Below are 144,179 nucleotides of genomic sequence, written 5' to 3' on the forward strand. Positions count from 1 at the left end.
TTCTTGATTGATGACTATCATTTTATTCTCAAGAACAAACCATCTGGGTGGTCTATAATGAATTACAAAGGAGACAGTCTAGACGGATTCACCAATTAGAAGGCAATTAAAATAATGAGGGTCTAGTTAGGCAGCAACCACTTCAAGAGGGAGCATGAAGGACAGAGTCACAGCAGTTGGGATTCTGGGATTTCAAAGAGAAAAACAAATGAAGATGATACTGAAAGTTAGGTGAAAAAGAAAGTTGAGCTTGACATAGAACCCCCTAGGCCATTGAGCATTGAAAGACAAGGAAAGACCCCATCCAGAAATGTAAGGTGAGTTACAGATACCATTTACTGCAGACATTACAGAATGTGTCCTTCTTGCCTTGAAGTTCAAGCATCCATTTGGATAGAAAGGAAAAAAGAGCAAACCTACAAATGGCTGCTGAATCACCACCTCATCTTTCCAGCAGACAAGGGGAGTCTATGAGCCGGGATCTCTCCTCTCCATGTCTCCTCAGGTTTCCATGGTATTTCTGTAAATCTGAGCTAGTTGTCAGAGCTTTGCTGTGCCTTCAGTACTCTTAGGGCAATGCTCATAGTCCTTTTAGAATAGATATGAAATTCAATTTACCCTATGAGCTTGGCCATAATAAAAAAAAAATGTTTAACATGCTGTGTTCCCTGTCATGTCTTTGTTTTGGTAACACACTGAAGCAATAAGGCCTTCATCTCAGCTGGGAGCACATTAACCAAGCAAATGTGTAGAAAACCTTATATTTCAGTCTAAGGCTACAGATGTTGGGTTTATTTTGTTTATTTTTGTTTGCTTGTTTTCTTTTCCTTTCTTTTCTTTTTTTAACATTGCTTTTCATGGTCTTTGAAGCTTGAATATTCCAACTGATAAAGAAGGAGATTCTGGACTGTGTCTATTTAAGATTGTCAAAGATAATGCTTGACAGAACAGCTTATCTGCCCACTGCTGGCAGAAATACAGCAAATTATTCAGAGGATAGCAAAAGCCATCAGGGTACCTTGATAGCAAGTGACAGACAAAGTGGTATTGATTAGCTCTCTAAGGAATGCTTTTTAAGCTAGGTGGAGCTAATATCTGCTGTCTGTTAGGAATTTGGTTAGTTTGTGAGAATTAACTAGCCAGCATGGAAAGACACAGGCAGAACAGCACCCAAAGAGCAGGGTGAACAGAAAGTAAGAGAAGAATAACTTACTTTTGTTCCTTAAGTATCCTAATGTTTGAGGTAATTTAACCTGAGACACAGATGCTCATAAACAGTGGCATTTCCTTCTCCTCTTCTCCCTGCAGAGCAGCCTAAAGACAGTCCTGACTTTTCAGCCAAGATCTGCTCAGCATTTCCTCTCTCTTGGGCACATGGCCATGTAGGAGGTATAGTGTAGAGGGAAGAAAGCAAAGGCCAGAGAGGACAAACCATGGCTTCGGGGTTTGTTTAGGGTTAAGAATACTAGCATCAACCTGACTGTGGTCTGACTTTTCTTCCATATATCCTAATGCCATGCAGCTCCCGTTGTTTGATGTTAAACTCCTAAGAGCAGTGATGGGGACCTGGGCTGAGCCTGAGAGATGGAGGGATTTGAAGGTCATCTGCTAATTCCTCTGAGTTGAGGGCTGCTTGTTGCTGTCATTCCTGCAGGCCATCATCGTCATCTCAGTTTCCTTTAAAGTTCACATGCTGTTTCCAATAGTGGAGAAAAGGAGCATATGGCCCCAATACACAGCCATACAAAAGGCATGTGGTTCACCCCCCACTTTCTCTGATGTAATTGGATTTAGAAAGCAGGTGGCCAGCACTTAATCACAGAAGGAACATCTTTTAGAGGAGAAGCAGAGTCCCCTGTACACAGCCATTCTAGAATTCTAGTTGTAGATGAAATAAGATCCTGGAGGAGAATTCTGTCTCGGCAAGGTGGTTGAGACCACGTAAACCTTTACCTTCTTCTCCTTTCTCCTCAGCCTAAATTGTTGAGAAATATTTCCTCTCAGCCCACAAGACTACAAATCATAAAATGTATAGTGCTCATTCACATGTAGGGCACCTCTACTTCCTGATGGAGAAGTGCTGAGACTGCAGGAATGGTGTTAGGTTTGTTTTACTTCATAGTAACAAGACGTGAGTATACAATCGTAGCAGTAGGGGGATTTCACAGTTTGTTTTCTTAATTCCCTGTTTTGTCAAAGGCAGAAGTGAAGAGGTATATTTACCAGCACATGCCAGCTATTAACAAGAAAAGCAAACTCAGAGAATATTTTCTAATGCTAGTCCATGTCCCTCTAAACTCCCCATTTTTGATATGTTGGGATACTCTGGATTTTATCCAGAAGCATAGAATCATGTAGGCTGAGATTTTAGGCCATTTGTTTTAACTCGGGGGGGCCCTGTGCATGCTGAGCAGGCATTCTGTCCCTGAGCCCCGGTGCCAGTCCCCAGGGCATCCTTTCCATCATCTCTTATGCTTAGTAAGATAGCACTGAATGAAAGAAGAATGCATAGCTTCCTGAGATCTGAAATAAACCAGCAACTTCCGTAGTTGTTATCAGTATTTTGTCCTTTATATTATTCATAGAATTTCCTAGTTCAGTTCATCTACATGGAAATCCAAAGGCGTAAACTCATTGTCCATGGACACTTTTGGTTCACAGCTCTCATCTGTCTTTGTTTTAAGGAAGGGGCATCAGGACCATCCCTCCCTAGGCTCCTATGACCTGGCTATGGAAGAAGGGATTTTTCTGACACATCTAAAGTAGAATGACATCTTGAATGTGATGTGCCTTAGCATGTGTTTTTTCTCTTTATCCCGAGTGTCTTCTCCAAATTTTCTCCTTTTAAAACACTATATATATATATATATATATATATATATATATATATATATATATATACAACTTAATAGATAGTTAAAATTGCTTTAAACCTTGCCAGCTAACTGCCATCCCTTCCACTGTCTGAGGACCGTGGGGTGGGGTGGTATGGAGAGATGGACAGGCTTAATCTTTCTCCTTGTTTCTCTGGTTCCAGCTTTCTTTGCATGCTAATTATGATCTTGATGACACTATTACTTTTCTGCACATGGCACTTCATAACTCATAGGTTCTCTTCCTTCCAGAAGCTCCGTGGAGTCAAGATTTGGTATAGCACACTATCCTAGAAACCCACTGACTGAAAGCACACAGCAAATGTTTGCTTCTTTATTCATTTCTAGACATGGAGAATTTGGATGTTACTCATCCAAGGACTTCTGACCCAAGCTTTCTCAGGAAAGCTTGAGAGGGGCTAGAAGATCAACTTGCAAGATGGTTCACTGGGTGGTACTGGGGTTGGTAGAAGTCCTCAGCTCTAATCTGCATATTCCTTTCCTTTTTTTTTTTTTTTTTTTTTTTTTTTTTTTTTTTTTGATACACAGTTTCCATTTCCCTGTGTAGCCCTGACTGCCCTGGAACTCACTCTTTAGGCCAGGTTGGCCTCGAACTCAGTAATCTGCCTGCCTCTGCTTCCCAAGTACTGGGATTAAAGGTGTGCACTACCACTGCCCGGCTGTATATTCCTCTTTATATGTGCTAAAACAACATAAAAACAGTTTTCATCTGTTCTTTGGCCACCTGAAGGCAGCCTGACCCTTCACACACACACACACACACACACACACACACACACACACACTCAGGACTCTTAAGACTAAATAGGAGCTGGGCATGGTGAAGTACACCTTTAGTCACACCACTCAGGAGGCAACAGCAGGCTGATTTCTGTAAGTTCAAGGCCAGTCTATTCTACAAAGTGAGTTTTAAAACAGCCAGGGCTACACAGAGAAACTTTGTCTCAACAACCCCCCACCCCACCCCTGAAAAAAAAAAAAAAAAAAAAAACCTCAAGCAAAAATGAAACAAAACAAAATCCAAACCAAACAACAACAACAAAAACAAAACAAAACAAATGAACAACCAAAAGACTAACTGGGATACCTCCCATGTGAAAGCTTGGAAACCCTTCAGGGGAGGAAGCATCATGAAAATGTGGGTTTCTGTATCTCACATCTCCACAGCATGAGCATATCCTCAGCGATTTAGATGGTTAGATGTGAGTGAAAGAAGAAATGTAACTTTCACAAAGATGAGGCTTTGATTTTTAGGATATAATTTCAGGAATTAACTTTTTAGAAAAAATATTGCAGAATCTTAGTTTTTTTTTTTTTCTATTTGTACAGAGGATTTAACATCGGGTAAATTTTTAATATTGTGAAATCTAAAGACCAGCCCAGAACAATGGACAAGATTTATAAATCTTTAAACTGGGGGAAAGATATGCTATATGGATGTAGTTTTAGCTACAATGAGATTGTGGATAGTTTGAGGAATAGAATAAATCTAATCATTATAAATCATAGTTAACCTGTAAGAAATACAAATTTGAACATTAAAAAAACATATTTTTGTGTTGCCTGAGTATCTTTTATGACTCCCAAATTTGGAAACATGGAAGTTTTCTGTATAATTTTTTGTTTCAAATAGTTTGAACATTTTGAAAATATATTTTGGCAAGAGGTCATTCACAAACATTTTTAAACTCATGAAAATAACTGATTTTCATTCAGAATGTTTTGATATTTTTCAAGTTTGAAACCATATTTTCTATTTTGACTGCTGTAGCAAAATACCATAACTTGGAGAGAGTAGGAGAATTGTAAGAAGTCTCATTGACAACAGCAACAAAAGCCCTCAAGTAAATGTCTTACATTTCTGGACTCTGTGAAGTCAAACCTAAGGGTAGAAGCAAGTATGGATTCTGGTTAGGGCCTGATCCCTAGTAGCCAGTATTTACATGTTCTCACAAGCTAGACAGAAAGGAGCAGGATGTCTGAGGGCTCTTTCACAGGGACCCCAGTTTTATTTATCATCCATTCGTCACCATCCTTATGATTAGAACTCACAGGAGTTTTAAGGACAGAATTGTGCAGACTATGGCAACACAAACGTTCTTTACGTTAATATGTAACATTAACTTTCCATCCCTGAGATATGCTGCTATTTCTACAGTAAACAATAGCTTTTTCCAGGGAGCTTCAAGTCAAATCAGCTGAAGAACTAAGCAGGGAAAAGTGAACTGGGTTACCCATGTCTCAAGGGTACAAAGAAATAGAACAATTACCTCCCTTCTCTGTGAGGCGGTCAAGGAGATCATTGTACTTCTGGTTTAAGATAAGGCAGATTATTTACGTAATTCATCCATATGACAGTGTGATGTGCTTTGTTTGCCTACAGGACTCAATTACTGGAATTGTCAACTCCTTCAGCCTATTTTTCCCATCCACTATGAGCAGATCACCTCTGCTGCCCACCTATGTGGCTTTCTGTAGCATTCTCTTCCTCACCTTGGCTACAGGATGTCGAGCTTTCCCAAAGGTGGGAAGGAGGGAGACAGGACATGCATATGCAGAGAGAGAGCAGTCCCAGAAGATGAACACAGATGACCAAGAAAGCATCTCCATTGCTCCAAAGTACATGATGCAGCAGATGTCCTCTGAAGTTCCAATGGTACTGCCTTCAGAGCTTTCAGTGACAGCATTAAATGAAGTATTCTTTGTCAACAAAGAGAGCCACCTTCCAGGAGCTGGGCTTCTGCATCCTACCAGCCCTAGCATCTACTCTTCCAGCGAGCCAGTGGTCTCAGTCAGTGAAGAAGAGCATGGCCTCAGGCAGCTTGACAGAATGTCTACAGAGCACAGCCTTTCCAAGGCCATGCTAACTGTTGCTGCATCTTCACCTTCTTCTCTGAATCCTAACCAGGAGGGACCCTACGGCAGTTCAAGCACCCAGCCTATTGTACAAGGGATCACAGATGTAACACATGGTTCCTTGGAATACTTAGATAACCAGTTGTTTGCAACTGAAAGTCAAGAAGCAGTTAGCTTAGGGAATTCACCTTCTTCCTCTGTAAATACCAAAGAACCTGAGAAAATCAAAGCAGATGCAGCCACGGGAATTACTGCCTTTCCTGGTGGTGATTCCACAAGAAACACAGCGCCTGATGGGGAGAGGCCCTCAGAGATGGCAGCTGATGATGTGCAGAGCACTACCACCAAGTATTTGGTGACAGTCCCCAAGAATGTCCTGACTATTGAGCCAACAGCTGGCAGTATTCTGAGGGACCCTAAGGTCACAGTGAGTGGCAGCACACCTGACCCAGTCTCTTCTGTCTTCAGTGAGGAGTGGGATGACACTAAATTTAAGAGCATAAGTCGGGGGAGGCCCCCAGAGCTAGGAGACAATGCAGAGACTCAAGTGAGAACAGAACCACCACATGGGACCTATGAGAGCTTTGAGGGGACTGGGGAGAGCCCCACTTCCACAGTGGCTACAAAGGTGGCTCCAGGGCTCCCAGGAGACACACCCTTGGGAACAGCCCTGGTAACTGCTCTAGGGGATGAGAGGTCACCAGCCTTGTCCCATCACATGTCCTTCACTCCCACGAGTTTGGCAGAAGACCCTGAAGTTTCCACTCCAAAGCTGTTCCCAAGTTCAGGAGGCTTCAGAGCATCCACCCAGAAGGTTAGAACCCAGCTCCCCTCAGAGACTCAAGTTTCTACCTCTCAGTATGAGTCCGTGCCACAGCAGACAGCAGGACATATGTTAAAAGGTAAGGTAAAAACCTAAAGAATTAAAATAACAAAACATCTCCAAGCTTTTTTTAATTTGAAAGTTTTCCATTTGGATATTTTGCCTGTTAATGATGACTTAGAAATAATTACTCACATTTTAATCAGAGACAGAGTATTCAAATAAATCATATATTTTCCATTAAAATCATACTCTGTACATAAGTTGAGGTCCTCATCTTTTGACTTAAGTGGTAATTAGTCCACTCTAAACTTCCCAGTGGGTGTGCAGGCCTCCTCTATATTCACCCAAATGTTCTGGATTCATGAATGAAAGACATACACACACAGCCTTATTTTTAAAATGCCTAAGCAGCTCAGCAGCTGGGCCACTTCCAAACCTTCCTACTACTAACACACTCTCCCCTCTGATATTCCTGAATTATTACTTACTAAAACCTCCTTTCCATCCTGGCTGCCGCAGACCCTGGCCTGCTGCCCTCGTGGGCCACAACCTTAGGCCCTTCCTTACATCTTGGCAATGTCTCTGTGCCTCTCCTATACTCCTCAGGCTGGGAACTTCTCCCTGGCAATGGTAATCTCCTCTCCCTCCCATTCCTTGCCCTGGACTCTCAACGTCCCGCCTCTGTCTCCTTGCCCAGCCTTTATTTACCAATTAGAACCAGCTAGGGGCAGGGAGCCACAGCATCTCACACACAGATGTGCGAATTCTTGTGTTATTTGGAAAGTCAATTAGCATAAGCAATAAACCAATCCATAGTGCACTATTTTGCACAGACCCACTCCTCCTTGGGCCATGTAGCAGTATGTAATGATGCTTTCAGTTGCTTTGCTTGAAGCTTACTGCTGACGTCTCCTGGATAGGGACCAGGGAAGCTTTAGAACATTCTCCATCTGCTGGGCAGCTTCCAGAAGCATTAGTCTCAACCAATATATCAATAGCATTGTAACTAATGTAGTTTAGTATTTTTCAATTTTTTTGTCATGAAAATATATAAAAACCTGTGAAAGTATGAAAGAAACAACTATATTTTAAGTAGTCTAATAACAATATTTGATGCTTATTTGGATGTCATTGAGAATTTATATTTCTCACCAAAAATTATTAGGTGAGTATTTATCTAGTGATACTAACCACTTTGGTTTTCTGACCTTATAAACCCAAAACTAAGTTGTCTAGAAATAATATGGAAAGAAATTAAAAATCATTAGTAGATTTCATTCTGAATTTTCTATTTTTTTTTCTGGCCCCCAACCTTTAAATATTAGAAGATAAAAACTCCAGTATTTGCTGTTGATGGATTATGCTTTTATTATTTTGTTAGTCCTATGATAACATCTAGGAGGAGAGACTTTATGTAAAGAGACTTTATGTATTTTCATTTCAAATTGTTTCAGAATGTGAAAATCATACGACCTGAGCCATATAACCTATACATGAGGAAAATATCAACCAAAATATTGATAATATGTTTATCATGTTTTGTTGAGATGTCGTATAAAGGTAAAAATGGTCATTTGATAAGTAATAAAGGTAAAATTGAATAGTTTACGTATCTATTTGGGTTTTGTTTTGTTTTTGTTTTTGAGATAGGATCTCAAGTTGCTCAGACTCCTACTAGCTAACTTCTAGTTTCTGAAGACTGGACTCATAAAGTGTAAATTTTCAAATATTCTTCCAGAAAATATTTTGTAAGTTGTATTTAAACTTTTTAAAGTTTGAGACTTTTTTACTATGTAGCCCCGTGTGGCCTCAAAAGTGTAGAGATCTACCTACCTGTAGAAACTAAAATAAAGGGATTACTACCAAGCATAACCTCTTTTTAAAATGACATTATGTGAGTTGGGCCCATAAAAGCATGAAGATGTTAGGTAGGATTAAACAAGAATTTTACTTCAATTTTCCATAGTACTTATGTTTCTAGAACATGAAGTCATATGGTCCCTAGCCTACATATATTACACCATTACATTTATATTATGATATTTTGGATTTATTTCAGCTTTTACAGATACAAACTAAAAACTAAAATGGGTTTGATAATAGTCAGGCTAGTCTGATGATCAAATATGCCTAAGGAAGCTGAAGGCCAAAAAATGTCCAATTAATTAGCTTAGGATCACAAAGCTAGTGAGTGGTTAAATCAAAACTGAGACCCAAGTAACTTAGCACTGTAGTATGCACTCTGAACCACCTGAAGAGAGGGCTCCATGCTTGGCATCACTGTCCTTCTCCTTTAATACATACGGGAAGGATAAGTTAAAAGCACTAGTTGGTTATTGTAATTATTGTTTTTTTTAATGCCAACTTTCTTTGCCTCTTTTACATGTGCAAATGTGAGCATGAATATTTCCTTCTGAAAGATTTTAGAGTGACTTAGTTATGTATACTTTATTTCTTAACAGACTGATTCAGTTAATATTCAAATATGTCTGAGAAGCTCAGCTAGCTGTCTTCCTATCTTGTTTCAATTTTATTCTAGGTGGTTTTGTTTATTTGTTTTTTATATTAACTTCTTTATATCTGGCTTATATTGCTCCTCAGCTCTCCGAGCGGCAACAGTACCATTTCTTACTGGTCTTTGACTCTCCAGTTCTCTTTGTTGGTCTAGTCTCTGAAAGAACTGGCTGCCATTTTCAGTTTATTAATTTCATAATTAATTTGATATATAGGAATTTGGTCTATTTTTTCCTTCCTTTTAAGAGATGACAATGGCCACTCAAGAAACAGATGCCACATTGCCTGTGGTGACACAAGAGCATATGGCCGCCATCGAGGTTCCCAGAGGCAGTGGGGAGCCTGAAGAGAGCCTGCCATCGCTCCCTCCGGTGTCTGCTGAAGTGGGTGATGCCGAGCTGTCCAGAAGATGGGAGTCTCTGGCCACTCCAGCCTCCACCACTCTTGTCCCTGTGTCTCTCAAACTTACCTCTTCTATGGAAGGTCAGTAGGGGAGTGTGGGCTCAGTGTTTGAGAGAGGGGTGTGGCTCTTTACTGTTAATTACTGGAATGAGAGAGGCAGCTGGCCCTTTCACCAGCATGCACATGTGCCCTACCTGGAAAGATGGTCATCTCTCTTGGCTTGTAGAAATGTGTTGTAGCATCAATGGATGAGGCAGACTCCTCTCCTGGTTCCCAAGTCTAAGCCTCCTGAGGGCTCCCACCTAAGAGCCAGGGTGGGGCAACGTAAAAATAGCAAGAACTAAGTTTGAATCCGTCTTTGGCCTTGTCTAAGACTGTGGCCCCAGGTAACCTTCTAAACTTTTGTAAACCTCTATTCATTTTCAGTAATATCTACTTATCTCTAGAATATATATATATATATATATATATATCACATACATATTTATATTAAATTATATTATATCATATATATTTATATTATATGTTTATTCTTACAATACATATAAAGAAATGGAGAATATATACATACACACACACACACACACACACACACACACATATATATATATATATATATATTTCTCTGTTTTTTCATTAGCCAAGTAAGGATGACATTTATTTATTTATTTATTGAGACATACCAATAAAATAAAAACTTTTCATCCCAGGTCCCTAATCCTCCTAAAACAAAACAAAACAACACACAACTCACTGCTGGAGTCCGGATCATAACCTTCATGAATTCTGAGGACACTTGCTTCAGTGTCTCTCTCCTGATAACCAGCATTATCAATTTTCTTTTTATAGTTTCCTGTAGTCCACACTATCTCCTGGTTTCTTGTATCTGTACTCACTACTACAACATTTTAAACTTTTGTGTTTTTAACTTTTGAAGAGAAATCCTGTACTACAGATGAATTTTTTGGAACTTACCATTTTTTACCTACTGTTCTAGTGGCCAAATAACTTACAGCTTTTTGTTCTGACCATTGTATCATACTCCACTATGAAAACACATCTTAGTTTTCATCCATTCTTCATCTGCATTCCTGCTGTCTGCATGCAGGGCATTTCTGAGCATAGGTGTTGTGAATACTGTTATTATGACCACCCTTCTGCATGTACAGTATCAGGCATGGGAAGGAATTTCTCCTAGGTAATGAGTTGCTGGCCATAGGATGTATTCGTGTTTAGCATTAAGAGCCAATGTCTCCTTTTCATGATAGTTGTTGCACCAATTTATATACCCATAAGGGCTTGGTAGCTATGTATTATGCGAACTATATATTCCCTCTGACTTCATGGGCAAAGAGATTGTGATTCATAAAGGTGTAATTGTGTGAAATCTGTCTGGGAAGATTCTGATGATTTAAGCTACTATTGTAGATTCTTTAGATGTGGGAAGCTTGGGGCTTCACTTGGATGCTTGAAGTGGAGTCTACTTTAGATACAGTCCCAGACCGGGACTCTTCCACGTGATTTTGTGAAGCATACTTGGTCTACCCAAAGTATTCTCTGGTATTTAAAGCATTCTTATTCAATTGTCTGGCTTATGAACCCCATTTAAAATTCTGCACCATCCATTATACTGTCAATAGAATGAGTGGGAGATTAAAATTTAAAGGCAAAATTATGATTTGAGGCATTGTCTTTTCAGGATGATGAAATGTTGCCTGTGTGTAGCTAGGTTGATGTGAGAAGAAGAGATGAATTTAAGTTATAATTAGGTATAGAATTTACTGTGCTTCTGGTTTCTTGCCTTTCAAAACGAATGTTAACATTTCCTCGCTATCTTATGGGTCTATCCCTGTCTCTTGGGCTTGGCAGATCTCTTGGATACAATCACTGGGCCAAACGAAGAATTCATACCGGTTTTGGGCTCTCCAGTGGCACCCCCTGCAATGACTATGGAGGCTCCCACAATTTCTCCAGCACTCCCTTCTGAGGGAGGAACTAGTCCGTCCATCAGCCGCCCAAATACAGCTGCCTCCTATGGCCTAGAACAACTGGAATCTGAAGGTATCCTTGTCTCTGCCCACACATTTGAGAAACCACTAAGTCGGTGTGTGTGTAAGTCCCGGGGTGAACTGGCTTAAAAAAGTGTATGCTGCCACAGATTTTCCGTGGCCTGTGAACTAAGAATGGTCTCTACATTTTCAAATTGCTGAGGAAGCATGCAAGTGCAATATTGTGGACATGTACTAATTTATACAGACTTCAAGTGTCAGTGTTCATGAATAAAGTTGTATTGCAGCCCAGGTGCACACCTCATTTGCATGTTGTTGATGGCTGCTTTGTGGCCATAGCTCAAAACTGACATGAGGTGGTAAAGACTAAATGTCCTGAACAGCCCAGAGTATTTATAATATTGCCCTTTAAAGAACATGTTAACAGTCCTCAGCATGCAAATATATATGTATATAGGTATGTATATAGGCATGTAGGTAGATATGTGGGTATGGATGTATGGATGTGATCATCTACTTACTGCAGTTGAACATTAGACTCAACTTGGAGAACTTCCAATGAATTCCAATATATTACACACACACACACACACACACACACACACACACACACACACCATAATATGTGACCTCAATTGCAGGTAAACATTGGACTCAGACTCCTCCTGAAGAGCTTTTTACTAAAACCATCAGCCTAAGGTCCCTGTGGTTCCAGTTAAATTTACATGGGCAGAATATGGGATTAACATTCAAAATGAGTATCTTAGTTGGTTTCATTATGTAGGCTGGATGAGAATAGTAGGTTTAAATAGAGAGGCTGCAATTTTTTAACTGGATTTTTTTTCTTTTATGAAACTTTAAATGTTTACTGTGTCTTTATAACATCATGGTCAGTGCTGGGCTATTCTCTTAGTAGTATCTTTGAGTTACTGTCTAGGTGTACACAAGTCTTTTTGTTACTTCAGGCTGAGAAATTCATGCCAAATTGTGCTATGTAAGGCATTGGCTTTGGGAGTAGCTGCTCATCAACAAGCAATAAGATGGAGATAGGACCCACAGTCATGTGACTCCATGAGTCAGCACCTTGAAAGGGGAGGAGTATCACATTGTGGATGCAAATGATTGAATCTAGTTATGCTAACCCAGACCACAGGGAAGCTCCTAGACAGTCAGCCATGTCCTAGGAGAGAGGACAGAGAATGTTTTGGGATTCTGTGTTTTCTTTACTGCAGGGAAGAGGTTCAGCTGGGTGTATAGGAGATGCTCCCTGCCCCCAAAAGATTCATTTTATCTTTTAAGATCCTCTGGAATAAGAGTCATAGGAAGTTTACATGGGTGCTGGATATCAAACTTAGATCCCTGCAGAACAATACACACCCCTAACCACTGAACCATCTCTCCAGCCTGTCTTATAGCTTTCCAGAGTGGCATTTATAAGCTGCTCACTAAAACACATAAACAGGAGGAGTGGCTTGGAGAATTTCACAGAGGAATGCTGACTTAAAAAGCAGATCAATATGGTCCCAGAGGTCACCATCCCTTTCATATCATGTGAAGACAGATAGTGCGTGGCTTTGAGTCCAAAGCCTCATGTTTTCAGTTCCCTTGAATGCCGCTTGTAAAAAATCAGGTTTTCTTAAATTGACTTGAAATATAGATAGCAGCTCTACTTGGCAAGACTCATTAAATCAAAGGAAAAAATGTATTTGTGAATAGTCTATACTTGTAAAACTGTAGTAATTTTCTAAATTTAGTAGACAATGACAGTTGTGTTGAAATATGTGAGAATTTTTCTGATGTGCCTAAAGATATCCTGGGGTTTGAGATATTTCCTTCCACACAATTCAGGTTCAGCTTTTTTTTTTTTTGAGAATATATTTTGTCAGATTTTAAACTGAATTATGATTCATGTCAAGGTTTCTGAAAGACATTTTTGGTTAAAAACCATTCTTTCTGTTACTTCATTGGGCTTAGGATAAGGTCTAGAATTAGATTAGCACATAATTTCTCCTAAAGACCACGGTGCAGAATTTATCTTTAATTACTATGTATTAAAAATGTCACAAGTTTATGCTGGCATTTAAATCTTGGAAAGCTGAAAGGGCCATATGTATTTAAATAGATGAACCTACCAAATTCTGGGATACATTAGAGGCCTCCATTTCAACCTGTTTCTCTGCCTTGCCTGGGAATGTAAACATAGCATCAGATGTTGCCTTAGGAAGCATTTCAAATTTTACTACAGAATTACAACCAGAACAAAATTACTTTTATCAAAATAATGTATCAGTTGTGGTCCATTTTCTTTAATTCCATTCCTAGTCTCTTTTGTTTCTGAGACTGGGCATTACTATGTAATTCACACTGGTCTGAACCTAGCTACAGAATGAGTCTGAGGCCAGTCCTGGACACATCAGACCCTGTCAAACACAAAAAAAAACCTGTTTATTTATTTGTTAATACACTTAATCTTTTATGGCATAAGAGGAGTTCTCAACCTGTAAGTTACAACCTCTTTAGAGGGAGGTTGAATGGCCCTGCCACAGGGGTCATCTAAGACCATCAAAAGAACACAGCGATTTACCTTACCTTATTATTTATAACAGTAGCAAAATTACAGTTATAAAGTAGCAGTAAACTAATTTTATGGTTGGGGGTCAGCACAGCATGAGAAACTATTAAAGGGATGTAGCATTTGGAAGTTTGAGAACCACTGCAGTAGAGGGGTATCTGTTTGCTTTACACAATTTAAAATTGTGTGTTTCATTTATTTCTGAGGAAATGTAATGCTAAAAATCTACAACAATATTGTAGGAAGCAGGACAGTGCTTGAATACCTCAACACTTAGAAACTGAAGATGTAGCTCAGTGGTAAGGGATGTTTGCTTAGTATGTACAAGTCCCTGAGTTCAGTCCCAAGACATGCATTACCCCAGATAATTCCCACTTCCTCACTGTTTCAAATGGCCCATTGCATACTTTTTTTTAATCTAATAAATGAACAAGAATTCTGTGATAAATTCAGAAATAATAGAACTATAGTTTGACTTGCTGGAGGATTACTTTTTATGTGCATTTTATTTTAATAATAATAAATTGTTTTTATATACCATAAAACATACGTTTCTCTCTACAAACTACATAAAAATTTCAGGAGAAAGTAAGAATTTTGTTTTGTTCCATTTTGTTTTGTTTTTCTTTGCTTTGCTTGAGACAACTTTTCACTCTGTATCCCTGGCTAGTCTGGAACTCTATATGTAGATCAGGCTGGCTTCCCATAAGCTGTGACAGAAAGATGTATTTGGAAAGGATGCCTTTATTTGTACAACTGAGATAATAGTTTTGGCAATACGGCTGTCTTCTTGCAGTTGACACTGAAGTCACAAAGCCTTGCCTCTTCTTATTGGTGAGTTAGAAAGCAATTCAGAGGTGCCCAAGAGACTTTAAAGAACAGCTTCTCAGATACTGTTTTTGAAAGCTCCTCTGAGGATACTGCAGTGCTTGTTTGATTTAAAATATTGCTTAATGTGGATGGGTGTTTTGCCTGCATACATGTACGGGCACTACAGGGATGCCCAGTGCCCACAAAGGGCAGAAGGGCACTGGATTCGAGACATTGATTTATACATAGTTGTGAGTTACTATACAGATGTTGAGAATTGACCCAGGTCCTCTATAATCAGCAAAAGCTCTTACCCTCTGAGTCAACTCTCTAACCTTCTATGCATCATTTGTAAGGGTCTCCTGTGACAGATTTTGAAAAATAGATTGCCAGACGTTTCAGTTATTGATTGCCTCTTAGTGTGGGTCTTTTTGTTGTCCTGGCCTGAAGTCATCATGTATCATCAGGCACCTGTGACAAGCCTCTTCTGAGCATCTGTCAACTCTCTTGGGTAGAAGAGCCAATCTCTTAGCACTCAGAATGGGTATCACATACTTACTAGTAATTCTCATTTGGTCAGTGGTATTCAAAAGTGTTTTATTAAAATTATGGTGTATTGCTATAATGTATTCACAAATTCTAACACAAACACAACAGCTTACATTCATTCTACTCTTCTGACATCTTTTTTTTCTTATCATTGGGAATAATTTATCAGTATACCCATACAATTTAGTAACATTGTTGCAGAGTTGATGCCCTCCATTGGCCTGGTGTGTGTGTGTGTGTGTGTGTGTGTGTGTGTGTATGTGTGTGTGTGCATATAGTATGTGTGCAACCAAGTATACATGTATGTGTGTACATGTGTACTTTCCCTGCCCAGCCCAGTACTGCTTGGTATGCTCACCTTCAGTCATCCAAAGACATCCTCTTTAAGGATGAAGACAGGGTTTTGTTTTGTTTATATTCAGCAGGCTAACACTGTTATTTACTCATGTGATTATGAATGCATTTGAAAAGTATTTGGCAACTCAGGGAATACCATGAAAAATTAGGGACTGATCTAACAGAGCACGGGTTTAGTAGAAGACATGTGATAGATGTGTAAATTCCACAATGCAGGGTAGAAAGTGAAAGCATTAAAACATGAACAGAGACTCAAGGTCAGGAGGAAATTAGCTCTGGGCAACAGAGATACGGAATGGCATATGTGCTCATCTTTCTATGTATTTGGATTTACATAAATTTGTTTAATTATCATTATGTTCTTGTTAACAGAAAAGGAGATGTGATAAATCCTCAAATGTTGGGAAATGTTAAATACATGTAAAGAGATACTTTAGTATAATACTAATGATAAGTTACCTTATGAACATTTGTACCAAGCAAAATGCTCTAATTTGATAGTGGTGAGATGAATTAGTCTTTAAGATCAGTTTTTAGCTGGGTGTGGTAGTATACGCCTTTAATCTCAGTTCTTAAAAGATAGAGTATGGCAAGTTAATCTCTATTAGTTTGAGGCTAGCCTGGTCCTCAGTGAGTTTTAGACCAGGCAGAGTTACAAAATGAGATCCTGTTTTATGTAGATATAGATTAGTTAGATATAGAGATAGAGATAGAGATAGAGATAGAGATAGAGATAGAGATAGAGATATAGCTATCCGATGTGACAGAATAGGCAGTACAGAAGAGCCAGCCATGCCCTCAGTCTCAGGTCAACAGATCTTTTATTTATTAGAAGCTGTATACTCTGTTTCTCTTGAGAGGGATGTTCAGGTATCATGTAGGTTTGTTCTAAATGACTGATCTGGGCTTCTGCACCACAGAGAGTCTCTGTGGCGGGTGGTTCATGCACAGATTCCTAAGTGTCATGAGTTTCCTGCAGTTGAAGAAAACATGTATCTTGGAAGTATATAATAGTTTGCAAAAATTTCAAAAGTATTTCTAAAATGCTATTAGCATGTATTAATCCTTAATAATAAAGGGATTCTTTATGATATCGTATATAGATATCAAAAGTATTTTAGATGTTTGCAGAGAAGGCATTTTTATTTTCTTTTAAAAAATATTTTAAACTTATTGTGTATGTTTGTTTTGTGTGTGCATGCATGAAGGTTGAAGGACATTCTGTAGGAGTGTGTGTGAGTGTGTGTTCTTTTACTGAGGTAAACATGAGCATTTCATTGTGCTGAGTACACATTATTACAAACCTGTGAAATATGTAGATGGATTTAAGGGTAAGAACTATCACTGGCAATATGGCCGGCTGACTATATTCATTACCTTGATGCTGCGTGGATATCATACTGTGGGCCTATATACCTGAGGCTTTCCATGGATATCTCTGGCCCGGCCGGGTGCCAGAGTTCATGCAAAAAGGAGCGAGTGCAATCAGGGAGGACAAGTCATTTCTGTGTCTTCCACTGCTGCAGTTGGCTCCACCTCTGTCTCCCAGTGCCATCTTGGTTACTCCACATCGCCTTGCACAACGTCCGGTTGGGTTGGGCCAACTAGAGGCCGACTAGCCAGAGGGGAGTGCAGCTGAGCTTTAGGTGGCTTTTACAGAGAGCAGAGCACTTCCCAAGTGTTACAGCTCTAATGACAGAAGCGCTGGTAGTTCTCGAACACCTCTAATACTTCTGGATAGGATTCTTATGTACAGTTTTGCTGGGTCAGAGTCTGACAGCAGGTGCTTCTCATTGGCTTGGTCTGAGAGCTTGGGGAAACCTTTATTTGCATGTGGGAGAGCTTGTTGCTGCTCCTACAGGACTGCGACTGATGGCCACAAACCTTTTTGTTCTGAGTGTAGGAGGTTGTAACTAAAGGTTGTAACAGGAGCCAGGGAGCATGGCCAAACACCTACCTTACCTTACTTACCTACCAACAGTCACTTGCTGGGTCTAGCAGGAGCTCTACTGGGACCAGGCTGCCTATGCACAGCTCACCACCCCACGTCATACTACTGTTGCCTCTTTTATTATTACTTTTTATTTTTTAAGGCAAGGTCTTACTCTGTAGCCCTGGAACTTACTGTATAACTGGGGCTTGCATTGAACTTGTGTCAGTCCCCCTGTGTTAGCCTGCCAGGTTCTGAGATTATAGGCATGAGCCACCACTCTTGGATCATATTACCTCTTAATGTTTATATTCATACATGACCTTCAAAGAAAAGATCAGAAAAGGATATGCCTATTTAAATACTCCTATAAGTTTTAAAAATCATCTCATTTGGAAACATTAAATTTGCTCTGATTTTGGTAGGTTCTGACTCTGCTTTCTAGGGTCTCTTTCTGCAGCCAAGCTACCTCTTTCTACCTTGATGATAATTCCATATAAAAGTATTCCATGGAAATATACCCTACTGAAATGCTATAAAAAGCTTCTAGGACTTCAGCATGATAAGCTAATTGAGGCCAAGTAGTGACCCTCATCTCTCATATGCACACCGCCTCTCATCTTTCAAGGTTGAAGGACATACCCTTAACTCTGGAAAGCAGCAGTTTAATGACACTCATGATTAACCCTATTAATCATGTTAACTTCCAACCTTCAGAGAGATAATCCCATGCCCAATAGACGCCTGCTCTACTCTTATCACTGTTGCTATGACGAAATACTTAGAACCTAAAACAGTTAGGGAAGGAAGGGCTTATTCTAACAAGATTCCATTCTCTAACCACATGTAGTGGGGGCAGAAACTTAAGGCTAGAACCTGAAGACAGGCCTGTCTGCTGTTGCCACAGCATCACCTCTAACCAGGAACCAAGGAAGAGAAGAGTGAGCGACCATGGAGGAGTGCTGTTTAATGGCTCTCTTGCGGGGTCATGCGAAATCCATTTCTTACTTTGCCTAGAATCACCTCTACAAAAAATGATGCTGCCCGCAGTGGTCTGGGCCTCTTGCATCTATGAATAGTCAAGACAGTTTCCCACAGACATGCCCAGGGATGAATCTGATTTCTCTTGAATAGCTCAAGGCTATGTTAAATCAACTGTTAGAACTAATGAAAGCAAAGCCTGATTCTTTTTTAGACATTTTAAGACCATTCTCACCTATAGAATAGTAAGGCTGCTGCTGCTATGTAGGCAAATAATAACCTGAGCGACATTATTCCAAAAAATAAGGCAATGAAATTAAAATTAAGAGGACAGGGAGGCAGAATCAGTTCTGCTCCAACCCATCCTCTGTGAAGCCTCTCAGACCACCCTGCTCCTAACAGTGAGCGAGAGCTTATAATGGGAAAACTCCCCTGCTCCCAGTCTCAAGTGCACTCATCTGAGTATAAGTCCTGGCTCCACCGTGAAACCTCACTGGATTTTAATCAAAGACTTTTACCTTATTTGGACCTCACTTTCTCTCTCTGTAAAACTTGGACATTGATGTTTCTCCTCTTGACTTGTGAGAAGGAAATGTGATCTTGCATGTAAAAGTTCTCAGAGTACACATACACATGGAGTAAATGTATGATTGATGACTTGACCTCTTAACATTATATATGACTGGCTCTCATTTATTACAGTAAAGTACATCTTCTCTATGTTGGTATTGTCTAGGTGACAGGTAGATGATGTGACAATAGCAAAGAACAAGGCAGGAAGACACAGGAAGTGGCAGTGTGTTGCAGGGAGAGCACACCACTTCTGATGCAGGCAGATGCTGTACTTTGTCAGGAGGAAGAGATGAGCTTGGTGGTATCAGACCTAAGAAAATCCCAGGCGCTTCATGGCCTGTGAAACAGTCTGAAGTGTGTGTGTGTGTGTGTGTGTGTGTGTGTGTGTTCAGAATCAATTCAGAAGGTTTTCTGTTTTAATTATTTCATTTTTGCAGTCAGAATCCTACACTGTAGCCCGGTTGGACTCACACTCATAATCCTTCTGCCTCAATTTCCTGGGTGGTGAGATTATAAGTGACACCAGGCCCAGCCTTGGATTTATTTTTACAGTTTGCCCATTTCAAATGAATCCACTCTTCAGGACAGAGACAGTCAGCTTATGATGTCTCTACTGACATCACTGTATCTGCTTAGGCAGGCTCAACTCTCCCTAGTTGTGTGGACAATGGCCTGTCAGTGCAGGGTGCTGTGTAAAACAATGGCTAAGTTCTCGTTTTTTATATTGATCATTGGTTGGGTTTGCCTTCTCTTGCTGTTTGTGTGACTGCTTGAGTCTAGAGCTTGTTTAGACCCCAAATTGAACATTTGAAAGTGTCAAGGAGGTGATGGTTTCCAATCACATTTTTTAATAAATTTCATAAATGGATACCACTGAGAAGTCACACATTATTTCACATCCTCAGAAGAATCTGTACTGACACTTGCACTCAATTACTCTAGAGAAGCTCAATATTCTTAAGTAATTCTTTAAGTTGTATTGGAAGAGAGATGAAAGGCGGGCATGGAGGGTCAGACTCCAGCACTGGTGGGAGTCCATCTGTATAAGGGTCATCTCCACTGTGCCAGCATCCCCGGAAGGGCAACAGGATATATAGATGGGCTTTCCTTTAAAAGCTTGTGTCATACTCTTTTGACACATACACATAATACAGCATAATAAAAACTGTATTTAGGCTCCATGAAGGGTGCATGTGTTAAGGGAAGATTCCGAGCAAGGCACAATGCTTGATCCTTAGAGTCTGGTACAAAGAAGCACATAACAAATTTTGTTTTCAAGAAGGGAAGGCTCACAGGTATAATAAATAAAACATATTTCCACAAAATAATATATGCCCTTCATTTTGGATAGGTTGACTCCTTGTACGGGTCTAAGGGAAAGTCTATCCTAATCAGTATGTTTATAAAAATCAATAGTCAACCTATCCAACCTGCAGTTTATCTTTTGCATGAGTGTGAAGTTTATACTTAGTTTTTATTCATTTTCTTAAAGAAAATACTCTTTTGTGGTAACTAAGTTGCTAAAGTTTTTATATTAGATGTCTCCAAATTTATAGATCCAAGGCTGATCCTGCCTCTGTGTTTCTCCATAGAGAAGCCGGAAGAAGCAGAATGCTCAGTCTCCTCTTCCTGTCTCCAAAGAGACATATACAAGAGGCTGATATCTGAATCAAGAGCAGTTGGTCGAACAATCAGAAGCTACAGTCTAGAGCTACCATTACTGATATGAGGGCTCCCTATATTAATATAATGTAATGTGACTTTATAAATGAAAATGGCCAAAGAGAGCTCCTCTATGTGGTCAAGCCTGAGAGGGGATTAGGTGTTAATAAGCAACAGCAAGTAGAGTTGTGTAGAATGCTCTCTGTTAGCCAGAGAGGGGAGGGTTTGACCAAGAGCAAAATGTGCAGTTTTAAAGACAGAAAAATTAAACCCATAAATTTTTTATTATATATGCTGATAAACATCAAGTAGGAGTTTTAAATTTAATACTTTTAATAAAATGTTGTAGACAAATATGGAAAGTTTCAAATCATATTTATTTAGTATTCAGAACAGAGAAGTGAAATGAACAGACAATTTTGAAGAATGTAATATATGATAAATAATTTCAATTGAGTTTTACATTTTTTAAGTAGTGGTATGTTTTTTGTGTGTGTGTGTGTGTATGTGTGTGATAAAGATTTATTTTTAGTGTATTTATGTGTATCTGTGTATAGGCAGGTGCATGTGAGCATCCGAGCATAGGTGACATCAGATGCTGGATTCAGCTAAAGGATGAAGTTAAAGGTGGTTCTAAGCTGTATGATGTAGGTGCTAGGAAGTGAACGTGGCCTTCTGTATAGGCAGTGTGATCTCTGAGCCTCTTGGCTATCCCGTATACCTCATGAAAGATTGTTAAACACATTCTAATTCTTTACTGCAATGGTGAGTGCTCTAGGGTTGTTTATTACTGTAGAAAGCTTGGTAACACATTTGTGGTATATATAGATATAGATATGTCATATTCATATTGAAATTTAATATTAAGCTTCATAATACATATAGACACAAATACTATTTGCACATATCTAACATGATAAAAATAAGAAGGTGGGAATAGTTGAGATTTTAGTAATGTTAGGAGATTCATTACATTCTCAACCACCTTAGAGCCTTGATTTTGTGAGAGTTAAAAATGTCTGAGGTTGGATCAATTCACATTCTTCTGCATGCTGACCTCCAGTTGAACCAGCACCATTTGTTGAAAAGGCTATCTTTTTTCCGTTAGATGTTTTCAGCCCCTTTGTCCAGGATCAAGTGGCCATAGGTGTGTGAGTTCATTTCTGAATCTTCAATCCTGTTCCATTGATCTGCCTGCCTGTCACTGTACCAATACAATGCAGTTTTTAACACTATTGCTCGGTAATATTGCTTGAGGTCAGGGATACTGATCCCCCCAGAATTTCTTTTGTTGTTGAGAATAGTTTTAGCTATCCTGGATTTTTTTGTTATTCCAGATGAATTTGAGAATTGCTCTTTCTAACTCTATGAAGAATTGAGTTGGGATTTTGATGGGTATTGTGTTGAATCTGTATATTGCTTTTGGCAAAATGGCCATTTTAACTATATTAATCCTGCCGATCCATGAGCATGGGAGGTTTTTCCATTTTTTGAGGTCTTCCTCTATTTCCTTCTTCAGAGTCTTGAAGTTCTTGTCATATAGATCTTTCACATGTTTGGTAAGAGTCACCCCAAGCTACTTTATACTGTTTGTGGCTATTGTGAAGGGGGTCATTTCCCTAATTTCTTTCTCAGCCTGCTTATCCTTTGAGTATAGGAAGGCTACTGATTTGCTTGAGTTGATTTTATAACCTGCCACTTTGCTGAAGTTGTTTATCAGCTGTAGGAGTTCTCTAGTGGAGTTTTTTGGGTCACTTAGGTAGACTATCATATCATCTGCAAATAATGATAGTTTGACTTCTTCCTTTCCAATTTGTATCCCTTTGACCTCCTTATGTTTTCTAATTGCCCAAGCTAGTACCTCAAGTACAATATTGAAAAGATAAGGAGAAAGGGGGCAGCCCTGTCTAGTCCCTGATTTTAGTGGGATTGCTTCAAGTTTCTCTCCATTTAGTTTGATGTTGGCTACCGGTTTGCTGAAAGAGGGACACTCCTCCACTGCTGGTGGGGTTGCAAATTAGTACAACCACTCTGGAAATCAGTCTGGCAGTCCCTCAGAAAACTGGGCATGTCACTTCCGAAAGATCCTGCTATACCACTCCTGGACATATACCCAGAGGATTCCCCTGCATGTAATAAGGATACATGTTCCACTATGTTCATAGCAGCCCTATTTATAATAGCCAGAAGCTGGAAAGAACACAGGTATCCCTCAATAGAAGAATGGATGCAAAAAATGTGGTATATCTACACAATGGAGTACTATTCAGCCATTAGAAACAATGAATTCATGAAATTCTTAGGCAAATGGATAGAGCTGGAGAACATCATACTAAGTGAGGTAACCCAGTCTCAAAAGATCAATCATGGTATGCACTCACTAATAAGTGGATATTAGCTTGGAATACTGGAATATGCAAAACATAATCCACACTTCAAATGAGGTACAAGAAGAATGGAGGAGTGGCCCCTAGTTCTTGAAAGACCCAGTGTAGCAGTATAAGACAAAACCAGAACAGGGAAGTGGGAAGGGATGGGTGGGAGAACAGAGGGAGGGAAGCAGGCTTATGTGACTTTTGGGGAGTGGGGAACCAGAAAAGGGGAAATCATTTGAAATGTAAATAAAAAATATATCGAATAAAATAAAAAAAAAAATGTCTGAGGTTTCTCAGCACCTTCTACTCTTAGGGAGCCATCTGCTGGAGGATTGCTTCATATACTTAGAACAAATTTAAATTCTTTGGCTTTTAAGTTTCACACTCAATTTTATGCTCAACTTGAGAAGAATCTGACTGTAAAAAGTAGTTACCATTCCCAGGGCTGAACTTATTTTCACGTGTTTAAGCCCTTTTAGTAACATTGCTATTAGGTAAAACAATTTAATCCTATTTATTAATATCACAATCTGTGTGTGTGCACGTGTATGCATATGATGTGTGTGAATGCAAGTGTATCCACACCATGATGTGGACAAGAGGGCCAGAGAACAACTGTGGGAGCCAGCTTTCTCTTTCCATCATGGGTTTCAGGATGAACCCAGATCTTCAGTTGTCTTTGGCAAGTGATTTACTCACTGAGCCATCTCTGGCCCCTTGTTCTTGATCTTTTGGGTTCTCAGATGCTAGTAAACATTTCGGGATATGGCAACAACTCAGCTCAGGGAATTCTCTTCCCCATAGTAGCCTTATATTTTTTTATGTGCATTAGGTTATTTGCCTTAGATCCTGCTTTAAATTTAAAGAAGGAAGGGAAAGACCAATGACAAGAGAACTCACCTTATAAAAACTACATGAATAGGCCAAGGTGAGGATTCATATGAAAAATGAATGTTATAAGAAGGCAGAATAAACAGGTAAAGAGCTATCCAGAGTCAGGCAAGCAAGACATCCTAGGGACAAGGGCTCCTGTTCTGGTACTTTTCCCCAGGCTTGGATGGCACATCTGCAAGGGCTCTTCACCCCTGCGATGTGTTAATGACAGCCTGAAGATGCACGCTATGTGTTGGTCTTTTGGGTATGAAAAAGACGTCTATAGTAGAGATCCCGGGGCGGCCTTTGGTGAGGTCTGCCTATGAGAACATCAGGGAAGTTTGTAGATGTCTAGTTTTGAGCAAAGGTAAAGTTTGATTTTCAGTGACCACAGACTGAAGGTATGTTTGTAATTGATAAGAGAACCAACACCTAACCTCGAGGACCAACAATTCTGGGTTTGAACAAACTCATCTTAAGCTCTGCCCGGATGTTTTTTGAGGATTCAAAGTAATAGCCAGTAAGAAAAACAGGCTGTAAATTTCTCCTCTGTTCAGTTAACAATGTGAGTTTGTGGGATAAGAATGGCAAAGCTTTTTAGTTCCTCAGGGCTTAAGCCCTCAGAAGAACAAAGGATTGTGTGGGTTATGAAGCCAGAGAGACACCAGATAGGTGAAATTGGCTTAGAGAGGGCACTGTCTAGACACATTTTTCCTCTCTCCTGGCCGGATGTAACAAGACATTTCTTTGTTTCAACTCTGAACATAACAATGTCACTAAGTGTTCAGCCATCTGGCATTGATACCTGACACATCTGCTTAATATTTTAGTTCTTCCTTCCTTCCTTCCTTCCTTCCTTCCTTCCTTCCTTCCTTCCTTCCTTCCTTCCTTCCTTCCTTCCTTCCTTCCTTCCTTCCTTCCTTCCTTCTCTATTTCTCTCTTTCTCTCTTTCTCTCTTTCTCTCTCTCTCTCTCTCTCTCTCTCTCTCTCTCTCTCTCTCTCTCTCTCTCTAGCCCATGGTAATGCCCAATTCTTTATATAGCTAAGGATGATCTTGAACTTCTGAAACTCCTGTCTTCATCTCAAGTGCTGGTATTTCAAGCATGTGCTCCTACACTAGGTTCATATGGTGGTGGAGATCAAACCCAGTGTGTCAACTGAGCTGCATCCCATGCATGACAGTTTCATTTTCAACTGCTTTAGTTCATTTCAGTCACAGCAAACTAAAAGGAGCAAGGACCTAGTTTCCATTGATGTCAGCTGATAACTTACACATTTCCACCTTTCCTGGACTTTCAGCCTTTGCATGTGTAAGTCATTGGCATGGCCACCACACAATGTGTCTCAAATAGATTTAAACTTGCATATTATCTTTGCATTCCCAATGGTGATGGAGGAATCTTTTTCCTTCCCTCTTGTGTCTCACATGATAATAATTAGCAAGGGGTCCACCTACAAACTGTATCACTGGATCTAGGCAGATCTGCATCATACCTTCTTTCAAGCACCATTACCCAATCACTCACCTAAGTTCTAAGAGCATCCTCATGGGTTTCCTTCTCTGTGTGCTCTGTTGAGATCACGTCCTTCCTTGTAGCCCGAGTCATTTTGAAAAGTTGTAAGTCTGATAGGCCCTATCTACTCCCTCTCATCATTTTATATATTCATAATGCACCCTCATCCCATGCCCAGTCCTCAGTGAGCTCCTTGCTAGTCTCTGAACACAGTCTGGGCACACCTCCCTTAAGAAGCTTTGTGTCACTAGTCCCTCTGCTGCTGATGTTCTCCCTGTAAATATCAACTCAGTCACTCATAGAATTTCTTATTTGTACTTAATCCTTATACTATAAGGGAAGCTTTCCCCAGTCTTGCCATCTGAAGTAACAGCATCTGATATTTCTTCTCTTCTTGACAGTTCATTGGAGTGTGGTCTCTGTACCTGTTGTTGCATTCATGTCTGCTGTGTGTTTGCTTAAGGGGCAGATCAGTTCCTTGGACCCACAAACTTTATCTCTGTTGCCTGGAACAGCATCCGTTAGATCTCCACTCTGCTGTGATTTCTGAACAGTGACATGCACTAAAGTCTACAGAATTTAGGCTGATACATGATGACTAATTTGCTTTTTGTGATTCTAGGTCCTGAGCTCAGTGCCCTACCCTTGCTAGGCATCTGCCCTCCTGCTGAGCACCAGGGGAAAATTGACATGTTTTACAAGTAACACATTTTACAAGAAAATCTTTAAGTGATAAAGAGAGAAGAATGTACCTAGTTGTCTAGAAACAGGAAAGGTTACAATGGAAGATTGTGATTGGCTTTAGTTTTCAGTTCTCTTGTCTTCTCTGACTTCTGAGTAGAGTTCCTTGCCACAGTGACTGTTACAGAGATGCAAAGAAAGCCTTAGATGCATTCTGCCATCAGTCAAACTGCTTTGTGGGCTCACTCACAGTGAAGAGTGGACATGAATATTCCTGGAAAATTAAAATCAACTGGATTTGTACTCTTAGGTTCCTCATCCCATACCACCTGAAGCACCAAGGAGGCTCCATTGTAAAATTTCACTCCTTACAATCATAATGATGCCTTATCAGAGGTGATGGACATTATTGATATATGACATTTTGTAACTCTTTAACACTGGATTAGGAATGTTGGTACAATTATTTCTAGGGTTTTGGGTTACTCTTCCACATGGAGAGTGCAATCCAAATTCATCTGCTTCTCATGTGACATTGTTGAATTCTAGTCACTGATGTCAAAGAGGAGTATATCAAATAATGAATTTTCTTCTTTAATATTATTATAAAAGAGATGGAAATATTTTTATGTTCTTTGATATATCAGGGTAATTCCTAACAGATAAACATTTTATAACCTTGAGAAAACAGAAATGTTTGCTACCCTTGAACATATAAATTAGTTTACAAAAATTCATTGTCTCTATCTCAGTTTACTTTGTATTACTGGCCAAGACCAACATTAGGAAACTGAGACCATTTCATGTTTTAGCTTACAGTTCACTATGACAGATGTCAAAGCAAGAACTTAAGGCAAGAACCTGAAGAAAGGAATCCAATGCAGAGGACATGGAGGAGTGCTGCTTAGTGGTTTGCTCCTTGTAGCTTGATTGTTCTACTTTTTGTACAACTCAATATCACTTCCCTAGGGATGGCACAGCACACATGAGGGAAGTGGCACTCCAACACCAATTGTGAATCAAGAAAGTGCCTCCACAGAACTGCCCAGAGGCTTGTGAGGCATCTTCTCAACTGAGGTTCATTTTTCTCTGATTCTAGATTATGATATGTTGCCAAAAACCTAACAATCATAATAAACATGAGGAGTATCATATATAACTGCAATGTTGAAAGTTTAAAACACAGGGTATATAGAAACACATAATCTCATAAAACTTGGACTGCCCAATGCTGTCTTTAACAACTGGTTTTAAAAGACTAACATGATTACTTTGTAGTGTATGAATCACTGTAAAAGATTAATGCATTTGAGAATATGTTCATTGCATGTCTTCAAGTTTTCTTTTGAATTGTTTTCTAGAGGTAGAAGATGATGAGGATGAAGAGGACGAAGATGAAGAGGAAGAAGAGGAAGATGAGGAAGATGAAGATGATGAGGAAGATAAAGAGACAGACTCCTTGTATAAGGACTTTGTTGTTGACACTGAGCCACCAGGGTTTACTGTGCCTGGCATCACGTCCCAGGAACCTGATATAGGTCCAGGAACTGTGGATCTACTAGAGGTAGCCACCTACCAGGTGCCAGAGACCATTGAGTGGGAACAGCAGAATCAAGGACTGGGTAAGAACCCTTCAAATTACCTCACTATTCTCCAGTTTTCTTTCATTGACATCTGTCAAACAGAAACACAATCTGCCTATGGTTATGGGTTTCTATTTGTGTGTAAATTATCAGTTATTTCCTCAAAATTTTTGCATTTGTGGTTTTACATAACCAACTCCAATCCCCCTACCCCTACCCCCACTTCCCATTAACAATCTCGTAACTTGATGTTTTGGAAGGATCTCCATTTTTCCTTCTCAGAATGAAGCCATTCAAATGGGAAGGACAGATCTAAACAAGCAGTACTCAGGGGTTAGGGTAAGGAATTTAATGGGTTTTGTCACTCTCTTTCCTGTCAGAATTTGTTTCCTAGAAGTTTCTGCCCTGGTACTTGGTGAGCCATTTGGGAAGTGTGGGACTTTTCTCACTCAGCAGTCACATGTCCAGTCATGTGCCTCTTTCTCTGCAAGTGATCTAGGTTGATATGATAGACACCATCATGGGTGTGGACTAGATCCAGTCTTTATAATCTTTTTAGGCTTGGGAAACTTCCAAGCCATACTGTTCTTCTAATTACAGGTAGATGCTATTGAGCCCTAAGTAGGAGACTCAACTCTCTTGATATGTGGTGAGAGACATTTTCATCAAAGAAATCCTCTCTTTAACATACCCTGAGTTTTTAACAACTGGGGCAGACATTAAATATAAGATCCATAGAGCCACATTTTGGAGATATTTGTTTCAAAACTTGACTGTTTGTTTGGGGCCTGCTCTTTCTGGGCTTATCACTCTGTAGATTGGAATAAAAAATTACAGAGAACATATAGATGAAATTTCCTATGTAATATGTACACAATTAGAAGTCACAATAAGGAATAACTCTCCAAAATATAGGTAGAACATGTGACTTTTAATACAGTGCTTACTGAACAAATGTGTCAGGTATTAGGCAAAAATTATTTAAGATAAATTATATATGGAATATGTATGGTGACTCACTTAATTCCAGTATTCAAGAAGTAGAGGCAGTCAAATTCTATCTACATAGTGAGGTTCAGGAAAACTAGAGCTTATAGCACTATATAGTGAAGGATTCTTTTCTCCCTTCCTCTCCTGTGTGTGTGTGTGTGTGTGTGTGTGTGTGTGTGTGTGTGTGTGTATGTATGTACATTTATATGTATGTATATGTGTGTCTTATGTAAGGGTTTTACAAGTTTATGAAAGTATAAGAATATCATATCAAATTATAAAATAAAATTAGTGTGAACATTAATTTGTAAATACATATTATTTTGAAATGTTCCTGATAAAATGGCTTAATATTAATGAAATAAAATACCAAAATATGAATATAATTTGTTATAAAATATGCTACAGAAAAATACAACAATCCATACATGATGCGATTCTTCACACAGTGGCATTATCATTATCATAAGATAGTATCATATACAGTAAATAGTTGTAATGGCTTGACTTAAAATGCATTCACAGGTCCATGTGTGAACCCTTAGGTGGTGATATGCTTTGCGGTTGTATGTGGTCCTCACTCCCTTTGTTTTCCCTGCTTTCTAATTGCCTTGATGTGAGATGTTTTTCTGCCATGATGGCTTAAATTGTTTCTATCGAATATTCTGTTACATCAGTGAGAAAAGTATTTGTAGTGTGATTACTGAGTGTGATAGGGATGAGTATTTGAAACTACTGTTTTACTAGAAAGATGAGAGAAAGATTACCTTCCTATAGAAGTGAGTAGACTGTTCAGAAATGGCTGTGTACTGCTGTGGTCTCAACCCTCAGAAGCCTGAGGCAAGAAGGTTGCGAGTTTGAGACAAGCCTAGGTATGTAGCTAGCTTGAGATTAGTCTGGGCTCCAAGGCTAGCACTCATACCCTAAATTATAACCAAAGCAAAAGAAATTAACTGAAAAAACATCCCTAGGCAGGCATCTGTTCCTGGCTTGTGGTCAAGGAAATGAAGTCTCCTCACTCAGGAAGTGGATTTGTCGGTACAAGTAAGAATAAGCATCTGGAAGAACTTTGGATCTTAGGAGAAGGTGGAGAAGTTTCAGATCAAAGCTGCAATGATTATCTAAGTTGTGTTCTAAGCACATCCATGAATAAAAATAGATTATTAGAGTCCAATTTAAGAAATCAGTTTTATTGATTTACATGTTACAAAACTGTATTCACTTAAATGTATAATTCAATGAAGTGGGTTTTGAATTTTTTTGAAAAACTTTTACAAGATCTCTGTGGGTAGCTCAGGCTTCTGCTACATAAGCTTCCCCTGGCATGACATGTGTGTGCAACTACACCCTGCCAATTCAATGGGTTTGCAAGTTCCCATCAATGCTCTTCCTCTGTAGTCAACATATAGAAAATTTCCATCATCCAGCTGATGCCCTTTGTACCAAGTAACCACTGATCTACCTTTAAATGTATCTATTTACTTTCAATATTTTATTTTTACTTGTGTGTGTATGTGTGTGTGTTGTGCACTTGCACGTGTGTGTCAAGTATGTGCAGATGCCCACCACAGAAGCTAGAAATCATTGTATCCCCTGGCACTGAAGCTGCAGGCCGTAGTGAACCATCCAACGGGGGTTCTGGGGACTGAAATCCAGTCTTTTGAAAGTATGCCAAGTGTCCTTAATGTTGATCTATGCTTCAGTTCTCTTTAAATACATTTTATTTTGCTTTTGTATGTGGAAAACTGAGTGTGCCTGTGTCATGACACAAGTGTCGATGTCCGAGGACAATCCTTAGCTTATATCTTCTCCTTTCCTCTTTAAGTGGATTCTGGGGGTTGAATTCAGGTCACCAGCCTTGTTTGGTAAGAAGCTTTACCTTCTGAGCTATCTCCCTGGCCCACACTGATATACTGATTTTGTTTAGTGAAGTTATATTTTTACGGGTTTTATGTGGACAGATCCTGGTGTTGCTTCACTAACATTTCCTGCAGAGATGTGAAGGAACATCTCTCACTTTACATAGAGTACCAGCAACAGACTGATGGAGTGGTTCTGTTGAAGCTCAACTTGGTGAATTGATGAGTTTAATTGGCTTACTTACAGTTGTATATAGGAGTTACAGGAGAGCATGTGATCTCTATAAACAGTCACATCATGAAGTTGCACCCCAGTGTGGAAGATGATCTCCTAAACCTGCATAGATGAGGTCCCCCTGTTAGTTAACTTGCTAACTCTCTTTATCTTTTTCCCAAGACTATATGCAGCAGGAGGTAGGTTCAGGTTGGACTGCGTAGTTCTATCTCAGGTGAGAGGTTAAAGATGCTTCTTTCTCTTACTATAAAGGACCTTCTAGAGGTTGGATCTTGTTAGGAACTATCTGCAGGTTACCACAGCTAATCTGATTAAAATGATAATGACTATGCTATGATTAGGGGACAGTGTTCCATGACAGATACATATTATTTTATTTCTAGTTTCTTTTACTTAGAGCTATGATCTTGAGAGCCAACTATGTCATGTGCATCAATATCTGTTCCCTGTTCTAACAGGTTAATGTTCTGCTGTGCGGCTACGCAACACTTTTTTTTTTTTAAATCTAGTCACCACTTGAGTTGCTCCCAAATTTTGTCTAATAAATAGTGAAATAATAAGGTGATTAAGGCATAATGCTTAGGATGAATCTCTTATGTATTTCTATCCTATTTCCTGATTCCATTACCCAAGCAGAATTTAAAAGTTTATAAATTAGTGATAGCCACTTAGTGATTGGTTAGCTTTTAAAAAAAAATAAAAAAATACATTTAGTTGGGTTGTATGTGCGTGTGTGTGTTTATGTGCATGTGTGTATGTGTGTATGTGTGTACATGCATACCACTAGAGCCCACATATCATGGTTAGAGTACAATTTGTGGGAGTTGGTTCGTTCCTTCTACCATGTTGGTTCTGGAGAATAATCTTAGATCACCAGGCTTGGCACCAAGTGACTTTACCTACTAAACCACCTTGACAGCTTGATTTGTTAGCTTTTAAGTGATTTTCCTAGTCCAGGGTATTTTTTAAATGTTTATTTTATTGTTTATTATGGTATGGGTATGTGTCTAGGAAGTGGTATATGTTCATGTATACAAATGCACACAGAAGCCAGGAGAGGTGATTGGATTCCCTGGAGCTGCAGTTACAAGCAGTTATAAGCTTTCCTGTCTGGGTACTAGCAGCCAAACAGGTCCTGTGGAAGAACAGCAAGTTCTTAACCACCAAACCATCTCTCTAGCCTTGTAAGTTTGTTTTGTTTTGTTATATTACTATGGTAATTTACTATTTTTCTAAATATCTCTTGCATTTTATCATGATAGTTTTACTGTACATTAACTTCATCAGTTGTTAGCATTGCAGAGTTTGTAGAAATCCAAACAAGAAATGATTGTTAATAGCTGGTCTTTCTTCCACTATAATTGTGTATTGTCTGAGACTAGAATTTCATTAACCCAACTTTTTCTTGAAATGTTTCTTTACAAATTTAATTGTGGGTTAATATTAATTGGTCTGCTGTCCTCAATTCTTTCAAACTGGGTACTTATTCCTGGTATGTTTTGTGATAGGTAGACTAATGGCTTCCCCAAAAAAGTTTATACATAACTTGAAAAGGCTTTAGATATTTTTCCCTTATGTGGAAAAGGGAAGTATCTTAAAATTGGAGTTGAGACATTGGTCTGCATAGCAGTGGTTTCATAGTCATCTAGGTAGCATATTGGAGGCATAACTCAGTTGGTAGAATGTTTTTTAGTATGAAAGAAAAGGCTGGAGAATTACTATCTTGGTAAGACAACAAGGTCATCCTAGGTCACATAGAGAGCCTGAAGCCATCCTGAGATATATGACATCCTGTCTAAACAACATCAACAACAGCAAAGGAAAACTCCCAACCCTAACCTGGTCAGCAAACAGAGAAAAGAAACTCAATGTAAGAGTCAGAAAAGGATATATGATGTTGGAGGCAAATTTAGGGCAATGTGGCCCCGAGAAAGGAATGCCAGGAACCCCAAGAAGATGGAGAAGCCAATAAAATAGATTCACCTGTGGCTCATAGGAGTAATGGAACTCTGCCAACATTAATTTGAGTCAGTTAGGCCCATTCTGGACCTTTGACCTCTAAAATTATGAAGTATTAAGTTTGTGATGTTTTAAGCCCCTACTTTTATGTTAATTTATTATAACAGCAAGAAGAAACACATACAGGTTTCAGTCACAATTTAAATGAGCGTCATTATTTTGAAAGTAAAACTGTATGCTACCTATAGCAGCATACAGATGTAATCTTATGTCTACTTTTTTTCTTACAATAAATCAGCAAAGGTGCTAATACACAAATATGCTCCCCATAGAGTAAACACAGAAAACATAGAACTTTCTAGTACAAGGTAGTAGATGCACAGTCCCCAGTTTTCTGAAATTCTGTCTTCCATGTGGCCATGTTTGTATTGCTTTGAGTGCAGGGAGCTCTGCCTTTAGCAGAATCCATCTTTCCAGGAAGTGGTTGAGATTAAGCCATGTGACCACCTGGGCAAGGGAAATCTGATTAGTGCAGTGTATTGAATAGGTATCAGTCATTTCCATCAGTGATTTCTGGTGTGCTTGTATATTCTTATCTGGGAGTCTTCTATCCTAATGAATTCTGTAACTAGTCTTGTTAAGCTAATAACATTATTTTAAATATGTATTGAATTCATCAATTCTGGGTGAAAGCTTAAATGTGGTATTAATTTATGTCTTTCTTCACGAAGAGACCATTTTTGGCCACTTTAACATTTGATTGATTTTCTAGAGGGATGAGGTTTGGAAAAACCATCAGTTAGCTCAGTGCTGAATTATTATAACTGCCTTCATTCTTATTCCAAAAGCCTGCCTATCACATTGCATTGGGCACTTGATTGAAAATAATATAACATTTCTGGTGTTCCTTTCAAAATCATTATAAATATTCAGTGAACAGTCTAAGGATGAATGCTGGCAGCAGATACTGGAACAGTTCTCATCTGTCTACTTTCTATGGGGCATTCACTGAGCCCCTACTGAATATGTGCTCTGTGTTTTGCAGGCAGTGAAAGACTGATATGTTACCATGTCATAAATTATCCTAGAGCAGAGTCACAGATGTGAGGCTGAGCAATTCCAAAGCAGGGACGAGAATAATCCCCTTTGGTTTGCTTTGTGTCTAGTTGGCATCCTTCTGTGAGGTGTGACTTTAGAAGGTGTAGTGCCATCCACTGGTTTATGTCACCCTTTCTATAGGGCCTTCGGAAGGACCTAGAAAAATGCAGAATTGCTATCTTGGTAAGACAACTCATTTAAAAATTGTCATACATTATATACAACAGAGAATTACTTATCAGCATCCTTAGCTGGTTATTTCCAAGTTAAAAGGGAGAGGAACAGAGAGAAACAGGTTTGGGGATGATAACGAGGTCGGATGAATTGCAGCAGCGTGTTGGGCAGGCCTTGGAGAAACAGACTGCTTGGCTGTGGTGAAGATTCCGCCTTCAGACATGGCAGCATTCTTTTCCCATCTTCCTCTGTCAGTTTATTTAAAATAACAGACAGCTAAGATCGAATACTTAAATATCATGCAACATACACTATGGCATCCAGGAAGAGATGCTTTCTAAAGGACAGTGGAAAGTGTGTGTATTACGGCGAATGTCAGTGCGTTCTGATGAAGAACACGGTGAGCTATGGTTTAAAACATCCAGGAGGTTGCTGGGACTATTGCAAGTAAATATGTGTATGGAATAAAAAGAAAGGGGAAAAACCTTAATGTAATGTAAAAAGCACAAAGAGAGACGGCAGATTGGTTAAATCACCAAGACCAGGGTGCTCACTTAGAGAGCTATAAAAGATAGTGGAATGTTATACCTACAGAATAAATATCCTAAATGGACTGTATGGATTGTCCTATCATGGAAGGGAACTTCTGTACCTGGAAGGGTATGAATAAGAGGATTTGAGAGTGCTTCTCTCTACTACAAATAAAATCTTTAATAGTAAAAACTCATATTGCTTCTAGTGGCATATCATATATTAATATTTTTGGTTTTAGGTTTTTTTTCTTAACCCCCAAATGAGATCTTGTGAGCTCAATAAGACTGATCTCAAAGTCTCAACCTTGTTCTGGAGCCAAAAAATTAAAACAAAATTTCACTTCTGAACTCCTGCTTCTGCCTGAAAGTTATAAGCTGCACCACCATGCCCAGTCTTTTACAGAGCTAGGTATCAAACCCAGGGTGCCATATATGATTGTCATCCATTCTGCAAAGTAAGCTATATGCTCTGCTATTGCCCCAGGATTATCAGTGTTTCCACTTTTAACATTTTAGACGAGAAAAGACTTAAATTCAATGCTCAAACTTCAATTTCCTTAGAAGCCTCGTGGTCCCATTACAAACTCTGAAATTTAGACTAAACGAATGTGGATTTAGATACCTGTATCTGGGATTGGTCTGGCATCTGCCAATGCTTATATGTTCTTTCTGTCTCAGAGATGATGCCCGAGTAGGTTTCTGGAGTAGAGTTTAAAGCCACTCTTTTCTTTGAAGACTTGAACTGTTTTTCCCAGACTGGTCCTAGACTTGGATGCAGATCTTTTGTGTATTAGGTCAGATGCACTGGTGAGTTCATGTGGAGATGAAGAGCCTGCATCTCTGTGCCTCCAGAGCATGAAACATATAATGTACACTGCCTTTGAGACTAAGATACTGTTTCTTTATAGACATTTCATTTGGATGTGTGTTACTTGTAGATTAGTAGTACTTGGAGATTTCTGCCTGCCTGTGTCCAAATATTCAGCCAGTACAGATTTAAACATTCCTGTTGTGTGAATTTTCCATTTGTTTATTTTTATCTCTTCGTGTTACTATTTTGTGAGGTGCTCTCAGTCCTCTCTTTAGCAGGAGGTAGGCTATAAATAGGACAAATACACCAACATGACAAACTCCTGAAGCTCGTTCCCACTGTGCTCCCAGATGCCCAGAAGGCTGAAACCCAGAAAGTCATTAGCTCCAGCAGTCAGCAGTCCTGAGGAGCCTGAAGGAAACAATGGAGGGAATTGGACGGACACTGGATTTCCCTTTGCTCTGTGACTCATGAGAGTCTATTGAGCAGCTCAGGGTGCTGTGTTTTATAAGTTACTGTTGTCTTTTCATCTAGGCTGTGTGAAGGGGTCTGGGAAGAGAAAAGAATTGAGAGATGAGCTTGGCTTGGTGATTCACAGTTGCAACCCCAGCACTGAAGCAGGACTGCCATAAGTTTGAAGAAAACCTGGGCTATAGAGTGAATTATAGTTAGCATGGGCTACAGAATGAGATCATGTTTCAACGTCTATCTCCAAGCTGAGTTGATGCCAAGCAGTTTTGTGGCTTATGCTGTGCATTGGGTGGTTTTCTTAGACTGGTGCATTTAATAAGCATCTGAAGAAATCCCTCACCCAGGATTTATAGCAGAAACAACTGATAGAATCCATTCATTTCAATAGGAATAAAGAAAACTGTGTCATTAGTAAGATGCTGTTCACCTTGCCCACCTATAGAATACCATAAATACCCTTCTCTTTCTAAGATCTATTTTAAGAAAAATTAGTACAATGTTAATTTTAAGGCTTAAAAAAAAAGTGCTATCACAAATTGTAGCCTGGCTTCAAGCTAGCTGTGTCCTATGATGTCCTTGAATTTCTGATCCTGCTCGGAGTGCTGAAATTACAGGCAGCCAACAACATGAAGTACTGGGGATCAAGTCCTTGGCTTCATGTTCTATGCTAGGCGAATGCTCTCCCCATTGAGCTATACTCCCTGCCTGACATTTCAAATGTTAATCAGTGGAGATCATAGTATATGTTGAGTGTTAATCGGGCAGCTAAGGCTACGTGTGCTCACAATTAAATTTGTAACTGAGTATTTCAACTATTCTTCCTAGAGTTCCCTTGCTCTAGGAAGGGAACATTCCAGTTCAAAGAAAAAATCTTTAGGTCAATTATATTCCACCTCTGATGATTCACTGTGTCTGTACTATAGCAGTAACTTCTATGTGACCCACTGAAAGAATTGTTAAGCCACCTGGGGATGCTGGAGTTGTATTTGGACATCAAAAGAACAATGGTACACATGATCAAAATACAACATAGGCAAAGCCAAAGGAGCGATTAAATGTTCAAATAAGATCAAGTAATTTGGGGTTCTATAGGTCAAGCATCAGAAAATCTCCTAAAATGAACTGATCTTTTTCTGCACTCCTGATATGTGCAAGATTTCCATGTGTGAGCCTCTTGCCACGCTTCCTTCAGTTGCTCTGTAGAGGCCTCTACGGAGTGGCCTTCTTATTCCATTCTTACAGATGAAAAGTCTAGTCCACACTCAGGTCTGGCTGAAGCCTTTCTTAGGAACCCAACCCATCCGAATGCCTCTGTGAAGCTCATAGACCCTAACATCCAGCACTGACTACTCCTGATAGCTTAAGGAGGGAGAAAGAAGGCTGACTTTGAGCTAGCTGCCACTCTGGTTTTGAACATTTTCAGCTGAGTTGGGAAAAGGGATGGCACTTCGTATCTTACAGTTATATTCACGGTGGATGTTTAAGTGGCATGAATTTGGCTTCAGAGAAAATCATAACTCATCTGACACTGGGGAACCTCTGTCATATTTATAATAGACACCAAGTTTATGTATCACACAGTAATAGAAAATTACCTGATTCGGACTGCCTTTGGGTTTCAATATAGTACTGGTTCAAAGTTTTAACAATTTCAAAACCTTTAATAATAACTAATCATGCCATGTTGGCTTAGATTTTTCAAAGCCTACTTTAATAGGGTTTCTTAAATGCTTTAACCTCTCTTCTAGCTCACCACCCACCAGAGGTAGTGGAAAGGAAATGTTAATAGGGCAAAGGGGGATATGGATCTGTTTAGAAATAGTTCTTTGGGGGCTATTCCAATCTTTATTGTCAGGATATCAGCAGTTCAGTTCACATATATCAGCAGTGGTTGCTCAATCTACTCGCAAACACCATTCACAAATCAGCAAAGGCAGTTCGATCCAGAAGAAATTGCCATGCTTTGCCAATCAACTAAGTCCACAGAAAAGGCAAGAAGCTGCTAGAGTATCACAGGAAGTTCTTAAAAAACAATTGATGATCAGCAATGAAGGCAGGGTGAGGCAATGTGACGGCACCATCCACTGTCTGTTGGATTATACTTAGACCCTTTCCAAACACCATGTGTCTTACATCAAATCTGCTATGTAACTGAGGATGACCATGAACTTCTAACACCTCTGCAGGTGCTGGAGTTATAGGCATGTACATCCATGCAAGACTTTAAGTCTTTAAGACTTTAAGAACATATTGAATTCAGAGCTTTATAGACACTAGTAAAGTACTTTTTATCGGGTTTTTGATCTCCAAACTGGGCTATAACTCAAACCTTAAATTTTTTTTTAAGATTGAGTTTTGTGCCTTGTTCTATTTTATACTGTAGAAATGGTCAGAACTTTGAAACAATGAGCCAGTTACCTTCACTGGTGCAGACTATGACTCAGATGAAACCCCAGATATTTTATTTTCAGAATGATAGTTCCTTACAAACTTCCAAATTGTCTGGGTGTAGTATCACATGCCTTCAGTTCCAGCACTGAGGTGGCAGATATCTGATTTCAAGACATTCTTGGACTACATACTGGGTTCTTGGCCAGTCAGGCCTAAAAATATCCAAATATTTAATTAGATAGCCTTAAAGAGACAGATGTTGGAAAGCTCCCACCAAAGACAGTACCCAGCTTAGTCTTGCCTAGAGAGGTAGACATCATATATACTATGTCCTTACTGCCACTGACTAAACTAGAAAATAGAGTAGCTTTTTCTGGGTCTCTTTATACTCATCTTATAGATGCTTATGAATCCTGGTTTGAGAATTCTTTCCTTTTTTTCTATCTTTAATGTCCTGTAGGAAGTTCTAGGCATTGTTTTTTGTTTGTTTGTTTTGTATCAAGGCTTATCTAACATAAATTTAGACTCATTTTATTTTGAAAAGTCTTCTGGAAACCCAAATCCAAATATCTTAGTGTCGCATCTACTCCTTGATTTAATATTTTTTTATTCCTCTAAGAGAGGTGATGGGATTCAATCCTTCCCAGAATCAGAAGTACTTGCCTGCTTTTCCTTAATGAGCCATATTGATTAGAGAACAGAAAGCATTTCATTTCCTTCTTTGGAAATCAGTTCTTTGAAAATCCAGTAGTTGGTTTTCCTTTGGAGAAAGGCAAAAGGAGCCTTGGAATCAAGCCAGAAGCCAATCCCCTCATCAGCCACAGTTAATAAAACCATTAATATGGCACATTACACTCCAGGAAAATACTGCAAACTAATTTCCTTGTAATCAGAATGCACTTATAGGGATCATTTGGGGAATTATTAACATGCAAAAACATATAAGTAGGCTCTTCTGGCAATTAAACAAGAAGAAATATTAGGAGAACTGGAAAATGTTCACAAAGGAAGAAGCAAAGTCTAAATTGCTCCTTGATTTAAAAAAAAAAAAAAAAAAGACAGTAAGCCAAGGTGATATTGAAGGGCTTCCAGCTGTGTCCAAACAAAATCAATCAAGTTGTTGTCCTTATTTCTTAATTGGAGGTTATGTTAATAAAAGTGATTATCTTAATAAAATGCAGGGCTACAGTATTAACAATCTGGCATAGACTCAGCAAATGTAACTGGATTTACTTAATTATGTTTAGGAAAAGAATGTATTTCACCTTTCTGTCTGTGTGACTGTCTTTGTCTCTGTCTCTGTCTCTGTCTCTGTCTCTCTCTCTCTCTCTCTCTCTCCCTCTCTCTCTCTGTGTGTGTGTGTGTGTGTGTGTGTGTGTGTGTGTGTAGGCTCCTATGGGTGCTTGGTGTGAGCGTGGCTGAGGAGGCCAGGGTCTGATATTATCTTCCTCAATCACCCTGCACTTTACACTGTAAGACAGGGCTTCTTGCTGGACCTAGAGCTCACTGATGTGGCTATCAAGCCCTGGGGAGCTTCTCTCGTCTACCTTCCAAATGCTGGGTTTGTAGGAACATATAGCCCCTGTACTTTATACTGTGGAACTCTTCAAGCTTACCCGGCATGCCCTTCACCCACTAAGCCTATTCCCCAGGCCTGCACTTCATGTTCACAACAGAAATCAGAGCAGTTCAGTAACTGCCCCCATATCTCCAATTAGTGCCAGAGAAAGGACTTACAGTTAAGCCTCCCAGTCCCCTGAGGATGAAGTCAAACAGTGAACTTGATCCTTTTCTTTCAATATTTGAAAATTAATGTCTATGGTGATTGGTTTTCCATCTCAGATGCCTTGTACATATCACAGAAAACTTCCTTCAGAGAACATTGTGCAAGATTCAGATCTGTGGTTATTCCAAAGCTCCATTCAGCCAACATAAAGACTGTATACAGTCACATCTGGACATGAAGATTTGTACAGCCCAGGGAAGGAACTGAAAATGAAGGCATGCTTACCACTGTGAAGATTTTACATAACATCTTCCACATTTGTAAGACTGAAACTCATTTTGAATGAAGCAGACTTGAATTTTCAAGTTGTTCTTGAGTAAAGGTAGCAACAGTTTGAAACAGGATGAGTTTTTATAAGTTATTGACTGTAAGTATCCATAGTAACTATAGAAACTTCTCCCTGCAGAATCTTGGTGTGCAATTACCTGAAAGCACTAGGGATGCTCCCACATAGATCTCTTTATCCATTTATCCCAAGATTGGTGGTGCAGTGCACCTCCCTTGGGATCACCTTCCTTAAATGACTTTTGAGGGCCCATCAATAATTCATATTCCTTAGGATACATTTTAAAAGAAGATATAATATGTATATGACTGTCAAAGATTTTTTTCTTTAATTGATTAATTCATGAAGGAATCAGGAGCCACAACTGCTTCATTGTAGACATCATAGAACTACAGATTTGTCTGGAGTGAGGAAGTAGTAATGTGAATGAAGGATGTAAGGCTGGCTATTTCCAAAGGACAAGGGACATCCTACCACTAAATTTATAATTAGAGAATGGTCTGTGTTGTCATCAGCCATTTTCCATTGAAAGAACTGTGAAAAAATTCATAAATAATTAAATATTCCAAACCCTGATGGAATTACATAATGCACAAAGGTGCAACACTCCAGTGAAAGATACTTAGTGGTCACATTTCCTTATTTCCAGAATACAAATTCTCTCTCCTTTTATCCCTCCTTCCCTCTCTCCTTCCTGCTTTCTTCAAAGACAAGGTCTCATGTAGTTTAAACTGTCCTCACACTCCCTATGTAGCCAAGGATGACTTAACGTCTGATCTTCCTGCCTCCAATCTCAATGGTGAGATTATAGGCATACAGCATCATACTCAATTCATTTTTTCATATATGTTAAATACAATCATGCCTTTAATTCAGCAGCATTTATATTGCTAAAGATCAGGTTGAATGTTGTAACTAAAAGTCTCCATGGCTCAGGAACTTATTTCCTACCCACTTCATTGTTCATCTTTATCTTCTACTGTCCCTCATTTACCATCTTACCTCAGTAACGTCACTAGATAGATCTTCCACATTTAGCCATGAGGTGGGAAAAAGAGGAATTCTGGAAGGTGAACCCTGTGTTAGTGGAAACAGTGAACTGACTGTACTGGATTGCAGAGGCACAGGCAGTGCAGTGGTGAGTGTGGCTCACAGGAGGTAAAACTGGCTTGGAGAGCATATAGTGTCCTCTGCTTTGAGGAATTAGGTCTGAGCTTCACCCAATCCTTCAAAGCAGACACTCTACGAAATGAGAAAAGCAGGGCTGATGAACAGAGTAAGTGGTTTCTGTCCAGGAAAAGCCACCTGGATGTTCCCTGCTAAGGAGCCCTGGAATGAACTTGTTAGTCATTCAAAAATGTATATTTTTATTTCTTTATTGTGTGTGTGCATGTCTGCATGCACCTAATTGGTGAATGCCAGACATTGAAAGCCTGTGTCTCAATGTGGATGGTTCCCGGCGAATGGTATCTAAGGTCGCCCTGTAGCTGACCTGAACATGTATGCATACATATATGCACATGTGCATCCTGTACCTCACATTTACCTATGCACATATATTAATATATGACAATTATATGTGAAGTCCAGCAATAAGCAAGCTACATCTAGGAAACATGATAAAACCAGTGAAAGCACTCTGTGACAGTCAGATCACTCTATGAGACTTGAAATAAAGGATATCTGCTAGTACCGTGTGCACATTGTAGGCCAAGTGCATGCAAAATCTAAGGTGACCACACAACGACCCCTTTATAACTTTGCCACGGATGCTGCTTGCTGTACTTTACCAACATGCCACTCCTCTCTCCATGTTTTGTCCCCACTAGGGAAGACGCCTGCTGCCATGCTGCTAGGCACCTGCAGGGAAGCTTCGGCTTTACTCCTCCTCCATTCAGGTCTGAATCTCCAGGTTTCCTCTGAAAAGCCTGAAATGTATAGAACTATGCACATGGCAGGATGTCAAAGGTGACCCATGGGCAGCAGATCCCTCACCTGGATCCCTGGTCAGTGCCCTGGAGACCTGGGTTCCAGCCTAGCATGAGGTGTCCCTGTGATCCTCTCAGTCACTTCATCTAAAGTTTGAATCACAGTGAAAGCTAGGCCCTCTGTGTTAGTTAGACTCCAAATGCTGAGCCAGCACATTCATTTGTTCCTTCCCATACACAATCTCTTTCTCCCCTGTGCCCTGCCCCCACCAAGGGTGCACTCACACATGTGTACACATGTACACATCCACATCAAACTCACACATACTCACATGCAGACACATGCACACACAAATTGATATGCATGCACACTCACACCAAAAACACACTCTTACACTCATGCACACACATTCACATGCATGTACACACACAAATGCACACACACTCACATGTATGCATATGCACATGAACATACACATACTCAAACACACAACACACTCATGTGCACACACACATTCACACATGCACATATACATACACACAATATACACACATAAAGTCGATCACGCTGGTCTCAAGTTCATAGAGTTCTGCCCACCTGTGTCTCGGAAATGCTGGAACTAAAGGTGTTCAGTATCACTTACAGCCTATTTTTCACCATTTTAATATCTTTTTTCTTCTCCCCAACCTAAGCAGACAGCCCAATGCACTACAGCTACACCATGGAACTTACATAAGTTCAACAAAAAGTCTATCTAAAGCTATACCACAGCCTTGGGAAGAATGGTTTCCTGATGAATAAGTCCTCTTCCTTCCTTCCTTTCCTCCCTTCCTCCCTCCCTGCCTCCTTCCTTCCTTCCTTCCTTCCTTCCTTTCTTCCCTCCTTCCTTCCTTTTCTCATATTGAGCAAAGAGATGAGGAAAAGCATCAGTAGATTTCTTTTTAGGGTAATAACTGCTTTAGAAATCAACGGCACTGCATGTAAATGTGTTCACGCCAGACGAGACGGGGTTCATGATTGTTTAATAACAACCAATACTGTCTCTCGGGTCTTTGCACCTTTATTTTTGTGGTGTTGGGGGCCTGAGCCAGAGTCCTGCACATGTCATGCGTGCTCTGTACCACTGGGCCAGCTTCTCCATTCCAGCGCCTGCACGTCTTCTGGCATAGACGGAGGCACCAGGAAATAATGTATGTGGTATTTCTTAAAATGCCAAAGAGATGGCTGGTAGTATTTTAGGTTTCAGACTGTTTTTATTAGGCTAGAGTTGCCAACTTTTATGGGACAAATACTCAAAGAACCAGAAATTTCACAGAGCCAAATATAGATATAAATGTGTTATTCAGACAAGAGGAACTGAATTAATGATGTTTCCTCTTGTGAGTCTGCTGTGACAGTCACCTCTTATTTAGCCAGGCTCCAGGGAGGGGTGCAGCAGCCAGGAACTGCTCTTCAGGGTCTTAAGACTAATTATCTGTGGACATGTCAATGAAATCAACACAGAAGCGTTCTCTCTTCAGAGAAACTTAAGAATGATTATACATACGGACATGTGGCATCTAAATGCCCTGCGGTCTTGTCTGCAGTAAGCATTTGGAGAGATGGCACGTCCTCAAATATAACAGTAGGTGGTGCTGCAGTCAACCAAAAGCCATGGAAATCTGTGACCTAGAGGATTTTCTGTAAAGGGAAAAGTAGCTTGAAAACTGCCCAGGGAATCACAATTCACTCCTCACTCTGAATCGAAACCCTTCACCCAAGTTTTTCTAAAATTAGTTAAATTTTTTATGTGTGTGTGTGTGTGTGTGTGTGTGTATGTGTGTGTGTGCATGTATGTGGGGGGGGGGCTGTGTGCGTTATGGTGTGCATGTGAAGGACAGAGGACGAATTGTGGGAGTTACTTCTCTCCTTCTACCATATATGATATGAGGACTGAACTCAGATCGTCAGCATTAGCAGCAAACACTACCTGCTGAGCCATATCACTGGCTGTAAACTTAGCCTTTAAAATGGGCATACAAATTTCTTATAGATTTCTGAGTGGTTTCCTTAGGACGGTTTACACTTATGTGTCCTTATACTTTGTCAGATTGCCCCACACCCACCTGCTTCCCTCACGGCGGCCTCTGCTCCCCTTTGGCTCATTCCCTGTGCTTGCGTGTCAGCATAGCCTATTACCTGCTCATTTCCTTTATTTCCCTAAGAGCTCTTCTCCTCTTGCGATCTCCTTTCTAGTCCATATATCTACCCCCTACACACACACACACACACACACACACACACATTTTAAATCTAGTCTTTGCATTTGACAGTGTACAGTATTTTAAATATAAGCTTGCTTTGCATTTGAGACACAGTGTACAGTATTTGTCTGAGTTTGAGTCAGATATAATGATGTTTAGTTTTAACCACTTCCCCCACCCAAACACAAATCCTCAAATCATACTATTGTTTATTTAAAAAACAATATATATACATATATATGTATATATACATATATATGTACACACACACACACACACACACACACATATATGACAGTTTTTTCAGGAAAAAAATGTCTGCAAGTTTTCCTACTCCATTCCATCCAATCCATTCAACCAACATATACCTATGAGGCAACCCCATTGTATTAGGTATTTGCTGGGTGTTGTGCTTGCAAAATAATAATAGCAGACAGGGTATAGCCTTCTGAAAATTTAGAAGTCAATTAAAGAGGTAATGACTCCCCAAAATGATTCTACTCTATAGAGTTTAACATAACCACAAGGGACATGCTAGATAAGATATAAGACAATAGGGTACATTACTAAACTGAACAATCAGGGTCAACACTCAGGTAAGTGGAGCTTGAGAAGACGTCTGTGTCTTATGCTAATGCACAAACTGGGGAACGAGCATCTGGCTTCCTTTGCTCCACTTAAGCTCCTTGCAGTTCGCACTTAAGAAGTGCTTCCCTTGGTGCACATCCTTTCCAGCATGTGAGTTCCTTGAGTTTTTGATCCCAGCTATTCTGATGGGTGTAAGATGGAACCTCAGAGTTGTTTTTATTTGCACTTCCCTGATGACTAAGAACTTTAAACATTTTTCCCTCTTCTTTTTTTTATGTTTTTTAATTGGATATTTTATTTATTTACATTTCAAATGTTATTCCCCCATTTCTGAAACCCCCTATCTCATCCTGCTTCTATGAGGCTTATCTTCCACCCACCCCACTCCCATCTCCTGGCCCTTAATTCCCCTATACTGGGGCATCTATCAAACCTTCATAGGACCAAGGGCCTCTCCTCCCATTGATGCCTGACAAGACAATTCTCTGCTACATATGCAGCCAGAGCCATGTGTACTCCTTGGTTGACGGCTTAGTCCCTGGGAGCTCTGGGGGTTCTGGTTGGTTGATATTATTGTTCTTCCTATGAGGTTGCAAACCCCTTCAACTCCTTCAGTCCTTTCTCTAACCCCTCCATTGGGGACCTTGCACTCAGTAATGGTTGACTTTGCATATCTGACTCATATTTTTAAGGCTCTGGCATGGCTTCTCAGGAGACAGCCATATCAGGCTCCTTTCAGCAAGCATATCTTGGCATCCACAATAGTGTCGGCGTTTGGTGACTGTTTATGGGATGAATCCCAGGTGGGTCAGTCTCTAAATGGCCTTTTCTTCAGTCTCTGCTCTACACCTTATCTCCATATTTACTCCTGAGGATATTTTGTTCCCCTTCTCAGAAGAACCAAAGCACTTACACTTTGGATTTTCTTTTTCTTGAGCTTCATGTGGTCTGTGAATTGTATATTGTTTATTCTGAGTTTTTAGGCTAACATCCACTTATCAGTGAGAGCATACCATGTGTGTTCTTTTGTGATTGGCTTACCTCACTCAGGATGATATTTTCTAGTTCCATCCATTTGCCTAAGAATTTTATGAATTCATTGTTTTTAATAGTTGAGTGATATTCCATTGTTTAAATACACATTTTCTGCATCAGTTTCTCTGTTAAAGGACATCTGGAACTTATAGAGGAGAAAGTGGGAAAGAACCTCAAACACATGACACAAGGGAAAATTTCCTGAACAGAACACCAATGACCTATGCTCTAACATCAAGAATCAACAAATGGGACCTCATAAAATTGCAAAGCTTCTATAAGGCAAAGGACACTGTCAATAGGACAAAAAGGCAACCAACAGATTGGGAAAAGATCTTTAACAATCTTACATCTGATAGAGGGCTAATATCCAATATATACAAAGAACTCAAGAAGTTAGACTCCAGAGAACCAAATAACCTTATTAAAAATGGGGTACAAAGAATTCTCATCTGAGGAATACTGGATGACTGAGAAGTACCTAAAGAAATGTTCAACATCCTTAGTTATCAGGGAAATGTAAATCAAAACAACCCTAAGATTCCACCTCACACCAGTCAGAATGGCTAAGATTAAAAACCCAGGTGACAGCAGATGCTAGCCAGGATGTGGAGAAAGAGGAACACTTCTCCATTTCTGGAGGGATTGCAAGCTGGTAAAACCATTCTGGAAATCAGTTTAGCAGCTCCTCAGAAAACTGGACATAGTACTACCTGAGGACCAGCTATACCACTCCTGGGCATATACCCAGAAGATTCTCCAACATGTAATAAGGTCACATGCCCCACTATGTTCAGAGCAGCCTTATTCATAATAGCCAGAATCTGGAATGAACATTTCTGTTAAGTGCTTCTCGTGGCCATTTGAGATTCCTCTGTTGAGAATTCTGTTTAGCTCTCTATCCCATTTTTAAATTGGGTTTTTGGGTTGTTGGTGTTTAACTTCTTTGAGTTCTTTGTAAATTTTGGATATTAGCCCTGTGTCAGCTGTAGGGTTGGTGAAGATTATTTCCCAATCTGTATTATCCCATTGACAGTGTCCTTTGCTTTACTGAAGATTTGTAGTTTCATGAGGTCCCACAACTGGATCAAGGTCTATCTCAAAAGCTGTTACCTGAAAGTGGGATTTATTCTTCTGGCTAGTCTGTCTTGCCTGGCCTCCATTTGAGAGGAAGTGCCTAGCCTCACATAGACTTAAAGTACCATGGGGTTGGGTGGGGAGTATCCTGGGGAACCCCACCTACTCATAAGAGTAGGGGAGTGGGGAGGGAGAGGATTGTGAGAGTGGTTGACAGGGAGAGGGGAAGTGAGTGGGATATAAAGTGAATAAGTAAAAGAGAAAAACTTTAATTTATTTTTTTTTAAAAAAAGAAGACCCTTACAGGCTAATAAATAAATAAATGGTCTCCTTTGCTACCTGCACTTTCTAAATCTCATAAAGAGTAGCTTCCTTCCCCTGATGTTACTTAATAATTTAAACTACCTAAAATTAATTATGACTCACATCACTGTCATAGATCTCTTGAGTGAATGCAAGCTGCTTATTGTTCGATTTTTGCACTGAAATACTTTGAGAAGTTCTCAGTATTTTAGCATGTGGCATGTGGAAGTTACATTCAATGTTGAGCAGTCTGACTTCCCCTGGGAATTTCATTCATTTCACACTGAGACACTTTGATTAATAAGCAAGAAAAGTTGAAAAAGCACAACCATGAGTGGATCTGGCAGACAGGAAGGGATGGGGCATTGCATTCAGTCTTAAACATTTTAACCAGATAATAGCAAAATAAAGGTTGACACAAAACATGAAATTCCTCTTTCATATTACCTGTATCTCGAATGGCTCATTGATTATATTATAAAATCCAAATTCAATTAATCAGTTCCAATGACTGATTCTTGAATGAGTAAAACTAAATCTGTATGTCTCCTCTTAAGGGGATCAAAAACCTGGATAGTAAGGACATGTGCCTCATGAATCACAGGCAATGCTTCGTGCCTTTAGTTAGGACCTTGCGGACGCAAACACCTTATTATTTTTGATGCTAATACTATTTTATTTCATCTTTTCAAAAATTTAACTCAGAACTGCCATAATCTTTTTACTATATTCAATTCTTCATTTATTTATCATTGTATAAAAAGTATGGCTTAAGGCTAGTATGATCTTTTCAACCATTTTCTTTAGACAAGTAAACATGCCAGGATACAAAACACATGCTCAGTATAGTGAAAAGCTTACTGCACAGTTTCCCTTAATTAATGTATGTCTCCGTGTCTTATTGTGTGTGTGTGTGTGTGTGTGTGTGTGTGTGTGTGTGTGTGTGTGTGTGTGTGTTATAGCTGAAACTGGACTTGAACTCAACCAAATAGCCCAGGCTGGCCTCAAACTCTAAATTCTATAGGCATGTTTCCTATGCCTGGTGTTTTTCATGTCAGTGTTTGGAAGTCAGGAGTGTTTAAAGATGCTGTAACATAAGAAAGAAGCACAGTAATATAGTGGGGTGGATGAACTTCCTGCTCCGCTGTGTTGTTTGTATGATATGGTCTTGAACAAACCCTTTAATCACTTGGTACTTTTTGTGTTTTCATCTATATAAAAATAAAGGGGTTTGCCTGATATGAGGTCACCTACCATATACTGCCCTATCTTTCCCTTTGACTTTATGTTGCTACCCTTGGTATATGACCCATCCTCCTGTCTCTAAGCACTATCAACTTTGTCTTCTTCAAACTGATATGAGTATAGAGCTTAAGACCCTATTTGTGCAGTCTTTTCCATGTCTAGTCTGTTCTCCACATGGTTTCAGAGATACTGTTTTGAAACACAGTCTTATCTCCTCTGTTAAATATCAAAATCTCCACTGAACCACTGATGCCATCTTCCAATGGACAACTTCCATAAGACAGTATGGTCCGGTTTATATGAAAGCCTTGTGCTGGCCACCCCAGTTGCTTTCAGGACAAAATAACTTTCCCTTGCATGGCTTTGGAGCTCTGAACATTGGGATTTCAGCCCTGTGTAAGAGCTGCCTTTGGCTGTCTAGTTGCTGTCTGTGTGCTTTGCACCAGGCGTTCTGAATCCTCTCAACTGGAGCAGGCAGTGTTTTCCCACGCTCCTACGGCTTTGCATAGCTAGGCCTCTCTGGCTGCAATTTTCTCCCAATCTTCTTTCCTCTGTTTGTGGGAGGCTCACTTGTTCTACAACAGATGTAGAAGTCTAATTTGAGGGAACCCTTATGAGATAACTGTCCCTTTGTTTCCTTCACAGTTTGTTTTCCTTATAATATTGTGAGCCTTGTTTAAAAAATTATTTGATTTTTTTCTTTAAAGTTTATGTTATTTTTTATGCATGTGGATGCTTTGCCTGAATATATGTCTGCCCACATAGGACACTGGTTTCCATGAAACTGGAGTTACAGACATTTGTGAGCTGCCATGTGGTTTCTGGGAATCACACTTGGTGCCTCTGGACTGCTGGCCCATCTCGCCAGCTTCTTGAGAAGAGCATTCACGCCTTTTGCATATTGATATTTTCTGTGGCTTGTCACAGTATCTGCACATTGTAATAAGTGGTTTCTGGGAGTAAGGAGCAAATGGGCACATATATGCTGTCTGCATGCATGGATGGGCATAATTATTTCAATGTTTCACACCTCGGTGCAAATATCAGCAACCATGGGCAAAGAAGAAATGGGTTGCAATTGGCATGCTAGCTTATGCCTTCGCATCTATGTAGATACTGAAGTGATGGACAAGATCATTCTTACGATCTCTTTTGGATCACTTATGACAACTTTGGACTAGATCCTTCTGATGATGGAAGAGTCAACAATTTGATTTTGACTATAAACTATATATATATTTTTTAAAAAGCACACTTTCTTGGTGACTGAGAAACAAGCTAGAACCTTCTCTTCTCTTATTTCTCTGAACCCACTCTGTGTCATTGGGAGCAAATCATTAGATACTCCCAAATGAAATAGGTGTCAGTCAGACCTCACTGAGACTTGCAAAACATCTTAGTTTCAGAGTAATTCAAATGTGATTCTGTCTCTTCATAACAGGCACAGTAATGTTGAATCCTAAAAAAGCAAAAATGGAAAGGAAGGAAGGGAGGGAAGGAGAGAGGGAGAGGGAGGGAGAGAGGAAGAGGGAGAGGGAGAGAGGGAGAGAGGAGAGAGAGAGAGAGAGAGAGAGAGAGAGAGAGAGAGAGAGAGAGAGAGAGAGAGAGAGAGAGAGAGAGAGAGAGAGAAGTTAGGTTTCAGGACTACACGCTTCAGGTGGAGACAGTAACTGTTGCTAGTGAGTTGCATGTAAAACTGTATGTAAAGTTAATAGTGGAAACATAAGTCCTGCCGTACTGCAAAGGCTTTTTGTCAGCAACTGAGCTCTTCTTTTGGGAGGGCAATTAAGGCAGTTTCACCCCCATCACATCCACATGTGTGAAATCAGTGTTTATAATCAGTTTGAAGCCAGTCATTTTCTGGGACGTGAAAATAAAAAGTACTAAAAGCTTTTATTTTGATGTTCAAATTATTAGTTACAGAGTTGCCCTGTGCTTACCTGTGGTAGCATAACACTGATGATTGAGTCTTGAAAGCTTTCATTTTGACAGGAAAAGTTCAGAGGCCAAGAAGAGACCCCATCCTGCCTCCGTTCAGAAGTGTCTGAGTTTTGTGATGGTATTTTCCTTTGATTTTTTTTTTTTGGTGTGTGTGTGTGTGTGTGTGTGTGTGTGTGTGTGTGTGTGTGTGTGTGTACTGGGCTTTGTTCTCTGTTCTCTCTTTCTACCATGTGGGTTACAGGGATCCAGCTAAGGACACAGGCTTGGCAGCATCTTTATTTACTTAGCTATATTGTTGGCCAGCCTTTGCTTTGAATACAAATTATTTTGCATTTAGACATTTTGAAAATTGTGCATGCCCTTGTAGTATATATAACTTTAATATTTACATTAAATTTTATAATCAGTAACTTATAAAGAATGTATGATTTGAACTTAGGATGTAGTAAGTTGCTTTTCATTTTTCCTTATGGAGGGGTGACCATATTGATCCTCTTCTGAGATTCCCTTCTGGTTTAAAACATTTCCTGAACTCTTTGAAGCCTCCCACCTACCCCGTCCATACTTTTTGAGACTGAGTCTCACATAGCCCAGGCTAGACTTGAACTCACTGTGTAGACAAGGCTGACCTTGAACTCCTGATAGTATTGCCTCCATTTCTCAAATGCTGAGGTTGTGGGTATATACTGTCATGCCTAGGTAGAATACTTTTCTTTCTTATGTTATACCTTTCTAAAAATTGAGAAAAAATTACATTATATTCACATGAATAAAATTCACATAAAATTATCTACTAACAATTTTAAAGTATAGAAATTGGTGGCATTTACTATCTGTGCTGCTTGGCTGCTGTCACCTCTGTTTCCAAGGCAGTTTGTCTCTCCAGCACAGTGGTTTATTAGGAAACCACATGTTAATTAGGCAGGTACTTTCCATCACCACTTCATTTTCCTCAGCTACAGCAGCAACAAATGCTCTGGTGGTCAATATTTAGAAGAGAATCTGCTTTCTCAACTGGCATGCAGAGATAGGACTATACCATGTTATAACATGGTTGTGTGGGGGGTGCTGCCTTCATTAGATCTGACTGCTTGCTGTACTGTCCTCTGAGCACAATAGCTGCCATCACCAGGCGTCAGCTGTGCCTGCTTACAGAAGATTGGGCACAGCTATGCTCCTCCAGAGTTGCCATTCCCTATTGGAACCTCACCTGAATATCCCATCACTCCTCATAACCAGTTATGGGACATTCTGCCTTAATTTCAGGTGGCCTTGAGGTTTTAGGGGTCAGAGTGACCATGTAGGTCGGTGAAGACTGGGGAAGAAATGGGAGAGTTCTCATTCACACTGGGTTCCTATCCCAATGTGTTTTCTTTAAGGTTATCCATGTTCCTGCCTCTAACACTTCACCCATATCTCTATAAGTAAACTTAATAACTCACTGGTTCCCCAGGGTATACCTTGATGGAATTAATCTTTGGTTTGTCACTGGAAATGGCAGAAAATGTGGAGGAGTTGTTTATTCCTCCTAGGGAGAAAATTCTCTAAATCCTACTGGTCAATCATAGTTGGAAGTTGTAGAATATTCCTAGGAGTATCTAAAAGTCCATGACCATTTGGCATGAAGTAAACAGACAGTGAGACCACTAACAAGATGGTGGCAAGATGTTCTGGAGATGAAAAAATGCAAAGAGCAAGACATAGCTTACCAGGACCCTCTGCCTCAGGAGCTCATCTTGAGGGACTGGTTGAGGCTCACCCAGGACTTGACTAGAGCAGAGATGCCTCCAAGGCTACCCATTTATTGTCAGAATTTGAATTCTGTTGGCCCTGTTGGCTAGAGGCTGTACTCAATTCCTTGCCACATGGACTACATTATAGGCTCACAACTCAAACTGTTTCATCAAAACCTATTTGTGGGATATAGTGTGATGACATATCTCTATACTTAAACATCACACTATCTCCCATAAATGGCATGACAGTTAAAACATGAGATAAAACAACAGAAACAAACAGTATGTATGGTCAGAAAAGACTGCTTCTAAAGGACAATGTGGATTTCCACGGAGAGGGAGGACAGCTCAGTAGAGAAGATGCTATAAAGAAATTCACCTTCAACTCTTGAGGGAAATTAGAAGAAAAATACTGTGATCTCTGGGCTGAGATGGTACTGAATGATGATATATGGTATGCTCAGCCTACATTATGATTTGTGGTAGCTTCTGGAGGCTGGAGGTTCAAGGGTGAACCATGCAAGGGGTCAGTGGGTGCAAGTAGACTCATTGATGGTCAGTGGAACTGCTGGCTAAAACATCTCTGTGCAATGGCGTTGCTGGCTAGAACCATTGCTGTTCGATGCCACTGCTGGCTACTGGAGAGGCCTTGCCAGAGCCTTACACATACAGAGGCAGATGCTAGCAGCCAGCTATTGGTCTGGGTGTGGGGTCCCCAGTGGAGGAGTTGGAGAACGGTCTGGAGGAGCTGAAGGGGTCTATAGCTCCATGGGAATAACAATGATGTAGACCACCCAGACACCTCAGGACTCCCAGGGACTAAACCATCAACCAAGGGGTATATATGGTTCCAGCCAAAGCTGGAGGGGCATATACTTGGAGGCAGGGGGTAGGAGGAGAGATTGGTGGGGGAATCTGGGAAAGGTTTTACCGTTTGAAATGTAATGAAGATTATGGTAAAAAAAAAAAAATCATTCCTCAAGAGTCCAGTGACTTGCTCAGAAACTCTGAAGCCATCAAGGGATTTCACTTGATGCAAGAGCAAATAGTACTGCTGGCTAACAAAAGGTGTTTTGAGCTTTTGTTTTTCTTTTTTGTTAAATATGAAACAATACTACTTTACTTGATCAACAGTTGATTTGTCTGGTTTTGTTCTGAATTACTCTTAAGTCTTACAAAAATAATTGACATCGACACCTGGCACGGGACAGTATCACATAACACAATAGCCAAACTTTCTTTTTAAAGTTTGAAAAATTCTTGAGTTCTTATGAGTTCTCAAATGAATGCTTTATATACTCTGGTGGGAATTATAAAAAATGGAGCTTTTCTTTATTTTTAAGAGAAAAAGGTAACATTATTTATTTGAGATTTGGATAAGAAACTACAAAGTAGCTAGCAGATAAGACCAAAATCACACCATTTGTGATTATAGGTCTACAGGTCTTTGGGTATGTAGGAAAAAAAAAAAAGAATACAGGTCAAAAAATATCACATTTGGATTTTAATATCCTCAGAATAATGAACTGCAATTGTATTAGTTTATTTTATTAATTTATCTATTTAATTACTTTACATCCCATTCACTGCCTCCCTTCTGGTCACCCCTCCTACAATCCTTCCCCATCTCCCCTCCCCTTCTCCTCCGAGTAGGTGCCCAACCACCCAAGAATATTCTCCCATCCTGTCACATCAAGTCTCTGTGAGGCTAGGCGCATCCTCTCCCACTGAGGCAGACAAAGCATCCCAGTTAGAGGAACATAGTCCATGTACGGGCATCAGCCTTGGGGGCAGTCCCCATTCTAGGTGTTTGAGACCCACATGGAGACCAAGCTGCACATCTGCTTCATATGTTTGGGAAGGCCCAGATCCAGCCCTTGCATGTTCTACAGTTGGTGGTTCAGTCTCTGAGAGCTTGAAGGGTTCAGGTTAATTACTCTATTGGTATTTTTCTGGAGTTCCTATTTCCTTTGGGGCCCACAAGCTTTCCCTCTTATCTTCCATAAGAATCCCCAAACTCTATCCACTGTGTAGGTGTCTGCATCTGTCTGAGGCAGCGACTAGGTGGAGCTTCTCAGAGGCCATCCTTGCTAGTCCTGGCTGCAAGCATAACAGAGTAGTAGCAGGAATTTGTGCTTGACCATGGTCTAAGTCTCTAGTTAGGCTGGTTATTGACTGGCATTCCCATGGTCTCCACTCCATCCCCTGTCCCTGAATTTCTTGTAGACAGGATAATTTGGGATCAAAAGTTTTGGAAGTGGGTTAGTTTCCCTTTCACTCCATTGGAGTTCCTTCCTGGCTACAGGAGGTAACTTCTTCAATTTCCATATCCCCAATGCTGTGCCAATGATATGCTAAGCATATCCCCATTGATTCTTTGGGTCCTCCCTTATCCCAGGTCTCCATCTCTTCCTGAAGATGCCTCCCACTTCCCCCCAAGTCAGCTGCAGATTTTCTATTCATTCGCATGACCATCTGGCCACCCTTCCTGTCCTTTCCAGCATCTGATCCTGACCACACCCCCATTCCTCTTCTCTTCTCTCCTACCCAGCTCCCTCTGTCCATCTTATGACTATTTTATTCCCACTAAAGAAGGAGCTTTCAAAAAGAGTTTTTCATTATATCAATATACTTGGCATACATGACAGCCATAAACTTGCTTATTGAAATAGAGCACTCTTAATATCTAGAAAGAATTGTGTTTATTTTAAGGGGATTCTTGGTCTTCGATAATTTTGTCTTCTCTTTCAACCAATAATGACTCTGTGTTGAATCTTGTAGTGAATGAAGTCTTTGAGAATGTGTATGGTGACACTTGTGTCTTAGCACATTAGAAACACATTAGTAACTTACTTCCCGCTCATGCCTGCAGGTGTTTCCACTTAGAATCTGGCTAAATGTTTATGTTTAGGATGCTATAGTAACTAATCTGGGAGGGCTAGGTAACAATTAAAGGAGCATTTCAGAAAAAAGCAAATGAATGAATAATTATCAAGCCAATTTCATTATGTGATAGGGAGTATCTGCTGAATTATTTAAGGCAAAATTTCAATACCAATATCTGGGGTGGCTAACCTATTTATTACTCTTGTTACTAAGCACAGGTAAATCTTGAGTAACTTTTGCCAGGCTGATTACTTCCAAGATTTTTGCTTCCACTACTGTGTCTACTTGGTATCAAGGAGTTTATTTAATCTGCTCTAGAAAATTATCTATCAACCAAAAACCCGGTCGATGGCAGCTTGGAGAAAGTTTCTGTTGCTCACTCTTATTTGTTTGCACAACTGCTTGCCTCTGCCAGGCTTTGTGATTGAGAGTTAACTGTGCAGCTTGACATGTGCATTGATTTCACCTCCTTATTGACTAGAGCAGACATGAGTCGGGGAACAGTGATGGATGATAGTACCACAATGTTCTTGGCTAAAGCTATGAGGCTGTGTCCTTCTCCAATTCATTGAATCAAAGCAGAATACTAAAAATTATATGCTTAGCCTGGCAAGCCTGGCTTGGGATGGAGATAATCAAATTTTCTGCTTATTTAGGAAGAACTGTGACTTGTCTACTGATCCTTAATGAAATGTTATTTTAAGAGAGATGTAAATTGTGTCTCCCATCTTCATCTTTTAAAATCCTTCTCCCTAGAACCCATTGTGCCTGTGATGGCTTAAATTATGCCCTCTCACCCTAAAAAGTACATTGAATATCCAAATCTCAATTCTTTTGATTGTTTGAACTCATTTGGACTAGAGCGTTTGTAGATTTATTTCAATTAAGATGAATCATAGGAGATGTCTTCATCTAGTGTGCCTAGCATCTGCATAAGAGGAGGGGCATTTCGACAGAATAAAGAGGCCTGTGAAGACTGAGGTTGCCTAGATGTTTGTTACCAAAAGTCAAGCTTTGCCTGGTGGTGGCAGAACATGGAACGAGCTTCAGACATCCTTCAGAGGCTTTGGGTACTGAGTAGCACTTGATTTGGAAATGGGTTTCTACTGATTTACAAGAATAAATTCCTATGGTTTCCTATCTCCCTTCTTGCAGTGCTTTGCTCTGACAACCCGGGGAAGCAGTGTATCCTATCCACTTTGATCCTCTGCTCTCTATCCATTTCTTCTATACAGGCTATAAATTGGCTAGATTTCTAAAACTGTTTTTTCTGGGGCCTTCGGGACCTCTGAGAAAGGGCTGATTCCAGATCCCTATTGCTGAGATCAAGTCCTTCGTAATTGAAGGAACTTCCTAGTTTAAAGTTTGAGTGCCTTAGTTTGTGTTTATTAATAACATGGGTCCATCCTTAGAAGTTAGCAAAGCTAACACACTCATTATAGTGCCCGAAACATGGCTTATATTACCTCCTTTTCATTGTGCTGTTGCCTCACATTGTTCTTTTATCTCCTGACTGCAGTCCTGGACCATGACGGTCACTTTGTTCCCTATGTTTTGTTGCACTCTGGTTATGCTCCCTGGCCCTAGCTGATTTTTTAGTAAAGATCTCTTGGAATGCTTTGTAGCTAGTGAGTTGCCCAAGTATAGAATTTTAACAGTTCTTAGCTTTATCAAGTGAATAATTTTGAATAAATTTACCTTTATGAGCCTCAGATTATTTTAAACAATTGGTTGATAAAATAGGACCAACTTGACTGTTGGAGGGGTAAATAGGCTCAATTAAGCAAAAGACTCACCTGAAGTTGAAATTGAATCATGGTCTCTGGGACATGACCTATTTCCAGGCAGACTGCCATTTAGTCTGTGCACTTGGTGTATCACACAAAGTCACAGGAAGTCAGCTACCTGAAGTGCATTATAAGGCAGAAGCCCAGCTGTCCAGAGCAGCTTTCCATGTTGGGGCCAGTTCTGAGAAAGTTGAAAAAAAAAAAGCCTTACCAGATCAAGCTTTAGTCATGACTGATGTTTGTATCTCTCCAACCTCTGTTCTCAGGTCTCCATTGTTTTGCCTTCTGTCACAACTCTCAGAAACATCCTCCATTGAGGACAGCAACTGAGTAGGTTCTGCCATTGGAAGGGAGGGCAGAGTAACTAGACAACCATACAACACTCAGTTTCAGACATGGTTGGCTCTGGGATAAGGGTTTAATTTAGCAGAAGAGTGTTTACCTCATATTTTCTATGTCATCGTTTTGATTCCCACATATAAACAAACAGCAATAAAACCCAAAATTGACTGGGTCTACTGTTACGATAAACTGAGCAATGGGAAATATCAAAGGTTCATTCTTGGCTTCATTTAGTGACAATTGTCCCAAGAAGGAGGTAGGCTAGGACTGGGGGATTTGGAATCTAGTGTACTAGATCCACACTCTAAAAAATGATGTCATATATGCCAGGTAGCATTTCAAGTCCTAGCTATTGAACTGAACCTCAGAAAAAGTGTCTAGTCCTAGACTAGGCAATGGAGGAGAATCCCTTGGACTGAGCCAGTACACGGGTTAGGTGCAAGATTTGCAAATGGTAAGTAAGCATGCTCCAATCAGGCAATATCAGAAGGACCATTATGGGCTGGGAACACGATGTGAAATCTGAGATGGGACTTCTGAACTTTACCAAAGGGGGCCAGAGAGCTTGGGTGGGAGCTGTGGATGCAGGTTGCCTCATATTAAACTAGATGCTGAGGTTGGTCAAGGCTGTACCAGTAATCTCATCTGGAGAGGCACTGGAGATCTGGAAGAAGGGAATAAAGCTCATGGATACCTAGTTCATTGTTATCCACAATTGTTACAGATGCATGGGCAGTCAGAAAACCTAAGAGCATCTTCCTTATACACAGTTGCTGAGCATACTCAAAGGAAAACCCCATGCCAGCATAGAAACCCCAGAGATCTCTTTCCCCAGACCTTACTTGTTTGTGAGGGAGTGGCCGTTTTCTGCCATTGGTGTTCATAAATAAAAAATATGTATTTTTTATTTATACAGAAATAGTATTCAGACTCAGAAGCTTGTCTTATTATTTTGGGGAGGGGATGTTGTATTCCTTAACAAAGTTTTAAGGTAAAATATGCAAAATCCCTGTCATGGATGCCTAGTTATTTCTTATCAGAGATAAATGGATTTATGATTCCAATATTACAGCATCCAGTGATCAAACCAGTTTCTGAAGATCATCAGCTATGAGGGAGAATTAAAGGTATTTTCAAAGTCTTTCTATCCCTATCAGTTTTAACCAGCTTAAGTTTGCTTATTTGTTATAGTCAGAACCAGATTTTGTTTCCCAAGTCATATGAAGTTAGAATAAAGACATAAATTAATGTAAGGGGATTCCAAGGCACGAATAAGCTATTCTCTCCATTATGACAGGGTTATGAGGCAACAGCAGCAAAGCTGAGTCACTGATGTAGACTTTACTACCCTCTTAATTCTACAGAGGGGAGTTAGTACCTTTTTCATGTAGGCAGACAAATGAAAAAACTGAATAAACTACAACTCAACTGAAGTGGTTACAAAGATTAAATCATGAGCGTACTAGAAAGAGTCAAAAGTACATCCAATACTGATTAAAATAGACTGTGCTCCAGTCCACTCCTTGTGAAGACAGTGAGGATAGCTCACCCTTTCCCAGGGTGTAAGTGGCTTTGTGTTTTAGTCTCTGAATCTCACTTCGTGTTCTGTAGGCTCACAGCATGACCTAAAACTTAAACAACCTTCTGACAGATCTTGTTATGTGCTTTCCAATAGCTTTAAAGCTGATGGTGCAGTCAGAGGAGAGTCAGGTAGACGAACCAGGGAGCAAAGGGCTTTGTATCCTATGCACATCACAGGATCACTACCTTTGGCAAAAAATAAGTCAGAGCATAAAACTTTGTCATGCATTAATATCTCTAGTTCTGCTCAGAGTCCATAGACTCTAGCTGTTCATTAATTCTCCATAAATGCCTTGTACAGGGAGAGTTACTGCTTCAGAGGGTTTTCAGTGGCATACTTTTGCTGAGTGATGCAGTGAGAATTGGTATTTTGGGGTACTTTTGAGATGATTGATGTTAAGCTTTGGTTGAACTAATTCCAATAGTATACATAGGCTGCTACAGAGAATACATTTTGACTCTCCATTCCCTAGACCATGGGACTGCATATTTAATGTAAATGGCTGGTCATACATGGTGACTTCAAAATCAGAGATCATTCTCTGAATAGATTTAGCATCCTCACCAGGGTTCCTTTCCACAAGCCGTATTTCTGCCTTGGGTTGGACAACATATTTGTCAAAGTGGCTCAGTATCCAGCACCCAGCAGGTCCATTAAGAGCATGACCTTCTGGATTTATAAGTAATACACAGAACATCAGAAAGGCCCTTTAAATATTTTCTGCAACCCTCTTCTGTCCCTGAGCTGCTCAGCCTTGACTTGTGCTAGTATGGCTCTCCTCTGATTATCTCTTACATCAATCTACCCCCTTTTTCCATGTCTATAAATTTGACTCTGTTTGACTTCAAACTGTACACTTCCTGCCTTTTGTTCAGAACATTACTTAGTATTTAAAGAGGTCCTCTCTTTCTCAGAATGCCTTTCATGTGTTCTTAGGTACTGTCCTAAGGCAAGGCTTCCTTTTGCTTCCAGTGGTCTATGAATGGAGCACTTGTTTCCCTATTGCTTTAATAGCAAGTCACGAAATACAGTGGTGGAAAGGAATGGATTTTCCTACCTTTTCATTCTGCCATGCTTTGCACGAGCAAAATAAAGAACCATATTTTGCAGAATCAAGGGTAACTGGTTTATGACACACTGGGGCTTCATGCCTTTGAGTTTGGGATGTTTGAAAGTTATTTTATTTGGTATCTTTTACCATTATGCTAAATTGTCTCTTGCCAGAGAAATCCTTAATTCCTTAATGCTGTATCATTTATGGTTGCTTTGAGAATAAAGGTGGTTGTATAGGTGCAGTGAGTAAGTGGCAGCTGTCTCTTTGTATGCATGCTGCAGGCTATTAGAACTGTGTCTTGTATATGTTTGTGTTTATCTGTGTGCTGTGCGCATGTGACTATTCTGTTATATCATATTTTGCCTTAGGTCTTTGAAACAGAATCTTTTACTGGGTTTGGACCTAGCTTGGTAACCAGCAAACCCTTGTGATCCTTCTGTTTCTGCCCCTCTGCCCAGACTGGAATGATAGGAGTACATTGCCTCTAATCCCCATGGTTGCAAAGCAATTGTCATTACCCATTGAACTATCTCTCCTGCCCATAGAGAAGCCTAGTACACTGCAAGTTTTATAACTGGTGACACTTCCAAGTCTTTTGTCTCATGGGCCAATGTTCTAGTCACAACACCTAGGCTATCAAATTCCCTTCCTTAATATGATCCCTCAAACCACACACACACACACACACACACACACACACACACACACACACAGCTTCTGTCTCTTATCTCTGTCTCTCTGTCTCTCCCCCTCTCTTTCCCTCTCCATCTCCTTTCTCCTTTTCTAGGAAAAGTGTGCCTCTACTAGAGTAAGCAAAAAAAGGTATAATTCCACTCAAAATTAATTGATTGTATGACTTGGTTAATTCATTCCTCTAAGCCTTATGTTTCTTGTCTATAAATGAAAGGCAGCAATAGAGAGTTGTGAGGATTATGGAATATAATGTGAATGTAAATTGCTTAATAAATTGTCTGCATCCGATGTGCCCAGTGAACTATCTGCTTCTGTTTCCTCTCATGTAGGAAACCTGAGTCTGGTCAAAGATTTAATCCAGAGTGATCCTTCCAACATTTAGCAGCCTCAGTTTCTTGCTCTAACTCTCAAATAATACTTAACCTTTCTTAGCTTGTACAGTATTGAATGAATACTATATTGATTTGGGATCCTTCTAGTGGAAAGGCCCAAGGTAGAGCCCAGAAAGATAGAGGGTTTTGATTCACTGGTCATTCAGGATTCAGGTTCCTTCTTATGTTTCATTTTGCTATTTTCTGGGGTGTTCTTGGCATCTGAGAATCCATGTCACGATTCAAGGTGTCATCCACGAGAATGGGAGAGTGTGACAGAAGTGTGACTACTTCCACAATGACTGGGCCCTGCAATTACAACTCACTGACAATAAGTTTGTCTCAGGGCCACATCTAATAGCAAATGACAAGGACACTTGTACAACTGGGCATTGTGTGACAAGAAATGTGGTCTGTTGCTATAGGGCAAGGGGAGGATAGGCAAGAATGGACAAAAGATCTCGCTTTCCTTGGAATCCAGACTAGAGAGCCCCCCATGGACGAGGGAGGGTTATGGCACTCTAGAAGGAGTGACTCAGGAGTGTGGGTTCTGACTCTAGTTCAACCAGAGATTCACATTATGCTACTGTCCAAAGTAAAGCAGTCCATCTTGGCTTTGTTCATGTGGGAAAAGCTGTGGGATTACACTTGGTCTCTACGTCCATTCCTAGCAACCTACGAGTGCTCCCTGACCAATCATCTCAGGTTCTCTGTCTCAGTACTTCTTCATGATACTTCTCATGGGGCATACCTGCAAGGGTTTTATTTGCTGTGAGATATTCCTTTACTTCATCAAACAATGAGTCTACTGAAGAGACAAACCTATTATAACAGTTTGCAGGTATCCAAAGGCCAAATGGCATTTAGGGATTGGCAGGTCAGTTGGTTGATAAATGCAAATCAATTGAGGTTACTTGGACAAAGATACTTCGGAAGTACTGCAAAGTGCCTTTCGTTGTGGATGGATCAGAACTGAGAGAATAACACCCCAGGTCTTTTCTATTCCTACATTTTACAATCCTGTAACTCAGCAGCTCCTCACTTGGGAGCAGCAGTCCCATCTTAGATGCCTCTGGTGACAGGCCTTCTACAAGTCTTTCTATCACCAAGTTAAATTTGGGGTAAAAGTTTCCATCCTTCAAGGTCAGCTTAATGTGTATTCAAATTTAAGAGAAAATATCTTCACCTCTGGATAGAGCTATCTTTTAAAATCCTCTAGCCTTTCGAGCAAGGGGGCTGAGTACTTAACACAGTATTAAAATGCAGGGCCATGCAATTTGCTGAGCATTGGAATCTTATTTTAGACATTAAATTCTAAAACAAATCCCTCAGAGACTCACTTGAAAAGCACTATGTTAAGCATTTATTCCATAAAAATCTGAGCTTCTGTTTTCAAGTCAGCTCCCATCAAGAGTTTTACTGGTAGGTAGTGACTGAGCACCAGAAAATTTGTAACCATGCTTACCCAAGGCCTGTCATCTGGCATTTGATTATAATGCATATTGAGATTTATAAGTTATACCAAACTCTCCATGGCTACTGATATGTGGAACAGTCTGTGTGTGCAGATATTATATGTCAGAGACGTGTATAGTCAGGAACCTATATCAGTGTAACCTTTCAAGTAGCTAGTTTCTCACTTCCTCTATCAGTATGGTTTCAAAGCCAAGCTAAGGTTCTGGGAACCAACTCTGGGTCCTCGTCAAGAGCAGCAAACGTTAACTGCTGAGCTCTGTCACCAACTTCTCCAAACCAAATTGTAAGGACAACAAAAACAACAACAACAACAAAAACAACAACAAATCAAGAACCAGGCAAAATCCATTGCAAAACAGAACCGTGTCAGCAGCTTACTTTTTCTTCCATTGATTATACTGCTGAACAGCCTGAACCTTTTGCCCTGGCTTATGTTTAGAGTCCATTATAGGTATATACATCAGTACTAATCCCCAGTTATTCCTTGATCATTGTTTCTCTGGAAGAATGCAGTGTCTCTCTCCCTCTCCCCATCCCTCTCTCCCTTCTCCTCCACTTCTCCCTCTTCCTCTCCTTACATCCTTCTCCCTCTGATGTATTTCATCTGGCCACTGCTGGCCATGACTAGACCTGATGAGAGAAGAGAAAGGAAGTAAGAGTTTTAGTAAAGACAGGGCCAAGGCTCTGAGGAATGTGGTCCTCCTGGGACTTGCTAAGACTAAGCAATGAGAGCAATTGAGAGCAGTGGAACTGAAAGTTCTATTAGAGCCACCAAAGACCTCAGAGAAGGGTTCTTTATTGCCCCTCCATTCCAAGGACTGCATACATACTGCATTCATGGTACATGGGATGCAGTAGTAACAGGGTTTGCCTTGCCTGCTGAAGGATCAGTGCACAGGCAAAAGCCATCTGGAAAGTGCTCCACTTAAAACCTGCAATGAGAAGGTGACTTTCAGGCCATGAAGCTGACCTGTAAACTGAAGTGACAGAGAAATTCAGGATTGACACCACTGCTTTGATTCTCTCTGTGTGAGAACCTAGACTGGAGACAAAGTCATCAACAAAGATACTTCTGGAGAGATCATTCACGTCATAAGCCACAGGAACATGGAATCACTGGGAATGAAATGTCATTTGGAATCCATATCTAATGGTAGAGACTCATGGGTGCTTTTGCTTTCTGAGCTGCATGGGTATACCTGTAACCTTACAAGGGAGGTGCAGTACCGTTGAGTCATTAGGTCATTGCTTTGAAATTCTGGGAATTCAGCAAATTCTTTGCTTGAGTTTGGGCAGTAATAAAAGTCGCCCTCAACTAATTCTTTCATTAATCTTTTACTTTTGTCATCCTAGGCACATAATTTCTCTGATTAATAGGATTTATATAGGATAAATCACTTCACTTTCCCTCGAAGGCACAGATTGTATCTATCTCTATATCCATTTTCTAACAATTGCCAAACCATCAAAGTAGCTTAATTGATCATTGAATTAAATCATATATCCACAGATAGCTACTGAGTTCAAATATCTGATTCTTTTAGGTCTACCTCCTTGCTTCCACTTGACAATCTAGAACATGCACCCATTTGTATAATCTGATGATGGAGATAAGACAGGCTTTTATAAAACCATGTGAAATTCAATATCTATGATTATGGCATCATTCACAATTCAGAACCTAATATTTCTTATAATAATGAAGATTGCCTGTTCTCTGTGGCCATTTTTCCTTCTTGGTTAAGTTTTTCTTTTTTGTTTTGTTTGTTTGTTTGTTTTAATTTTTGCTTTTAGTTCTTACCACTGATATTTTCTGCTCCTTTGATTAAGAAGTCCAGTGGGCTGCTATTATTATCTATAAAAACCAAAGGTTTAATTAAAGGTGAAAGCATTTTCAAGCTACATTCTAGTGAGTTCTGTCTTCTTGCCCAGTGCTGTCATTTCTCTCATGGTTTTTCCTGCTTTCCCTTCTCCATCTTATATGTCACATGCCACACAAACTTCACCTCTTTCATGACTTCTCACATTCTCTGTACGCATGCTTTTCTTTCTTTCTGTTCTACTTATTTCTAGCATTTTCCTTGTGTTATTTTTGAATTGTCATTCCCTTCAAATACTATGCCCTGCCACTAGAAAAAGTGCCAAATTCTCCCCCAAAGCAGACAGGCATACAGTGCTGACTTGCAAGGTGAATCCTGAGTCACATGAAGGACAGGAAATAACCATATTGGTCAGTACATCCTGGTGTCTGTCATCATACAGAGCCTGCTTTCCTTTTACACATCCTCCTGGAAACTGTGTTCTAACAACCTCATTGGAAAACCATGTCACTCATGGAAGGACACAATCATTTAATGCTGCTTCGTCTGTGATTGTATCTACCATCTCTTCTTGATGCAGCCTGATGTTTCCAGGAAAGAAGAAGTGTAAGTTAGGAGAGTTCACATAGATTCTCAGCAGGTGACAACATCAGAGATGTGATTGTCTTTGAGAACTGAAGCTTGAGTTCTTTTTGTTGTAACTCTTAGAATCTAATGTCACTGCCGTATCTCTTGGGAAGAGTACTCTGGGATAACACATATCAGGTCCCTTCTCCAGCTAAATTTGGTAGCTTGACTGTCTCTCTCCTCATCACACTCAGGGCTGTGGCAGTTTTCCTCTCTTGCATAGGGACCTTTTCCAGGGTCTACCTTACTCTGCTTTGCTCCTGACCACGTCCCCCAACATCCTCTCCCCTTGTTTCTGTCTTCTTTTTGTTTTATTTTGAGACAGAGTCTCACACGATAGCCCGACCTAGACTTGAACTCATTCTATAGCCCAGGCTAGCCTTGAACTCCTGGTGTTCCTCCCACCCCACTTCATGAGTGTTGGGATTATAAATGTGTAATCCCACCCTCAGCCCTTGGGTTCTGTTCTCTTGACATCCATGCACATTCTCCCACTCAGCTAGCCTTTCTGTGTGCTTTCCGAACTGAAAGATTTATCTGGCTTTTTGCCTTGTCACCTTGGGTACCTAAAGTCTTTCCCCAAATTTGCCCAAGGTCCCAGTTACTGCATCTTATGCCACCTTAGTTCTTTTGCCTCGGGGTCCAATTTAGGAGCTGAGCTAAGCAAGATTCCACATTAATCTGAGAAGGCAAATAGCTCATGTGAGAAGTCTGTGTAGTTCAGGATGAAGAGTGCAGGCGCTCAGTCAGGCTGTCTTTGGGCTTAGCATCCTAGCTCTGCAAAGGCAAGGTGTAGGATCTTAAACAAATCAGTTAACCACTGTTGCTCCAGTGCTCATATTATCAGATGGATATAATGGTTGGGCCTACCTATGTTATATAAAGAATAATTAAATCCATTAAGGTGAAGTCCTTAGGTCAGTATGTTTGCTACAAGTGCCATAGGTAGCACCATGTGTTGACTGTTACTAATATATTAAAACCCACATTCTGAATCTGCTGAAGAACAAAAGAATAGAGTCCATTCATGCTTATCTAAGGGAACACATGGCATGAGAAATTTTAATCTCATACTGTGCTCACATTTAGATGGACATGTGAACACATCAATATCAGCTTTTTTTTTTAATTGAATATTTGACTGCCTCATTGGTGTCTGAGCAAAGTTTGTTTTGAGAAAGCCTGGCTTCTCATTGTGCTCATGATTAGATTCTTATGATGCAGTGAAATCTGGGTTTTGAGGCTTAGAGAGAAGGATGAAGGAGAGAGAAGTTCCCTCCAGCCCTGTGTTCTCTGCTTCCCATATTGCTAGAGAGCAGCTCCAAGCAGCCAATTAGGCAGCCACAGTGAATGACCAGGGCCACTGATTTTTGACTTTATCTTAATTGTACTAAGTCCACAAAATGGGCCTATTTTTATTGTGATGTGGAAGGGCTATCTGGATTAGTGGGGTTTTGTCTAGACTTCTGTATTTCTTAAAATAACATTATAATAAAAATAATTAGTTAGCCCTGGAAGGCCATGGGAATTTTTATCTTGTAAAAATAACGTGTCTATATATTTCTCAAATTTAAGAAAGAATAAACTAAATGACAGCTCGTAAACAGATTCTGAAAAACAATGCATTGGGGCATTCACGAGAGCTAGAGCCCCACGAACTGGAGCCCAGAGCTGCTAAGTGTGGCCTGCGCATCTGTATTTTTGCCAAGATGCTCAAGTGATGCTGTTAAGGTAGTTTCCTACGTTTTTTCTGGTCTTCACTTTCAAAACTGAGATAATGGTACATGCCCGTTCCCTACTGTCCAAATGGGTGATGAGAATTAATGAGGTAATTTACATAAGTGATCTTGCTGGAAAATACCAGTTCCGAATCATTGTCAAGGACAGAACTGAAGTAGACTCACTCAACCTGTGGATTGCTCCTAGACATGAGAGGTAACTCAGCATTGGAGTGGGGCGGCAAGGGCACTCTACAGTTATAACCAGGATGCCCTGGAACTTGCTATGTACCTGAAGATGAACTTGATCCTCCTGATATTCTGCCTCTACACTTTAAATGTGTGCCACTGGGCTTGACTCCCTATGTCATTTTTGAGATATGCAAATTAATCCATTCCACCATGTTTCTTTTTCACTGAGGAAAATAACAAGCCATTTCTCAATGTAGAATAGGTTATTTTCTTTGTATATATTAGATATTAGCCCTCTGTCGGATTTAGGGTTGGTGAAGATCCTTTCCCAGTCTCTTGGTTGACGTTTTGTCCTTTTGACGGTGTCCTTTGCCTTACAGAAACTTTGTAGTTGTATGAGGTCCCATTTGTCAATTCTTGATCTTAGAGCATAAGCTATTGGTGTTCTATTCCGGAACTTTTCCCCTGTGCCCATGCCCTCCAGGGTCTTCCCCAGTTTCTTTTCCATTAGTTTCAGTGTGTCAGGTTTTATGTGGAGGTCCTTGATACATTTGGAGTTGAGCTTGGTACAAGGAGATAAGAATGGATCGAGGCGCATTCTTCTGCATGCTGACCTCCAATTGAACCAGCACCATTTGTTGAAAAGACTTTTTTTCCACTGGATGCTTTCAGCTCCTTTGTCGAAGACCAAGTGACCATAGGTGTGTTGGTTCATTTCTGGGACTTCAATCCTATTCCACTGATCCGCTTGCCTGATACTGTACCAATACCATGCAGTTTTTATCACTATTGCTCTGTAGTAGAGTTTAAAGTCTGGGATATTGAATCCCCTTGAAGTTCTTTTACTGTTGAGAATAGTTTTAGCTATCCTGGGTTTTTTGATATTCCAGATGAATTTGAGAATTGCTCGTTCTAGCTCTATGAAGAACTGGGTTGGGATTTTTATGGGAATAGCATTGATTCTGTAGATTGCCTTTGGCAAGAGAACCAAATAACCCCATTAAAAAGTGGGGTACGGAGCTAAACAAAGAATTTTCACATGAAGAACTTTGGAGAGCTGAGAAACACCTTAAGAAATGTTCAACATCATTAATCATTAGGGAAATGCAAATCAAAACAACCCTGAGATTTCACCTCACACCAGTCAGAATGGCTAAGGTAAAAAACTCAGGAGACAGCAGGTGTTGGCGAGGATGTGGAGAAAGAGGAACACTCCTCCACTGCTGGTGGGATTGTAAGATGGTGCAACCACTTTGGAAATCAGTCTGGCGGTTCCTCAGAAAACTGGGCATGTCACTTCCTGAGCACCCTGCTATACCACTCCTGGGCGTATATCCAGAGGATTCTTCAGCATGCAATAAGGACACATGCTCCACTATGTTCATAGCAGCCCTATTTGTAGTAGCCAGACGCTGGAAAGAACCCAGGTGTCCTTCAATGGAGGAATGGATACAAAAAATGTGGTATATTTACACAATGGAGTACTATTCAGCCATTAGAAACAATGAATTCATGAAATTCTTAGACAAATGGATGGAGCTGGAGAACATCATACTATGTGAGGTAACCCAGTCTCAAAAGATCAATCATGGTATGCACTCACTGATAAGTGGATATTAGCCTAGAAACTTTGAATACCCAGGACATAATCCACAAATTAAATGATGTCCAAAAAGAATGGAGGAGTGGCCCCTGGTTCTGGAAAGACTCAGTGCAAGAGTATAGGGGAATTCCAGAACAGGGAAGTGGGAAGGGGTGGATGGAAGAATAGGGGGATGGAAGAGGGCTTATGGGACTTGCGGGGAGTGGGGACCCAGAAAAGGGGAAATCATTTGCAATAAAAAGAAAAAAAGATTTGAATAATCAGAAGAAAAAAAAGAATAGGTTATTTTCTAAAAGCTGGCTTGAAATGCAAAGAGTACAACCAGTTAGAAAGCATGGTAGTTATGGTGGTTTGGGGCTTGGCCTATAGTATTAGGAGGTGTGACATTGTGGGGCGGACTTTGAGGCTTAAACTCTGCCCAGTGTAGATGAGAGTCTCCTCCTGACTGCCCAGGGATCAAAATGCAGAACTCTCAGCTCCTCATCCAGCACCCTGTCTGCCTGCAGGCTGCCACACTTCCTGCCATGATGACAATGGAATGAATCTATGAAATTCTAAGCCAACCCCAATTTCAATCTTTCCCTTTTATAAGAGTGGCCTTGGTCATCATGTCTCTTCACAGCAATAAAACCCTAACTAAGACAGTGGGTACCAGGGTGTGCAGGTACATGCCGGAGGTGCTGTCTGCTGGGGAGCCTTACAGGAGAAGGATTGCCTGCGCTTTGGGCTCAAATTTATTATTAAAAGGAAAGAAAAAAAAAACTTCTCTAAAAGTTGTTTTCAAAAACAGGCATTAAATTTTCGTAAACCGTTGTAAATGCTCCATATCTATATCTTCAGAACAATTAGATCTGAACAACTCAGGCAAGTAAGCCTTTCACATTTTTGTTTGTTTTAGTTAAAAGTAAATTGGTTCTCTGGAAAGCTGGGATGTGTTTGCTCATAGAAAAGATTATTATAAGGCAACACTTCGAAAATAAAAAAGTGGCAGGGAAGGGTGCGTGCCCCTACTGGAGTGGAGGTCCCACATTTGTGAAAGTGTCAGTGGCAACCCAGGTCACAGCATCTCGGGGCTTTTCTCTCACTTAGACAAAACTAGTGCTATACTACAGAATAGGGTTTCATGACAAGCCAGAATGAAGCAGAGTTTAAAAGTTTATTAGTATTTAAACAGAGTGGATGAGAATAAGACAGCATTGAGACATGGGTGGTAGTGAGGGAGGCGGAGCTAGGTGTCTTTACAATGCCTCTGTGTATGATACTGTGGCTTTATATGTTATGTGGTTCAAAGAGTGTGGTGTCGTAGATTTAAAGGGAAAAAAGCTTAAATTTTAAGTGTAGTTCACAACTTAGGTAAATTACAGGACCTGATCGTCCTCTTTTCTTTTAGAAATGAAATAATAGGTGATTTTATGAGTTACTGTTCTGTTTCCATTTAGTGATGAGAGTGCTGCTTGTGGTGCAGGAGTTTCCAGGTTCTTGGCATGTTATTCAAGAATCCACTAAAGGGGCACAAAGACTGTCACATAACAAGACTACTTTACCCAATGCAGAGACATAGTCTGGGCCAGAAAGAAGATGCTGTCATGACAGAAAGCAGGCTGCAGGAGCAAGGGTGCTGCAGAGCCCTGAGGCGTCTTCGTGTATTCTAAAGGAAGGTGGAACTGGCTATTATGTACATGCGTGAATGGTGCCCTGTGTTGATTGACAATTTTAAAGATGTACAACTTTTTCTCTATTGTGCATAGCCTTTCGATAATGCATTCAATTCTCAAAATATGCATGAGATTCTTTTTTGTTTGTTTGCTTTTGAGACAGGGTTTCTCTGTGTAGCCCTGACTGTCCTGGAACACACTCTGTTGACCAGGATGACCTTGCACTCAGAAATCCGCCTGCCTCTGCCTCCCAAGTGCTAGGATTAAAGGCACATGCCACAACTGCCCAGCCAGGCATAAGATTCTTAATAGGTGATTTCCCCTTAACATTTCCTTGGGAAGCACATTCTCCTCATTTATATGCACCAAAACTAGTTCAGGCTGGAGCAGCCCCCTTAGTCTTTTATCCAGATATAAGTGAATTTAATTGAATAGAAAGTTGATGATCTCTAGAGAGAAAAAACTTATTCTATTGTTCAGGGAGGGGTGCACATGCAGCCTGATGCACGTGGGTATCTTCAGTTGCTAACAGGTTGCTAGGTACACTGCTCAGAGGTGTGTGTGTGTGTGTGTGTGTGTGTGTGTGTGTGTAGTTCATTTAGAGAAAGGTCTTATGTCTATCAAGTGTATTATTAGAAGAGTGGGATATATATAGCCCAAGGCAAGTGGATTCCCAAGTGGTCAAGCTATCCCCTATGTTTTCCACTCTCAGGAGGAGAAACAGCATGGTAAAAGTCAAGACTAGAAACATTCTAGCCCTGAGTTAACATGGTTCACTTGTTTTTTTTTCCTGATATATTTTTCATTTACATTTCAAATGATTTCCCCTTTTCTAGCCCCCCACTCCCCGAAAGTCCCATAAGCCCCCTTTTCTCCCCCTGTCCTCCCACCCACCCCTTCCTACTTCCCCGTTCTGGTTTTGCCCTATACTTCTTCACTGAGTCTTTCTAGAACAAGGGGCCACTCCTCCTTTCTTCTTGTACCTCATTTGATGTATGGATTATGTTTGGGGTATTCCAGTTTTCTAGGTTAATATCCACTTATTAGTGAGTGCATACCATGATTCACCTTTTGAGTCTGGGTTACCTCACTTAGTATGATGTTTTCTAGCTCCATCCATTTGCCTAAGAATTTCATGAATTCATTGTTTCTAATGGCTGAATAGTACTCCATTGTGTAGATATACCACATTTTTTGCATCCACTCTTCTGTTGAGGGATACCTGGGTTCTTTCCAGCATCTGGCAATTATAAATAGGGCTGCTATGAACATAGTAGAGCATGTATCCTTATTACATGGTGGGGAATCCTCTGGGTATATGCCCAGGAGTGGTATAGCAGGATCTTCTGGAAGTGAGGTGCCCAGTTTTCGGAGGAACCGCCAGACTGATTTCCAGAGTGGTTGTACCAATTTGCAACCCCACCAGCAGTGGAGGAGTGTTCCTCTTTCTCCACATCCTCTCCAACACCTGCTGTCTCCTGAATTTTTAATCTTAGCCATTCTGACTGGTGTAAGGTGAAATCTCAGGGTTGTTTTGATTTGCATTTCCCTAATGACTAATGAAGTTGAGCATTTTTTAAGATGCTTCTCTGCCATCCGAAGTTCTGGGGTACAGGGTTCACTTGTTTTAACATCTTTGTTTTCAGCGTTTTTAGAAAATCCACAAGTTATCTCTGTAGGCAATTTTGGCTTGACCAGTTGAATTGGAGTTTCTTGACTCTCTCAAAAAGCAAAGCAAACTATATATCCCAGAGGAAGGTGATTCTCTTTCTTCTAATGATCCCTTTTCCCTCTAAATCTACCTAAGCTGCCTCCAAAGAAAGACCAGAAGGAAGTGGACTGAGGAGAATTAGACTAAACAACAATTTCAAATAAGAATTTCCCAGAGAGCCAAGCTATTCATCTGGGATATGTGCAGCATTAAAATGGTGACCCATTCCACAGTAAGCTATGAACTTATTAACAGAGGTTAAGGCAAGGGAATGAATGCCAAAAGACAAAAATAATGAGTATTCCATCAGGTATTTTTGAAACAATATTCTGTAGTCATGGTAATTAATAACAATAGTGTTCTCCATCCAAAGTTAAATGGAAAGTTTCCAGGCTGATGGCCTTGTAGAAGGACTTTCTGTATGACATTGTAGTTGCCTCCTTGGAAACCTGTAGCTCTGGCAAAGTCATATGCCTAGTTATGATCAGACAATCTTTATTGGAAGAACTGTTTCTTGTTCACTCCATTTTGGTTATGACAATTTTCATCCTTCTTTCTGAGTGGAAAAGGACTCAGACAGTATTTCAGTTCAGAGACTGTTTTGATATGGTTGACTGTGAGTTCTTGAGCCATTGCTTGAGCCATTGAGAAGACTCTTCTGCCAGCTGGAATTGACTTGTACTAGAACATTTTGTCATTGTCTGAGAGTCATGCAGGGAGGCATAGGTATTGCACAGACGTGATGACCCCCAGATCTGGGAGGGGAAATAGTAAAGGTGAAAATGGAGACAGAAGGTAGAGTTGGTGTGAAGGTGTAGACATGAGGCAGGCTTTGCTCACAGGAGAACTCAAATCACATAGGGTTTTGTGAGACAAGAAGTAATATAGACTTTGGCTTAAGGGCAACATGCTTTGAAGGGATTTTAAGCAGAAGGTAATTATATCAAATTGCCTTGGGGAAAGATGGTTTGGAAGCAAATGAGAATGTATCTGTAGTACAAGGGAAGGCTGATTGCAACCAGTTTAGGAAACAAGTATGACAGAAATCAATGCCAGGAAAGGCTGCTCAGGATACACTTTCCAATGCCCACTAGGGATTATTTTCTTTCTGTGAATAACTAGGTCTTGCCTTTCAGTATATTAACTGACAATGGCTTGCATTAAAAATTTGAAAGTGGTAAAGTGTGATGGCACATACCCAGCATTTGGAAGATGGAGGCAGTTGGATCTCTATGAGTTCAAGGCCAACCTGGTCAACACAAGGAGATCTGGGCCTATCAGTACTACATAGAAAAACTCTGCCTTAAACATATTAACAATAATAAGTAATAATAATGGTAATAACAACAGTTGGGAGCATCTTTCTAAGAATCGGGATGTTCCTAAGGGTGGAATTTCTCGCTGAAGTCTACTCTAAAAGTCTCTGCATTAAATATGAACACAAATCTTGGAAAACTTCCCTGAACACTGTCTCACAGGGGAAGTATCTGTTATTTGTTTAGCTTCTTAGTGCATATTTGTAACTTGCCACAGTCTTAATGGCCTTTAGACTTCTACATTATAAAAAATTAACTAATTATTAATAATGCAGATAGTTATATTGCCAATTAAATGAAATGTTTCTAACTTCTCTATCTTAAAATGATTCAAGATTTGTTTGCAAGTAGGTAAAAACAGATCTATTTTGGCATGTAGGTGACTGACTTTAGGACCATTCACAGCTGGACAACTCATAAATGTATGTGGAAATGAATCTCAGGGACAATCAGATTTTATTTCTAGTGTCTAATCCATGCTCAGAGCTTTGGAATTTAATTATGTCTGCTTTAAAAAAATGAGAAAGAGAATTCAATTTCTTCTGAGCCTAACTGCAGTGTTAATTTCAACTCATAAATGTATAAGGCTTTATAGTATTTTCTAACACACTACCTGGTACTGTTAGATTCTCAGTAAATATTGGCTACATTGTAAAACTCTGCTAATTGTATTAAAGTATAACAAATTATAAACCTAACTCAATTTCTGGATAAATACCCACCAATGAATTGAAAGCAGGGTCATGAGGAGATATTTGATCATAATGGTCATGGTAGAAATTATGTGTATTTCAAACAGAAGAGATTTAAAAAGTAGAAAAGAAGAATCAGGCATATAGCATTACTAGCTTACTGCCTTTCACCTAGAATCGACACTTGATGGCACTTGCAATTCCAGAGAAACAACTAAAACAGGAGATCCTTTCAGTAAGAGGACCTCTGCACCCTAGATAGGCTGACCTGGTTGAATTTGCTCTAGGAGAGGAGAGCAGGTACCTGGGAACTGAGGCAGGATGCACTGAGCTGGTGTGCATGGAATATGTGTTCCGTTTTATCCCTCTTGGTGGTAACTCCTTGGCATGCAGAATGCTACAGGTCAGTCTTTACTCCATTTTTCAACACTTTCATGCTTTCTTTCAGTTAGAACAATGATTTCTAGGTTTACCTGGAGTGTAAGATGTAAATATAGTGCATTTTTATGGCTGGATAAGATGTCATTGCATCTCCTCTGTTAGTTGATAGACATCTGAGTTGTTTATTTATTTGGATATTTGAATGGCTGGTTTTCATATTTATGATGAATCATTTGTTTTATGACCTGTTCTCAGCACTGTTAGGTATATACCTATAACAATGAATTATAAGTTATGTGGTGATTGTATGATCAGTTTTGGGGGAGCAAGCAGGTTGTTCTCTATATCTTCATCAACATTTGTCATTTTTGTTTGTTTTTAAACAGGCCTCCTTGTTTAAGCTGGCTGAGAAGTAGCATCTCATTTGGGCTTTGATTTGCTTTTTTGTTGTTTTTTGTTTGTTTGTTTTTGTTTTGTTTTGTTTTGTTTTGAGGCAGGGTTTCTCTGTGTAGCCCTGGCTGTCCTGGAACTCACTCTGTAAACTGAGAAATCTGCCTGCCTCTGCCTCCCAAGTGCTGGGATTAAAGGCATGTGCCACCACCGCCCGACTGGCTTTGATTTGCTTTCTTCTGATAACTAATGATACCCAGCATATTTTGTAGGCTTGTTGGATGTCTGTATGAATGCTACTAGGTGAAGGGAAGGGCATGAGAAGGAGACAGAGAGAGTGTTATATACTTTTTAAGACCACTCATGTACCATGTTCTGAATGTATAACAGTCAGAAAGCAACTTAGTAGGTCCTGGGGGATGGTCCTTAGTAAGTGCAGAGGGGCTCTTATGGAGTATTGTGCTAAAAAGTATTTTGGAATTTATTAGAGGTAGTGTTTGCATAACATTGTTAATGTGCTGAATGTTGTTTAACTGGCACGTTAAAACTCTCATTTTCAGGTGAGAATTCTTTGTTTAACTCTGTACCCCATTTTTTAATAGGGTTGTTTGGTTTTCTGGAGTCTAACTTCTTGAGTTCTTTATATATATTGGATATTAACCCTCTATCTGATGTAGGGTTGGTGAAGATCGTTTCCCAATTTGTTAGTTGCCGATCTGTCCTTTTGATGGTGTCCTTTGCTGTACAGAAACTTTGTAATTTTATGAGGTCCCATTTGTCAATTTTTGATCTTAGAGCATACTGGCGGAGAAGCATCTTAAAAAATGCTCAACTTCATTAGTCATTAGGGAAATGCAAATCAAAACAACCCTGAGATTTCACCTTACACCAGTCAGAATGGCTAAGATTAAAAATTCAGGAGACAGCAGGTGTTGGCGAGGATGTGGAGAAAGAGGAACACTCCTTCACTGCTGGTGGGGTTGCAAATTGGTACAACCACTCTGGAAATCAGTCTGGCGGTTCCTCCGAAAACTGGGCACCTTGCTTCCAGAAGATCCTGCTATACCACTCCTGGGCATATACCCAGAGGATTCCCCACCATGTAATAAGGATACATGCTCTACTATGTTCATAGCAGCCCTATTTATAATTGCCAGATGCTGGAAAGAATCCAGGTATCCCTGAACAGAGGAGTGGATGCAAAAAATGTGGTATATCTACACAATGGAGTACTATTCAGCCATTAGAAACAATGAATTCATGAAATTCTGAGGCAAATGGATGGAGCTAGAAAACATCATACTAAGTGAGGTAACCCAGACTCAAAAGGTGACTCATGGTATGCACTCACTAATAAGTGGATATTAACCTAGAAAACTGGAATACCCAAAATATAATCGACACATCAAATGAGGTACAAGAAGAAAGGAGGAGTGGCCCCTTGTTCTGGAAAGACTCAGTGAAGCAGTATTCGGCAAAACCAGAACGGGGAAGTGGGAAGGGGTGGGTGGGAGGACAGGGGGAGAGAAAGGGGCTTATGGGACTTTCGGGAGTGGGGGGCTAGAAAAGGGGAAATCATTTGAAATGTAAATAAAAATATATCGAATAAAAAATGAAAAAAAAACTCTCATTTTTGTTACAAGAATGCTGTCTTAGTAAAAATGTACCTAGTTTGAAGTGAAACCTGAATCTCCAGTTTCTGTAATAGGGTGGGCTGAGTGACTAGATTCTCACCTCTCATAGGATGTAGAGAAGTACTGAATAAGTCATGTTTTTCAGAGCATATTGATTTTTGATAATATGCATGCATGATCTTGACAAGAAATCTCTTGTTTTGAGAAGAGGCAATGTTATGCTAAGATGACAGACATAGTATTTTGTACTATACAAGTCTACCTTCTGAACATGTAAGAGCCAGCATAGTAGGTCCTTGGGATGGTTCTGAGAGGGTGCAGAGATGGTTCAAGCAGTCTCACTACCAGGTGATGTATGGTGGACTGCAGGGAACAGTTGACAAAACAGAGCAACTGGATTGAAGAGGAGAATTTAAAACAACACATGATCAAAAGGCATGACCTTGAGCAGGTAGAGCATGGGGCAGAGCTAGAACTCCTGAGATCAGAAAATGTTCTGGGAAAGACTGACCCCACCCAAGGAAAGGGTCTAGAGATGCACCCACCCCCATACAGAGGCCTGAGAAACTTCAAAGGAACATCTTTCTTTCTGACTTCCAGTAATGAAGAGAAGACATTGGAAATTCCAGGATTGACTTCATGATGCAAGAATATAGAGCTAGGAAAGGCATCTAGGACCACCTCTCCAAGGAAAGTGAGTGTCCTGGTCCCGGTGTGCACAGCACAGGCAAATTAGAAACTACTCATTTTTTTATGCTTCTGCAATTGAAGTTCTCCTGGGAAAAACCAACCTCCATTGAAGGAGGAACTAAATGATGCAGCAGGGAGGAAAGTAAGTAAGCACGTGAAGCATCACCAGTGAGTTTGAATGCTCATGCTCCAAGCAACTAAGAAACATGGGAAGGAGAACCACATCCTGATACCTGCAGGGAGCACGCAGCTGCCCATTAGCCCAGGGAAACCTTTCTGAAGAAACTTTAATGGCAAAAGGCAGTCTGGGATCTGACCTGCATGCCCTCCTGTGCTGGAGACCAAGATCCTTGGGCTTTTTCTGGGGATTAAGAGTACAGGGAATGTTCAAGTAATTCTTTTTTTTATATTCAATACAATATATATTTTATACCAATCATAAAAATGATGGGCATGTTATTAAATGAGCATAAAAAGATAAAGTCTTTTTGTTTGTTCGTTTTGTTTTTAGTAGAGCTTAAAATCTTGGCTCTTACTGTGATACAAACACAAAGAACAATTTTTAGACATTGGAGTTCATTGTAATAAGGCTGTACTTCAATATCCCTCATGTCTCCAAAGGATTTTACCTCCATAGTAACTAAGCTAAAAGTTGACAGTTCTGCTGTGCCAAGGAATGAATTGTAGGCACACTTATTTGGATATAGATTTCCTGCTAGAGTCAAAGCTATTTGACTTGTGTGATTGTCATAATTCTCAGCCCATAGGGAACAGGTTGCATCTATTTAAGAAATGTTGTGTGTATTAAGATGGTCTATCCATGAAGTCATTCATCAACTGTTTCAATGAACAATGGTTCTGCTTGGAGGATGGCACATTAGGTGAGGGTAAGATTCTGGCTCATTGGCTGTGATGGTTTTGGAAACCATTTATCTCAGAAAAAGAGTAACTTTAAAGTCATCTTGTACAAAATTGATACAATAATTATAAATATCAAACAAAACATTCAGTCTCACTCTGTTCTTCTCTTACAAGCCACCTCCCAAATTAATTGTCTATGGTTTTTTTTTAGGCTGTTTAAGTAATTTTAAAACATGTAAGCTTCTTAGGCAAATGGATGGAGCTAGAGAATATCATACTAAGTGAGGTAACCCAGACTCAAAAGGTGAATCATGGTATGCACTCACTAATAAGTGGATATTAACCTAGAAAACTGGAATACCCAAAACATAATCCACACATCAAATGAGGTACAAGAAGAAAGGAGGAGTGGCCCCTGGTTCTGGAAAGACTCAGTGAAACAGTATTCAGCAAAACCAGAACGGGGAAGTGGGAAGGGGTGGGTGGGAGGACAGGGGAAGAGAAGGGGGTTTGCGGGACTTTCGGGGAGTGGGGGGGCTAGAAAAGGGGAAATCATTTGAAATGTAAATAAATTATATCGAATAATAAAAAAAAATTACCATCAAAAAAAAAACATGTAAGCTGTTCTGAAAACCATAGTATAGTGTAAAAACATCAAATAAACAATCCTACTTATAAAGAGGCTGAGATAGGAGAAGTGATTTCAAGACCATTATGTGGTATACAGCAAGACACTATCATGTACAAACAAGCAGAAAGTGTACATGGATTGCACAATAATGAACATATCTCTCCTATTACCAGATTAGAGAAACAACTGGGTGAAAGCCAACAAATTTCCAATTCCTCATATTTTTTTTAATTTCAATTGATTACAATATGTGGGTAATATTAATTTTCATATTAAGAGATATTAAAGAAAAGTGATTTGTTGTTAAAGGTAGAATTAAGTTTGTGTGGGTTTGCTGAAAGATTACTTTCTTGCTTTTTCTAGGTTGTTTTGTCCTTGTGTTCATGTCTTCCATCATCCTTAATAGGACTGGTTTTGTGAAAAGATATTTTGTAAAATTGGTTTTGTCATGAAATATCTTGTTTGCTTCATCTGTAGTAATTGAGAGTTTTGCTGGGTATAGTAGCCTGAGCTGGCATTTGTGTTCTCTTAGGGTCTGTATGACATTTGCCCAGGATCTTCTAGCTTTCATGGACTCTGGTGTAATTCTGATAGGCCTGCCTTTATATGTTACTTGACATTTTTCCCTTACTGCTTTTAATATCCTTTCTTTGTTTAATGCATTTAGTGTTTTGAATATTATGTGATGGGAGAAATTTCTTTTCTGGTCCAGTCTATTTGGAGTTCTGTGGGCTTCTTGTATGTTCCTGGGCATCTCTTTCTCTAGGTTAGAGGAGTTTTCTTCTATAATTTTGTTGAAGATATTTACTGGCCCTTTAAATTGGGAATCTTCACTCTCTTCTATACCTATTTTCCTTGGGTTTGGTCTTCTCATTGTGTCCTGGATTTCCTGGATGTTTTGGGTTAGGAGCTTTTTGCTTTTTGCTTTTTGTGTTTTATTTGACTGTTGTATCAATGTTTTCTATGGTATCTTCTGCACCTGAGGTTCTCTCTTCTATCTCTTGTATTCTGTTGGTGATGTTTGCATCTATGAATCCTGATCTCTTTCTTAGGTTTCCTAGCTCCAGAGTTGTCTCCCTTGTGATTTCTTTATTGTTTCTAGTTCCATTTTTTTAGATACTGGATGGTTTTGTTCATTTCCTTCACCTGTTTGTGTTTTCCTGTAATTCTTTAAGGGATTTTTGTGTTTCCCCTTTAAGGGCTTCTAGCTGTTTACCTGTGTTCTGTATTTCTTTAAGGGAATTATTTATGTCCATCATAAAGTCCTCTATCATCATCATGAGAAGTGATTTTAGATCCCAGTCTTGCTTTTCTGGTGTGGTGGTGTATCCAGGACTTGCTATGGTGGGAGAATTGGGCTCTGGTGATGCCAAGTAACCTTGGTTTCTGTTGCTTGTGTTCTTATGCTTGCCTCCATCCATCTGATTATCCCTAGTGCTACCTGCCCTTGCTAGATCTGGCTGGAGCCTGTCTTGTCCTTCCTGTGATCCTGCTTGTGTCAGAACTCCTCATAATCAAGCTGTCTTTGTGATCCTGGGATTCTGGGATTCTGGGATCCAGAGATCCTGGGTGTGTCTGAGCTACTGGGAGTAATTCTTTTAGGCAGTAATTTTTTTCCACCGTAATTTAAGAATTACTTTTAAAAGTAATTCTTTTAGTAATTAGGCAGAAATTCTTTCAACTTCCACCCTTGATTATGTTTACTGTGATGCTCAAGTAATCTTTTGTTTTAACATAGAAAAGGTGTACATGTTTAAGGTCCACAATTTGATGAGTTTGGAGATAAGTGTCTATCCATGACACCAAGATCATAAACAAGTCTGTCACCTCCCAAAGTTTCCTCCTGTCCCCTTCATTATCATTATCATTAAGAACCCTTAACAGAAGAGGTACTTTCATAATGGATGGGACATGAGTCTCTTAAACACATACACAAACATGATATGCAACTATGTCTGTAGATATGTCAGATTATAACGATCATTTCACAGTACATATGTATGTTGACCAACCAAGTTGTACAGATTAACAAAAGGTTTATATGTGTAGCAAATTTTACAAATAAATCTTCAGGTACTGTACTATGTGGAAGATCTCCAGAAATACTTATCTTACAGTACTGTAGGTGTCTTCCATTGAACCATCAATGCACAGACCTTCTTGGTCTTGGGAGTGTAGCCTGACGTTGCTTAGTACTGTGAAGAGAGAAGCCTTATGAGCTGCTAAATGGGACTGTAGAAAAAGAAACCCTGAAGCAACCTTTAAACCCACTTTAGCACTCACTCAGAACTCTGCTGCTAATTTATTGCACCTGTTGGCAAAGCAACAGGAAAAGTCGGAGCTTCCTATAATTAAGTAAAATCCTGTCCAAAGCTCTAGATGAGAGCCAATGGTGAATGAGGTCTCGAGAAAGTGTCCTGTTCACCTCAGCCCTGGGACAAAATGAAATGGCTTTTGTCAGTGAGACCTGGAATTTGTATAAAGAAGAGTGGTGTGTGTGGGTTTATCATAACACTCTAACATTTTCCAGAGCAACTGTGCATGAGGAAGACCTATGTGCAAGTTCTTTACTCTCACCACAGCCCTCACAAGAGCCGAAGCATGTGTGGGGACAGTGAATTTTACATCAATGGCTCTGTTAAGCACACCTGCCTCTAGTGGACTTTTAGAAAACGTAAACTTTCTACTAAAAACAAAGCAAGTTCTAGCATCCTACTTACTGGGTGTATATCTAAAGGAAATGAAGTCAGCATATCAACAGATACCCAACTCCTGTGTTTGCCATTCATGCCAGTGAGTATATGAGGTCACTGGGATGTCCATCAATGACACTGAATAAAGATCATGACTATGTGCAGAGCAGAAGATTATTAGTCAGCCTTAAAAGAAGGTAAACCTTTAATTTGTGATAACTTGGATGTGTCTAGAGATATTTTTTTCTTTTTTTATTGATATATTTATTTACATTTCAAATGATTTCCCCTTTTCTGGACCCCCACTCCCCGAAAGTCCCATCAGTCCCCTTCGTTCCCCCTGTTTTCCCACCCAACCCTTCCCACTTCCCTGTTCTGATTTTGCTCTATACTGCTTCACTGAGTCTTTTCAGAACAAGGGGCCACTCCTCCGTTATTCTTGTACCTCATTTGATGTGTGGATTATGTTTTGGGTATTCCATTTTTCTAGGTTAATATCCACTTATTAGTGAGTGCATACCATGATTCGTCTTTTGAGTCTGGGTTACCTCACTTAGTATGATATTCTCCAGCTCCATCCATTTGCCTAAGAATTTCATGAATTCATTGTTTCTAATGGCTGAATAGTACTCCATTGTGTATATATGCCACATTTTTTGCATCCACTCTTCTGTTGAGGGATACCTGGGTTCTTTCCAACTTCTAGCAATTATAAATAGGGCTGCTATGAACATAGTGGAACATGTATCCTTATTACATGCTGGGGAATCTTTTGGGTATATGCCCAGGAGTGGTATGGCAGGATCTTCTGGAAGTGAGGTGCCCAGTTTTCGGAGGAACCGCCAGACTGATTTCCAGAGTGGTTGTACCAATTTGCAACCCCACCAGCAGTGGAGGAGTGTTCCTCTTTCTCCACATCCTTGCCAACACCTGCTGTCTCCTGAGTTTTTAATCTTAGCCATTCTGACTGTTGTAAGGTGAAATCTCAGGGTTGTTTTGATTTGCATTTCCCTAATGACTAATGAAGTTGAGCATTTTTTAAGGTGTTTCTCTGCCATCCGAAGTTCTTCAGGTGAGAATTCTTTGTTTAACGCTGTACCCCATTTTTTAATAGGGTTGTTTGGTTTTCTGGAGTCTAACTTCTTGAGTTCTAAGATCCAGAAATGAACCCACACACCTATGGCCACTTGATCCTCGACAAAGAGGCTGAAAACATCCAATGGAAAAAAGATAGCCTTTTCAACAAATGGTGCTGGTTCAACTGGAGGTCAGCATGCAGAAGAATGCGAATTGATCCATCCTTGTCTCCTTGTACTAAGCTCAAATCCAAATGGATCAAGGACCTCCACATAAAGCCAGACACTCTGAAGCTAATAGAAAAGAAACTGGGGAAGACCCTTGAGGACATCGGTATAGGGAGAAAGTTTCTGAACAGAACACCAATAGCATATGCTCTAAGATCAAGAATTGACAAATGGGACCTCATAAAATTACAAAGTTTCTGTACGGCAAAGGACACCATCAAAAGGACAAATCGGCAACCAACAAATTGGGAAAAGATCTTCACCAATCCTACATCAGATAGAGGGCTAATATCCAATATATATAAAGCACTCAAGAAGTGTCTAGAGATATTTATATTCAATGAGATAAGCCAGGCCCAGAAGGACAAGTGTGGAACCTAGAAATAAACTCAGAGGAGCAATGCATGGAATGCTGCTTACCAGATTCTGGAAAGCATAGGAAAAAGAGATGAGAGAGAAGAGGACAGACAATAATTTGTAGTTACAGAAGAAAAATGAGGTCTAGTGTCATCAACACAGTAGGACAGAAAAATTATACATTAAAACATATTATATGTATGTGTATCATAACACAATTGCTACAAATTTATTATATATTTTTCAAAAGTTTAGAAGAGTTCCAAGCTTCCCAACACAAAGCCATATATACTGAAGGAGGGGAAAACGCTAGTCACCCTGACTTGATCATCATGCATTGGCTATCAATATCAAATAACTATGCCCTGCCACACTGGTGTACATGATCACTGTATGCCTACCTAAGTAAAGAAATCAAAATGTAAAGGGTAAATATTTTCTGTTTGTAAACACTGGATTTGAGAGAGAACAGGTAATTAAAATGTTTAATTAAAATTAAAACCTTGGGGAGGCGAGAAGTTCTGAGCCCTGTGTGTGGCCTTGGTAATGCTGAGTGAAGGATCTGGAACCCCAGTGCTCAGTAGTGCCTTCAGAAAGCCACAGTCAAAAAGCAATGATGCTTCATATCTCTCAGTTGTGGAGGGTGGACACTGACCAATTGTTTTCTTCTCTCATAAGTGATGAGAAGTTAGGGGAGGGACATGTCCTTTATTTGGGTACCATATATTTCTATATGTTTGAGGCTTATGACCACATCATAGAAGTTGTGACAATATGATATATATTTTTTCAGTGTCAGCGTGGTTATTATTAACTGACCCTGGCAGATACTAAGTTGATTTTAAGCCAATCTTCTGCAATTTTCTCGTGCTCAGTAAATAAAGATATTTTTAACGTTACTTGAAAGTCAAGATTAGCTTATCTGGCCTCTCTGTGCCCTTCTCTGTAAATATCAGTTCAGAGCCTTCTGAATTAATTGCTTCTTGAACACACAGTTACTGCTCACTTAGCCCTGTGCAAAGAAGTAGGTCATTCTGCTTATTGGAATCTTGCTGTTCTGTAATTGTATGAGGAGCAGATGATTATAGATAGGGTTTACATGACTTTAAGGCAGGTAAATTTAGGATCTTTAAAGACTAAATACATAGATACAAAAACTCAATGATTTTTTTTCCATTTTAAGCACACATTTCATGCTTAAAATGTGGTAAGTTTTCTCATTCTTAAGAGTGGTGTGTAACTTGGGAAAGAGCTTGGTTTCTCAAGTCAGAATGACACTTATGATTAAGTAACAAAGTGGAAGAAAGAGCTGCTTTTCTTTTCTTTTTTTGACAGAGTAGAAACACTCTAAAATTTAGGTGCATATACTTTAATAAAACAGGGTTGTGTATGATCTTTATTTTTTATTTTGGTCAAATATACACTTCTCTTTCCCTTGATTTAGGTAAAAAGCTTAAGTCTCTTTATCATTGGAAAAATTAATGATAAATATTTCATCATTAAAGTGGCTGCATTTATGATCCTTTGAAAATGGAATATGAGTTAAATGGACCCTACTATGAAGTATAGTTTACTGTGAAGTATAGTGTAGGAAGGGCATATTTTACAAAGGACCTTCTGAAAATTTTTGGGTAGCATTTCCTTTAGATGAAGGAAATTCCTCTCCCCTGAGCTTGGCCAGTTTGCCCCCACTCATGTTCTTTCTCCTTGTGCTCATATCAATACTTTCATTTTACTACACAGAGCAAGTAAAATTGGTGTGTCAAAAGGAATGGCACCTTGATGGCAGAGGAATTTGACTACTGTCCAGTTAAAGTCCTCCCTGAAAGCAGTCATAGAGATGGGAAGTCTATGGTGGAGGTAAAAGAGAGGAGCCACTAAAAAGTCAGTAACATAGTAGATTGTCTCTAGGCTTCCTGCTGCTAAGGATTCTCTGAGGATCTGCATATAACATGGAAAGGGAAACTGAGGGTTTCACCTGGCAGGACAGGCAGAACAATGGCAACCTTAAAGACACCATGCAGGGATGCTTGGAGTCTGACTGTTACCTCTTGTGGCAAAGGAGACAGCAAATAAGATATCACTATTTGCAGATGATATGATCCTTTACTTAAGTGACCCTAAAAATTCCACCAGAGAACTCCTTAAGCTGATAAACAAGTTCAGCAAAGTGGCTGGATATAAAACAAATCAGTAGTCTTCCTCTACTCAAAGGATAAACAGGCTGAGAAAGAAATTAGGGAAACAAAATCCTTCACAATAGTCACAAATAATATAAAATACCTTGGTGTAACTCTAACTAAGCAAGTGAAAGCTCTGTATGACAAGAACTTCAAATATCTGAAGAAAGAAATTGAAGAAGATCTCAGAAGATGGAAAGATCTCCCATGCTCATAGATTGGCAAGATTAATATAGTAAAAATGACCTGCTTGCTGAAAACAACCTACAGATTCAAGACAATCCCCATCAAAATTCCAAATCTATTCTTTATAGAGTTAGAAAGAGCAATTTGCAAATTCATTTGGAATAACAAAAAAACAAGAATAGCAAGAAATATTCTCAACAAAAAAAGATATTCTGGTGGAAATCACCATCCCTGATACCAAGCTGTATTACAGAGCAATAGTAATAAAAACTGCATGATATTGGTACAGAGATAGGCAGATCAATGGAATAGAAGTGAAGACCCAGAAATGAACCCATACACCTAGAGTCGCTTGATCTTTGACAAAGGAGATAAAACTATCCAGTAGGGGGGGGGGGGGAGGCAGCATTTTTCACAAATGGTGCTGGTTTAACTGGAGACCAGCATGTAGAAAATGCAAATTTATCTCCCTGTACAAAGCTCAAGACCAAGTGGATCAAGGACCTCCACATAAAGCCAGATACACTGAAATTTTTAGAGGAGATAGTAGGGAAGAGCCCTGAACACATAGGCATAGGGGAAAGTTTCCTGAAAAGAACACCAATGGATAATGCTCTAAGATCAAGAATCTACAAATGGGACCTCATGAAACTTCAAAGTTTCTGTAAGCAAAGGACACTGTCAATAGGAAGAAACTGCAACAAACAGATTGGGAAAAGATCTTTACCAATCCTACAGCCATCCTATAGAGGGCTAATATCCAATATATACAAAGAACTCAAGAAGTTAGACTCCAGATAATCAAATAACCCCTTTTAAAAATGGGGTACAGAGCTAAACAAATAATTTTCAGCTGAGGAATATTGAATGGCTGAGAAGCACCTAAAATCTTAGTCATCAGGGAAATGCAAATCAAAACAACCTTGAGATTCCACCTCACAACAGTCAGAATGGCTAAAATAAAAATTTAGGAGACAGCAAATGCTGGCAAGGATGTGAAGAAAGAGGAACACTACTCCATTGCTGGTGGGATTGCAAGCTGGAACAACCACTCTGGAAATCAGTTTGGTGGCTCCTTGGAAAATTGGGCACAGTACATCCTGAGGACCCAGCTATACCACTCCTGGACACATACCCAGAAGATGCTCCAACATGTAATAAGGACACATGCTCCATTATGTTCATGGCAGCCTTATTTATAACAGCCAGAAGCTGGAAAGAACCCAGATGTCCTTCAACAGAGGAATGGATACAGAAAGCATGGTATATTTGCACAATGGAGTACTACTCAGCTATTATAAACAATAAATTCATGAAATTCTTAGGCAAATGGATTGAACTAGAAAATAAGATCCTCAGGCGTGGGTCCTGTGCCCTGCGGAGAAGTCGGCAGCCGCCATACTAGTTCCCAGTAGGACAGGACAGGAGACCCCAGGTACTGAGATATCCCAAGTCTAAGACCTCTGGGGATGCAGACTGCCAAGCTGCAGGCTGCTGTCTGTGCTGAGGACCTGGGCAGAGCAGCAGTTCATCTATATGCCAAACAGGCGTGGATCCTGTGCCCTGCGGGATCCCCACTGCCATCTTTGCTCCCTGACAGAGCAAATGGGCAGCACCAGGTTCGGTCCACAGAGACAAACCAAGTATAACATTGCTTGGGGCAGGACACACCAGGGCTCCAACAACACCCAAGAGGAGGGCAGCACGTCAGCAATCTGTGCCAGTGGAAACCCATTCATCCAGTGGTGTGGAAATAGCCTTATGGGCTCACAGGAGATTCAAGCACCAGCCAGTGACAACAGGGCAAACTAACACCAGAGATAACCAGATGGCAAAAGGCAAACATAGGAACCTTACGAACAGAAATCAAGACAATATGGCAGCATCTGAACCCAGTTCTCCAACAACAGCAAGTCCAGGATACCCCAGAAAAACAAGATTTGGATTTAAAATCACTGGTAATGATGCTGTTAGAGGAACACAAGAAGGACATAAATAAATCTCTTAAAGAAATACAGGAGAAAATGGATCAAAAGTTAGAAGCCCTTACAAGGGAAACACAAAAATCATTTAAAGAAATCCAGGAGAATATGAGTCAAAAGATAGAAGCCAATAAGGAGGAAATACAAAAATCACTTAAAGAAATACAGGAGAACTTGGGTCAACAGGCAGAGGTCATGAAAGAGGAAACACAAAAATCTCTTAAAGAATTACAGAAAAACACAAACAAGCAAGTGAAGAAACTGAGCAAAAACATCCAGGATCTAAAAACAGAAGTAGAAACAACTAAGAAATTGAAAAGGGAGACAACTTTGGAGATAGAAAACCTTGGGAAGAAATCAGGGGCCATAGATGCAAATAACAGAATACAAGAGATAGAAGAAAGAATCTCAGATGCCGAAGATAACATAGAAACCATGGACTCAACAGTCAAAGATAATGCAAAATGTAAAAAGCTTGTAACCCAAAACATCCAGGAAATCCAGGACACAATGAGAAGGCCAACCCTAAGGATTATAGGCATAGATGAGAGTAAATATTTACAACTTAAAGGGCTAGAAAATATCTTCAACAAAATTATGGAAGAAAACTTCCCTAGCCTAAAGAGATAGATGCACATAAATATACAAGAAGCCTACAGAGCTCCAAACAGACTGGACCAGAACAGAAATACCTCCTGTCACATAATAATCAAAACCCCAAATGTACTAAACAAAGAAAGAATATTAAAGGCAGTAAGAGAAAAAGGCCAAGTAACATATAAAGGAAGACCTATCAGAATCACACCAGACTTCTCAGTAGAGACTGTGAAAGCCAGATCCTGGGCAGATCTCATGTAGACTCTAAGAGAACACAAATGCCAGCCAAAACTACTATATCCAGCAAAACTCTCAATCACCATAGATGGAAAAACCAAGATATTCCATGGCAAAACCAAGTTTACCCAATCTTTCCACAAACCTAGCCCTACAGAGGATAATAGGAGATAAACACCAATACAAGGAGGGAAACTACACCCTGGAAAAAGCAAGATAGTAACCTTCTTTCATCAAACCCAAAAGAAGATAACCAATCAAATATAAAAAATAACATCAAAAATGACAGGAAGTAATAATCACTGTTTCCTAATATCTCTTAACATCAATGGACTCAATTCCCCAATATAAAGACATAGACTAACAGGCTGGATATGTAAACAGGACCCTACATTTTGCTGCTTAGAGGAAACACACCTCAGGGTCAAAGACAAACACTACCTTAGAGTAAAAGACTGGAAGACAATTTTACAAGCAGATGGTCTCAGGAAACAAGCCAGAGTAGCCACTCTAATATCAGATAAAATTGACTTTCAACCTAATGTCATCAAAAGAGACACTGAGGGACACTTCTTGCTGATGAAGGAAAAATACACCAATAGCTTATGCTCTAAGATAAAGAATTGACAAATGGGACCTCATAAAATTACAAAGTTTCTGTAAGGCAGAGGCCACTGTCAAAAGGACAAAAGAGAAACCAACAAATTGGGAAAAGATCTTCACCAACCCTACATCTGATAGAAGGCTAATATCCAATATATACAAAGAATTCAAGAAGTTAGACCCTAGGGAACTAAATAACCCTATTAAAAATGGGGTACAGATCTAAACAAAGAATTTTCACCTGACGAAATTCAGATGGCTGTGAAGCACCTTAAGAAATGCTCAGCATCATTAATCATTAGGGAAATGAAAATCAAAACAACCCTGAGATTTCACCTCATACCAGTCAGAATGGCTATGGTTAAAAACTCAGGAGACAGCAGGTATTGGCGAGGATGTGGAGAAAGAGGAATACTCCTCCACTGCTGGTGGGATTGCAAAATGGTACAACCACTATGGAAATCAGTCTGGCGTTTCCTCAGAAAACTGGACATGACACTTCTGGTGGACCCTGCTATACCTCTTTTGGGCATATACCCAGAGGATTCCCCAGCATGCAATAAGGGCACATGCTCCACTATGTTTATAGCAGTCTTATTTAATAATAGCCAGAAGCTGGAAAGAATCCTGATGTTTCTCAGTGGAGGAATGAATACAGAAAATGTGATGTATTTATGCAATGGAATACTACTCAGCAATTAAAAACAATGAATTCATGAAATTTTTAGGCAAATGTTTGGAACTGGAAAATATCATCCTAAGTTAGGTAACCCCATCACAAAAGAATACACATGGAATGCAATCACTGATAAGTGGATATTAATTAGCCCAGAAGCTCTGAATACCCAAGATACAATTAGCATAGCAAATGACTCCCATGAAGAAGTAAGGAGAGGGCCCTCATCCTGGAAAGGCTTGATCCAGCATTGTAGGGGAGTACCAGGACAGAGAAAAAGGAGGGAGGTGATTGGAGAATGGGTGGAGAGAAGAGGGTTTATGGGAGATATGGGGAGGGGAGACCTGGGAAAGGGGAAAGCATTTGGAATGTAAACAAAGAATTTAGAAAATAAAAATAAAAAAAAGAAAGAAAATAATATCCTGAGTGAGGTAACCCAATCACCAAAGGACACACACTCACTGATAATTGGATATTAGCCCAAAAGCTGTGAATACCTAAGATACAATTCACAAACCACATGAAACTCAAGAAGAAGGAAGTCCAAAGTGTGGGTGCTTTGGTTCTTCTGAGAAGGGGAAAAGTACTTACAGGAATAAATATGGAGATAAAGTGTAGAGCAGAGACTGAAGGAAAGGCCATCCAGAGACTGTACCACCTGGGGATTCATTCCATATATAGTCACCAAACCCTGACATTACTGTGGGTGCTAAGAAATGCTTGCTGAAATGAACCTGACATAGCTATCTCCTGAGAGGCCCTGCCAGAGCCCTGCAAATACAAAGGAAGATGCTCACAGCCAACCATTAGACTGACCGTAGGGTCCCCAATGGGGGAATTAGAGAAAGGACTGAGGGTGCTGAAGGCATTTGCAACCTCATAGAAAGAACAACAATATCAACCAACCAGAAACTCCAGAGCCCCCAGGGACTAAGCCATCAACCAAGGAGTACACATGGCTCTGACTGCATATGTAGCAGAGGATGGCCTTGTCAGGCTGGGAGGAGAGGTCCTTGGTCCTGTGAAGGCTCGATAGATGCCCCAGTGTAGGGGAATCAAGGGAGGGGAGGTAGGAGTGGGGTGAGTGGAGGAACACCCTCATAGAAGTAGGGGGAGTGAGGATGGGATAGGAGGTTTCTGGCAGGGGTGGGGATGGGGACTGGGAAAGGGGATAACATTTGAAATGTAAATAAAGAAAATATCCAATAAAAAATAAATTAAAAGAAAAAGATCGAGTTAGAATAAGACGATTCTTACAAGATCCTTATAAAGAGATGGTGAGGACCAGAAGATAGAAGAAATTCACAATGAGGAAAAGTGGGAAGCTGTGACACTCACATTTGAATTGGTAGACCTAGCAAAGCCTGGTGCAGGTGGGCCTAGTGGAGCCTGGTGCAGGTGGGCCTAGCGGAGCCTGGTACAGGTGGGCCTAGTGGAGTTAATAGAAGGAAAGAGTTAATAGAAGGCAGGGCTTGAGGGGTATACACAAACACACACATACACACACCCCTCTTAGCACCACTTTCTGTCTGGTCCCTGTTTCCTGATCTATTGAAATGTGACGAACCTCATTCTCCTATTCCTATGAGCTCCACTATGCATTGCTCACTGTGGCAAACTGTTCCCTCTGAAACTGTGACCCAAAATAAATCACTCTTCTCAATTTGCTTCTTTAAGCTACTTTGTTACTAATGACAAAAGGGAACTGATTTACCATGCTTTTAACTACAACAAACACATTCATTAACGTTCTACCTTGCTCCTAGGAGCCTGTGTATAGCTTTTGTATTTTGTGCTTTTAGTCTTTTATTTTTTTTTTTTTTGTACCATTGTCTCCAGACTAAGTGTCCTCAGCACTGCTCGCTCTGAGTTTGGTTTCACTTCAGGATTTCTGATTCTTTGGTATTATTGCCCAAAGGAGGCCTCAGGTGCTGCAGGCCTCTAGCCTACAAAGGAACTAGGGAATATATGGGATAAGATGAAACTACACTCTAGCTCATTCTATCTGAATGAGAGCTACACAGGAGAGACATAAACACACCCTCTCAATGTCGATCACCCCAGTTTCCTTCCCTAGAGAAAATAGGGACAAAGAGTAATGAATCACAGAATATACAGAGGGTAAGAGGCAGAAGGTGACACACATAAAGCCATAAAGCAAGAATAAAAGGATATTTGTCAAAGAATTGAGCCCAAAGGAGAAGACAGACAAGGAGTCAGGTGAGCCCCACCCCCATGTTAGGTATGCCCTATTCTCCATAACTCATCAAAGCCTGTATACGCACTCTGTGTGGTTGCTCAAGTCCACAGATCCCTCCTAGAATAGCTCTAGAACCATCCTCAGACAAGTTCAAGCAGCTCTTGACCTTGTACCATTACTTTGATGCAAAATAAGCCTCTTTTCTTATCAGCTACCCAACCTCTTGTATTTTTGTTATAGTAAAAGAACAGTGGATATAGTCAATGTTGTTGAATATATATCCTTTGGCCATTCTCTGTAGAAATGTCTATTCCAGTCTTTTGATTGTTTCTTCTTGTTGTTTTGAGACAGAATCTCACTATGTAAGCCCAACTAGCCTGGAATTTACTAAATAGACAGGACTGGTCTTGAACTGACCCACTGCTCTCTGCCTTCTGAGTGCTGGGATTAAAGTATATGCCACCACTTTTTTTTTGGGGGGGGGTTTATTCGATATAATTTATTTACATTTCAAATGATTTCCCCTTTTCTAGCCCCCCCACTCCCCGAAAGTCCCGCAAACCCCCTTCTCTTCCCCTGTCCTCCCACCCACCCCTTCCCACTTCCCGGTTCTGGTTTTGCTGAATACTGTTTCACTGAGTCTTTCCAGAACCAGGGGCCACTCCTCCTTTCTTCTTGTACCTCATTTGATGTGTGGATTATGTTTTGGGTATTCCAGTTTTCTAGGTTAATATCCACTTATTAGTGAGTGCATACCATGATTCACCTTTTGAGTCTGAGTTACCTCACTTAGTATGATATTCTCTAGCTCCATCCATTTGCCTAAGAATTTCATGAATTCATTGTTTCTAATGGCTGAATAGTACTCCATTGTGTAGATATACCACATTTTTTGCATCCACTCTTCTGTTGAGGGATACCTGGGTTCTTTCCAGCATCTGGCAATTACAAATAGGGCTGCTATGAACATAGTAGAACATGTATCCTTATTACATGGTGGGGAGTCTTCTGGGTATATGCCCAGGAGTGGTATAGCAGGATCTTCTGGAAGTGAGGTGCCCAGTTTTCGGAGGAACCGCCAGACTGATTTCCAGAGTGGTTGTACCAATTTGCAACCCCACCAGCAGTGGAGGAGTGTTCCTCTTTCTCCACACCCTCTCCAACACCTGCTGTCTCCTGAATTTTTAATCTTAGCCATTCTGACTGGTGTAAGATGAAATCTTAGGGTTGTTTTGATTTGCATTTCCCTAATGACTAATGAAGTTGAGCATTTTTTAAGATGCTTCTCCGCCATCCGAAGTTCTTCAGGCGAGAATTCTTTGTTTAACTCTGTACCCCATTTTTTAATAGGGTTGTTTGGTTTTCTGGAGTCTAACTTCTTGAGTTCTTTATATATATTGGATATTAACCCTCTATCTGATGTAGGATTGGTGAAGATCTTTTCCCAATTTGTTGGTTGCTGATTTGTCCTCTTGATGGTGTCCTTTGCCTTACAGAAACTTTGTAATTTTATGAGGTCCCATTTGTCAATTCTTGATCTTAGAGCATATGCTATTGGTGTTCTGTTCAGAAACTTTCTCCCTGTGCCGATGTCCTCAAGGGTCTTCCCCAGTTTCTTTTCTATTAGCTTCAGAGTGTCTGGCTTTATGTGGAGGTCCTTGATCCATTTGGATTTGAGCTTAGTACAAGGAGACAAGGATGGATCAATTCGCATTCTTCTGCATGCTGACCTCCAGTTGAACCAGCACCATTTGTTGAAAAGGCTATCTTTTTTCCATTGGATGTTTTCAGCCTCTTTGTCGAGGATCAAGTGGCCATAGGTGTGTGGGTTCATTTCTGGATCTTCAATCCTGTTCCATTGATCCTCCTGCCTGTCACTGTACCAATACCATGCAGTTTTTAACACTATTGCTCTGTAGTATTGCTTGAGGTCAGGGATACTGATTCCCCCAGATTTCCTTTTGTTGCTGAGAATAGTTTTAGCTATCCTGGGTTTTTTGTTGTTCCAGATGAATTTGATAATTGCTCTTTCTAACTCTGTGAAGAATTGAGTTGGGATTTTGATGGGTATTGCATTGAATCTGTATAGTGCTTTAGGCAAAATGGCCATTTTAACTATATTGATTCTACCGATCCATGAGCATGGGAGGTTTTCCCATTTTTTGAGGTCTTCTTCCATTTCCTTCTTCAGAGTCTTGAAGTTCTTGTCATACAGATCTTTCACATGTTTGGTAAGAGTCACCCCAAGATACTTTATACTGTTTGTGGCTATTGTGAAGGGGGTCATTTCCCTAATTTCTTTCTCAACCTGCTTATCCTTTGAGTATAGGAAGGCCACTGATTTGCTTGAGTTGATTTTGTAACCTCCCACTTTGCTGAAGTTGTTTATCAGCTGTAGGAGCTCTCTAGTGGAGTTCTTTGGGTCACTTAGGTAGACGATCATGTCGTCTGCAAATAATGATAGTTTGACTTCTTCCTTTCCAATTTGTATCCCTTTGACCTCCTTATGTTGTCGAATTGCCCGAGCTAGTACCTCAAGTACAATATTGAAAAGATAAGGAGAAAGGGGGCAGCCTTGTCTGGTCCCTGATTTCAGTGGGATTGCTTCAAGTTTCTCTCCATTTAGTTTGATGTTGGCTACCGGTTTGCTGTATATTGCTTTTACTATGTTTAGGTATGGGCCTTGAATTCCTGTTCTCTCCAAGACTTTAAGCATGAAGGGATGCTGAATTTTGTCAAATGCTTTTTCAGCATCCAATGAAATGACCATGTGGTTTTGTTCTTTGAGTCTGTTTATGTAGTGGATTGTATTGATGGATTTCCGTATATTGAACCAACCCTGCATTCCCGGGATAAAGCCTACTTGATCATGGTGGATGATCGTTTTGATGTGTTCTTGGATTCGGTTGGCAAGAATTTTATTGAGTATTTTTGCATCGATGTTCATAAGGGAAATTGGTCTGAAGTTCTCTTTCTTTGTTGGATCTTTGTGTGGCTTTGGTATCAGCGTAATTGTGGCTTCGTAGAAGGAATTGGGTAGTGTTCCTTCTGTTTCTATTTTGTGGAATAGTTTGAAGAGTATTGGTGTTAACTCTTCTTTGAAGGTCTGGTAGAATTCTGCACTGAAGCCATCTTGGTCCTGTGCTTTTTTTGGTTGGAAGACTTTCTATGACTCCTTCTATTTCTTTAGGCATTATGGGACTGTTTAGATGGTCTAGTTGGTCCTGAGTTAATTTTGGTATTTGGTATCTGTCAAGGAAATTGTCCATTTCCTCCAGATTCTCCAGTTGTGTTGAGTATAGGCTCTTGTAGTAGGATCTGATGATTTTTTGGATTTCCTCAGTTTCCGTTGTTATATCTCCCTTTTCATTTCTAAGTTTGTTAATTTGGATACTTTCTCTGTGCCCTTTGGTCAGTCTGGCTAAGGGTTTATCTATCTTGTTGATTTTCTCAAAGAACCAGCTCCTGGTATTGTTGATTTTTTGTATGGTTCTCTTTGTTTCTACTTGATTGATTTCGGCCCTGAGTTTGATGATTTCCTGCCTTCTACTCCTCCTGGGCGAAATAGCTCCTTTTTGTTCTAGGGCTTTCAGGTGTGTCATTAAGCTGGTAATGTATGCTCTCTCCATTTTCTTTTTGGAGGCACTCAGGGCTATGAGTTTTCCTCTTAGCACTGCTTTCATTGTGTCCCATAGATTTGGGTATGTTGTGTTTTCATTTTCATTGTGTTCTAAAAAGTCTTTAATTTCTTTCTTTATTTCTTCCTTGACCAAGGTATCATTGAGTAGAGTATTGTTCAGTTTCCACGTGTATGTGGGCTTTCTGTTGTTTCTGTTGCTATTGAAGACCACTTTTACTCCATAGTGATCAGATAGGAGGCATGGGATTAGTTCGATCTTCTTATATTTGTTGAGGTCTGTCTTGTGACCAATTATATGGTCGATTTTGGAGAAGGTACCATGAGGTGCTGAGAAAAAGGTATATTCTTTTGTTTTAGGATAGAATGTTCTATATATATCTGTTAAATCTAATTGGTCCAAAGCTTCAATTAGTTTCATTGTGTCCCTGTTTAGTTTCTGTTTTCCTGATCGGTCCATTGAGGAAAGTGCAGTGTTGAAGTCACCCACAATTATTGTGTTAGGTGCAATGTGTGCTTTTAGTTTTAATAAAGTTTCTTTTACGAAAGAGGGTGCCCTTGCATTTGGGGCATAGATGTTCAGGATTGACAGTTCTTCTTTTTGTATTTTTCCTTTGACCAGCAAGAAGTGTCCCTCAGGGTCTCTTTTGATGACTTTGGGTTGAAAGTCAATTTTATCTGATATTAAAATGGCTACTCCAGCTTGTTTCCTGAGACCATTTGCTTGTAAAATTGTCTTCCAGCCTTTTACTCTAAGGTAGTGTTTGTCTTTGACCCTGAGGTGTGTTTCCTGTAAGCAGCAAAATGTAGGGTCCTGTTTACGTATCCATTCAGTTAGTCTGTGTCTTTTTATTGGGGCATTAAGTCCATTGATGTTAAGAGATATTAAGGAATAGTGATTGTTACTTCCTATCATTTTTGACGTTATTTTTTAAATTTGAATGCTTAACTTCTTTTGGGTTTGATGAAGGGTTACTATCTTGTTTTTTCCAGGGTGAAGTTTCCCTCCTTGTATTGGTGTTGTCCTCCTATTATCCTTTTTAGGGCCGGGTTTGTGGATAGATATTGGGTAAACTTGGTTTTGTCATGAAATATCTTAGTTTCTCCATCTATGGTGATTGAGAGTTTTGCTGGATATAGTAGTTTTGGTTGGCATTTGTGTTCTCTTAGAGTCTGCATGAGATCTGCCCAGGACCTTCTAGCCTTCATAGTCTCAGGTGAAAAGTCTGCTGTGATTCTGATAGGTCTTCCTTTATATGTTACTTGGCCTTTTTCTCTTACTGCCTTTAGTATTCTTTCTTTGTTTAGAACATTTGGTGTTTTGATTATTATGTGACGGGAAGTATTTCTGTTCTGGTCCAGTCTGTTTGGAGTTCTGTAGGCTTCTTGTATATTCATGGGCATCTCTCTCTTTAGGTTAGGGAAGTTTTCTTCCATAATTTTATTGAAGATGTTTGCTGGCCCTTTAAGTTGTAAATCTTCACTCTCATCTATGCCTATAATCCTTAGCTTTGGTCTTCTCATTGTGTCCTGGATTTCCTGGATATTTTGGGTTACAAGCTTTTTGCATTTTGCATTTTCTTTAACTGTTGAGTCCATGGTTTCTATGGAATCTTCAGCATCTGAGATTCTTTCTTCTATCTCTTGTATTCTGTTGTTGATATTTGCATCTCTGTCCCCTGATTTCTTCCCAAGGCTTTCTATCTCCAAAGTTGTCTCCCTTTGAGTTTTCTTAGTTGTTTCTACTTCTGATTTTAGATCCTGGATGGTTTTGCTTAGCTCCTTCACTTGCATGTTTGTGTTTTCCTGTAATTCTTTAAGAGATTTTTGTGTTTCGTCTTTCATGACCTCAGCCTGTTGACCAAAGTTCTCCTGTATTTCTTTAAGAGATTTTTGTATTTCGTCTTTCATGACCTCAGCCTGTTGGCCAAAGTTCTCCTGTATTTCTTTAAGTGTTTTTTGCATTTCCTCCTTGTTGGCTTTTGTATTCTCCTGGATTTCTTTCAATGATTTTTGTGTTTCCCTTGCAAGGGCTTCTAACTTTTGATCCATTTTCTCCTGAATTTCTTTATGTATGTCCTTCATGTGTTCCTGTACCAGCATCATGACCAGTGATTTTAAATCCAAATCTTGTTTTACTGGTGTGATGGGGTATCCAGGACATGTTGGTAGAGGAGAATTGGTTTCAGATGTTGCCATATTGCCTTGATTTCTGTTAGTGACGTTCCTGCGTTTGCCTTTTGCCATCTAGTTCTCACTGGTGTTAGTTTATCTTGTCAGTGCTGGACTCACCAGTGCAAGTTGCCCCTTCCCAGTTGGCCTCTGGTGCACAGCTTACCTCCTGCATTGCTTGTAGACAGTGTGCTGCTGCCCAGGCTGTTCTGATCCCAAAGCAGGCACCGGAAGGCTCCTGCTGGGGCCCGCTGGATTCACTGGAGCACCCTGACTTCTCCCAGCTTGCCGCCCGGAAGCCCAGCTAGCCACTTGCAGGACTTGGAGATGTAATGCTGCCGCCCAGACTGATCTGGATCCGGAAGCGGAGAGAGTAGAGCTAAGGGCTTCTGCCTGAGGCCTTGCCCCAGATTGTGTCTGTGGACCAGATGGAGCCTGTGTGCACCCCCAGGGAGTGCCGACGGTGTATGCTACTGTGACCTCCCCTGTGTTCCGCTCACTCCGCTGGGCAGCCGATCCGCCAACCGGGCTGTCGCACACAAGGTTAGCCTGGCCGCCCAGTCCCTGAGTCCAGGCAAAAGCCTGGGAGGCCAAGGTCCGAGCAAAGTTCCCCTAGGGCTATGACTGTTAATTGGGTCTGCCAGGTGACTAGGATGGCGGGCAGGCGTGCGCGCCCGCGCTCCCTGAAAGTACTGGGAGAGTCTGCTTTGCTAACAATTACCTGGGCGGGTTGACTCACAGATGGCCCACCAAGCTGCCCAGTTCTTGGGGTCAGTCCTGTGCCTTTTGGGGCCTGGACCCCCGCTTTGTTAGCCTTAGGCTATGCCTGTTACAGGTCTGCCCGCCTGAGCTCTCTGTCGTCCTGCAGACAAAATGGCGGCGGCGCGCTCTCAGGCCTGGGCAAAAAACCTCTTGGCTGGGTTGGCACCCCGATGGCCCCCCGACCCGCCCAGGGCCTGGGTGCAGGCCAACGCCCGTCGGGCTCAGACCACCGCGGTGTTGGCCTCGGATTATGTTTGTGTACCTCAGTCTGTCCGTTCCCCGGAGGCCGGAACCAAGATAGATGCACCTCTCCTGACTGGTGGGAGGCCGAGTTCTGAAGTGGCCTCCGTGCAGGAAAGGCGCCGCACAACTGCAGTTGCTTGCTGCCCGGCTGGTCAGCGAAGGTCAGTGGTCGTGGGCGCAGGGCCTAACTGGTCCCTGTGATGCCTTGGTTCCACTGCTGATGGCCCTTCAGCTGGAGCAGCCACTGCTGCCGCTGCCGCCGCCGCCCCGTCGCCACCACTTTTAATTAGCGTATTTACCCTCTTGCTCTTGAGCCATGTGATTCTCATATAGTTTGGATATTTGCTCCTTACCAGATAAGAGATTTTCAAATATTTTGTTTTGTTTCATATTGGTTAGGCTGTGTCTTTAATTTCTGTGAAAAATAATAATTTTGTTAGAGAGTTCAGTGAATTAACAGAGTATTTGGAGCTCTGTGAACATTTCAAGAATATTAAAGTTCTTCCAATCCAGGAAGACAGACAGCTTTCTATTCTTCTGCATCTTTGACTACTTTTATCCTGTAAAAATTATACCTCCTTGGGAAAATCCATTCCTGATTATTTTAACCTACTTGTTTAATTTCTATTATAAGTGGGATTGTTTTCCTCTTTTTTCCCAGACAGTTTGCTGATACATAGGAATACTAAAGATTTTCATAAGTGGATTTTATATCTAGTATTTTTTTGTCATTCCAATTATAAGTTCTTCCAGATTTTATATGTGTGTATGGATACATGCATATCTGTGTACATGCACTAGTGTGTCTTTGTATGTGTTTATATGTATCAGTGTCTGTGTATTTGTGTATGCATACCTGTGCGTTTGAGTCTCTGTGTTGGATGTAAATGGTACATTTTCCAAATAGATGGCCTTTTCTATTTATTATATAACTGTATTGTATAGGACTTCAACTGCTATATTAAACATTGGGCATCCTTGTGTCCCTGACCTGAAGACAAAGACCCTTCAGCTTTTCACCAGGGACTATGTCAGCTGTATATGCCCCTTATTCAAGCTTACTTTTTGCCTGGATACTTTATGCCTACTTGAAGGAGACCAGAAGTCTTGTTACATTGTTGTGCTTTTGAATTTTCATTATTCAAAATTTTGAGACACAAACTCAAGTCAGTGGGACTAACATCTAGCTGTTATCTAAAGAACTAGCCAAGTGGAAAGGCCTCAGCTTCTGTGCATCTCACAGCCAGCAATTTATCACCAACTTCAAGTCATAAAGGTTTACAGAGCCTTGCAGCAGTTTAAAAAAATGTGTTTTCCCACTAATTAAGAAGCACTACAAAGCTATATATAACTTGGCAAACCCTAAATAAATACAAAGAATAAAAGAAATACTGTCCTTAATTCTGCCTCTTGTTATTTAGTTTGGTCACTATTTTGATGTGTGTTTCCCTGGTTACACAGAACATTTTTATTCTGGTGCTGGGAGAGAGCTAGCTCTGAGCTGTGCTCATAAGCACACAGTACTTTAATATACATACTTCGACTAATAATTATTTTTCTTTAAATAATTTTATTTTGAGGAGCTGGAGTTCCAGAAGATTTGGGTTCGATTCTCAGCATCTACATGCAGCTTACAACCATCTGTAGCTCCAGTTTTAGGGGACCAGAAACCCTTTTCTGGGCTCCATGTGGGATAAATGTGGCATACAGATATACATGTAGACAAAACACCCATATATATAAAATTAAATATATATACTTTTTAAAATGCTTTTCTACTCTGTAGACTTTGCCTGTGATTCCCCACACCAGTATAGATCTATGTCTAAACGTTTTCAGACTCATAGCTACCAAAATATTTCTACATCTCTCCAGAGCTGAACTGAGGTTTCTTTTCTTGAATCATAGAATTGATAATTACTCTTCAAATTATCTCCACACATTTAAACATCCTGATCTGAGATACCTTTCTGCTCCCATCAGAGAGTTACTTTGTAAGAATGTTACCTGGTGTGGAGCATTGTCTTGGTTTCTTTCCTAATGCTGTGATAAACTGGATCTGAATGGAGAAAGGCTTCATTTGGCTCACAATGCCAGTTGCAATCCATTGTTGTGGAAAGTCAGGGCTGCAGGAACTTTAAGCTTCTAGTCAGATCACATCCACAGTCAGGAGCAGAGAACAATGAGTTAAAACATGCACATAACTGTTCAGATCAGATTCACTCATACAACCCAGGATCCCCTGCTCAAAGAAAGCCACTATCCAGAGCAGGCAGCTCTTCCTACCCCAATTATGCTAATAATGATAATCCCTTGCCCACGTGGCTTCTAACCAACCTAATCTAGACAATCCCTCACTGAGACTCACTGTCCTAGAGATTTTTCATTGTGTCAAATTGACAACTAAAACTAACCACTATGGGTCATTGAGATGAGGTAGCTCAGTGGGTGAAGGCACTTGCCACTAAGCCTAGTGACCTGAGTTTGATCCCTAGGACACAGATGGTAACAGGAGAGAGAGCAAGTTGTAGTTGTCCTCTGACTTTCAGACATGCACTATGGCAAGAGCACACATAGGACACACACACACACACACACACACACACACACACACACACACACACATACCAAACATACACACACATGCATGCACTGGAAAAACCCTATCAAACAAATCCTGAAACCCAGCGATCACAGACTCCATACAATTTACTCCACTAATCTCAGATATGGCCAAAGTTAAAAATGATCCTCTTGGCAATGAAACATTTACTCTGTATACTGGAAAAGCCTATGGATGCTTTAAATCTAGCTTTGATCTTTGCCTCCTGTCCCTCTGCTCTGAGAAACCCTTCTCATTCCTTCTGAGAGTAGTCAGCCTGGTCCCACTGTCTTTGTACCATTCTCCTTATGATGCCCAGACTATTTCCTGAGCCTGGACTCCTCCTCACTTACTCACATGCCACACTACTTCTTTTTATCTACTTCTTAGAGACTTGCTAGCTGAACTGTTTTCTCACTGGAACCAGGTCCAGTAGCATCTGTTGACTAATTGTAGAGAGGATACAATCTTTGACCAAACACCATGTGCACTGCAAACATTGTGGAACAAATGAATGGAGGTTGGGTATTCTCTTGCTTGCATTGAAATCTGTTTTGGATTTGAGATGTAGTAACACAACACCCATACTTCACTTGTCTTTCTTCTTCCTATTTGGATTCTATATCAGGTACTAGATAGAAAATTTGCATGTGACATTTCTAATTTTCACAATGATCTCTCAAAGCATCTGTTGTCATTTGTTTTAAAAGGGTAGCTGGGGGTCTTCAGGTTCATCATTTCGTCTAAAATCAGTGGCTGACCTCCCTTCTTGGAAGGATCACTCCTAGAAGCACCAACTCCTGGCCTCATTCAAAGGTTGCTAGGTGTCTTTTTTCTGACCTTCTTATGCCCCTGATCCTATCTTGATCAGTCACCTCATTTCTGTCTTAACCCAGTTGGTACAGAGCTATGAGGGAAGAACAACCCTGAGAGGTTTGGTAATGAGAGCTTGAAGCCAATTGAAGGAAGTGGAAAGCCAAAGGTGTTTCCACATTTGCAATCACATTTGAGAGGAGTAGCAGAGGCGTCTTCTAGAAATCAGGCTGACATTCCTGTGGCTATTTCCTGGGTGACTGAAAGTGTCTCTTAGGTTCTCTGAAGCTCAGTCTTCCCATCTTTTCTAGGAGTATTACATAATTCCACTCTTAGAGGCATATTCTTAGTCTATAGCTCAGGCTGACCCTGAATCTGAAGCTATCCATATGATTCAGTCCCTGAATGCTGAGATTATACACAGGAGCCACTGCAGTTGGCTTGTGAGCATAAGATTATCTGACTCTCATGCTTGACACCATGTGGGTCACATGCTACAATACAATACATGTGCTATGGTTTGTAAGAAGTCTTAGGCATGGTGGCACTGTCAGCATGATAAAATACCTTACGATGGGAGCGAGATTGTATAAATGGAGGTGCTGACTTCTTGCAGCAGAATATTCTTATTCCAAGGGCCCCAAATCATGGCTCATGACCAATTCTGTCTGGCGTCCTGTTTTTATATAACTTGTGAGCAAATAAGGTTTTACATTTTAATATGATTTTTAAAGAAAACACCTATGACATGTAAGTGTTACATAAAATTCAAACTCCAGTATCTATAAATACAGTTCATTAGAGCACAGCTGAGCACCTTTGCTTGTAGACCATCCATAGCTGCCTTTGCAGCAGCAGAACTGCATAGTTATGGAAGAGTGGAGCCACCCTGAGTTCATACATTTACTCTCAGACTCTACATGCAGAATTGTCAGCTTTCTACCTGTTGAAGCTTCTAGTCTGGACAGTAAGTGTAAAGTAACCTTAGATTTTTTTCTTTAATTGGTTTACTGATTTCTTTCACTTGATAATAAACATAAAATGAAGATACATTGCTACCCTCAATTTTTTATGCTTAGGCAACACATGCACTGAAACACCAATGTACCATTAAAAGTCACTAAAAGGTGAAATGTCCATCCCCAATTTCCAATCATCCTTCTCACTCTAAATGGTGCATTTCTCCTCTCCTATTAAAGCTTCAAATAGTTGTGGTTGGGATCTGAAGAACAATACTTAGTTGGTGTAGTCCCTTCACACACGTTACTTCTATTATTAATGGTGCTTATCATGTAGTGCTGTTATAGAATGGTGCAGCTGAAATGGCTCTGAGTTCTTGGAGGTCGCCCTGATCAGGTTTTTTGTTTGTTTGTTTGTTTGTTTGTTTTTGTTTTGTTTTTGTTTTTTTAAAGTATGACTGTGGTGCTTCTCTTTGGAGCCAGAGCTTCCTTGTTGCACCATCTCCCAGTCCTCCCCTGTTCTCCTGCTGACAGGCTTCAAGTGAGGCATCCTCATTGATCCTAAGTGCTGAGACAAACAAACATGAATACATTGCGTTGCAAGTTACTCCCTGTCCCTTTTCCTAGGCCTTCTGCAAATGAGTTGGACAGTATATAGAATTCTGTTAGCAAGCAATATTTTCCATTCATTTAAGAATGACATGGGAAGGTGTTGATCTCTGTTGCATTTCTAAATAAGTGGCTTGGTGGCGCATACCTTTAATCTCAGCATCCTGGAGGCAGCGACAGACAAGTCTCTATGAGTTCAAAGCTAGGCTAGTCTACATAATAGGTTCTAGAACAACCAGAGCTATGCAGAAAGACCTGGTAGCTGCCATTTTGTTAATATTGTTGATGTTTTTTTATTATATTTCATGCAAAGAAAGAAGAAAATCTTTCAGTATATCAATTTAACAAGCTAATGTGATATTATCAATGTAAGTAGGAGACTGCTATTTAAATCTGATTCTCTTATTTTTTTCTAGTGAGGAGCTGGATGGAAAAGCTGAAAGACAAGGTAAGGAAAGTCTCCTCTTCCTGTTGACTGATACTAAAAGGTAAATAAAAGAGCTGCAAAACAGTAGAGCTCCCCCAGGTTACCATTTAGGAATTTATATGTATATATACAAGCACACATGTGCATGCAATAAGAGGCAGTAACTTTGAAAGTGAGCTGGAAGGGATGTAGGAGAGTGTGGAGGAAGAGAGGGGAAAGGATAAATGTTGTGATTAAATCACAGTCTTTAAAAAAATTATAATAATGCAACTTCAGTTTGCTGTCCTGGGCCTCCTAGGAGGACAGGCATTCCCTTTGGATTCCTTCATGGGAACACAGGAGACAGATACCTTATTCTCTGGAACTTCATTCACCTCCTTTTCTTCTCTCTCTCTCTCTCTCTCTCTCTCTCTCTGTATATGCATGCACATGCTTACACATGTATATATATGTATACATATATATGCATGCACATGCTTACACACACACATATATATATGCATGCACATGCTTATACAGGTATATATATATATATGCATGCACATGCTTACACAGGTATATATATATATGCATGCACATGCTTACACAGGTATATATATATGCATGCACATGCTTACACAGGTATATATATACATGCACATGGTTACACAGGTATGTATATATATATATATATATATATATATATATATGCTTATGCACATGTGGAGGCCAGAGGCCAGACTCAGATATCTTCCTCCATCACTCTCTACCTTATTCTTTTGAAGCATAATCTCTCCCTGAATCTAGAGCTGGTGGATTTGGGGTACACTGGCAGCCAGAAAGCCCCAGAAATTCTCCCCAGACCACCTTGCACAGAACTGAGGTTACAGGCATGTTGAGAGACCTGCCATCCAATTGCAATGCGGGTTCTGGGTTCTGAGCTGAGATCCTGTGGTTGCACAGCAAGCACTCTCCCAACTTTTTTTTTTTAAGTTTGTTAATTTTATATTATGAGTGTGAACTGAAGTTACAGGTGGTTGTGAGTCACCATGTGGGTGCTAGGAATGGAACCCAGGTCCTCTACCACAGCAACAAGTACTATCAATCATAGAACCTTCGCTCTAGCCCGGCACCAAACACTCTTAACTTCTGAACCAGTCCCATATCCTTGGGTAGTATGCCCAGCTAAATACTGTCCTTGATCTATCCAGCATGGATTCTTTTAGGAAATATTGGCAATGTTGTTCATTTGTGTCTGTGAAATTGGAAACTGCCTGAAGTGTGTAGCTTATTTTAATGCTTCCTCTCACTGGACACTAGCAAGCCAGCCGTCTGGATGGTCAGCTGTGGAAACGTACTTTTCCTCGGGTACAGATTTGACAAAGTGATTGGCAGTGCCTATTTCTTTCCAGAATCATATTTTCATTTTCTTTTGATTTTCAATCCTCTCCAGGTTTTCACATTTGATTGTAATTTTAACTGGAACTACTCAAAATGTTGATGGAGTCTTGAATTCCTCTGGGGAGCCTATGTCAGATTCCATTAGCACATTCAGCTCAGGTTTAATTGGGATTTCAATTGCTTGAAAATTGTTTTAATGGTCAGGCAATAAGTTGCCTTCAGTTCCCCAGCCTCAAACATCTCTGATTATGGTTTTTCTTATATTATATTTTTATTATTTGAGCTAGTCTTCCTGTATTGGAATTGCTAGTTTTTATTTTGCTACAACTTAATGTTAAAGAATAAGCTATCCAATTGCAATTAAAATGATGCAAATACAGTAGTCCCCAGTACCCTTTTGATTCTGGGTGAAAATTCACATATATGTAGTTTTTGAGAACAAATTCATTTTGTTTTCATATATGTTAAAAGTGATAAAGGAAACTTTCCAGCTGTTGAAGTCATTGGTATTTGTTATGTAGCTAGTTATGTCAAAAGATATGATAAAGATATATGTAGCCGCCAGCAGCTACATGTAAACTGGGTTACCTGTTGAGAGAATTTTGGGGTCATAGGGAAGAGAAGCGAAAAGACCGTACGGCTAAGTCAATGTTCACTGATCAAAGCCGTAAACTTTAATGGCGCCGGACCTTTTAACAGTTTGGGCAAACCCTCCCCCCAGACTCCAGGCTGAGTTCCGGTGGAAGTTGTCTAGCTTCTCTTGGAGGTCTTCGTCTTGACTGCTCCGGCAGCTGGGTGGGTCACCTGTTTAATTCAGGAATCCCTATACCAGGAAGAACAATGAACTTAACCTTTACTACGTGCGCTCCACCCTAAGTGGAGCAGAATCCTGGCTAACTGGGAGAAGTTAACCTTGACCAAAGTCAAACTCTGACCAAGTGCAAGACTGCCCCAATATGGCTCTGTACATGTCCTCCCTTTTTTTATTAATTTGAACACGAGGAGGTAGAAAACAAGTGGATAAATATCCTTCATAAGAAGGCGGGCCTTAACCAGGAGGGGAAGCATTGACCGTAATTCCTCTTAAATATTGTATAAAGTCTTTTTCAGAGGAGGGGTAATAGGCTCCCTTATTATTTTAAGGACAGCCTCTCGACGTTAACCCCTATGCAATTAGGTGTACTTCCTGGGGACTCAGAAGCAGAAATTCACCTCCCCATGCAGTGCTTTGCCTCGCACGTCTCGCTGGTACCCATGTTTGTTCATAAACAAACACACATAGATCTGAGTTCTATGTGGCTCCCTCTTTGGAGATCCACTTGTGTAAGTTTTGAAGCCAGGGGGGTCTGCAAGTGTCTTTAACAGACATGTAATCTCTCCATCCAGGTGAGCCTGGGTGGAGACAGCCAGTCTGCTTAACAGACAAGGTCAAGAGTTAAAGGTGGAATAGGATTAACTTGTCCCAGAAGTATCCAATTCAGTTGTAAATTAACAACTTTAAGGATCCAAAGCTTGGCCTCTGAGGTGGGAGAGGTAGCCTTGTGAATCAAGAGATATGCTGTTACTTCTCAGGAAAAGTGGAGACTATATGTTAAATTAACACAGCTGGCTGAAGATTGTTAGCCATCTTCAAAATTGGAATCTTCAATATTGGAATTATTTCTAGACCAGTCTATGGTTGAGTCAGCTGAGCACAATAAGGAGAAGAGTCATTTTAACTCTTCTTAATTAATTTTTCCTAAGCTAGCATAACAGTCTCCATGTTCTGTCCCACAAAGTCTAAAAGCTTGAAGCTAGGCAATTTATCTAACCTGGGACATTTAACAATTGAGGTAAGTCAAGAACATATACCCAATATAGCTCTTATGTTACCATGGTCTGGGCATTCAGCAAGCACACAGTCAGCATATCTTCTGCAGCATTCTGTGGAAAAAACAGAGGACATGCCTTCTCCCCCAATATTAAATCAGGATCATGGCATATGTTAGTAAGTGAATTCCTTCATTTCACCTAGACATCAATATGTCTAATTACAAGATGTCATATACATTTAGCAAGGAGTTTCTTGGCATCTAAATTTTAAAATTTTAAAATTTTCTTAAAAACATGTAAGCATAATTTAAATTATATGCACAGGGACACAATTTCCCCTCTCTTCTTTCTTCCAAGAAGATATTGTTTTATTAATTTAAGTTGGAACACAAAGTATAAACCATAACATAGGCAATAACTATGTAATTATATAAAATATAGTTGCTTTTTCTGTTAGAGCAGTTGCAACTAGACAGCCTAAAAATGAATCATTAGTCACATGTACATATTTTTTTTTTAATCTTTTAAATTAGAAATATGAATATCATTTATCTGTAATAACTAAGTCCTCTAGGATTAACACCATTACGTGGTAGAGGTAGAAATTGAGGACATCAAGAACAAATCTTTATAATTTGATGTGCACAAAATATAAAATTATTTCAAATACCTAAAGGACAGTCATTTAGAGAATATATCCTTTGTTCTTAGAAATTTGAATCACATTTGTATAAACTGTAGAAATTAAGAATTAGCAGTATTAAAAATGGACCAATTTTAAGCAATTATAAACCATGAGCTATGTATATCTACTATTATTAAAAGCTTGACCTTTAACATCTTAAAAATAGCTGCTATAGCACCCAATTCAGGTATCTGTGTTGAAGCAGGGAGAAACTTAAAGGAATAAACATGTGATCTGAGAGTATAAATTATCTTTTGGATAACAATTATTAATTTTGTCTAAAAATGCTTGCCATGTAATAGACCAACCATTAATAATAAATTTGATTGTTGCTTGAAGCAAGGAACAAATGTTTCCTACCTTGAAAACAGAGGTTTAAGACCTTTTGTGGCAAGCTTAAAATGAGGTAAATATAAGATAAAGCCAATTAATATATCTTAACAACCTTTGAAAGCCATTTACCTAAAAATTCTAAAAGTCTATGGTTAGAGCAAAGGCCTGTAACAAACATTCTATGATTATAGACTGAAAAATGTAAGATCCTAACTCTTGTATTGAAAGAGAGACAAACATTTTTTTTTTTTCCCACAGGACATAAGGCTGTTAGCCATTCCTTGAGGCAAAAACTTTCTAATGAAATTGCTTTGTTGTTTCTTTAAAATTAGAAGCAAATGCTTTTATAATTATCAGAATGTAAAGTAAAAAACCAACCCTTTAAATTTACAATAATTTTGTAGGGAAGTAGACAGGCCAAATGTTAATGCTTTTATAGCCTCCTTGACCTTTCATAGATTTGAACTGCATTTTAACCCACACCTGGATAAGTCAAAAACCTTTTTTTTTTTTTTTTTTTTTTTTTTTTTTTTAAAGCCAAACACTCCCTAGGTGGGGCCTGTAAGGCAGAAACAATTTCTCAAAACTTCCTCACTAGCTTCCCCTGAGGCAGCTCTAAGCTTTGCATTAACTCAAATGTAAATTTTTTTATCTGCCCTAGGATCCACCTTGAGTCCTTGGCAAGGACGTCGTATGAGATTCCTCAAATGTAAATATCTTCTAATCTGAGCCTTTTATCTAAGACCAGACCCAAACCTACAAGGACAATTTAAGGATTAAACAAAAGAAACCTGTAATTCCACGGTCAAAGGAACCTGCTTGATATCAAATACATTTTCACTGAGATCTCCTTTTTAATTTTGGAGACAGCAGTATCACTCTTAAAATTATCTTAATTACAAAATGTTAACAATTACGAGCCTGCAAACTGAAAACTGTAGCCAATGACACACTGATTTTTATTGTAACTCAATGTTTTCTTGCAATATTAGAGCACAATTGTAATTTTGGAAGCAAATCTCAATTTTAAACAATCTATTTTCTTTAAAATTAATGGCAAACACATATTTACAGCACAAGGTTTGTATGCCAGTTCTTATGTTCAAGTGTATAACAGTGTAACTTATTAAAGAGACAATATTTTAAATCTTAATCTTCATTAAGTCTAATCTCCAGGCCAAGATTCACATGAAACACCATGCCAATTTAGGAGCGTCCCAAAGGCCTGTATTTCCTGGATTGCGTCATGCCACGTGGTGTTCAAAATGGCGACTACCCTAAACTACCAGCCTTAACCATCATGCCACGTGTTCAAAATGGCGACTACCCTAAACTACCAGCCTTAACCATCATGCCACGTGTTCAAAATGGCGACTACCCTAAACTACCAGCCTTAACCTAACTTTTGTTAATAACATTATATCTTTTAAATCATGTGCAGTGACTTAAGCCAATACTCTATAGTCAAGACATGCAAAATATACTTTTAAATCCAATTATAAACAAGAACAAGGCATGAGTGGCGTTAGGTCACGTGTAGTTAGTTAAGATAGCTCTAACACTGAATCACCAGTTTTAAACTAACCTTTTCTTAATAACACTATACCTTTTACATAATAACCAATTAATTTATAACTCTTTAGTCAAGAAATGTAAAGCCTTATATCATTAAAACCAATTAGAAACATGTATAAAGCGACTACATGAATTTCACAAGCCAAACCAAGGTCTTCCCAAATCTCGAGGTTTCTGGGCTTTTAAGAGCGGCTTTTTCCCCAGCCATGTTTCTGTCTTGGGTGAGTGAGCTACGCTGCTGCAGCGTGGCTTTGAATCAATCCCCACACAAACTGTGGCTAGCTCAAGAGGTTACCAGCAGATGTAATCTTTACCAATTTTTTCTTTTTAACATGAAACAGTCATTCACACAAAGACACAGAGAGGACATAAACATACACATAGACAGTCGGTGCACCGGGACAAACACGGAAAGATACACAGAAAGTTAAGCGTGCTTGTTAAGCAATTGCATCCATTTTCCTCTTTAAACAGCTCTTAGAAGCTGTGGACATATGCCTATTTTTAAAAACCCCTTTCTTTTCGCCGAAATCAGCTCTTACGAGCTTTGGGCAAATGCCTACCAAATTCCTTCCCCATATTTCCCTATCTTATCAACCCAAGCAGTCCTGCGCTGGGTCCACGCAGTATGCTTGAAAAACTGTATCCATTCCTGCACTCACAACCATAGACACGAATTCACTAGCGCTAGTTTTGCCCTCTATGTTGCTTACCGTGCGGACACCATTAATTTTCACCTTTTCCGCGAAGCTTCGCTGGATAGGGCTACCTCAAGAAATTCTCTCGTGCCAGGTCTTCCCACGTTCAGGCGCCACTATGTAGCCGCCAGCAGCTACATGTAAACTGGGTTACCTGTTGAGAGAATTTTGGGGTCATAGGGAAGAGAAGCGAAAAGACCGTACGGCTAAGTCAATGTTCACTGATCAAAGCCGTAAACTTTAATGGCGCCGGACCTTTTAACAGTTTGGGCAAACCCTCCCCCCAGACTCCAGGCTGAGTTCCGGTGGAAGTTGTCTAGCTTCTCTTGGAGGTCTTCGTCTTGACTGCTCCGGCAGCTGGGTGGGTCACCTGTTTAATTCAGGAATCCCTATACCAGGAAGAACAATGAACTTAACCTTTACTACGTGCGCTCCACCCTAAGTGGAGCAGAATCCTGGCTAACTGGGAGAAGTTAACCTTGACCAAAGTCAAACTCTGACCAAGTGCAAGACTGCCCCAATATGGCTCTGTACAGATATAAGATAAAAGATATGATAAAACAGATAAAGTTTTAGAATATCCTGAGAAAGATATTTTCTAAAGTATCTTATATTAAAAATATTTTACATTTCTAAAATATATTACAAAAATGATTAAAATAGGCTTAAATGTTGGCATAAAGCCATACTGAGGTTGGACGTTGCAAACTCTATAACTTGCATGTAAATGTCAACTTTTGCTAGTTCCCATCTTCAGAAGCAATTTGGGAAGCCTAGCTACTGTCTGACGAAAGTCACTCGAAACTTTAGGATGAAAACTAGACACATACTTAACTGAGCTCATAAACCAAACCAGGACACCCTCTTGATCTAGTTTCATGAACTGTTCTAACATTGGGTCTCTGTTAGTTCCAGAAGTCACAGCCAAAATCAAAAGCTTATACCTAGTATCTAAGAAAGAGGAACTAAACTGCTTCAGTTTGATAGTATACCATTTGTGATCATCATTCCTAAGAGTAATTTATGATTCTAGATGACATGTTCAACTTAGATATCTCCATGTACTAGCCAGAAATAAGACAAGGAGACAGGGTGGGGGCGCTAAGTACAATCCACCATTAAAAAAGGAAGGCAGGATCCTGTTATTCTTAGAGGCTCACATCCCCCTATAAGGAGTATGCTCTTGGATGTGTATGTGCCACAGTGTCAGGGTTACTGTTGCTGTAATGAAACAACACGATCAAAAACAACTTGTGGAGGAAAGGGCTTATTTTGCTTATACTTCCATATCACAGTTCATCATTGAAAAAGTCGCAACAGAAACTCTAGTAGGGCAGGAACCTGGAGGCAGTAGTGTTTTAGAGGCCATGAAAGAGTGCTGCTTACTGGCTTGCTCTTCATGGTTTGTTTAGCCTGCTTTCTTATAGAACCCAGGGGTGGCACCACTACAATGGGCTGGGCCTTCCCACATAAATTACTAATTAAGAAAATGCTCTACATGCTTACCTGCAGCATGATCTTATGAAGACATTTTCTCAATTAAGGTCCCCTCCTCTCAGACGACTATAAACAGTCAAGTTGGTGTCAAGTTGACATAATACTAGCCAGAGCACATGGATGTGTCATTTTCTTGTTGAAACTGATCTCTCAATCACAGCTTCATGGAAACCAAGGGAAGAGAAATAATCTTAGTTCTGCCCTCATGCCAGATTAGAAATTGTTTAGTTACTGAGAAGATACAATGGATATTGACAGACCATTAATTTCCATAACCTTAGCTTTTTGATTAAATGTACATATTGATGGTATTTGTTAGACCAGGCTTACCTTGGTTTCCTAACTTCTTTTGAACATCAAAGTTGCTTCTCAGAAATGAAGATGCTTGATTAGATATTATGATAAATATTAGTGCTGGTGTTAGGTCACCAAAGCTATTCTGTGTCGTCTTGCTTTAAAAAGAAATCACCCAGCAACGAATGACCCAGATTTTATTGCATAGCCATTGACTCTCAGGGTGTAGTCTGGACCAGCATCTTCAGATGCCTTGGGAGCTTGTCAGAAGTGAATGTTCTCAGATCTTACTCCAGACCTCTGAGTCAGAAACTATGAGGGTGTGGTCCAGTAATCTATGTTTGCAAGTCTGACATGTCACTCTGACATGTTCTTTAGCTGGAGAGATACTGCTGCTTAGAGATCCCAAGGGCCAGTCTCAATCCAGAAGATCTGAGGCAGTGGAGCATGGTATGCACTTGTTTGCTTGTTTGTTTATTTGTTTGTTTATACAGAGTCTCATATAGCCCAGGCTGACCTCTCACTCACTATATAGTTGAAGATTGTAGCTACTTTTATTCTTATGATAATTATGTTCCCCCAAAACCTGTTTGCAGTATCTTACACATAAGACACTGAGGAACCCTGGCCCCAGTTGGTTCTAATTGGTAAATAAAGCTGCCAGCTACCAATGGCTGGACAGAGCAGACAGGGGTGGGACTTCAGGATTCTGGGGCTAGAGAGAGACTGGAGAAGGAGGAGGGAGATCCACCATGATGGGAGAAGGAGAAGAAAGATGCCACACCCGAGAAAGTGCAGGACAGAGAACACAGCTGCCATTAGGAGCCAGGGAAGAGTGGCCCTCTTGGTCCCCCAACTGGGTCTAAGGCAGCAAAGGTGGGATATAGATGCTAGTAAGTAATATCTTAGGAATATCAGAGGGAGGTAGATTAGCCACATGGAAATTAGGAAGTCAGCTTGGACATTGAGCTGATTAAGGCGTATAAAAATAAAAAGGTTATTATGTGTGTGTGTCTTTCATTTGGGAACCCAGAACATTGGGGCAGGTAGCAAGAAACATGCTGCAGCTGCCTTTATCAATTTGAGTAGCTGTAATTGGGCATAGCTAGAGAAGATAGCTTTAAATTTTGATCTTTCTGCCTCCGTGTCTCAAATGCTGTGACTACAAGTGTGTATCACTATGCTCGGTTTAATGAGGTGCTAGAGAGTAAACCCAAGGCCTTGTACATGCTAAGCAAGTAGTCTACCAACTGACCTACATCTGCAGTGCCTTTCATGGGCCCCTTCCTATAGCTTTCTTGAAAACAGATGTTTCTGAACACACACACACACACACACACACACACATATATATATATATATATATATATATATATATATATATATATATATATATATATATATATACACATACACATACATATATACATATGCATAAACACATACATATATACACATACACATACATATACATATACTATGGCCTATTTATCTGTAATTTTTCAGTCTGTGTTTCCTAAGAATAGGAATATTATGCTGTCCAATCTTACTGCAGTTTCTAACTTGAGCCCATTTTATATACCTAGTTATGTTCTACGGTATTCATAGTACAACTTTTCAACAGACCTGAAATGACCTTCATGAAAGTGTCATTTGTCCAGTATAAGATCCTATCAATAATTTATATAATACTCTTTAACACACCTCAGTCACTTCTTTTCATCGTTTTATAACCACCTTTCATTTTTCATGATACCCATATTTTTGAAGAATATAGTCTATTTTTTATAAAGAAAAAATAGAATATCCATCATTTTAGACTTGTTAGCTGTTTTGACCTGATTAGACTCAGTGTGTACAGTATTGGTTGGAAAAGCCTCTGGGTAAATCGTGTCCTCAGGGTGCCATTTAGAATGTTTATGCACAGCCAATGATTCTGAACAAAGAAAGCTCCTAGGTACAATTGATAACTTAAAAAAATAAGGGCATACCATCTTACTTTATTTCTGAAAAGTGAGTTGATAGGCAGCTCTGAGGAAGGCCTGATTTGCTAATATCCAATATATACAAGGAACTCAAGAAGTTAGACCCCAGGGAACCAAATAACCCTATTAAAAATGGGGCACAGATCTAAACAAAGAATTTTCACCTGAAGAAATTCGGATGGCCGAGAGCCACCTTAAGAAGTGCTCAACATCATTAGTCATTAGGGAAATGCAAATCAAAACAATCCTAAGATTTCACCTTACACCAGTCAGAATGGCTAAGGTCAAAAACTCAGGAGACAGCAGGTGTTGGCAAGGATGTGGAGAAAGAGGAACACTCCTCCACTGCTGGTGGGGCTGTAAGATGGTACAACCACTTTGGAAATCAGTCTGGCGGTTCCTCAGAAAACTGTACATAACACTTCAGAGGACCCCGCTATACCTTTCCTGGGCATATACCCAAAGGATTCCCCGGCATGCAATAAAGACACATGCTCGATTATATTCATAGCAGCCTTATTTATAATAGCCAGAAGCTGGAAAGAACCCAGATGCCCCTCAAAGGAGGAATGGATACAGAAAATGTGGTATATGTACACAATAGAATACTACTCAGCAATTAGAAACAATGAATTCACAAAATTTTTAGGCAAATGGTTTGATCTGGAAAATATCATTCTAAGTGAGGTAACCCAGTCACAAAAGAATACACATGGAATGCAATCTCTTATAAGTGGATATTAATTAGCCCAGAAGCCCTGAATACCCAAGGCACAAATCGCATAACAAATGACTCCCATGAAGAAGTATGGAGAAGGTCCTGATCCTGGAAAGGATTGATCTAGCATTGGAGGGGAATTTAAGTGCTTATCTAGCAAAACTATTTCTAGTGTCTCTTAGAATGAGCTAAAATGAGACAGACAGACACACACATGCCCACACATACACACACAGAGAGAGAGAGAGAGAGAGAGAGAGAGAGAGAGAGAGAGAGAGAGAGAGAGAGAGAGAGAGAATGGATCTAGCATTGGACAGAGGAAAAAAAGGAGGGAGGTGATTGGAGAATGGATGGAGAGAAAAAGGTTTATGGGACATATGGGGAGGGGGGATCCGGGAAAGGGGAAATCATTTGGAATGTAAACAAAGAATATAGAAAATAAAAATATATAAAAAATAATATATCCAATAGTTTCTTTGAAAAAAAGAAGAATGTGCTTTCTTTATTGAAAGCACTACACTGATCTAAAAGAATCCTATTATTCTTAAATTAATGGAAAAACTTACCATATTTTGCCCCCAATTTAAATTCTGCGATATAAGAACCGTGAGGGGGTAGCTGAGAGTGTGTAGTTTTGTATGAGCATGTCTACTATTCCACATGTAGGTTTAGAAAAAGAATTATAACCTACAGGACTCAGTGTTTTCAGAAATCTCTTCTCCCCTCCTCTCTCTCTCTCTCTCTCTCTCTCTCTCTCTCTCTGTGTGTGTGTGTGTGTGTGTGTCTGTCTGTCTCATTTTAGCTCATTCTAAGAGACACTAGAAATAGTTTTGCTAGATAAGCACTTAAATAGTTAGGACCTAGGGAGATGGCTCAGGGGGTTAAGAGTACTTGCTGTTCTAGATGAGGACTAGGTTCTGTTCCCACAACCCATGTCGTGGCTCACAACCATCTGTAACTCTAGTGCTAGATGATCGATGTCTTCTTCTGGACTCTTTGGGGGAATTCATGTGCTCGATGACACACATGCACTCAGACACACACATACACATCTCACAAGCATAAACTACATAAATAAATCTTTTATTAAAAAGTAGGAACAGAAGACTCATGGTTTCTCAGAAAAACACCTGTGTATTTATTCTAGGTTTTAAAAGTTATAACTGTAATATATTTTTCCAGTAGAGGCATACGCCTTATTATGCTCTCACATGAAAAGGTTTAGTTTATCCACATGCAGCCCACAAGGGTTCTACTGCAAAGATCTACCTTGGAACAATGGCCTTGCTCCAAGAGTGGGTGGAACCTAGGCTGTGCACTGAAGCCTAGGGATGTGCTGGGATCACACTGTTCTCTCAGGACTGAAGTGTCCCTAGTGATCTTGGGTATGCTGGACACACCCGAGGCTCCTTGGAAAGTAGCTACACTGCAGGCAGTTATCATTGTGTCATTTTTGGTCACGGCTCCCCTGGGACTGAGAACACTCTCTGTTTGGTTTTGTTCTCTCATTGCTTCTCTCAGAGATGTGTTTCACATGAGCATCTCCTTGTCCTTGCCTTCCAAAAATTAACCCACCTCTTCATTCATGTCCCTGACCCTTCCCTTCCTGTTTGCAACACTCTCACCTTCTACACATATGCATATTTATTCTTCCTGTCTTACTGTAATACAGCTGAGAAAAGGGAGCACCGAGGGCAAGCAGGGAGGACAAGGGAGTGGGAACCCCCTCCCCTTTACCCCCCAAGGAACACAGTATTCCAGAGGACACTTCAACCCTTTGGCATGCGACTCAGGCTGTTGCCAATTTATTGCATTTTAATAGCCCTGGCATTCTCAGAAGCCCACTCCATCTATCTTTAGTACAAATTATATTTCTGTCATCAAAAATTGATGTTGACAAATGTGCATAATCAAGTGGCTAGAGGGACCACGAGGTCTGGCTGATTTATTTCAGACCATACTTCTAAGGGATTTGAAATAATAATAATTTTTTTAAAAGCTCATTACCTTTTCTGTTGCTTTCTTCCCCCAAAGCAGTGCCTTTGTTCTAGGTTCCCTTTTAAATTATAGCAGAGCAGACAGAAGAATTCAAAGCATCTAAAACCTGCTGCCATGCAGCAGGGAAAGGGAACTGAGAACCTGGTGCTCTGTCTAAGTAACATCCTAATACACAAGTCTCTCTCCTCTGTCCAGGCAGGCTACATGTCTGGAATGCTGGTGCCTGTTGGGGTAGGGATAGCTGGAGCCTTGTTCATCTTGGGAGCACTATACAGCATTAAGGTTATGAATCGCCGAAGAAGAAATGGATTCAAAAGGCATAAAAGGAAGGTATGAAAAAAAAAAGTAAACCTAATCCTTTGTTGATTGCCTGATTGCTTGATAAAGTACAGAGCGTTTAATGGAGCAGGAAAGACTCCTGTTCAAAGTACTTTGCATTAGCTTTAGCTGCTCCTTTATTCTTTAGAGTGGATCTGCTTCTGGGCTTTGCAGAGAAAGAATTTAATGCCTCCCTGTTTTCTTTCCCCAGCAGAGAGAATTCAACAGTATGCAAGACAGAGTGATGCTGTTAGCTGATAGCTCTGAAGACGAATTCTGAACTGGACTTGAGTTTAACTGAGATATTCCATGAGATTATTATTTTATTTTCTATTTGAAGGCAAAAAGAAGAAAGAGAATAAATAAACACAAAAGAACAGTATCTTACCACCTTGCTGCTACCAGGCCTTTGGTTCAGCCCCCAACTCTGCTGGAGAGTAGATTTTTTTTTTCATGTACTCAGCAGAAAAACACACTATACCCAAAATGCAGCATGCAGTGTTCGGCTCTTCTGTAGTGTGTGTGTCATCAACAAGGGCTTCAGTTTAGCAACACACAGGATACGTGTCCAGTGGGAGCTAGGGAGAATAAATGTTTTGTATTTTTCCATTGCCTTTTTCTTGGTTTGGATTACTGGAGTGAAGTTAATGGTGTTGCTACCAAGGCATCGTTGACTTTGATAGGCAACTTTGAAAAGACTCTTTGAAAGAGTAACTTTTCATAATCCTTCCCTACCTTTTTTGAAGTTGTTGGCTTTGGTGTACCCTATCTCTGCATCAAAGACTAGTTACCACTTGGAATGATTTTTTTCCTCTGAGATTTCTCAGTCTATTAGAGTTATATGCAGGTCTATGTGTATTTTGCATTAAACTTTCCAGCCTCTTGGTTTTTATTATTTTTCTCTTTCTTAGTCTTGCTGTTAGTAAGGGAAAAACTACACCAGAAATTATACATAAACCCTTAAGCTTAAGTTATACTTGCTTTCTTAAATAGTGTGACTTAATTCAATGCATATACTGAAAAATTTTTATTTGTTTATAATTATGAGATATTCTTTTGGCATATTACTAAAATTAGCTAAGAAGAAATAAGGATGATATGAAAACCCTCAGTTGAGGGTGTATAAGCTCCCAGAGTGCTTGTCCTTGCCATTTGGTTCTATGTTTATGTAGCCATTACTTTTCCATAGCTATGATATTACTATGTAAGGAGAGGGCCACTCCCTTTGGACTTTAATAAATAAGGCTGACATTCTGTAGAGAAGAGGGCAAGAGCTCTCATGTACAAAGGATCTTTGGACATCCCTCATGGGGATGATGGACTGTTAGATCCTTTCTCATTTTCCCTGGACTGTTATTTTCTCTTCTATACCAAATAGCACACTCAAACACCCTTTTTTGAATCTGGATATTTGGGAATTTTGGTTCATTGGATTTAGCAATATGGCTTGGATGATTTCTAAGGATAGATATTGGTTACCAATAATGTTGTGTTCATGAACTCCAAAGGACCAGTCAGGAGCCAAATCAGATGCACCAGGGTCTTTATTCAAGCTAGCTCAGGCTTAACTCACCATAGATCCACAAGATGGTTCTGGTGGGGAAAAAGCCCTGAACATGCATTATAACAAGGTTTTATTGAAAGCAGCCAGCAAGGAGTGAGTGTTTCTAGCCTGGTAATCATCTAATTCAGGTACTGTTGTAGCCTTTAGCATAAGTGGCTGGTGCTGGGAGCCAAACTGCAAACTTCTGTTTTCTTCCAAATTGGTAGTTGTTATGTAGAGAGTGGGCTTGTTGGGGGTTAACCTGGAAACTGGTGCTAAATGCATTTCTTGGGGTTAGCCTAGAAACTGGCTCTGGTTTTGTTGGAGGGTAAGTTAGAAACTGATGGCAGGTAACAGCCTATTAGTTTACTTGAATTCAAACTTAGGTCAGGTTCTCTTAAGATGGAGTTTGAACCCAAAATTTTGGTCTCTCACTGTTACTATGAAGAATTTGTTTATAGTCATTAGAGCCTATTCTACTATGGCAGGGTCAATTTAATCACTCCTAATAGCTTTTGGGTGAGGAAGAATACATGGTTCAATTTTTCCATTCTACTGAAGATGAAACTAAAGTAGAGAAGAGAATCATCAGTTATACCTGTGGACTCAGCATGAGGACCACCTTGGACTCAAACTATATACTGGCCCTTTACCATGACATTGGAAGGTCCTACTTTAAAACTAAATCTACTTGGTCAAAAAAAAACATTTATCATTAATGTTTGTGTTTGCTAAATGAAGGAATCTTTCACACAAGTTCTTTCCTCCCCCATGAATGTAAGTATCATCTCTAGGGAACTAATGGGAAAATTTCATAGAACCCATTTTTGAATGCTAGCTATCTCACAAAAATATTTTTCCTAAGTTTAATTATTTTGGTCAAGAAATCAAATGTGTAAAGTTGATGAAGAGAAATGAAAAGTCTCATGGAGCAAATAAAAGCTTGCCATCCATAAATCAGGCTGAGGTCAGAGTTTTTAAAAAGCAGAATATGAGTCATGACTCTCATAAGTGAGTCAACAGTTCTGCTCAGAGAGCTGCCCTGCTTCTGCATAGGGGATGCTTTCTAAGAGCAGTCTCTTGCTCTGTTCCTCATGCTGGGAACAAGTGAGCATGAAGGGACTTTGTCACTTGCAATATTGAACAAGTTGTGTATAGCGAACTAATAACAGGTTCTTGTAATTCAAGAACTCCTGGATGATACTGACAGGCAATCATGCCTGGAGCTACTCAATCTGTAGCTTTAGATTAAATCAGGACTAATAGTGCCTCTTCAAACTGTTGTATAAAACACCACTCTTTTGCCTGCTTTTTTGGACACTTTTCCTCATACTGGATTGCCTTGTCCAGCCTTTATGCGAAGGGAGGTGCCTAGTCTTGCTATGACGTAATATGACATATTTGGTTGGAATCCATTGGAGGCCTGGCCTGTTCAGAAACAGAGGAGTGGTTGGGGCAGCAAAGGAGAGTTGGGTGGGAGAATGGAGTGGGAGAGGAGGATGGAGGGGAAACTGTAGTCAGAATGTTAAAAAACAAAATGTCTTAAGTATCAGTCACACTTTCACACAGTGAAGATAACATGTGTGTGAATCTGTGCTTTACAATCTTGGTATCCCTTTTGGCACACATGGCTATGTAGAGAAAGAGGTTTACTTAGATCACAGCAGATTTCTGTACAAACCTATTTAGCTGTCCATATAAGGAAATGTAGTATGCTATACATTAGACCATTACTTAGTCTTAAAAAATAAAGGAATCCCATCACTGTGGCATGTTGGAGGACTGTCTGCTGAATAAAATTAACCAGATGCATAAGAAGGGCTACATGATTCTAAAGGACATCTAAAGTGGTCAGATTCAGAAACCCAGGTAAAATGATGGTTGCCAGAGATAGGGGAAGGGAGAAGGAGGAGAAACAAGGACATGTTAGTGGTGTGAAGTTTCAGTTATGCAATAAATAGGTTCCAGACTTCTGATGTATGATGTAGCACCTACACTTCACAGTGCTGGATTGTTTAACATAGCATCTACAGTTAACGTTGATGCATCGTACAGTAACTATACTCAACCATGCCATATTTTCAAATTAAAATTTGGTTAGGATAGGAGATCTCACAATAAGTATTTTTACCATGAGACTAAGGGATGAAGGAGAACAAGACTCTGTGGGAAGGGATACTTTCCCTGGTCATCCCACCCAACAGATCCCACTATCTCCTGCTAAATCCCAAGCACACTGCCATAGTGGAGAAACTAAAGGCCAAGATCAATGAAAGAAGCTACTAGTTGGGGCGGGGAAGGCTGGGCTGAGGAGAAGTTTTCTGTCATGTCCCTTATAATCAGAGAATAATATTTTTATTTTGAACTGCTTTGATTTTGCTTTCTTCTGTGAGCTGGTGCTTTTACTAGCTGCTGACTTAATTTATATGCAATATTTAGAGTTAATTAGTATCTCAGGATAACAGTTTCCCTTAAGAATGATTTAGCCTTGGCTGCAGCTCATATATTACCTCAATGGTAGTTTTTTTTTTTTTTCAGAAATGGAAAATAACCCTATCTCCTACCCAAGTCAAAAATGCTGTGAGTAAAAAATTGAAAGCTAAGTTTGAGAATATATATTTAAAGTGGTTATGGCATAGTCAATTCCAGATAGTTTGTCATTTCATTAATTTATTGTTTTAATTTAGTTGTACTTGTAGTAGTGGGGGGATGAAACCCATGACTTCATGTATGCAGGAAGTAAACAAGTACTGTACCACTGAGTCACACCCTCAGCCTTTGATTTACTACACACAGAGTCACAGGCACAGACACAGATGCACACTCACACTCACATACTTGAAGCCTAAAATTTAAAATGTTCTAGCCATGAAAACAACATGGAATGGTATAAATCATTCTGACTGCCTAGTGCTTCCCTCTCTGACTGCCTCTATATATTTTCTTCTTATGGAAGTCCAAATCAAGCACCATTTAAATCACTGGAAGAAAGCAATCTCACTCTTTTCATTTAAAGATGCAATAACAAGGAAGGAAATATGATCAGAAAAAGATGGAAGAAAACACTACTACAAGGCATGTGTAATAATGGTATATGACAGTGTAGTGTGTTAACAACAACAACAACAAAAAAGTCCTGATTATTTTTTTTTTTTGTGGTACTGGGGATCAAACCCATGGCTTCATGCCAGCTTACAAAGTATACCCTCCATCTTCACACTTAGCTACTTTGAAAAACAATGAAGCTAAACAAGGAGTAGAAAGATGAGGAAGATCATTAACAGGGAAGGAACCTTAAATGTATACAAACCTATGCTATTTCCACCTTTCTCATCAAAGGAAATTACCCAGTGCAGAATGAATATGGCCAGCAAGGAACTGAAGTCCATGATTAGTGGGCAATGGAAGTTGACTGGTTTCTTTAAATTACCTTCTTTTCAGTTAAATGTCTTCCTTAATTACACAGACTTGAAATTACTGAGCGTGAACTTTTAGGGATAGGAAATAAGCTGAAAAAAATAGTATTAACCTAATAAAAGTCTCACACTTGGACATGTGCATCCGTAGGATACTCAGCTCCATTTTTGGGTAGCTATTAAACCCATAAGTTGTGATTGACTAAGGAGAGATATCTCGTTATGTTACTCTGATAATTACAAATCTTGGCAGTCAACATGGCTGTAAACAACTTGTTTAATTTCTCCTGTAAGCTAGTGTTATATAAATGCACCAGAAATATCCCATACATGTAATAGTATATAATAATAGTAGTATCTACTTTATTAATTGACTCAAATATATGTTATACACAGTAAGAGAAAGTGAAAGCACAATAAGAAAAAGAGAAAGGAAAAGAAAAGAAAAGGAGGGGGAAGTGGGGAAGGAGGAAATGGGGCACAAGTACAAAGAAGATAGTTGTCTGCTCTCTCATTCTAGTTTACTCAAAGGCTCACAATAATACTAAGGTTAACTCTGAAATCTTCCCCTGAGTAAAGCAAACAGCCTACTGTACTTTGTCAAAATGCTGCAGTTGCAGTAGCCCAAGAGATTGTTGTGCCAGGCAAATATTAGTGATCCCCCAAAACACACACAGGAGCCAATCTGATAAAACTCGCAGCAGGGTCTTTTCTCTATTCAAGTTAGCTCAAGGTCCCCCCAATGCACCACAGTTTTGGTGGTGGGGAAGCCCTGAATGTCTATCAGGGCAAGACTTTATAGTAAGCAGCAAGCAAGGAGTATGTGTGCAAACATCTAATTGGAAAGCGCCTGTGGCCTTTAACATGATTGGCTGGTGCTAGGAGTCATATTGTAAACTTAACTTATGCTCCCCTCTGCATGGGTGGTCATTAGGCAAAGGGTGGGCTTGCAACCTGGGTTGCAGGTTTGTTGGGGGAATAACCAGGAGACAGACACTGGTCTTGTTGGGGGTATAACATGGAGACTGAAGGTAGGCTCAGGTTTTGTTAGGGGGCAACTTGGAAACTAATGCTAGGTACCAGCCTTTTAGTTTACCTGAGTTCAAACTTAGGTCAGGTTCTCTGAAATGGAATCTGAATTTAACAGCTTTGGCATCTCATGATAATCACAGACACAATACACTAGAAGAAAGTAGACACTTAGCAAGACAGAATGAAAGTTCTTACCCGAGCTTGCAGTCTACAGCTAAGATGTTCAAGATTGATATTGCCTTAGAGGTGTGAAATTTTATGGGATGGGAATGGATGACCGGAGAAAGAGTAGAAATAGAAGAATAACATATCATTAACATAGGAAAATACACCTTTACCTTTCTTCAAAATGCTCAAGGATTTAGGGATAGAGAATAGGAAACTAGCAAGTCAAGTGGGTCAACTCTATTATTTTGTTGCTGTTAAACAGGAGATGTCATCTACTTGCACCTTGAAGGAGGAAAGCTGGTATTAGGTCAAGAAACTGAGTTTTTTATGAGCTCTGAAGCCCAACATTTTCTTCTCAAGTAACATAAAAGTAAAAGAAAAATATAAAACCTTGGAAATGTTTCTTCAATTTTACGGAAAAAGATAAGACAGAAATAGATCCCTGGAACATGGCAAAGATATGCTTCCAAGAAGGCATTTTTATACAAAACCCCTACTTCTTATTTCTCATTTCTTTATTTGTGTAAGAGATAAATGGAAGGGGAGATACAAAATGACTTCATAAATGAACTGATTAGTTTTCATTTCAAATGTCTCCAAGAGACACATGTGACCTTGGGTTTGGTCCCCACAATAAACAAACAAACCACACTCTGTGTCAAGAGAAAGGAGAGTGTCTAGAGATTTTCTCTTTAGTGAGGGAGAGCAGTTTCTTTTTTGAATCGGCAACCTTTGGATGCACAAGAACAGTAAGATGTAGTAATTACATCACCAGAAGTAACATATAGATTAATGGGGATGGGAGGGTTAAAAAACAACTTCATGCAAAAGTCTGTTGGATCCAGCAAAGGAGTTTTCAGCTCTGCCAAGAAGATCAGGGCTGTGTTTCTAGAGCAAATAACATCAAACCTGGGATCAGAGGATGAGTAAAGGTGAGTGAGGTTAAAAAGGAGAGCTTGGGGGCGGCGGCGGCGGCGGCGGCGGCAGCAGCGGCAGCAGTGGCTGCTCCAGCTGAAGGGCCATCAGCAGTGGAACCAAGGCGTCACAGGGACCAGTTAGGCCCTGCGCCCACGACCACTGACCTTCGCTGACCAGCCAGACAGCAAGCAGCTGCAGTTGTGCGGCGCCTTTCCTGCACGGAGGCCACTTCAGAACTCGGCCTCCCACCAGTCAGGAGAGGAGCATCCATCTTGGTTCCGTACTCCAGGAATCGGACAGACTGAGGTACACAAACATAATCCGAGGCCAACACCGCGGTGGTCTGAGCCCGACGGGCGTTGGCCTGCACCCAGGCCCTGGGCGGGTCGGGGGGCCATCGGGGTGCCAACCCAACCAGGAGGTTTTTTGCCCAGGCCTGCGAGCGCGCCGCCGCCATTTTGCCTGCAGGACGACAGAGAGCTCAGGCGGGCAGACCTGTAACAGGCATAGCCTAAGGCTAACAAAGCGGGGGTCCAGGCCCCAAAAGGCACAGGACTGACCCCAAGAACTGGGCGGCTTGGTGGGCCATCTGTGAGTCAACCCGCCCAGGTGATTGTTAGCAAAGCAGACTCTCCCGGCGCTTTCAGGGAGCGCGGGCGCACACTCTCACCATCCTAGTCACCTGGCAAACCCAATTAACAGTCAAAGCCGTAGGGGAACTTTGCTCGGACCTTGGCCTCCCAGGCTTTTGCCTGGACTCAGGGACTGGGCGGCCAGGCTAACCTTGTGTGCAACAGCCCGGTTGGCAGATCGGCTGCCCAGCGGAGTGAGCGGAACACAGGGGAGGTCACAGTAGCATACACCGTCGGCACTCCCTGGGAGTGCACACGGGCTCCATCTGCTCCACAGACACAATCTGGGGCAAGGCCTCAGGCAGAAGCCCTTAGCTCTACTCTCTCCGCTTCCGGATCCAGATCAGTCTGGGCGGCAGCATTACATCTCCAAGTCCTGCAAGTGGCTAGCTGGGCTTCCGGGCGGCCAGCTGGGAGAAGTCAGTGTGCTCCAGTGAATCCAGCGGGCCCCAGCGGGAGCCTTCGGGTGCCTGCTTTGGGATCTGAACAGCCTGGGCAGCAGCACACTGTCTACAAGCAATGCAGGAGGTAAGCTGTGCACCAGAGGCCAACTGGGAAGGGGCAGCTTGCACTGGTGAGTCCAGCACTGACAAGATAAACTAACACCAGTGAGATCTAGATGGCAAAAGGCAAACGCAGGAACGTCACTAACAGAAATCAAGGCAATATGGCAACATCTGAACCCAATTCTCCTCTACCAACATGTCCTGGATACCCCATCACACCAGTAAAACAAGATTTGGATTTAAAATCACTGGTCATGATGCTGGTACAGGAACACATGAAGGTCATACATAAAGAAATTCAGGAGACAATGGATCAAAAGTTAGAAGCCCTTGCAAGGGAAACACAAAAATCATTGAAAGAAATCCAGGAGAATACAAAAGCCAACAAGGAGGAAATGCAAAAAACACTTAAAGAAATACAGGAGAACTTTGCTCAACAGGCTGAGGTCATGAAAGACGAAACACAAAAATCTCTTAAAGAAATACAGGAGAACTTTGGTCAACAGGCTGAGCTCATGAAAGAGAAAACACAAAAATCTCTTAAAGAATTACAGGAAAACACAAACATGCAAGTGAAGGAGCTAAGCAAAACCATCCAGGATCTAAAATCAGAAGTAGAAACAACTAAGAAAACTCAAAGGGAGACAACTTTGGAGATAGAAAGCCTTGGGAAGAAATCAGGGGACAGAGATACAAATATCAACACCAGAATACAAGAGATAGAAGAAAGAATCTCAGATGCTGAAGATTCCATAGAAACCATGGACTCAACAGTTAAAGAAAATGCAAAATGCAAAAAGCTTGTAACCCAAAATATCCAGGAAATCCAGGACACAATGAGAAGACCAAACCTAAGGATTATAGGCATAGATGAGAGTGAAGATTTACAACTTAAAGGGCCAGCAAATATCTTCAATAAAATTATGGAAGAAAACTTCCCTAACCTAAAGAGAGAGATGCCCATGAATATACAAGAAGCCTACAGAACTCCAAATAGACTGGACCAGAACAGAAATACTTCCCGTCACATAATAATCAAAACACCAAATGTTCTAAACAAAGAAAGAATACTAAAGGCAGTAAGAGAAAAAGGCCAAGTAACATATAAAGGAAGACCTATCAGAATCACAGCAGACTTTTCACCTGAGACTATGAAGGCTAGAAGGTCCTGGGCAGATCTCATGCAGACTCTAAGAGAACACAAATGCCAACCAAAACTTCTATATCCAGCAAAACTCTCAATCACCATAGATGGAGAAACTAAGATATTTCATGACAAAACCAAGTTTACCCAATATCTATCCACAAACCCGGCCCTAAAAAGGATAATAGGAGGACAACACCAATACAAGGAGGGAAACTTCACCCTGGAAAAAGCAAGATAGTAACCTTTCATCAAACCCAAAAGAAGTTAAGCATTCAAATTTAAAAAATAACGTCAAAAATGATAGGAAGTAACAATCACTATTCCTTAATATCTCTTAACATCAATTGTAGCCGCCAGCAGCTACATGTAAACTGGGTTACCTGTTGAGAGAATTTTGGGGTCATAGGGAAGAGCGGCGAAAAGTACGGCTAAGTCAATGTTCACTGATCAAAGCCGTCAACTTTAATGGCGCCGGACCTTTTAACAGTTTGGGCAAACCCTCCCCCCAGACTCCAGGCTGAGTTCCGGTGGAAGTTGTCTAGCTTCTCTTGGAGGTCTTCGTCTTGACTGCTCCGGCAGCTGGGTGGGTCACCTGTTTAATTCAGGAATCCCTATACCAGGAAGAACAATGAACTTAACCTTTACTACGTGCACTCCACCCTAGGTGGAGCAGAATCCTGGCTAACTGGGAGAAGTTAACCTTGACCAAAGTCAAACTCTGACCAAGTGCAAGACTGCCCCAATATGGCTCTGTACATGTCCTCCCTTTTTTTATTAATTTGAACACGAGGAGGTAGAAAACAAGTGGATAAATATCCTTCATAAGAAGGCGGGCCTTAACCAGGAGGGGAAGCATTGACCGTAATTCCTCTTAAATATTGTATAACGTCTTTTTCAGAGGAGGGGTAATAGGCTCCCTTATTATTTTAAGGACAGCCTCTCGACGTTAACCCCTATGCAATTAGGTGTACTTCCTGGGGACTCAGAAGCAGAAATTCACCTCCCCATGCAGTGCTTTGCCTCGCACGTCTCGCTGGTACCCATGTTTGTTCAAAAACAAACACACATAGATCTGAGTTCTATGTGGCTCCCTCTTTGGAGATCCACTTGTGTAAGTTTTGAAGCCAGGGGGGTCTGCAAGTGTCTTTAACAGACATGTAATCTCTCCATCCAGGTGAGCCTGGGTGGAGACAGCCAGTCTGCTTAACAGACAAGGTCAAGAGTTAAAGGTGGAATAGGATTAACTTGTCCCAGAAGTATCCAATTCAGTTGTAAATTAACAACTTTAAGGACCCAAAGCTTGGCCTCTGAGGTGGGAGAGGTAGCCTTGTGAATCAAGAGATATGCTGTTACTTCTCAGGAAAAGTGGAGACTATATGTTAAATTAACACAGCTGGCTGAAGATTGTTAGCCATCTTCAAAATTGGAATCTTCAATATTGGGATTATTTCTAGACTAGTCTATGGTTAAGTCAGCTGAACACAATAAGGAGAAGAGTCATTTTAACTCTTCTAATTAATTTTTCCTAAGCTAGCTTAACAGTCTCCATGTTCTGTCCCACAAAGTCTAAAAGCTTGAAGCTAGGCAATTTATCTAACCTGGGACATTTAACAATTGAGGTAAGTCAAGAACATATATCCAATATAGCTCTTATGTTACCATGGTCTGGGCATTCAGCAAGCACAGTCAGCATATCTTCTGCAGCATTCTGTGGAAAAAACAGAGGACATGCCTTCTCCCCCAATATTAAATCAGGATCATGGCATATGTTAGTAAGTGAATTCCTTCATTTCACCTAGACATCAATATGTCTAATTACAAGATGTCATATACATTTAGCAAGGAGTTTCTTGGCATCCAATTTTTAAAATTTTTTTAAAAACATGCAAGCATAATTTAAATTATATGCACAGGGACACAATTTCCCCTCTCTTCTTTCTTCCAAGAAGATATTGTTTTATTAATTTAAGTTGGAACACAAAGTATAAACCATAACATAGGCAATAACTATGTAATTATATAAAATATAGTTGCTTTTTCCGTTAGAGCAGTTGCAACTAGACAGCCTAAAAATGAATCATTAGTCACATGTACATATTTTTTTTAATCTTTTAAATTAGAAATATGAATATCATTTATCTGTAATAACTAAGTCCTCTAGGATTTACACCATTACGTGGTAGAGGTAGAAATTGAGGACATCAAGAACAAATCTTTATAATTTGATGTGCACAAAATATAAAATTATTTCAAATACCTAAAGGACAGTCATTTAGAGAATATATCCTTTGTTCTTAGAAATTTGAATCACATTTGTACAAACTGTAGAAATTAAGAATTAGCAGTATTAAAAATGGACCAATCTTAAGCAATTATAAACCATGAGCTATGTATATCTACTATTATTAAAAGCTTGACCTTTAACATCTTAAAAATAGCTGCTATAGCACCCAATTCAGGTATCTGTGTTGGAGCAGGGAGAAACTTAAAGGAATAAACATGTGATCTGATAGTACAAATTATCTTTTGGATAACAATTATTAATTTTGCCTAAAAATGCTTGCCATGTAATAGACCAACCATTAATAATAAATTTGATTGTTGCTTGAAGCAAGGAACACACGTTTCCTACCTTGAAAACAGAGGTTTAAGACCTTCTGTGGCAAGCTTAAAATGAGGTAAATAAGATAAAGCCAATTAATATATCCTAACAACCTTTGAAAGCCATTTACCTAAAAATTCTAAAAGTCTATAGGAGCAAGGGCCTGTAACAAACATTCTATGAACATTATACACTGAAAATTTTAAGATCTTAACTTCTAGTATTGAAACAGAGACAAAACACTTTTTCTCACAAGACATAAGGCTGTTAGCCATTCCTTGAGGCAAAACTTTCTAATGAAATTGTTTTGTTGTCTCTTTAAAATTAGAAGCAAATGCTTTTATAATTATCAGAATGTAAAGCAAAAAACCAACCCTTTAAATTTACAATAATTTTATAGGGAGTAGACAGGCCAAATGTTAATGCTTTTATAGCCTCCTTGACCTTTCATAGATTTGAACTGCATTTTAACCCACACCTGGATGAGTCAAAAACTTTTTTTTTTTTTTTTTTTTAAGCCAAACACTCCCTAGGTGGGGCCGGTAAGGCAGAAACAATTTCTCAAAACTTCCTCACTAGCTTCCCCTGAGGCAGCTCTAAGCTTTGCATTAACTCAAATGTAAATTTTTTTTTTTTTTTTTTTTTTTTATCTGCCCTAGGATCCACCTTGAGTCCTTGGCAAGGACATTGTATGAGATTCCTCAAATGTAAATATCTTCTAATCTGAGCCTTTTATCTAAGACCAGACCCAAACTATCTGTCCTGCAAGGACATTTTGAGGATTAAACAAAAGAAACCTGTAATTTCATGGTCAAAGGAACCTACTTGATATCAAATACATTTCTACAGAGATCTCCTTTTTAATCTTGGAGGGTTAAATTTTGCTCCTACCATTGTAGCCTATAAACTTGTGGAAAAGTGGCAATGGGCCCCTAAAACCCATAGCTGTATCACTCTCAAAATTATCTTAATTACAAAATGTTAACAATTACGAGCCTGCAAACTGAAAACTGTAGCTAATGACACACTGATTTTTATTGTAACTCAATGTTTTCTTGCAATATTAGAGCACAATTGTAATTTTGGAAGCAAATCTCAATTTTAAACAATCTATTTTCTTTAAAATTAATGGCAAACACATATTTACAGCACAAGGTTTGTATGCCAGTTCTTATGTTCAAGTGTATAACAGTGTAACTTATTAAAGAGACAATATTTTAAATCTTAATCTTCATTAAGTCTAATCTCCAGGCCAAGATTCACATGAAACACCATGCCAATTTAGGAGCGTCCCAAAGGCCTGTATTTCCTGGATTGCGTCATGCCATGTGGTGTTCAAAATGGCGACTACCCTAAACTACCAGCCTTAACCATCATGCCACGTGTTCAAAATGGCGACTACCCTAAACTACCAGCCTTAACCATCATGCCACGTGTTCAAAATGGCGACTACCCTAAACTACCAGCCTTAACCATCATGCCACGTGTTCAAAATGGCGACTACCCTAAACTACCAGCCTTAACCATCATGCCACGTGTTCAAAATGGCGACTACCCTAAACTACCAGCCTTAACCTAACTTTTGTTAATAACATTATACCTTTTAAATCATGTGCAGTGACTTAAGCCAATACTCTATAGTCAAGACATGCAAAATATACCTTTAAATCCAATTATAAACAAGAACAAGGCATGAGTGGCGTTAGGCCACGTGTAGTTAGTTAAGATAGCTCTAACACTGAATCACCAGTTTTTAAACTAACCTTTTCTTAATAACACTATACCTTTTACATAATAACCAATTAATTTATAACTCTTTAGTCAAGAAATGTAAAGCCTTATATCATTAAAACCAATTAGAAACATGTATAAAGCGACTACATGAATTTCACAAGCCAAACCAAGGTCTTCCCAAATCTCGAGGTTTCTGGGCTTTTAAGAGCGGCTTTTTCCCCAGCCATGTTTCTGTCTTGGGTGAGTGAGCTACGCTGCCGCGGCGTGGCTTTGAATCAATCCCCACACAAACTGTGGCTAGCTCAAGAGGTTACCAGCAGATGTAATCTTTACCAATTTTTTCTTTTTAACATGAAACAGTCATTCACACAACGACACAGAGAGGACATAAACATACACATAGACAGTCGGTGCACCGGGACAAACACGGAAAGATACACAGAAAGTTAAGCGTGCTTGTTAAGCAATTGCATCCATTTTCCTCTTTAAACAGCTCTTAGAAGCTGTGGACATATGCCTATTTTTAAAAACCCCTTTCTTTTCGCCGAAATCAGCTCTTACGAGCTTTGGGCAAATGCCTACCAAATTCCTTCCCCATATTTCCCTATCTTATCAACCCAAGCAGTCCTGCGCTGGGTCCACGCAGTATGCTTGAAAAACTGTATCCATTCCTGCACTCACAACCATAGACACGAATTCACTAGCGCTAGTTTTGCCCTCTATGTTGCTTACCGTGCGGACACCATTAATTTTCACCTTTTTTTTTTTTTGCGAAGCTTCGCTGGATAGGGCCACCTCAGGAATTCTCTCGTGCCAGGTCTTCCACGTTCAGGCGCCACTATGTAGCCGCCAGCAGCTACATGTAAACTGGGTTACCTGTTGAGAGAATTTTGGGGTCATAGGGAAGAGCGGCGAAAAGTACGGCTAAGTCAATGTTCACTGATCAAAGCCGTCAACTTTAATGGCGCCGGACCTTTTAACAGTTTGGGCAAACCCTCCCCCCAGACTCCAGGCTGAGTTCCGGTGGAAGTTGTCTAGCTTCTCTTGGAGGTCTTCGTCTTGACTGCTCCGGCAGCTGGGTGGGTCACCTGTTTAATTCAGGAATCCCTATACCAGGAAGAACAATGAACTTAACCTTTACTACGTGCACTCCACCCTAGGTGGAGCAGAATCCTGGCTAACTGGGAGAAGTTAACCTTGACCAAAGTCAAACTCTGACCAAGTGCAAGACTGCCCCAATATGGCTCTGTACAATCAATGGACTTAATGCCCCAATAAAAAGACACAGACTAACTGAATGGATACGTAAACAGGACCCTACATTTTGCTGCTTACAGGAAACACACCTCAGGGTCAAAGACAAACACTACCTTAGAGTAAAAGGCTGGAAGACAATTTTACAAGCAAATGGTCTCAGGAAACAAGCTGGAGTAGCCATCTTAATATCAGATAAAATTGACTTTCAACCCAAAGTCATCAAAAGAGACCCTGAGGGACACTTCTTGCTGGTCAAAGGAAAAATACAAAAAGAAGAACTGACAATCCTGAACATCTATGCCCCAAATGCAAGGGCACCCTCTTTTGTAAAAGAAACTTTATTAAAACTAAAAGCACACATTGCACCTAACACAATAATTGTGGGTGACTTCAACACTGCACTTTCCTCAATGGACCGATCAGGAAAACAGAAACTAAACAGGGACACAATGAAACTAATTGAAGCTTTGGACCAATTAGATTTAACAGATATATATAGAACATTCTATCCTAAAACAAAAGAATATACCTTTTTCTCAGCACCTCATGGTACCTTCTCCAAAATCGACCATATAATTGGTCACAAGACAGACCTCAACAAATATAAGAAGATCGAACTAATCCCATGCCTCCTATCTGATCACTATGGAGTAAAAGTGGTCTTCAATAGCAACAGAAACAACAGAAAGCCCACATACACGTGGAAACTGAACAATACTCTACTCAATGATACCTTGGTCAAGGAAGAAATAAAGAAAGAAATTAAAGACTTTTTAGAACACAATGAAAATGAAAACACAACATACCCAAATCTATGGGACACAATGAAAGCAGTGCTAAGAGGAAAACTCATAGCCCTGAGTGCCTCCAAAAAGAAAATGGAGAGAGCATACATTACCAGCTTAATGACACACCTGAAAGCCCTGGAACAAAAAGAAGCTATTTCGCCCAGGAGGAGTAGAAGGCAGGAAATCATCAAACTCAGGGCCGAAATCAATCAAGTAGAAACAAAGAGAACCATACAAAAAATCAACAATACCAGGAGCTGGTTCTTTGAGAAAATCAACAAGATAGATAAACCCTTAGCCAGAATGACCAAAGGGCACAGAGAAAGTATCCAAATTAACAAACTTAGAAATGAAAAGGGAGATATAACAACGGAAACTGAGGAAATCCAAAAAATCATCAGATCCTACTACAAGAGCCTATACTCAACACAACTGGAGAATCTGGAGGAAATGGACAATTTCCTTGACAGATACCAAATACCAAAATTAAATCAGGACCAACTAGACCATCTAAACAGTCCCATAATGCCTAAAGAAATAGAAGGAGTCATAGAAAGTCTTCCAACCAAAAAAAGCACAGGACCAGATGGCTTCAGTGCAGAATTCTACCAGACCTTCAAAGAAGAGTTAACACCAATACTCTTCAAACTATTCCACAAAATAGAAACAGAAGGAACACTACCCAATTCCTTCTACGAAGCCACAATTACGCTGATACCAAAGCCACACAAAGATCCAACAAAGAAAGAGAACTTCAGACCAATTTCCCTTATGAACATCGATGCAAAAATACTCAATAAAATTCTTGCCAACCGAATCCAAGAACACATCAAAACGATCATCCACCATGATCAAGTAGGCTTTATCCCGTGAATGCAGGGTTGGTTCAATATACGGAAATCCATCAATACAATCCACTACATAAACAAACTCAAAGAACAAAACCACATGGTCATTTCATTGGATGCTGAAAAAGCATTTGACAAAATTCAGCATCCCTTCATGCTTAAAGTCTTGGAGAGAACAGGAATTCAAGGCCCATACCTAAACATAGTAAAAGCAATATACAGCAAACCGGTAGCCAGCATCAAACTAAATGGAGAGAAACTTGAAGCAATCCCACTGAAATCAGGGACCAGACAAGGCTGCCCCCTTTCTCCTTATCTTTTCAATATTGTACTTGAGGTACTAGCTCGGGCAATTCGACAACATAAGGAGGTCAAAGGGATACAAATTGGAAAGGAAGAAGTCAAACTATCATTATTTGCAGACGACATGATCGTCTACCTAAGTGACCCAAAGAACTCCACTAGAGAGCTCCTACAGCTGATAAACAACTTCAGCAAAGTGGCAGGTTATAAAGTCAACTCAAGCAAATCAGTGGCCTTCCTATACTCAAAGGATAAGCAGGCTGAGAAAGAAATTAGGGAAATGACCCCCTTCACAATAGCCACAAACAGTATAAAGTATCTTGGGGTGACTCTTACCAAACATGTGAAAGATCTGTATGACAAGAACTTCAAGACTCTGAAGAAGGAAATGGAAGAAGACCTCAAAAAATGGGAAAACCTCCCATGCTCATGGATCGGCAGAATCAATATAGTTAAAATGGCCATTTTGCCTAAAGCACTATACAGATTCAATGCAATACCCATCAAAATCCCAACTCAATTCTTCACAGAGTTAGAAAGAGCAATTATCAAATTCATCTGGAACAACAAAAAACCCAGGATAGCTAAAACTATTCTCAGCAACAAAAGGAAATCTGGGGGAATCAGTATCCCTGACCTCAAGCAATACTACAGAGCAATAGTGTTAAAAACTGCATGGTATTGGTACAGTGACAGGCAGGAGGATCAATGGAACAGGATTGAAGATCCAGAAATGAACCCACACACCTATGGCCACTTGATCCTCGACAAAGAGGCTGAAAACATCCAATGGAAAAAAGATAGCCTTTTCAACAAATGGTGCTGGTTCAACTGGAGGTCAGCATGCAGAAGAATGCGAATTGATCCATCCTTGTCTCCTTGTACTAAGCTCAAATCCAAATGGATCAAGGACCTCCACATAAAGCCAGACACTCTGAAGCTAATAGAAAAAAAACTGGGGAAGACCCTTGAGGACATCGGTACAGGGAGAAAGTTTCTGAACAGAACACCAATAGCGTATGCTCTAAGAGCAAGAATTGACAAATGGGACCTCATAAAATTACAAAGTTTCTGTAAGGCAAAGGACACCATCAAGAGGACAAATCGGCAACCAACAAATTGGGAAAAGATCTTCACCAATCCTACATCAGATAGAGGGCTAATATCCAATATATATAAAGAACTCAAGAAGTTAGACTCCAGAAAACCAAACAACCCTATTAAAAAATGGGGTACAGAGTTAAACAAAGAATTCTCACCTGAAGAACTTCGGATGGCGGAGAAGCATCTTAAAAAATGCTCAACTTCATTAGTCATTAGGGAAATGCAAATCAAAACAACCCTAAGATTTCATCTTACACCAGTCAGAATGGCTAAGATTAAAAATTCAGGAGACAGCAGGTGTTGGAGAGGGTGCGGAGAAAGAGGAACACTCCTCCACTGCTGGTGGGGTTGCAAATTGGTACAACCACTCTGGAAATCAGTCTGGCGGTTCCTCCGAAAACTGGGCACCTTACTTCCAGAAGATCCTGCTATACCACTCCTGGGCATATATCCAGAGGATTCCCCACCATGTAATAAGGATACATGTTCTACTATGTTCATAGCAGCCCTATTTGTAATTGCCAGATGCTGGAAAGAACCCAGGTATCCCTCAACAGAAGAGTGGATGCAAAAAATGTGGTATATCTACACAATGGAGTACTATTCAGCCATTAGAAACAATGAATTCATGAAATTCTTAGGCAAATGGATGGAGCTAGAGAATATCATACTAAGTGAGGTAACCCAGACTCAAAAGGTGAATCATGGTATGCACTCACTAATAAGTGGATATTAACCTAGAAAACTGGAATACCCAAAACATAATCCACACATCAAATGAGGTACAAGAAGAAAAGAGGAGTGGCCCCTGGTTCTGGAAAGACTCAGTGAAACAGTATTCAGCAAAACCAGAACGGGGAAGTGGGAAGGGGTGGGTGGGAGGACAGGGGAAGAGAAGGGGGCTTGCGGGACTTTCGGGGAGTGGGGGGGCTAGAAAAGGGGAAATCATTTGAAATGTAAATAAATTATATCGAATAATAAAAAAAAAAAAAAGAAAAAAAAAAAAAAAAAAAAAAAAAAAAGGAGAGCTTGGTCTAGCTATGTGAACCAGAATAGATGAGAGACCATAGGAAATTCATCATCGAAAGAATGGTTGGAGTGGAAGTGAATACATGTGGTAGCAAATATGAGATTGCTTCTAAAAGGTCGTCTAGGCCATGCCAAGGAATGGAGCGATTACTTTGAGGATAGCTAGAAGTTATGGGAAGGTATTATGCTAAGAAGTAATATGGTCAGGTTTGTAATCATGGCAAGATTTTAGAAATCTGAATTTAAGGATATCAGTCAAGGTTAAGGCTGATGAAGTAATGCAGATGAGAGACGTCTGTAGTGCATCTGGAGAGGAAGATGAATTCTGTAGGTACTGAGAAGCAACAATACACAAAGCACTTGGGGATGGGTTAGAGAAGAATTAAGTTTTTAAAAAATGGTGGATAAATATGACCTTTGAGGCCCTTCAGCTTTCCTACATTTTTGGAGAAAATTCCAGCATACACAAGTATGAAAAAAATATATAACATTAACTTCTGAAAAAAATGTGAAGGCAGCTTCTAATCATCTCAAAGGTGTTGGGGGTGTTTGTGTGCGCACGTGTGCTCATTCTCTGTGTCTTTCAACAATGTGTAAAATAAATCACTTTAAACTAATGAAGCATCTATTAAACTCTGAGGAACATTCTATATATCACCAGTGACTTTGGTTTAGACTGAGGTCTGAGTTAATACCCAAGATTTGACTGCCTTTCTTGATTTGTGAAAACTAGTATGAAAGTCTCTTGTCCTCTGACAAGAAAACCAAAGTTTAGTATCTCTGAAAGGCTTCTCCCTTTAGGCCAGCCTCTATGAAGACCATGCCACTGGCTGCATATGTAGCCTAGGGAGTCACATAAGCTGAGCTATTTCCATATCTGTATCTCAGTACTGATTGGTTTCTGTGGAATATGAACAGTTGCCACAGACAGTTGCCAAGCACTTTATTTCTCTCCGAATACTGTACATTAAACAAGTTTACTACAGTTGACATATGAATACGAAGGTGAGTTCTGTAGGGCTTTGATGGTAACATTACACAATCAGAAAAACAGGAAACCCATAAGAAGCACTTGGGAGGCAGAGGCAGGCAGATTTCTGAGTTCGATGCCAGCCTGGTCTACAGAGTGAGTTCCAGGGTATCCAGGGCTATACAGAGAAACCCCACCCCCACCTTCCCTAAAAGAAAAAGAAAACCATAAGAAATCTGGATCACCCAGTCCTACCCCCAGAGTTAAGCACTGTTACCAATGTGGTCTGTATTTTTCTAATCTTTCATTTCTGTGTATTTATAGTACAGCAAATACACTTTTAATTTGACATATTAAATTATAATTTACATACTATGATGTTAACCTCACTTTGGCTGCCATTTCCTATGATATTTTTAAAAGGAAAAGAACTTGGAAAAATGCTGTGGTTGTATTGGACATTTCATCATGAACAAGATTTACAAGGCACCTGATGGTCCTCCATGAATGTCTGCTTTGATATCAGTGTACATAGTTGAAAGGCAAATACTATAGAATAAGAATATGCTGGCAAATGTGATATCCTTGTGCCTTAGAGCAGGGGTTCTGAATCTTTGGGTTGCAATGCCTTTGTTTCACAGGGGTTGCCAACACCATCAGGAAACAAAAATATTTATATTACAGTTAATAACAGTAGCAAAATCACAGTTATGGAGTAGCAACAAAAATAATTTTAGGATGGGGGGGGTCACCACAACATGGGGAACTGGATTAAAGGGGCACAGGTTGAGAATCACTGGTCTAGGGAATAAAGAACATGTTCCCCTTCTTGCCTTGGTCCTCAAAACAAAGATTGTAAGCTTTTAAAATTGGACAGTAAACCTTAATTACAAGGGTAGATAATGTATGTCAGTTCAGGAAATGCTGAAGGAAAACAAACTCATTGAAGTGACAGAAACTGATTAAAGGCTTGTTCAGGTCAACTCTGCAGTCTAATTGGTATTTTTCTTGTTATTTATTATTTCAGAGCATGCATATTATCTACAATTCATTCTAGTTGGCTAATATTAAGTGAGAAAACATTCCTTCCTTGTCCATTGCCTTCTTTTTCTTGTCCTTGAGAAAAGGAGTTGTGGCTTTTGTGTCTCTTCTGAGTTTGATGCATGAGGTCTTTTAATGCAATCTGTCTACAGCCCTGCTAGATCTGACAGATCTTCAAATATCAGGGAGTACAGACTCCCCACCCTCACCCCCTTGGAACAAGTGTCTTACTTTGTGGTTGAGCCAAACTTTGAAAACATCGAATTCTCTGCTCCATTGCATCCTGATTGCAGGCTGTCTGTCTCATCTGAGATTACAGTCATCCAGCATCATGCCCAGCTATAAGACAGCTAAATAGGATTCATGTATTAATAAACAGTGTTTTTGTTATTTTCCTTTATCTAAATTATTTACTTATTTTGATTTTATGTGTTTGAGTGTCTTCCCTGCATTTCTGTATAAGGACCATGTGTGTGCCTAAAGATGGCATGAATGCCTGGAATGAAAGTTAAAGACAGTTGTGAGGTACCATGTGATTGCTGGGTACCAAATCTAGTTCCGCTGCAAGAACAGCAAGTGTTCTTAACTCATTGTGACATTGTGTTCTTAACTGCTGAGCTGTCTCTCTAGCCCACATTTCATTATTTTAATACCATGATTTCCAAGAAAACTGGGATTTGATTGCAGTTAATGAAATCCTGTGTGCTTTTTTTTTGGTTTTGTTTTGCTTTTTATTTGGTTGTTTTGGGGTTTTGTTGGCTTTGTCTTGTTTTATTTGACTAAGACGTTTATAAGCATCTCCACTAGGCCTGTCTCCTGCAGGGTTCTTGCAAAAGGCATCAGAAATAATCAAAACATAACCAATTGCAATGACTATACTTTATTCTGAAAGTATAGTCTTTTGGGTGTGAAAATACATTTTTATGCAAAAGATGCAACTTGGTTTAATGCTCTTTAGAACATACTTCAGTTTATTGTGTTTAAGGTCCATAGTCAGTTAAAGACAACTACCAATAAAAGAAATTTATCCAATGTCTAAATGATAAGAGTCCTTATGTTATTTTGGGGGAACTGTTGACTACCTTAGTTTTATACTACCTATTTCAAATATGAATCTTAAAAATCTAAATGAAATTTAATTCTTTAAATTCAACAAAAATAAAATTCATGAATGTTTATCAAGCTCCTTCTGTGAGCCATGTACTATGTTCTTAACATATACTTAACACAGATAAGCTCACTTAGCAGAATTGCAAAACCCACCGTGCTCTAGGTTATCAATTGACTCTCACTAATAGCATATCTCACTGATGGCAATAATGACCTAACAAGATAAACATCAAAGAAAGCCTAATTTTATTTAGTTCCATAATGTTGGGACGGTACAGCATTGGTCTTCAGTCATGGTTTCAACGTGGCTCTTAAGGTATTTTTGTTGTAACAGCATAGTGAGCATTGGCTTTGGGAAGGTAATCCATTCACAATTGCTCTAAGGAAAGGAATCACAAAGAATTATACATATTGAGCTATATCCTGACATTATTAAAAGAATCCTCTGCTGAAATAGGTAGTGTGTAATTAGACACTTGAGTTATTCTGAATTTAATGTTAGCTGTTTCCATTTATAGGAGAAGTGGTTTGAAATTGCTTAGTCCTTTGTCACTGTGAGCTAAAACCAGTTTTCAGTTTATAAACACTTTGGCTTTTAAAATAAGCAATAATCAGTGGTATGATGTTTGTGCAATGCTGGGAGGGGGATTTCCCTCTTATAATGGCCACATTTTAAAGGTTGAGAATGCCTTGTGTTTCTGTACCATTGACTTCTGGATTCAGAAGGCTGCCATGTGTTTCATGACACTCAACATGGCTTTTTTTTTTTCTATCCCAGAGAAGAATTGTTGTCCAGACTGTCCATATATAATGTACTACTTCACTTTAAGTAAGGAAATCTGTGTGACAGAGGGTCCATTCCAGGCATAAGACTTATTTGAAGGTTTGTCAGTGCTCTTTGTTGGGCTGCTTTATTGGGTTCTTATTATCTACCATCCTTCCAAAACGTATTCCACCTAATCCCTTCCAACTCCCCAAAAACGGGTAGGAGAGAGAGAAGATTGGAGGAGAAAGAGGCATCAACCTTTTCAGACTACTTCCTGTTGATTAGGGATATCTAGTTCCTTGGGCCGAGTTCGATCTCTGGTCCTCTTCAGGATATCTCCAACCAGCAATCTAGCAAAACAGTAAAACAGCAATCTAGCAATAGCAAATGCAACAGCAGGAGCTAGTAACAGGGAAACAGCATCTGCCTTGGAGTATGCATCCTGCTCCATTCAGGCTCTGGCATTGGTGAAGTTTCCAAAATTCCAAATATTAACTATCTACAGCTGGACACAAATCAAGACCATCCTAATGTGTGAGACAAATCATAGTCATCTGCTGTGAAGTAGCTTCTTATCCCACACTTAGGATTAAAACAAAAACATATTTACCCAACTGTCTTAGTTAGGGTTTTACCGCTATGAAAGACACCACAACCAAGGCAACTCTTCTAAAGGACAACATTTAATTGAGGCTGGCTTACAGGTTCAGAGGTTCAGTCCATTATCATCAAGGCAGGAACATGGCAGCATCTAGGCAGGCATGGTACAGGCAGAGCTGAAAGTTCTACACCTTCATTTGAAGGATGCTAGCAAAATAGTGGTTTCCAGGCAGCTAAAATGAGGGTCTTAAAGCCCATACCCACAGAAACACACCAACTCCAACAAGGTCACATGTTCTTACAGTGCTGCTCCCTGAACTGAGCATATACAAACCATAACAACAACATAAGTAGGTTTATAGATTTGTTTTTTTCTTTTCTTTCTTTCTTTCTTTCTTTCTTTCTTTCTTTCTTTCTTTCTTTCTTTCTTTCTTTCTTTCTTTCTTTCTTTCTTTCTTTCTTTCTTTCTTTCTTTCTTTCTTTCTTTTTTTCCGAAACAGGGTTTCTCTGTATAGCCCTGGCTGTGCTGGAGCTCACTCTGTAGACCAGGCTGGCCTCGAACTCAGAAATCCACCTGCCTCTGCCTCCCAGAGTGCTGGGATTACAGGCGTGCACCACTACCACCCGGCCATAAGTAGGTTTATAAAGAAACCAAAATTCTCACTCAAGCAGTTCCTTTGGGCTCAATCTTCATTTACCCTTACAGAGCAAAAATGTGTTCCCTCTGGAGACAGTTCTGCTGAGAACAGTACAAAAACTAGGGAAAATTAATTATTAAAAAATTCTTAGTTCTCTCATTTCTTAAAGTGCCTCTGTGTGTGTGTGTATGAGAGAGAGAGAGAGAGAGAGAGAGAGAGAGAGAGAGAGAGAGAGAGAGGAGCTAGTTTACAATGTCCTTACAGTATAAACTAGAACATAACTGAAAGCAAAAGGGAACACCATAACACCATTACCACTATTACCACCATTAGAACATTAGAATCCTGGAAAAACTGCATCCTCTAAGGATGCCTGAGAGGGAATATCTCTGGCAGCTTGTACTGCCCAAGTCGTCCTTTCCTATGGCTCCTGCTGTATTAAGCCAGTCTACACAAGCTTCTCCTGTTTGCTCTGCTGTAGGTCACTAAGGAACTTCACTTGACACTCTTACATGTATAGCGTGACAATGCAGAGATCAAGCCAGCAGCTGGTTTGTACATGCTTCTACCATCTAGTACTCCTCTGGTCACCTTACATGGAATTCATGAAAGTACTCAGAGTATGTAACCTCCGGCAATGACAACCTGAAAATTCATCCTTGTGCTGGCTTTTTCTTCTTCCCTATTTCAATGTTTCCTGCATGCAAGACTTTGTCTCAGGTTCTGTTCTTAGGGAAACTTAGGCTATGGTAGCCAGTGTTGGAATTTCAGAACAAGATCACTGGTTGTGGTAATACTGAGTCACTAATTGTTAGAGATAGAAGGAGTATGTATATCTAGCCAGCAGTGTCTCAGTTATTAAGACTCTTTCTTACCTGTGTTAGACTAGAATGGAGTTCAGACAGAAGACAAAGCATTAATTTTGAGCAAGCTTTGGCTATAAATGGGTAACATGGAAATTTAAGAAGTCTACTAGTGTGCTCAGACTCGCGGAAACTTTGGAAAAAGAAAATGAAAATTGATAACTGAGTTAGAAAGTTATCTCCATTGTAATGTTTTAAAAGGTAGTATATGTGAGGACGTGTTTGAGAACAGTCTCTTTGGCAGAGAGTGGTGAAATTCTTATATTCAAGGTCAACAGTCAGGCAAGCCCAGAATCTGGTCAGAAACAGAAAACTCTAGAACAGATGGTCAAGGAGACGAAGAATGCTATTATGGCCTTGGGGTAGTTCCAATAGCAGTAAATGGTACTTGAAATAATTCAGTTTAGAGATCATGGTTGGTTGCCATATTGAAGAAGATTCTGGAATAGATAAAACTGAAAGAAGTTTACAAAAGAACTCAAAACTAAATCGTATGTTTTTGTTTATGCTAATACTGTGACCATCAAATCTTTGCAAAGGCCAATCAGTGCTGCACAGACACAGTTTGGCAGGATCTAGCTCCATGCTGTGACTTGCTCCATTCCCCGATGGTTGAGCATCCCAGCGCCACACATGGGGACTATATGAGTGCTCAGGTATATACAGCTGAGCGTGGGGGGAAGTGGGCTGCTGTTACTGATTCTGCTGGGCAGTGTGAATGAGGGATAGTGACTAACTACTTTGTCTTCTTTCTCTTCCAAGGTGGATTGTTTTCACTTGCAACTTATAAAGCTCCTTAGGGACCCCTGGAAGCCAGTCACCTCTAACAGTGGTCATCTTGATAATGAATGATCCTTGATAATCTTCCCTCTCCTCCTTATGTATATTTTAGCTCTACAACATCACACCTAGGATGTTTAAGCCTTTGTTTTGGATTCCATTTTGGAAGTGACATAAACTAAGATGAAATGCAAGGAAAGAGGGGAGGGGAGAGAGAAGGAAAGTGGGTGATCAAATCAAGGTAAGAAACAACCGTGATGCGCTATTAAACTGCAGGAATATTTTTGGGACATCAGAACCCAATTTAATGCTATGATATTTCTAATAATGAAGATGACACATTTAGGCCACATTTTTCCTTGTTAGAGACTCTTTAGCCAGAGGATAGAGCAATTTTAGAGCTGGAAGAATCCTTGGATCTCATTCTCACTTATCTTTTAAAGAAAAGGAAGTTTGGGCTGTGAATTTATTATATTCTAATTCTTCTGATAGAAGAGTTTACTGTGTGTCAAACCATTCAGGACTACTTCAAGTAATGTTGACTACTGTCTTTAGAGTAAAAGTACATAAGTAAGACTCTTGAAAATAAAAAGGTAATCAAATTAGGTCGAGATAAGCTAAAAATGAAGTGAAAGTTGACCTATATTTAAGAGTAAAAGAGGTAGGGGGTGTTTCAAACATGTGTAGCACTGAGAACTAAACTTAGGGCTTTTTTAAAAAACAAAAGACTAACTTACCTACACACAAATTTCGCCTGCATCTATTTCTGTGTGCCATGTATATGCAATGCTGACAGAGGTTAGAAAAGAATATCAAATCCCCTGGAACTGGACTTATAGAAGGTTCTTAGGAATCATGCGGGTGCTGGGGATGGAACCTTAGTTCTGTGGAAGAGCAGCCAATGCTCATAACCACTAAGCAATCTCAATGGACTTTTAAAATTAGAGCTTTACACACATTTAAGGCAAGTGCTTTCATGTAGAATTACAGGCTCATGCCAGAGGTGAAGATATTTTCAGTTAGAGAAACATACTTTAAAGTAGGTAATTTCTCCCTTGTCTTGCTAAATTTTTGCTAACAAAAGAAGAG

General features: G+C 40.0%; 1 protein-coding gene across 1 annotated transcript; it reads left to right on the top strand.

The window, feature by feature from the left end:
• Nucleotides 1–5,130: 5,130 nt before the first annotated feature.
• LOC127690777 (armadillo-like helical domain-containing protein 4) lies at nucleotides 5,131–117,575 on the top strand. The gene is made up of 7 exons (XM_052190301.1): nucleotides 5,131–6,652; nucleotides 9,337–9,573; nucleotides 11,362–11,553; nucleotides 27,740–28,000; nucleotides 103,992–104,023; nucleotides 117,173–117,307; nucleotides 117,507–117,575. The coding sequence occupies exons 1-7, from the start codon at nucleotides 5,131–5,133 to the stop codon at nucleotides 117,573–117,575; spliced, it is 2,448 nt and encodes an 815-aa protein (XP_052046261.1).
• Nucleotides 117,576–144,179: the final 26,604 nt, after the last annotated feature.

The sequence above is a fragment of the Apodemus sylvaticus genome, chromosome 8 (assembly GCF_947179515.1).
Source record: "Apodemus sylvaticus chromosome 8, mApoSyl1.1, whole genome shotgun sequence".
Taxonomy (NCBI): domain Eukaryota; kingdom Metazoa; phylum Chordata; class Mammalia; order Rodentia; family Muridae; genus Apodemus; species Apodemus sylvaticus.

What these genes read in the sequence shown, in the direction of transcription:
- LOC127690777 (XM_052190301.1), top strand. Translation starts at nt 5,131, where the DNA reads ATGTCTCAAGGGTACAAAGAAATAGAACAATTACCTCCCTTCTCTGTG. An exon ending in AGCAGGACATATGTTAAAAG is followed by an intron (nt 6,653 to 9,336) that starts GTAAGGTAAAAA and finishes CTTCCTTTTAAG; the next exon opens with AGATGACAATGGCCACTCAA. An exon ending in AGAACAACTGGAATCTGAAG is followed by an intron (nt 11,554 to 27,739) that starts GTATCCTTGTCT and finishes ATTGTTTTCTAG; the next exon opens with AGGTAGAAGATGATGAGGAT.